The following is a 144179-nucleotide window of genomic DNA, read 5'->3' on the forward strand; positions in this document are numbered from 1 at the left end:
AGTACACGTCGTGTAATCAGACAACCGACCAAACGGCCGAGCAAGGTCGTTGCCATTCAGACGTGTGTGACGGCAATCGTCGGGCGAGTGCTGGCTATCCTGTCCTTCCTCGCTACTCCACACCAACCAAACAATTCAGAGCCTGTGCGCCGACAACATTTAAGGGGCTCCGGAAAGGCTCAAAATAATGAAAAAGTTCAATTTTTACTTTTATGCGTTTTCTGAATCTGCAGACTATTACCTTTTAATATATATATAATTTATTCAATTCCGAAGATTACAACTATTTTTAAATTTTTTTTGAAATGTGTTCTACATGGGCGTGACCCACTGTGGCGCTGTTGAACTGCTGTCAAATGGTGTTATTATTAACGTCCGTGTTCATCAGGTACATTTTAGTGATGTGAGATAAAGTATGTGTTGTGGCTAACCTGTGATGGTTCAATATATATCGCTGGTGTGATTGTCGATTGTTTCATGTTTATTTACTCTGTCGTTATCACGAAAATATTCGTAATTAATTCTGTTTCTTGAGTCTCTGTTTTGTTGAAGTATAATAATGAGTAAAAGTAAAGGTATTAGAAATCCTCTGAAGGCTTTTAAGAAAAGGAGAAATGTTGGAAAGCCAAAGGTATGTGTTATTACTGTAAACAATAAAGACGATGAAAATCCCCAACATAGCTTGTGTCCCAAAGAAGAAGATAGTTGGTGTAAATATAACAAAGGATTGCTAACTGGTGAAGTGTACACTCATAAGCATAGTCTGCCTCATGCATAATGGAGGTGATAAAACCTATTTTCAGAGACTTAGCAGCACCTGAACTGTTGAAAAAGTGTATTCACGGAAAAACTCAAAACCCCAATGAAAGTGTAAATAGTGTTATATGGTCGAGAATCCCCAAGACTGTATTTGTTGGAATAGAAACACTTCACTTTGGTGTGTATGATGCTGTTGCGACTTTCAATGATGGCAACATTGTAAGGTGCAAGGTATTTAGAAATATGGGAATGAAGATAGGTTCTAACATGGTACGAGCGATGCTTGCTTTAGACAAGGAACGCCTTCGGGCTGCAGACAGGGCTGTAAAGAGTCTAGAAATACAAGCAAGAGTAAACAGGAGGAGGAACAAGAGGAAGCTGGAGGAGGAGTTTGCAGAGGATGAAGATAATCCATCCTATGGACCTGAAATGCACTAAAAAGTTAATCCAATCTTTGTCGCTCGATTACCAAAACTTTTATTTTCTCATACTAATTACATGTTTTCTAAGGATCTTCCAAACATATTTGTTTCAAACTTTCAGTAAATGTTACACAGTACCTTCTGCATAATTTAACACACCCTTTTTCCAAAAAAACTGTATATTTTTGAATATATAAATAAAAAATTGCAAAAAATGTTGTGAATTTTCATTACAATTGAAAAAAAATCATCTTTAATAACTGAACTAAAATTTTGTAAAATCCCTGTGTTAAGTTGTAGCCCATATTCCAATAAATAATCTGTAAAATGTTCAACTTCCTACCTCCAATACTTTGTGAGGAAAGATGTAATTTATAAGCGTTATTTTAACATTGCAAGTATTGGGCGTTCCGGAGCCCCTTAAATTAACTTGTCAGTCAAAATCACATAAACTAGACACAGCTTGTAAGGTTGATGCATTAATTTGTTCTGAAAGCGGTGCTGATATTCAAGTCAATAAAAGCGGGTTAAAAGGTGTGAGCTATCTGGGGAAGTTAACCTTGCATTACTGAACAACTGTTTCACCAGGTATCCAGTCTAGCTTACCAAATTCCCAACCAGACTGACATTAGTTATAATCCTTTAGTAGTTATCTTACGATAACCCGTGGTATATACAGGGTGAGTCACCTAACATTACCGCTGGATATATTTCGTAAACCACATCAAATACTGACGAATCGATTCCACAGACCGAACGTGAGGAGAGGGGTTAGTGTAATTGTTAATACAAACCATAAAAAAACGCACGGAAGTATGTTTTTTAACACAAACCTACGTTTTTTTAAATGGAACCCCGTTAGTTTTGTTAGCACATCTGAACATATAAACAAATACGTAATCAGTGCCGTTTGTTGCATTGTAAAATGTTAATTACATCCGGAGATATTGTAACCTAAAGTTGACGCTTGAGTACCACTCCTCCGCTGTTCGATCGTGTGTATCGGAGAGCACCGAATTACGTAGGGATCCAAAGGGAACAGTGATGGACCTTAGGTACAGAAGAGACTGGAACAGCACATTACGTCCACATACTAACACCTTTTTATTGGTCTTTTTCACTGACGCACATGTACATTACCATGAGGGGTGAGGTAAACGTACACACGTGGTTTCCGTTTTCAATTACGGAGTGGAATAGAGTGTGTCCCGAAATTTCAGGCCAATAAATGTTCAGTGTGGTGCCCATCATTTGCTGCACACAATTGCAATATCTGGCGTAATGAAAGTCGTACACGCCGCAGTACATCCGGTGTAATGTCGCCGCAGGCTGCCACAATACGTTATTTCATATCCTCTGGGGTTAAGGCACATCACGGTACACATTCTCCTTTAACGTACCCCACTGAAAGAAGTCCAGAGGTGTAAGATCAGGAGAACGGGCTGGCCAATTTATGCGTCCTCCACGTCCTATGAAACGCCCGTCGAACATCCTGTCAAGGGTCAGCCTAGTGTTAATTGCGGAATGTGCAGGTGCACCATCGTGCTGATACCACATACGTCGACGCGTTTCCAGTGGGACACACTCTATTCCACTTCGTAATTGAAAACGGAAACCATGTGTGTACGTTTACCTCACCCCTCATGGTAATGTACATGTGCGTCAGTGAAAAAGACCAATAAAAAGGTGTTAGTATGTGGACGTAATGTGCTGTTCCAGTGTCTTCTGTACCTAAGGTCCATCACCGTTTCCTTTGGATCCCTACGTAATTCGGTGCTCTCCGATACACACCATCGAACAGCGGAGGAGTGGTACTCAAGCGTCAACTTTAAGTTACAATATCTCCGGATGTAATTAACATTTTACAATGCGACAAACGGCACTGATTACGTATTTGTTTATATGTTCAGATGTGCTAACAAAACTAACGGGGTTCCATTTAAAAAAACATAGGTCTGTGTTAAAAAAACATACTTCCGTGCATTTTTTATGGTTTGTATTAACCAATTACAGTAGCCGCTCTCCTCACGTTCGGTCTGTGGAATCGATTCGTCAGTATTTGATGTGGTTTACGAAATATACCCTGTGTATATACACTCCTGGAAATGGAAAAAAGAACACATTGACACCGGTGTGTCAGACCCACCATACTTGCTCCGGACACTGCGAGAGGGCTGTGCAAGCAATGATCACACGCACGGCACAGCGGACACACCAGGAACCGCGGTGTTGGCCGTCGAATGGCGCTAGCTGCGCAGCATTTGTGCACCGCCGCCGTCAGTGTCAGCCAGTTTGCCGTGGCATACGGAGCTCCATCGCAGTCTTTAACACTGGTAGCATGCCGCGACAGCGTGGACGTGAACCGTATGTGCAGTTGACGGACTTTGAGCGAGGGCGTATAGTGGGCATGCGGGAGGCCGGGTGGACGTACCGCCGAATTGCTCAACACGTGGGGCGTGAGGTCTCCACAGTACATCGATGTTGTCGCCAGTGGTCGGCGGAAGGTGCACGTGCCCGTCGACCTGGGACCGGACCGCAGCGACGCACGGATGCACGCCAAGACCGTAGGATCCTACGCAGTGCCGTAGGGGACCGCACCGCCACTTCCCAGCAAATTAGGGACACTGTTGCTCCTGGGGTATGGGCGAGGACCATTCGCAACCGTCTCCATGAAGCTGGGCTACGGTCCCGCACACCGTTAGGCCGTCTTCCGCTCACGCCCCAACATCGTGCAGCCCGCCTCCAGTGGTGTCGCGACAGACGTGAATGGAGAGACGAATGGAGACGTGTCGTCTTCAGCGATGAGAGTCGCTTCTGCCTTGGTGCCAATGATGGTCGTATGCGTGTTTGGCGCCGTGCAGGTGAGCGCCACAATCAGGACTGCATACGACCGAGGCACACAGGGCCAACACCCGGCATCATGGTGTGGGGAGCGATCTCCTACACTGGCCGTACACCACTGGTGATCGTCGAGGGGACACTGAATAGTGCACGGTACATCCAAACCGTCATCGAACCCATCGTTCTACCATTCCTAGACCGGCAAGGGAACGTGCTGTTCCAACAGGACAATGCACGTCCGCATGTATCCCGTGCCACCCAACGTGCTCTAGAAGGTGTAAGTCAACTACCCTGGCCAGCAAGATCTCCGGATCTGTCCCCCATTGAGCATGTTTGGGCCTGGATGAAGCGTCGTCTCACGCGGTCTGCACGTCCAGCACGAACGCTGGTCCAACTGAGGCGCCAGGTGGAAATGGCATGGCAAGCCGTTCCACAGGACTACATCCAGCATCTCTACGATCGTCTCCATGGGAGAATAGCAGCCTGCATTGCTGCGAAAGGTGGATATACACTGTACTAGTGCCGACATTGTGCATGCTCTGTTGCCTGTGTCTATGTGCCTGTGGTTCTGTCAGTGTGATCATGTGATGTATCTGACCCCAGGAATGTGTCAATAAAGTTTCCCCTTCCTGGGACAATGAATTCACGGTGTTCTTATTTTAATTTCCAGGGGTGTATATAAAGACAATTTAAATAAAAAGAAATAAATCAGTTTATATTTGGACATTTATTTTAACATTTATCGTTGTTCCGTTAAAATTTCAGTCTATTAAACTTGATTCATAACTAAACTGGTGCCTTATTTAGGATTGTGAAAATGTGAGTTTGTAATCTTACGGAACACATCAAATATGGAGCCAAGATTGGGAGACTGCATACAACATTGCATTTATAAAATAACACACGAAGAACGTTGAAACATATGCAAGAGGAAATTAACCACAACCAACCGATTCAATTTTCACCCAAAGAAGTTACGTTCGTAGCGCAATCCTGTCCGTCATGAAATTACCACACACTGGTATACTAAATTCATACTAACTCCCTGTGAAATCTTGCCGAAAAGAATAGCTGAGGGCTACTTTGATGATTACACTACATGCTTCACTTGGTCAACTTTGTCACTTTACAATAAATTTGATAATTAAAATAACTTACATCGAAACGCAATTTACAAAAGAAAAACCTCGAACTGGTTACTATCGTCTTACTATTAACCTGATGGGTCAAACAACTGTATAAGCACGTGGTACTGGTCTCACAAAGTACACCCCCCGTGCGTTGAACATAAAGAAAGGTTGCTATATTGAAAAATATTGTCAAAACTAGAAGTTATAATCTCACGCACATTCGCATTTAAGACTGATGATCTTAGTTAGAGTTAAGGATCATCAACACGTGGTTCCACTTTACTCACAAAGTAGTGACAAAGCAACTACTGGAAGATATCCTGAACTTCACACTCGAATTACACTGCGTTGCAATTTAAGATAACATTAGATATTTTAGATCTAAACCTAAAATAAAGGTGATTCAATTTTCAGTTAGGCTCAACTCAAGAAATCCATTGTCCTACAGACTTAGCAGAGATGCGCTTTGCCGGAGATCTTACCACTTCAGACGCTCGCCGTGGGCAGACTGGCCTGGGCCCCTACCGAGGGTGCTTCACGGATACAAACGGAAGTGACCAGAGAGACAGCTTCCTATACCAACATGTCAAGGGATGGACACGACCATACTAAGAATAGAAACATCTTTGCTTTTAGAAAACGTAGCTACCTGTTCCAACGTTGGTCCTACTGTTCTCTAGCAGACAGGCTTGTCTGCTACATCGAGCATACAAATTGAAACACATTTGCTCATTCATCCTTTCACACAGAAGGGAAGGGGGATGACAGTATCTTATCATATAGACTATGTAAAAGAAAGTGGATGTAGGTTTCGTGTAAGACTGTGTGACATGAATTACATATAAACTGTGTTTCAAAGTGTAGTAGTGTGCAGATCGTTCTTGTTTATGTGTAAAAGTAACACGTTCCACTCCTCAGACTCCTCCCAGATAGTCAGAAACACCATAGTAAATTTAGAAGTGGAATGTATGCCGTAAATGACATTAGTTTTAAGAAACTTGCACGACGAACTAGTTGATGCTAACAGCAGTGACAGAGCAATAACAAGGACGAACTACGAGTTGGCACACACAACCAACCCATAAGCGATCGCCGGCCCAATACACGTAGTCCGACAAGACTACCGACCCGACGGTCAACCAAGTCGTCCCCACTCAAGTCATGTGAGTCGGAAATCAGCTGGTGTGTGATGGCTATCCTCGCCTCCCTGGCGCTGTATGCCCCACCGGTGCTACGTCGCTGCTGCGCCAACTAACCAACTGATATACAGGGTGTTTCAAAAATGACCGGTATATTTGAAACGGCAATAAAAACTAAACGATCAGCGATAGAAATACACCGTTTGTTGCAATATGCTTGGGACAACAGTACATTTTCAGGCAGACAAACTTTCGAAATTACAGTAGTTACAATTTTCAACAACAGATGGCGCTGCGGTCTGGGAAACTCTATAGTACGACATTTTCCACATATCAACCATGCGTAGCAATAATATGGCGTAGTCTCTGAATGAAATTACCCGAAACCTTTGACAACGTGTCTGGCGGAATGGCTTCACATGCAGATGAGATGTACTGCTTCAGCTGTTCAATTGTTTCTGGATTCTGGCGGTACACCTGGTCTTTCAAGTGTCCCCACAGAAAGAAGTCACAGGGGTTCATGTCTGGCGAATAGGGAGGCCAATCCACGCCGCCTCCTGTATGTTTCGGATAGCCCAAAGCAATCACACGATCATCGAAATATTCATTCAGGAAATTAAAGACGTCGGCCGTGCGGTGTGGCCGGGCACCATCTTGCATAAACCACGAGGTGTTCGCAGTGTCGTCTAAGGCAGTTTGTACCGCCACAAATTCACGAAGAATGTCCAGATAGCGTGATGCAGTAATCGTTCCGGATCTGAAAAATGGGCCAATGATTCCTTTGGAAGACATGGCGGCCCAGACCAGTACTTTTTGAGGATGCAGGGACGATGGGACTGCAACATGGGGCTTTTCGGTTCCCCATATGCGCCAGTTCTGTTTATTGACGAAGCCGTCCAGGTAAAAATAAGCTTCGTCAGTAAACTAAATGCTGCCCACATGCATATCGCCGTCATCAATCCTGTGCACTATATCGTTAGCGAATGTCTCTCGTGCAGCAATGGTAGCGGCGCTGAGGGGTTGCCGCGTTTGAAGTTTGTATGGATAGAGGTGTAAACTCTGGCGCATGAGACGATACGTGGACGTTGGCGTCGTTTGGACCGCAGCTGTAACACGGCGAACGGAAACCCGAGGCCGATGTTGGATCACCTGCTGCACTAGCTGCGCGTTGCCCTCTGTGGTTGCCGTACGCGGTCGCCCTACCTTTCCAGCACGTTCATCCGTCACGTTCCCAGTCCGTTGAAATTTTTCAAACAGATCCTTTATTGTATCGCTTTTCGGTCCTTTGGTTACATTAAACCTCCGTTGAAAACTTCGTCTTGTTGCAACAACACTGTGTTCTAGGCGGTGGAATTCCAACACCAGAAAAATCCTCTGTTCTAAGAAATAAACCATGTTGTCTACAGCACACTTGCACGTTGTGAACAGCACACGCTTACAGCAGAAAGACAACGTACAGAATGGCGCACCCACAGACTGCATTGTCTTCTATATCTTTCACATCACTTGCAGCGCCATCTGTTGCTGAAAATTGTAACTACTGTAATTTCGAAAGTTTGTCCGCCTGAAAATGTACTGTTGTCCCAAGCATATTGCAACAAACGGTGTATTTATATCGCTGCTCGTTTAGTTTTTATTGCCGTTTCAAATATACCGGTCATTTTTGAAACACCCTGTACATCAGCACGGAAACAGCACTAAAATAACTGGGCAGTCGGCAGCTACACACAGTCTCACAAACACTAGGACGAAGAACACGACCAATCCTAAAAGCAGTGACTGTGCAACCACAATAACAAACCACAAGTTGAGGCACACCCCGCCAACCCAAAAGCGATCGGCGAGCAAATGCCCATCGTCTGGTAAGACGATCATCCAAGGCCGCCCCCGCTCAAGCAAGCCATGTGTGACGGCAACGGTCATGCGAGTCGTGGCTATCTGAACCTCACTGCCGCTCCCACCTGACCGCACTTCTGCCGCGTCCCAACTGTTCGACTGCCAGGCCCGAACTCCACTGTAGGCGCGTTCCAACTGACTTCATTGCCTGGTCCGAATTGCACTGCTGGTGCGTTCCAACTGACTTCATTGCCCGGTCCGAATTGCACTGCTGGCGCATTCCAACTGACTTCATTGCCCGGTCTGAACTCCACTGCTGGTGCGTTCCAACTGACTTCATTGCCCAGTCCGAACTGCACTGCTGGCGCGTTCCGACTGACTTCATTGCTCGGTCTGAATTGCACTGCTGGCGCATTCCTACTGACTTCATTGCCCAGTCTGAATTGCACTGCTGGTTCATTCCAACTGACTTCACTGCTCAGTCTGAATTACACTGCTGGTGCATTCCAACTGACTTCATTGCCCGGTCCGAACTCCACTGCTGATGCGTTCCAACTGACTTCATTGCCCGGTCCGAACTGCACTGCTGGTTCATTCCAACTGACTTCATTGCCCGGTCCGAATTGCACTGCTGGCGCATTCCAACTGACTTCATTGCCCGGTCCGAATTGCACTGCTGGTTCATTCCAACTGACTTCATTGCCCAGTCCGAACTCCACTGCTGGTTCATTCCAACTAACTTCATTGCCCGGTCCGAATTGCACTGCTGGCGCATTCCAACTGACTTCATTGCCCGGTCCGAATTGCACTGCTGGTTCATTCCAACTGACTTCATTGCCCGGTCTGAATTGCACTGCTGGCGCATTCCAACTGACTTCATTGCCCGGTCTGAATTGCACTGCTGGTTCATTCCAACTGACCTCATTGCCTGGTCCGAACTCCACTGCTGGTGCGTTCCAACTGACTTCATTGCCCGGTCCGAACTGCACTGCTGGTTCATTCCAACTGACTTCATTGCCCGGTCCGAACTCCACTGCTGGTTCATTCCAACTGACTTCATTGCCCGGTCCGAATTGCACTGCTGGCGCATTCCAACTGACTTCATTGCCCGGTCCGAATTGCACTGCTGGGTCATTCCAACTGACTTCATTGCCCGGTCTGAATTGCACTGCTGGCGCATTCCAACTAACTTCATTGCCCGGTCTGAACTCCACTGCTGGCGCATTCCAACTGACTTCATTGCCTGGTCCGAATTGCACTGCTGGCGCGTTCTAACTGACTTCATTGCCCGGTCCGAATTGCACTGCTGGCGCATTCCAACTGACTTCATTGCCCGGTCCGAACTCCACTGCTGGCGTGTTCCAACTGACTTCATTGCCCGGTCCGAATTGCACTGCTGGCGTGTTCCAACTCCTTGGACCACACACGACGACCAGGAAGTAATAGTAGTCCAGCAAAGATAATATGGCAGGGCCTAGGTCGATAAGCGCTGCTGCTGCCGCTCAGGGGCAGGCATGGCAGCGACACCAGTAATTGGAAATTACCATAACGAGGCGGCAGTATGGTAAAAACGGGGTGTTAAATTAGAGATGGCACGAACACGAGCCACGCATGGCTCAGTTCTTATTGCCCATATAGTGTACTCAACTTTTATTTACATTCAGATATTCCCTCTTCAGTGCCTTAAAAATCGCTTCACGCCTTTCTGGAATTATTTTGGTTAATGTGCAATGTGATATTGTATTGTAAACTAGAGTAGCTCTCTCTTGTGTCAAGAAATCCCAGTGTCACAGTTTGCTTGTTTCCTGCACATATAGCATTGCTCAAAATAGTATTCTCTTTTGTAATATGAGAAGCCACTTTACTGAGCAAATACTGAAATATACTCTCATCCAGTCGTAAGTATTTTATGTCCTCCACAAGCAGCTATAGTTACACATTTTGCTGAATGCTTTTACTATCTCGACGTAAAGCCTATGGTTTCATCCAAGTATGTTCCTTTTACTCCGCCGCCGGCCGGAGTGGCCGAGCGGTTCTAGGCGCTACAGTCTGGAACCGCGCGACCACTACGGTCGCAGTTTTGAATCCTGCCTCGGGCATGGATGTGTGTGATGTCCTTAGGTTAGTTAGGTTTAAGTAGTTCTAAGTTCTAGGGGACTGATGACCTCAGATGTTAAGTCCCATAGTGCTCAGAGCCATTTGAACCATTTTTTTTTCTCCGCCGCTTTTCTTCCAAATACACACACAACGCAATTGTGGTACTAGCAACTGCAGCGCAGAATAAGACGTTGTTGTCCGCCATCTTGATATTTGATGAAAAATATGACGACAGTATAATACCCCTTTTTAGCGCCACGTCAAATGTCTTTGTCTAACAAATTTGGCGAATATTTTATCATATCTTTGATCAAATCTTTGTCAAAGAAATATGATACTGTAATACCGGACTAAGTACTAACAAGATTTCTCAACTAAACTAAACATCCGCTAAAGAACAGCTGGTGATGCAATGCATAGATGAAAGTATAAAATAAGCGGTAAGCAAATTGCTTATTGACTGCTTACTAGTTTCACAGAATATTAAGGAAGGTATTAAGGAGGTAAAAGAACAATTAGGAGCGAATTTCAAACAAGGGAAGGCCGAAATACATTTTGTCGAAAATATTTCGAAAGATGTGAAACAGATTCGAGAGTCAGTAAAATATCGTAGAAACGAACGACGTGAAGCAGAGCGAACGCAGGCCTCGAGCCACGAATCGTGTTTTTGTAACGAACATGCTTCGCCTATGGGAATGTAAATTAAACTGAATGCATGCAGTACCACAAGCTGATAATGTATACGCTGCAATTCTAATTGAAGAAAAATTGTTGAAGCATCGGCAATTTCAGCCGTTCTCACCTGACCCAAAATCAATAAACCCTGTTGCATTCATACGAGGATTTCGTGGAGTATTACCAAGGGCAAGGACTAATGCGCAAAAGATTAGTTACGTTTCAGGTCATATCCAAGGTGATGGTGCGTTATGGGCTGCCAATATGATGGACACGTACGCAACTTACAGGAATTTGAGAATGCGTTTCTCGCTAAGTATTGGTCCCATGGCGTGCATTAACGATTAAGGAAAGAAGTATTAAACACGGAACCTTTCTATGCAAAATCTGGAAGTCTATGCCGATACTTTGAGAAGTAATTAAACAAAGCTAGGACGAGCCTATAACGCATAAGGATATTTTGCGGATTTTGAAGGCTAAACTTCCGGCTGAGACCCGAGAAAAATTAATACACGCGTCAGTGGAGACTTTATATCTATGTCAGTCTTGGATTCCATTGACTTGTACCAAGAAGACATTATAAGTAAGAGCAGATAGGCACAGCTCGTGTTCGCAGGCTTATAGTGCCTAAGGCAACCGTGACAGCAATCAGCTGATTCAAGAAACAAATGCGAGTCGCGCCCCGCAGCATGTTAATAATTAACGACCAACATCGTAATCAGTGTAGTGGCGATGAGAATAATTTTCGTTATGGCAAAAACAGACACGATAGGTGATATAATCCCGGATATAATGTAAATCAGAGTACTACGAATTGGCAAAACAATAACAGACAGACGCAATGTTCTGTGCCAGTGACTGGAGACAACAGACACCAGTTACAGCAGAAGTCAGAGAGGGTGCGATTCATGCAAATGAATCGATCTCGGAAAACTAATTCCGACCGAATCGTGTCCCGGAGCAGCGGTTGAGGAAAGGCATAGGGGCTGTGGGCAGAAAGTTCGTACGATGAGATATAACGAGGGAAAGTTAATAGAAGAGGAGCTTTGTGCTGACATAACCAAATGTACAGAAGAATACTTATCAGAACCCATATCTGCAATTGTAATAGAGGGTATTCCAGTGACAGTAGTTTTGGATACGGGCTCGTTGGTAAATGCAGTGTCTATGAACCTATTAACAAATTAATGAAGAAGACCCAGTTATCAATATTTCCTGCACAACATTGCAAGATACTAGGAGCGTTTGGCATGCGATCCCAACCCGTGAGGATGCAGACGATGCTAAAATCGAATCTAGGAACTGCAACGATAACATAAGCGTTCCTAGTAGTTGATAAATTAATAGAAGGACACAAAATACAAAATTAGACTTCTTTACCCGGAAGGTAAATTTCTGTATCGACGGAGCCCAGGAAGACTTGCTAAGGAAAGAGGGAAAACATTGCCGAGGGGCAAAGTTACAATGAATAACAAAAGAGCGCCTCCAATTCAAGACAAGTTCGATTAGAGTAATGCGTGTAGTAGAAGTATCCGAGCAGATACAACAGACGTGAAGTGCGCCAGATCACCTTAAGGAAGAGCAAAGGACACAATTGTCTGCTCTATTATTTAAGTATAAGAGAGTATTCGTACAGCAACCAGGTATCATCAAGGGATGTACATGACATCTGAACGACAAGCCACACAGAACATGCTGCCATAGTTTCTATCCAGTTCCTTGGAAACAACGCAATGCAGTGGACCATGAAATACGGAGGACGTTAGACTGGAATCTGATCGAACCTACAAACAGTTCCTACTACAGTCCGCTTCTCGTTGTGCCAAAACTGGGTGGAAAAATACGTCTAGTACTCGATGTACGTGTAATTAACACTTTTTTTACCAATATGTACTCACATAGAAAATATGGCTGAGCTGATTCAAAAGTTCAGTGGAGTGAAGTATTTTACAGCAATTGATTTGCGAGCATATAAGCAATTTTCTAATAATTTCAGATAAGCGTATGATGATTCAACAGAAATGCATAACATATGGTTCATAGTGATAATGTAAATACATATGTTTTGTTTCAGCAACATGACTTTTAGTTTTGTTAAGGAAAAGTTAGTTACAATGTTTCTTAATTTAATTTAAGACTGTAGTTATTAGTGGATATCCGTTTCAGTTTTTTATGAAAATATTAGTATTAGGTACACGAGAATATGCATGTCAAAACCATATGACTGCATATATTCAAGGCAACGGCATATGACTATAGATAATTAAATATTTTAAAGACAAAAGTCAGTTCACTTGGTGAAGTTCTTACGAAATTTAATTGAGAGAGATTACAAACGAGGCTATTAGGAAGGACAGTGATGGAACAGGTTGAGCGAGATATATGTGATCGTCATGGGGTGTTTGAGGGATGAATTTATGTAGACGCGGGAGTAGTTAAAAATGATTCAAATGGCTCTGAGCACTATGGGACTTAACATCTGAGGTCATCAGTCCTCTAGCACTTAGAACTACTTAAACCTAAGGACATCACACACATCCATGCCCGAGGCAGGATTCGGACCTGCGACTGTAGCGGTCGCGCGGTTCCATACTGAAGCGTCTAGAACCACTCGGCCACACCGGCCGGCGACGCGGGAGTAGTAAATAAATTTGTAATTGAATTCTGTAAAAGTTGTAATCAGTTTTGAAGACTGACAGAAAAGCGGATTAGTGACGTTTACTGTGAACAACGAGATCCAATGAAGAGTTATGTGTTACCAGGTGCTAAATAAGTTATGAACACGTGATGGTGCAGCGTCACAAAAGGGAACTAGCGAAGATTCGCTAGAGTGATTCTCTGTGTGCTAAAGAGCAAAGATATACTCAACTATGGCATATACGATAACAGTTATTGTGCTCCATTAAAATAGTATGTGAAGACGCTAAAGGGAATTATCACTAGAGTTTACCATGGACAACGTGAGTGTGTTGATATGCTACTCTGATATTCATAAGTGACTATACAGGGTGTTACAAAAAGGTACGGCCAAACTTTCAGGAAACATTCCTCACACACAAAGAAAGAAAACATGTCATGTGGACCGGAAACGCTTACTTTCCATGTTAGAGCTCATTTTATTACTTCTCTTCAAATCACATTAATCATGGAATGGAAACACACAGCAACAGAACGTACCAGCGTGACTTCAAACACTTTGTTACAGGAAATGTTCAAAATATCCTCCGTTAGCGAGGATACATGCATCCACCCTCCGTCGCATGGAATCCCTGATGCGCTGATGCAGCCCTGGAGAAGGGCGTATTGTAACACAGCCGTCCACAATACGAGCAACAAGAGTCTCTAGATTTGGTACCGGGGTTACGTAGCTTTCAAATGCCCCCATAAATGAAAGTCAAGAGGGTTGAGGTCAGGAGAGCGTGGAGGCCATGGAATTGGTCCGCGTCTACCAATCCATCGGTCACCGAATCTGTTGTTGAGAAGCGTACGAACACGCCAACTGAAATGTGCATGAGCTCCATCGTGCATGAACCACATGTTGTGTCGTACTTGTAAAGGCACATGCTCTAGCAGGACAGGTAGAGTATCCCGTATGAAATCATGATAACGTGCTCCACTGAGCGTAGGTGGAAGAACGTGGGGCCCAATCAAGACATCACCAACAATGCCTGCCGAAACGTTCACAGAAAATCTGTGATGATGACGTGATTGCACAATTGCGTGTGGATTCTTGTCAGCCCACACATGTTGATTGTGAAAATTTACAATTTGATCACGTTGGAATGAAGCCTCATCCGTAATTAGAACATTTGCACTGAAATGAGGATTGACACATTATTGGATGAACCATTCGCAGAAGTGTACCCGTTATAGTATAATAAGGTAATGGAATAGATGATAATAAAATGTTGAAATGCGTGGCTTTTTAAAATGTATTGAATTAATGTGATTAATTTTTCGGCATGAATGACAATCACAATAAGCTGAGCTATGCCTGGAAATAAGTTCGTCTTAGTTCATATTATTTTGCAGGGCAAAGTATTTTCTATCTCCGCTGTAGATTTGTGCTTACCATTCTTTATAATGCTACGTTTGGTCGCCGTGTTCACCTTTGAAGTCTTGACCGTGTTCACATTAAGCTTTTCGGATCTTCATAATATTCCAAAGTACATAGGTGGGCTTCAGTTCTTGTAATTACCGTACTCCCACGACCTTTCTGTTAATAAAACAATACTGTATTTTTATAAACGGCGCACATATGAAATACATACTCCTCACTTACTCATAGCGGCCCCAAAATGGCAGTCTACAATTACTCGATAAAAATGGCGTGCTTCTCACTCGTTCATTAGCTGAGCGCGAATCCTTCCTTCCTCCTACTGGTACCATAAAAAATCCTCTGTTTTTTAACAACTGAAAGTCAAAAATACATGACGGTAGGCATAGGCACTATGATGGGCTACCACTTCATCTTCTCTCTTTGCCTTTTGAGAAGACGAAAACATCAAGGAAATGCAAAAGGTTTATCACACCGTGGAGGCCAATCAGCTGCTGATAGTGCCTGCACACGCCGTACATGGTACGGAAACAACTGGTTCTCCCGTAGCACTCTCCATACAGTGACGTGGTCAACGTTACCTTGTACAGCAGCAACTTCTCTGACGCTGACATTAAGGTTATCGTCAACTGCACGAAGAATTGCCTCGTCCATTGCAGGTGTCCTCGTCGTTCTAGGTCTTCCCCAGTCGCGAGTCATAGGCTGGAATGTTCCCTGCTCCCTAAGACGCCAATCAATTGCTTCGAACGTCTTCCTGTCTGGACACCTTCGTTCTGGAAATCTGTCTCGATACAAACGTACCGCGCCACGGCTATTGCCCCGTGCTAATCCATACATCAAATGGGTATCTGCCAACTCCGCATTTATAAACATTGCACTGACTGCAAAACCACGTTCGTGATTAACACTAACCTGTTGATGCTAGAACTGTAGCGCAATGAGTCGCATGTCAACACAAGCACCGAAGTCAACGTTACCTTCCTTCAATTGGGCCAACTGGCGGTGAATCGAGGAAGTACAGTATATACTGACGAAACTAGAATGAGCTCTAACATGGAAAGTAAGCGTTTCCGGACACATGTCCACATAACATCTTTTCTTCATTTGTGTGTGAGGAATGTTTCCTGAAAGTTTGGCCGTACCTTTTTGTAACAGCCTGTATAAAACATGGCAATTTTAGAGCCTAGCCTGCCTCGCCCCTTCAACCCCCCCCCCCCCCACACACACACACCATAAATCTACGGGATAAATTATTTCTGCGGAAGTCCCAGAGTATGCTCGTACGCACGGGAAGCTCGTTTAGTCTGTTCGGGGCGAGTGGCTGTGACGTCACGCTGAGCGAGTCGCAGCGACAGGAAGGGGCGATATCGGGGCCGGAAGCGGCCGGGGTGATGTCGGGTATCTGGCAGTGCCAGACGAGCGGGCGAGCGGTCCAGTCTGCAGACATGAAGCGCGGCCTGTTCGTCGCCACTGTGGCCCACGTCGCAGGTGAGTGCTGCGTTTCCAACTGCCGTGCTCATCTTCAGGAGTACCAATAACTAAACACTTTTGTAAGGTGATGCACAACTACAGCTTTTTTCGCGAAAGACACACACTTTCAGCTACTGTCATAAACATTATTATATTGCTGCTGGTTCCGTGCTTGTTTTGACACTGGGCAAAAGATTCGTAATACCGTGTTGCATCCTTGTGCGTTACATGTAACTGCCTTAACATTACATTAAGTAGACAAGCGTTATTATTGACATGTAATAACAACACCCGATAGTACATTTATTTTATTAGCTAACGCAGCTATAAATGAAAATTTAAAAAATGGCATTTTTTTCACTCTGCCGTCCACCGTGCCATTTCTATACCACTTTCAACAGAAAAGTTTAATGAGGAGATTAATTTACTTAAAAACATAGCAGTCAATAATGAATATACGCCTAACATAGTGGACGATATCCTAAAAAAGAAAACTTCAAGAACTACCACGCTCAACACGTCATGCGTTGAAATTAACCCAAAAAAAACGTTTTTCTATTCCTTTCATAGGACCCATTTCCTATCAGATTCAGCGCATGCTTCGCAACAAATACAACTGCAATGTCGCCTTCTCTACTAATAATAATCTAAAGAGAAACTTCATTCATAATTTGAAATCCATTCGCTCCCCTACAGAAAGTTCTGGCGTTTATAAGATTATCTGTGGTACCTGCTCCTCCTATTATATAGGGCAAACTGGACGTGCTTTCACCATCAGATATAAAGAACATGTTTTGAGAAAGAACGGCACCAGTCCCCTAAATTCATCCTTTGCCGATCAACTCTTAATTACTGGACACGTGCCTAAAGCCATGGGCGATAACAATATTCTCCATACCGAAAAGAAGGGGCGTAGGTTAGATGTTTTAGAGGAATTGGAGATTTTCAAACATCTCTCTCGTCATGACGGCCTCATTCTCAACGAACAGCTGCAGCTGCGAAATAAAAACTTTTTCGGCTGTATAAAGCCATTGCTTGATCTTTGATTCAGATTTCCTCATGCAGTTTACCGAAATGTTGTTTTCCTGTTACATCTTTGCTATTTTATTGTATGTCATAACTAACTTTTTTTTACGTTACAAAATGTATCTCGGTTAGAGCAGATAAATATGTAACTTCATCCTATTATTATTAGTGCTTATGTTATGCCTGAATCAGCTTCATCACAATTTCATGTGTCTAATTTTGAATGTACAGTAGCCTAGTTGTTTCTGCGGCTACTAGATGGCGCTCGTAGCAACACCATGTTTACCTGTCCACACTTTCTAACGTGGGCACCTCAGTCTTGTTGCAACCCTTGTTCACTAAAGTACGAGCAGGCCTTAGCGGCTCCCCATCTTACTTGCAACTATTCATGACGTCGCCTTTCCGGCTTAGATCTTTTTTTAATATGTGACTTGTAAGTACTGCATCTTTCTCCAGTCAGTACAAACATTAATTGTATTAATGTATTATATACGTAATATGTTTTAGAACAGTTAGTTTAATTCTGAAGACGACGCTCATAGTAGCGTCGAAACCTGGTCAGTTTTGGTTTAATATTTGTGACCGAGGGCTTATTTGTTCTAATATAAAAAAAAGACTGCCTCCCGATTTTCTCTGTGTCCCTGAGACTTGAGAGAGAAGTAAATTATTTAACGTTGTTACCTTTCTACAGATGTAATTTTGAGTGTCGTTAATTTTAAAGCGACGCGTATGAAAATACAAGTGTTGGTTACTTGTGGATGCAGTAGGGGATAAAAATCGTGGGACAAAACAGAGATTCATCTACATCTATATGGATACTCTGCAAACCATACTTAAGCGCCTGGCAGAGGGTTCATCCAACCATCTTCACAATAAATTTTTATTATTACAGTCTCTAACAGCGCGCGGAAGAAGGGAACACGTGTATCTTTCCGTGCGAGCTCGGATTTACTATTTTATTATGATGTCCGTTTCTCCTTATGGGGATCGGTGTCAATAAAATATTTTCTCATTCGGAGGAGAAAGTTGGTGATTTAAATTTCGTGAGAGGATCTCGTGGCAATGAGAAACGCCTTTGTTTTAATTATGTCCACCCCAAATCCTGTATCATGTCCGTGAAACTATCTGCCCCATTTCTCAATAACACAAAGCGCGCTGCTCTTCTTTGAACTTTCTCGATGCACTCCGTTAAACCTATCTGGTAAGGCTCGCAGACCGTGCAGCAGTACTCCGAAAGACGACGGACAAGCGTAGTCTTAGACGTCTCATTAGTAGATCTGTTGCACCTTCTAAGTGTTCTGCCAACAAATCGCAGTCTTTGCTTTAGTTTCCCCACAATATTTTCAAAGTGTTCTTTCCAAATCAGCCGTCCGGAGTGGCCGGGCGGTTCTAGGCGCTACAGTCTGGAACCGCGCGACCGCTACGACCGCAGGTTCGAATCCTGCCTCGCGCATGGATGTGTGTGATGTCCTTAGGTTAGGTAGGTTTAAGTAGTTCTAAGTTCTATGGGACGGATGACATCAGAAGTTAAGTCCCATAGTGCTCAGAGTCATTTGAACCAATCTTTCCAAATCAAGTTGTCCGTAATTGCAATTTATAGGCATTTAGTTGAATTTACGACCGTTAGATTTGATTGCTTTATCGTGTAACCGAAATTTAACGGAATCGTTTTATCACTCATGTGGATGATTGATTCAGATGGTTCAAATGGCTCTGAGCACTATGGGACTTAACATCTGAGGTCATCAGTCCCCTAGAACTTAGAACTAGTTAAACCTAACTAACCTAACGACATCACACACATCCATGCCCGAGGCAGGATTGGAACCTGCGACCGTAGCGGTCACGCTGTTCCGGACTGAAGCGCCTAGAACCGCTCGGCCATCCCGGCCGGCTCATGTGGACGACCTCACACTTTTCATTATTTAAGGTGAATTGCCAATTTTCCCACGATACACATTTATAAATTGTTTTCCACTTTATTGTGTACTTCTGATGACTTTACTAGACGGTAAAGGACAGTATTCCCTCGCAAACAACCTAAAACGGCTGCTCGGATTGTTTCCTAACTCGTTTATGCAGATGAGGAACAGCAGAGCGCCTGAACAATACCTTGGGGAACGCCAGAAATTACTTATTTTTTCTTGATAACGTTCCGTCAATTACTTGGAACTGTGACCTTTCTGACACCAAATGAGGAATCCAGATTCATAACTGTGACGATATTCTATTAGCACGAAGTTGATTACAAACCACTTGCGAGGTAGAGAGATTGGAATATACCCATCAAATAATTCAGGACCTTTGATATAAGTACTGCTCTTACAAAAAGAGATTATCACAGAAGAGGAAGTCGTGCCGAGCCGCATCAAACCACTCAGGTGACTGATGACCCCATCAAAAAAGACTTTCTTTTCAGTTAACACGCCGGCACATTTCTGTTATGTTCCATCCATCTCAGTCTCTGACTCGCCTTGAAGATGGCTGGGAGGTTTCTAGCCGAAATATCGCAAGAAGAATTGTCGCTGTCCCGAGTGCACGCCCGAAAGATGATGGAACATTATGTCCGCCGGGAAAACTTCAAGAATCACATTTCTGTTAGTTTGTGAGAATTTTTTACGAAGACTGTTGGGGAATTTTCGGAACCATATGAGGGTATTCGTTTAGAGAAAAAAAACCAGTTGTGGCGTAATAAAAATAACTGAAATGCCTGGGTTTTAACGTTTGCATTATGAGCCTATGCAGCAAAGTGCAGTGAAGATTACCGATAATATGTTTGATGATGTTAGTAACGTTTATAATATTGATGTGATTGTATTACTTTGATTCCCGAAGACGAGTGCGTGGCGAAGGAAAAACACCAGTAGGAAATTAATGCTGATGGATTAAGTTACCTAAACATAGTGACCGGTTGCTGTATTGACATTGTTGTTGTGTTCTTCAGTCCGTAGATAGGTTTGATGCAGATTCCACGCTCGTCTATGCTGTGCGAGTCTCTTACTCCATTTGACTCTCCTTACGTGACTCAAGCCTTGGTATCCGTATACAGCTTTGAAGTCCCACACTTCATTACCAAACCGACGATTTTTGGGTGCCTCAGAACGTGTTCTGTCACCCGATGAATTCCTTTTGATAAGTGTCCCATGAATTACATTATTCCCAATTCGATTAATACAGACACGTTTATTACAGAACACTCGAGTGAAATTACACTACTGGCCATTAAAATTGCTACACCACGAAGATGACGTGCTACACACCGACAGGAAGAAGATGCTGTGATACGCAAATGATTAGCTTTTCTGAGCATTCACACAAGGTTGACACCGGTGGCGACACCTACAACGTGCTGACAAGAGGAAAGTTTCCAGCCGATTTCTTAAACAGCAGTTGACCGGCGTTGCCTGGTGATACGTCGTTGTGATGCCGCGTGTAAGGAGGAGAAATGCATACCATCACGTTTCCGACTTTCATAAAGGTCGGATTGTAGCCTATCGCTATTGCGGTTTATCGCATCGCGACATTGCTGCTCGCGTTGATCGAGATCGAATGACTGTTAGTAGAATATGGAATCGGTGGGTTCAGGAGGGTAATACGGAACGAGATGCTGGATCCCAAAGGCCCTTTATTACTAGCAGTCGAGATGACAGGCATCCGCATGGCTGTAACGGATCGTGCAGCCACGTCTCGATCCCTGAGTCAACAGATGGGGACGTTTGCAAGACAGCAACCATCTGCACGAACAGTTCGACGTTTGCAGCAGCATGGACTATCAGCTCGGAGACCATGGCTGCGGTTACCGTTGACGCTGCATCACAGACAGGAGCACCTGCGATGGTGTACTCAACGACGAACCTGGATGTACGAATGGCAAAACGTCATTTTTTCGGATGAATCCAGGTTCTGTTTACAGTATCTTGATGGTCGCATACGTGTTTGGCGATATCGCGGTGAACGCACATTGGAAGCCTGTATTCGTCATCGCCACACTGGCGTGATGGTATGGGGTGTCACTGGTTACACGTCTCAGTCATCACTTGTTCACATTGACGGCACATTGAACAGTGGATTTTACATTTCAAATGTGTTACGACCCGTGGCTTTATGCTTCATTCGATCCCTGCGAAGCCCTACATTTCAGCAGGATAATGCACGACCACATGTTGCAAGTCCTGTACAGGCCTTTCTGGATACAGAAAATGTCCGACTGCTGCCCTGGCCAGCTCATTCTCCAGATCTCTCACCAGTTGGAAACGTCTGGTCAATGGTGGCCAAGCAACTGGCTCGTCACAATAAGCCAGTCACTACTCTTGATGAACTGTGGTATCGTGTTGAAGCTGCATGGGCAGCTTTACCTGTACACGCCATCCAAGCTCTGTTTGACTCAATGCCCAGGCGTATCAAGGCCGTTATTACGGCCAGAGGTGGTTGTTCTGGGTACTGATTTCTCAGGATCTATGCACCCAAATTTCGTGAAAATGTAATCACATGTCAGTTCTGGGTTTGGGTTGTTGAGACATCGAGGTAATCGGACTCATCGGATTAGGGAATGACGGGGAAGGAAGATGGCCGTGCCCTTTCAAAGGAACCATCCCGGCATTTGTCTGGAGCGATTTAGTGAAATCACGGAAAACCTAAATCAGGATGGCCGGATGCGGGATTGAATCGTCTTCCTCCCGAATGCGAGTTCAGTCATGTCAGTTCTAGTATATTTGTCCTATGAATACCCGTTTATCATCTGCATTTCTTCTTGGTGTAGCAATTTTAATGGCCAGTAGTGTAAAAAAACACTGAATCTATACTCGGCAAGGCACCTTATTGTGTGTGGTGGAGGGTACTTAAGATACCGCTGTCTGTCCACCATATACTGTTGCACCCGTGAATGAGCGCGTGTGGTATCATTGTCGGAAAACCATCGTTCTCCTTAATTTTTTTTTTTTTTTTAGTCAGTCTTCAGACATTCGTCTGTAGTCTGTAGTATTACATTTCAAGTTCTTCGTTTGCCTTCTACTCCGATTTCCCCACAGTACAGGTTTCACTACATTACAGTGCTCTGCTCCAAACGTATATTCACAGAAATTTCAACCTAAAATTGTCTTATGTCTGATACTACCAGACTTCTCTCTGCCATAAATGTTCTTTTCGTCAGTGCTACTCATTTTTTCATGTCCTCCTTGTACCGACTGTCATGGATTATTTTGCTGCCTTAAAATTTTCCTCGTTCCTGCTACTTCTCGTTACTTTCGTCTTTCTTCGATTTACTCTCAGTCCATATTTCGCACTCATTAGACCGATCATTCAGCGTTCATCAGGTCGTGCAGTTCTCCCTCACTCTCACTGATGACAGCTATATCATCAGCGAATCTTGTCAACGATATCCATTCATCCTGAATTTTGATTGCTTTCTTTAGTCTTTCTTTTTCTTTCCGCAATTGATTCTTCGATGTATAGATTGATTATTAGTGGCGAAAGACTGCATCCATTTCTTAGACCCAATTTAATCCGAGCAGCTCGTTCTTGGTCTCCCACTCTTATTGTTCCCTCTTGGTTCTTGTACATATCGTATATTACCCGTGTTTCCATATGTCTCGCCCACATTTTATTCAGAATATCGAACTTCCTGCCAAAATATTACATTGTCGAACGTTTTTTCCAAAACCACCACATGTATGGATTTTTCTTCAGTCTTACTTCCATTATCATTCGCCGCATCGAAACTGCCTTTCCTAAAGTGAAACTGATTATCATCTAACATATCCTCAGTTTTCTCTTCCATTCTTCTGTACACCATTCTTGTCAGCAACTTGGATGCATGAGCTGTTAAGCTGATTGTACAGTAATTCTCGCACTTGTCGGTTCTTGCTATCTACGGAATTGTTTCTCCGAAAGTATGATGGTATAACGTCAGTCTCATACATACCAGTATGAATAGTCGTTTTGTTGCCACTTCACCCAACTATTTTAGAAATTTAATAATCTTATCTGTCACTTCTGTCTTATTTGATCTTAAGTCTTCCAAAGCTATTTTAAATTCTGATTCTAATACTGGATCCCCTATTTCCTCTATAATGGCTACTGTTTTTTCTTCTATCACGTCATCACACAATTTTTCACCTCATAGTTGCCTTTAATGCGCTTATTCCACCTATGCGCTCTCTTCACTGCACTTAACAGTGGAATTCCCAATGCAGTCTTAAGGTTACCATCTTTGCTTTAATTTAATCGAAGATTGTTTCGAGTTTTCTACATGATGGGCCTATACTTTTTCAGTTTCTTCACATTTTTAAGTAGTCATTTCACCTTGGCTTTCCTGCACTTCAAATTTATTTCATTCCTAAGTGACTTGTATTTCTTTGTTTCCGAATTTCCTTGAACATTTTTGTACTTCCTTCTTTCGTAGATCAACTGAAGGATTTCTTCTGTTAGCTGTTGTTTCCCCGCAGTTACCGTTCTCGTACCTATAATTTTCTTTGCAACTTCTGTGTTTGCCCGTTTTAGATGTGTCCCTTCTCTTCAACTGAACTGCCTACTCAGCTATTCATTTTCGCCCCAGAGAACGTCAAGCATATCTCGTCATTGTTTAGTATTTTCGAATCGCGCTTCTTTGTGCAATGATTCTCCATGACTAGTCTTAATCTTCAACCTGCTCTTCAGCATTATTAAGCTGTGATCTCAGTCTATATCTGTTTCTGCATACGCCTTACAATCCAATATCAGATTTCGAAATCTCTGCCTGACCATGGACTGGACTGGACTGGACTGGACTGGACTGGACTGTTCCCATATCATTGTCATTTTCACAAAGGATAGGAATGTCATCCACAGATCTTACCATAGATAACTTTTCATCCACAATATTATTACAACTTCTGAAACTTCCTTTTATTTACTTTATTGCTTACTCAGCATACAACTTCTACAGTGGAACGGAAGCAACGCATCCTTCGCTTACATCCTTTTGCAAACGGGATAGTTCTTGTGTATTATTAGTTTTCCCCTGCAGCGTGTAAATGTTATTCAAAAAATTCCAAATATCTAGCATAGCTTCGACAAACTTTATGAAATTGTGTTGATGTCTCTCAGATGTTGCTTCGATAATGAAACCCAACGTCAGAAATTTCTCTGTGCTCCCTTCAGATTTCCTATAGCCAAACTAATCGCTATCTACCACATACACAGTTCTGTTTTCAATTCTTGTGTGTACTATTCCTGTCAGCAAATAGGGTGCGTGAGCTATGAAGATTGTACGATAGTCCTCGCTTTTATCAGTCTTTGCTATCCTTGGGAATGTGTGGATGATACTCTCCCGAAAGTCTGGTTGTTTATCTAGAAACTAGCGCGAAGAGAAAACTAGCGAACGAGAATTATCTCTGGTGTAAACGGTAGGCGTGCGCGAGAGAATTGCATTCGGTCGTGTTCGGTTCGCACTTGTGTTCGTTCGTGTTTCGCTGGTTGTCGGTCTGTTAACGATACTTGTTTTTAAGTTCTCTAACAGAACAAGGGAAGTTATTCCAGAGTCGGGTTCCCGCTACTGTAAAGGACTTGGAGAAGGTGACTGAGCGATGCAGTGGAACAGAGAGGATTTTATTATGATGGGAACGTGTGTTTCTGTCATATTGTTCTGACATAAGCGTTAAGGACGAGGAGAGATATGAGGGACAGTGTACATTTATAAGGCAGTAGATGAGGCAGAGTGTATGGAAATCTCTGCCTTTGTCTGCACGCAGCCAGGACAATTTTGCATATGCTGGTGAAATGTGATCAACAAGTCGAACGTCGCAGATATATCGGACGCAGGCATTCATGACCAGTTCCAGACGTCGCGAAGTTTCTTGAGAGAGGCTTTGTAGGATATATCTCTGTAGTCATACGATGTGACAAAACGCATCCTCAAACAAAAAGGTTAACTTTAAAAAAAAAAAAAAAAAGACTGCAAACCGGAAACGTATCAGACATCGCTTGAATACTTAGTCACCTTGTATAAAACATGTTTCTGTTATTCACAAACAATTTTTCACTTGCCAATAACTACAGGAAACCCTTGCCTTTGACCTAGTTGAAGAACATTGAGTACAAAAAAATGTATGTACGAGGCGTATTAGGAAATTAAGGTTCGATTAGGCGTGACGTGAAAATCCGATGAAACTTTGCACAGACGTGTTGGGCAGCGTCTTTAGTGTCCCCGTCTATCCCTTCATATCGCTCTTTTCGGTTCTGAGCACAAAGTGATCACGTAGAAAGGCCTAAAACAACAGTGTCTCCCGCGAAGTATGAGGATCTGGTGAGAGATTTCGCCTGAAGCTATACAGCCCACATAACATGAGTGAAACGTTTCTTTCTTCAAGACAATTTTAAGCCGCATTCTGCAGGGGCAATGAAGACGCTCCCGCAGGGTTTCCGATGCGAAGTGTTTGATCACCCACAATACAGCCTTAATGGGCTACCTCCGCCTCAAAATGTTGGATGTGATTCACCATGAGGGTATTAGGCTTTCAATGGGGGCCTATCGCACGAGTCCAGTTGCTAGTCTATGTGTCGAGGCTGGAGAGCCTGCGCTGTCCATTCGGAGTCTTCTCCTCGTGGTACGGCAAGCATACAGGGCCAAGTCCACTCCTATTTCGTTGGCGTCCAACACCTTTTCACAGCCGGCACTGGAACGTCTCTTCCGCCACCGTCTGTGCAAAGGAGAGTCTCGAGTCAGTACACCTTGAGGGCATTAAGGTCCTCAACCAGGGATGGAGTAGGGGATCTCCCTGGCTACTACAATGGCCGAGATTACTTCTTGATCTGGCTGCTTACAAGAAGTATTGTACCCCGGACCACCTTTTCAAAATTAAATTTACTGAGATTTTAGACCGCCATTCAGATTTTATTACTGTTTACACGGATGGGTCTAAATAGAGGGATTTTATGGGCTGCTCTGCTGTGTTTCCCGATACTGTCCGTAGGATAGAGCTCCCAGAGCAGTTCTCAGTTTACTATGCAGAACTGTTTGCCATTCTGAAAGCATTAGAGCATACGCGACGACATTGTGGCACGAAATTCATCATCTGCTCCTATTCCCAAAGTGCTCTACACACTCTTGAACAGATATACCCAGCAGATCGAATGGTGCAAGAAGTGCAGGACGCACTCCTGCTCTCGCAAAAGCAGGGTAAGGATGTAATTTTCTGCTGGGTTCCAGGGCACATAGGGATTCCTGGCAATGAACTTGCAGATGCGGCTGCCAAGGAGGCTTGCTCCATCCCACCTCCTGCTCGCTGTTCCGTCCCCCTGCAGGCCATTACGTCTTTCGTGACTCGGAAGGTCATGCGTTGGTGGGAGGCTCAGTGGCTGGAAGTGAGGGATAATAAGTTGCGAGCGGTGAAGGATTCTCTCCGACCGTGGCTCACCTCCTTCCGACAACGACGAGCTGAGGAAGTAGTCCTTACGCGGCTTAGAATAGGACATTGTCCGTTGACACATGGCTTTCTGTTACTTCGTGAGGAGCTACCAACGTGTCAGGCATGTGGGACACAGATGCCGATACGACATATTTTAAGTGAGTGTGTTTTATATGCGGGTTTGAGGGAAGATTTCAGTTTCCCACCAGACCTGCCCTCTATTTTAACTAATAATGAGACGAGTGTGGCTAGAGTTTTACGTTTTTGTGTGATGTCTGGACTTCTTCCCGAAATATTGGGATTGAGATCTTAATGTGCTGTAAAGTGGTTTGGTCACCCATTATTTGTAAGTGGTCACCCAGCCAAAGTTAATTATTTTTACTTGTTTTTTATTGGTATTTTATTTGTAGTGTTATCTACCTGTTTTGATGTGCTGTGTCCAATATTGAAATTTTAGCATTTACAATTCTCGCAAAGATCGCCTCTGAATTGATCCTTGTTTAACAGACCTTGGCTGCATTCGTCAACATTTATTTTGGGAACGGGCGCTGATAACCTCGTTGTTGTGCGCCCTAAAACACTAATCATCATCATCATCATCATCATCCGTTGTTCATCTCTGCTCGTATGAACCGCTGGCTACGAAGTCAACATTTTGGCACAAACAACGGAAGGCAGACCAGCGCAGAGAATTGACGAAAAGCACAGGCGGCTGCTTTCTGTGACGAGGGAACTGGGAAGTTTGTGCAACGCCACGACAAATGTCGAAGTCGGAGCGGCGACTATTTATAAAGGAAGCTGGAAAGTGTGGGTAACTGTTGCGAATAAAAAAAGTTTTGATATTCACTGTGGTTTTCATATCGCGACCGAATGGACCTTACTTTCAGAGCAGCCCTTGTAAACTTCACTTGCATCAAAAGTAATTGCTTTGGACACGTGAGAGTGTAGAAGTTACGCGAACACCTAATTTTTATTATTTATAAAATGTGTTTTTAAGGATATAAACTACACACTGGATTATCGCTGAATGACGTGCGGTTCTAACGACAATGAAAGCAAACACGTAAACAAAAAACAAAGAGAGGTCGTCGCCTTCATTTTCTTTCTCCCACATTCATTTACGTTTCTGTACCTACCAATGCTACCGTTATTACCGCTAATCCTACCGTTCACAACGTATTTTATGTGCTGTACCAAAACCACCGAACCGTAGGTTTGGCAGAGCGCAACTCTACTAGAGATGTGATAGGTGCTCCTAGAATCCAAGATACTCTTAAAACAAAGACCGAAGGAAAAGAAATATAGTCCTATGAAAATTGTCGAAGCCGTCAAATGTCCTAATGAGATGGTGAGAAGGACGACAAATTTATTAGGTGCTGACACAAAGCCGAATATCACACTAGACGGCACTACTCTGCAAGTCGTAGATAACTTCTGCCATCTTGGATCTACTGTTGAATCAAACATCTCTGTTGACAAGCAAATTGATGCTCGCATTGGAAGAGCTGCAACAACTTTTGGCAAACTCTCTACACGTGTTTGGAAAAACAACAAACTCTCTTTGACCACCAAAATTCTTGTATATCAAACTTGCGACCTCAGCATCCTTTTGTATGCATCGGAAACATGGACTATCTATGTGGACTATCTATGCCAAAGAAGAACGTCGCCTTAATGGTTTTAATGGCTCTGAGCACTATGAGACTTAACTTCTGAGGTCATCAGTCCCCTAGAACTTAGAACTACTTAAACCTAACTAACCTAAGGACATCACACACAACCATGCCCAAGGCAGGATTCAAAACTGCGACCGTAATGGTCTCGCGTTTCCAGACTGTAGCGCCTAGAACCGCTCGGCCACTCTGGCCGGCTGGCCTTAGTGCTTTCCACATGCGGTGCCTGAGATCCATCCTCGGAGTAACGTGGAAGGACCGAGTGACCAACGAAGCAGTGCTATCTATAACTGCAACAGTATTTCTGCTATCTTGAAGCAGAGACGACTCCGCTGGCTGGGACACGTCCACCGTATGGATCTTGACAGATTACCACGCGAGGTGATGCTTGGAGAGATCTCTATAGCCAAAAGACCTGTAGGACGTCCTGTATTGAGGTTCATGGACTCCTGTAAACGAGATATGGAGCTTTGGAATCGGCACAAACAGATGGGAGGCACGGGCTAGCATGAGACCAGAGTGGCGTAATGATATATATCATCTGGAATGTCAAAGCATGATGAAGGCTTGTTAGACAGATTAAGGCAGAAAAAGTTTCGCAATGCTACCACTGCTCCTGCCTCAGCAGCCAGATACACTTGTGACAATTTCGGCAAGAGATGCCGTGCTGCCATCGGCTTCACAAGTCATATGAAAAAATGCAACCCATAAACACACAGACGCTGCAACAATCATCTACCAAGATGTCGTGGCCAATATATGCATCAGGTGGGAACGGAAAGAATTAGCACGAGCTTTGTAATTCTTTTTATTAAAACGTAAAATGAACAATAAATTTCGTTGTAAGTAAACAAGTCCTAAAATGTATCTGTTTTGCTGATAAGAAATAAAAATAAAAGTAAGACCTGATCATTCTTACGTTGATGGTTACCTTTTAATTTTCGCTGCTTATGTTCACGGTAATTAGATTGCTGATGTACACTGACCAGCCATAACATTGTGAACACCGACCTGCAACCGATATAAACCCATCCAGGCGATAGCAGCATCAGTGGTGAGGAATGGCCGCTAGCCAGACACACGTACGGTGCATGTAGTACCAGTGAGTGTGGTACCCGTGTGTAGATTGGGAAAGCGAACGATCTTACCCGAGTTTGACATTGGGCACATTTTGATGGCCAGGAAGCTGGACGCGAGCATTTTGGAAACTGCACAACTAAAGTGCGCGTTATTTACGACGGCGGCCAAGTTTAGGTTCGTTCTGCACATCTGACCTTACAAAACACAGTCAGCCAATGAACAGAGAACGACGTTGCCAGAGCTCGACCACAGTGTAGAGCACGAATGAGTGTCTTCAGTTTTAGAAACGTTCAGTCATAAATAAAGTCTTGATAGCAGACTTCCTTTTATAGAAAGTTTGGAAAAACCATTCTTTATACCAATTGCTTCATACTCTATTAATTAATTGAACCAAAAAAGCAATAAGCCTCCTAATTCAGGCGATAGCAAAGAAACTCGTTCTCACTAACTGCTTTTACGCAATAAAGAACAGCGGTAATTGTTTATTTCCTATTGTACTTCGACGAAACGTAATTCATAGTCATACCAACAGTGTTTGTTACATGATTCTTTAAAGTCCTCCAAGAATTATGTTGATTGAGGAGCTGTGTTAGCGTAATGGTTACGGTGTTTGGCTGCTAAGGAAAAGGTTCCGAGTTTAAACCTTGTTTGGTTCTTAATTGTTTCTTTATTTAAAAACTATATCTACGTGTCTTACTTCATGAATTTTATTCGTTTGAATGTAATTTTTTGAAATTTCTAGTGGCAACTAAAATCCACCATACAGAAAGTATACGCTGTGACTTTTACCTCTGCAAACTTTTCAAAATTTCGTGCAATGGTTTACAACATTTAATGCTACACAATAACTGCGCTGAACATCGAAACAAAATTAAGTCATTTATGGGGGGAAGGTAACAGTCAAGAAGATGTGTAAAATCCAATTTTTGGGCCAAATAGTTTTTGTGAAATCGAATGATAAAGTGTGTCAAAGCAGTCGGAACGCCATGTGTCTGCACAGGCGAGCAGTGCAGTGATGACAAAATGGTGCACAGCGCGGAATGCGGGGAGCACGTCTCTGTAGCAGCGAAAGGGATAATGCGGCCGTGGTGGCTTTACTTCATAAACTGCGCGCTCCCCCCGAAACGTAAGTTTGCGAACTATATTATGGCGCTGCTTCTCTTGGCCCGTACAACTGGCAACGCAGCAATCTCCCGCGTCTGGGCGGGCATGCGCGAGCCGCCAAGATAAAAGAATTGAACTGTAGTCGGGTGTTCGAGCAGTGCTGTGGTGGGTGTCTTTAACAAGTCACGAAATCAAGGAGAAACGACATTCAGGCGTCGTAGGCGGGGCGGATTGTTAAAACAGGACAGGAGGCGAACAGTGGAGAAACTAACATCAGAATATAATGCTGGGCAGTGTACAAGTGTGTCTGAACACACAGTGCACCGAACACTGCTAACGATGGTTCACCGTAGCCACCGACCCATGCGTATGCCAATGTTAGCACCACCACATCAGCAACTACGACCTACATGGGCACGTGACCATCGGCACTGGATATTGGCGCAGTGGCGGAGCGTTGCACGGTCTGATCAATCCCGATGCCTTCTTCATCAAGCCGATGGGACGGCTCAAATCTGTCGTTTTCCAGGAGAACAGCTCCTTGACACCTGTACTGCGAGACGCCGCAGACAAGCTGGCGGCGGCTTTGGAGAACATTCACGTGGGAATCCACGGGTCCAGTGGAGTTCTCGCAAAGCACCATCACGATAACGCCCAAGGAGTATCGTACACTGGTTGCAGATCACGTACACATCTTCATGACGATGATCTTTCCCAACGGCAGTGGCATTTTTCAACAAGATAACGCACCATGTCACAAGGTCAGGACAGTGATGGAACACACTGGCGAGATCCAATTGATTTGCTGACCCCTCCAACTCGCCATCTCTGAAACTGATGGAACACTTAAGGGATGGTGGCCGAGCGGTTCTAGGCGCTACAGTCTGGAGCCTGTGACCGCTACGGTCACAGGTTCGAATCTTGCCTTGGGCATGGATATGCGTGATGTCCTTAGGTTAGTTAGGTTTAAGTAGTTCTAAGTTCTAAGGGACTGATGACCTCAGATGTTAAGTCCCATAGTGCTCACATCCATTTGAACTTAAGGGATGTACACTGATCAGGCATAACATTGTGAACACCGGCCTACTACCGACATAAACACGTCCAGGCGATAGCAGCATCAGTGGTGAGGAATGGCCGCTAGTCAGACACACGCATTGTGCATGCAGTACCAGTACGTTGTTTTGGATGGTGAGTGTTCATCGGAGGTGAGGGTATCATCTGGAGTTCCCCAGGAAATGTGGTAGGTCCGCTGTTGTTTTCTGTCTACATAAATGATCTTTTGGATAGGGTGGATAGCAATGTGCGGCTGTTTGCTGATGATGCTGTGGTGTACGGGAAGTTGTCGTCGTTGAGTGACTGTAGGAGGATACAAGATGACTTGGACAGGATTTGTGATTAGTGTACAGAATGGAAGCTAACTCTAAATATAGATAAATGTAAATTAATGCAGATGTATAGGAAAAAGAATCCTTTAATGTTTGAATGCTCCATTAGTAGTGTAGCGCTTGACACAGTCACGTCGATTAAATGGCTCTGAGCACTATGGGACTCAACTTCTGAGGTCATTAGTCCCCTAGAACTTAGAACTAGTTAAACCTAACTAACCTAAGGACATCACAAACATCCATGCCCGAGGCAGGATTCGAACCTGCGACCATAGCGGTCCTGCGGTTCCAGACTGCAGCGCCTTTAACCGCACGGCCACTTCGGCCGGCCGTCGATTAAATATTTGGGCGTAGCATTGCAGAGCGATATGAAGTGGGAGAAGCATGTAATGGCAGTTGTGGGGAACGCGGATAGTCGTCTTCGGTTCATTGGTAGAATTTTGGGAAGACGTGGTTCATCTGTAAAGATGGCTGGTTCAAATGGCTCTGAGAACTATGGGACTTAACATCTGTGGTCATCAATCCCCTAGAACATAGAACTACTTAAACCTAACTAACCTAAGGACATCACACACATCCATGCCCGAGGCAGGATTCGAACCTGCGACCGTAGCAGTCGCGCGGTTCCGGACTGAGCGCCTAGAACCGCTAGACCACCGCGGCCGTCTCATCTGTAAAGGAGACCGCTTATAAAACACTAATACGACCTATTCTTGAGTACTGCTCTAGCGTTTGGGATCCCTATCAGGTCGGATTGAGGGAGGACATAGAAGCAATTCAGAGGCGGGCTGCTAGATTTGTTACTGGTAGGTTTGATCATCACGCGAGTGTTACGGAAATGCTACAGGAACTCGGGTGGGAGTCTCTAGAGGAAAGGAGGCGTTCTTTTCGTGAATCGCTAGTGACGAAATTTAGAGAACCAGCATTTGAGGCTGACTGCAGTACAATTTTACTGCCGCCAACTTTCATTTCGCGGAAAGACCACAAAGATAAGATAAGAGATTAGGGCTCGTACAGAGGCATATAGGCAGTCATTTTTCCCTCGTTCTGTTTGGGACTGGAACAGGGAGACAAGATGCTAGTTGTGGTACGAGGTACCCTCCGACACGCACCGTTTGATGGATTGCGGAGTATGTATGTAGATGTAAGTGTAGAAAGTGGCGTCAGAGCTCATGAGCCCCCTCCCCTGTTAGATGATTTGTGCGGGCAGATGTGGTGCCAACTCCTACCAGCGATCTATCAAGGGCTCATTGCCTTCATGAAACGACGTGTTGCCGTTGTTATCGGTGCAAAAGGTGTATTACTGTTATGTTAGAGATTTTTGATGATACCTAAGAACCGTTTATCCTGAATCATTCCATCTTTCCTCTGACAAATTACACATGCTGTAAAGGGCATCAGTGCATATATATATATATATATATATATATATATATATATATATATATATATATATATATATGTGGTACCTTAATATGTACTCATTTGAGTGTGATGGTTGTTTATTTCTGTGTGTCGAACAGTTTTCCGACAAGCACATGACAGATTTTATGACCTAATGTTTTCTGAGCGGTCGCAGCTGCACCAATAACCGGACTATCCCTGATAATGTAGACTAACCGTTTTTTCGCCTAAGCATCCACACGTCAGCACCTGAACCGCTGCCCACTAATAGTTTGGTCTTCCCACATGCACTTGGAGGTACTAACCGAGCTAAAACCGTGTTTGTAACAGCAGTAATTATTAGTTTCCGAATTACGTAAATACTTTCTAATATTGTACGGTACAACGTCCTAAATTATCAGTAGAAATATCTCTAATACCTGATACACCCCGTATAGCATACTTTATGAGGTGACCTATGTGAAAGGTTGTATGCGTGTTTCGCATTTCATTAGTGATATTTTATTGTCATTGTCTTCTTTGTAACGACTTTAGTAAAAGGCTTGAAATGCTTTGCATGTGGCTCTGTAGATACGATATTAACTCACGTAAATCAGCACTGAAATGCGAAAAATCACTAGTTTGGTTTATGTTATCCGTAGGTGATCAGTATTCTTCTTTCAATTTCCCTCCTCAGTCGTAATTAGAAGCCAACGGAAGAAACGTCAAGGGACGTATGTGGGAAGTTCTGCAACAATACAACGAAAAGCTGGTGCTGAATTCAGTGTTAAGTGCCCTAACGCAACGCATTTCACGCTTGCGCACCATTCAGGCACCTAAATTCTCTGTTCCTACAACATTGACACACACAGTGGTTACGGTTACTACAAGCCAAACCACAAGTTGGGAAACGGGGCCAAATTTCTAGTAGTTTACTGTCGAGTTGAGATTTTCACAAATGTTTTGTTCATATCTTACAGAAACTAGCAGTAAGGCAATAAACAGCCTTTTAAACACGCCGCTAACGGCAATCAAGTAATTTATAGCAATACAACAGTTAGAAATTTTTTTTTAAAACACAAAAGCTAGCAGTACTGCAATAAACTACCTTTTAAAACATGCTGCTAACGCCAATCAAAGTAATTTATAGCAATACAACAATTCAAAAAATTTAAAATTTTTCGACAAGCACATGACAAATTTTATGAGCTAATGTTTTCTGAGTGGTCGCAACTGCACCAATAAGCGTACTATCCCTGCTAGTGTAGACTGTTTTTCCGCGTTTGCAGGCTACTAAAGTAAATATAGAACTTTGTTAATAAAGTACGATGAGGTAGTGAAGCTACCAACACCGCCATTAAAAAAATTAAACAGGTCTCAGCAAACACACGATTAATGGCAGTAAAAGGAATTTACAAACGTGGGGGAATTTAAAAAAAAATTAAAAAAAGTGTCCTCGAATATCATTATAACATAACAGATATGACGGACCGGTGTAAGACGGCCACAAATCACCCACTCAGGAATGCTCAGGCTAGACAGAATACTGACCAATTTAAATACGCCCGAAAAACACATTTGCCACTCTCAGGCTGGTCACTGCACCGACTTTTAGCCAGCGACAACTTGTTATAAGGTGGCTTAACTTGCTGACAGAATTAGAGCTAACCTCGTGCAAGAAAACATTACACCACACAGTCCTGAATGAGCGACCACATGATCAACCAACAAGAAGCACGAATTTACTCATAACCAACGATAGAATAGCGAAACAATTAAACTGCCCAAAACTACACCTCCTATCGGACAGTAACAAGAGGAAGAGGAAAGATCACTGACTTCAATTACACCGGTGCCAGGGACAGGAAACCCGGTGGCCGGAGGCCACAAGGCAGAAGAGACGATGGTTACACAAAATTATTACTTAATGATTAAACCTTCCACGAACTTAACTTGCAATTATGCTCGAACAGGCAGTACACGACCTCCGATGGCCAGGATGCACACATCCGACCGCGCACGCGTCGCCAGCGTACCCAACACGCCACGGTCACGCGACAACACGCTGTGTCACCGGAGTTCACGTCTTCTCTCCTACGTTGACGGGTAGTGACCGCTCCTTCATGTTAGTGTAGTGTTAGCAGTTAGCCAACACTACGCACACTACTTTGTTGAGGAGGCCGAATGCACGCGTTAACTCACACAGGCTGGCGTGAGGTCTGAAACAGGATACGTAATGAATGCTATAAAGAAAAGTACGTAGCTGCTGGAATACTTAACTTTAATCCATTATTGTTGTTCATCGCTCTTGACGATACAAGTGAGACTCTGTAGATACATGCAGTGTAATGCTAATGGCGCCTTGCTAGGTCGTAGCCATTGACTTAGCTGAAGGCTATTCTATCTGCTCTGCAAATGAGCGAGGCTTCGTCAGTGTGCATCGCTAGCTAAGTCGTCCGTACAACTGTGGCGAGAGGTAGTCCGTCTCTCGAGACCTGCCGTGTGGTGGCGCTCGGTCTGCGATCACTGACAGTGGCGACACGCGGGTCCGACATGTACTAATGGACCGCGGCCGATTTAAAGCTACCACCTAGCAAGTGTCGTGTCTGGCGGTGACACCACAGTTAGGTGTCTCCTTTTAAACTCCAGTGTTGAAACGGAGGATTTCAAGAAGCTTGTTAACGTCCCACCAAGGCGAAATGGACAACAACTACTCGTGGGGCGATTCTGTATACAACCAACACGCGGGGAGCTCTTCCGTCAACTCGACCCGCTCGTTACACACAACCGACATACATCACGTGGCGACTCGGTACAGCCGACCACGCCTGCTTCGCGCTGGAGAGCCACACTGCCCTCCCGTGTCCACCACTCTCTCCGCACGCAACCCCCTACTTCCGCGCCACCACACGAGGTTACTGTGGTGAAATGAAATGATCGTATGGCATTGTTGGCCGGGAGGCCCCATGCGGGGAAGTTCGGCCGCCGTATTGCAAGTCCTTTTACGTTGACGCCACTTCGGCGACTTGCGAGTCAATGATGATGAAATGATGATGAACGCAGAACACCCAGTCATCACGAGGCAGAGAAAATCCCTGACCCCGCCGGGAATCGAACCCGGGACCCCGTGCGCGGGAAGCGAGAACGCTACCGCAAGACCGCGAGCTGCGGACGTCTCTGTGGTGTCACCGCCAGACACCACACTTGCTAGGTGGTAGCCTTTAAATCGGCCGCGGTCCGTTAGTATACGTCGGACCCGCGTGTCGCCTCTATCAGTGATTGCAGACCGAGCGCCGCCACACGGCAGGTCTAGAGAAACTCCCTCGCACTCGGCCGAGTTGTACAGCCGAATTTGCTAGCGATGGTTCACTGCCTACATACGCTCTCATTTGCAGAGACGACAGTTTAGCATAGCCTTCAGGTACGTCATTTGCTACGACCTAGCAAGGCGCCATATTCAGTTACTAGTGTGTATTCTGAACAGATAATATTGTGAATCATGTATCGTCAAGAGCGACGTTCATCATTAATGGATTAACGTTAAGTACCAAACTAATTACGTCCGCTTTCTGAATTCTAATTCCTTGTCATGTTCCAGACCTCACGTCAGTATAGTTCTTCCCTCCTCACGCCAGCGTGCGAGAGCTAAAACGCGTGCATTTCGGCCTCCACTCGTAACACGGTGTTGGCTCTTCTGCCAACACCACAGTTACAACCGGTCAAACATCTCACTTCCTCCATAGTAGTTTCCCGGAAGCAAGCAGCCACTTAATGACAGACAACATATGAAAAAAATGTCAGGGGAAGAAAAGGAAAAGCAATGCACTCTACACAGAAGGTGTAGCACGAGTCGACACACGGCTCAACCATTTACCTTACTTTGTGAAAAACAGAGTGCTCGCTACTCACGACAATCCGCTCTGAATACCAATGTTGTGTATCGTGTATCTATCTATGTAGTTTTGCACGAGTGGTGTTCCAATAATAAATTAAATACAAAAACTTCCTGGCAGATTAAAACTGCGTGCCGGACCGAGACTCGAACACGGGACCTTTGCCTTTCGCGGGCAAGTTTTGTACCATCTGAGCTACCCAAGCACGACTCACGCCCCGTCCTCACAGCTTTACTTCCGCCAGTACCTCGTCTCCTGCCTTCCAAACTTCACAGAAGTTCTCCTGCGAACCTTGCAGGACTAGCACTCCTTACATTTTTTTCCATAGATCAGATTGGTTTTATTCAGGCTTACAATATACCATCCTCGGGGAAGATCAGTTTGGATTCCGTAGAAATATTGCAACACGTGAGGCAATACTGACCTTGCGCCTTATCTTTGAAGAAAGATTAAGGAAAGGCAAACCTACGTTTCTAACATTTGAAGACTTAGAGAAAGCTTTTGACAATATTGACTGGAATATTCTCTTTCAAATTCTAAAGGTGGCAGGGGTAAAAGACAAGGAGCGAAAGGCTATTTACAATTTGTACAGAAACCAGATGGCAGTTATACGAGTCGAGGGACATGAAAGGGAAGCAGTGGTTGAGAAGGGAGTGAGACAGGGTTGCAGCCTCTCCCCGATGTTATTCAATTCGTATATTGAGCAAGCAGTAAAGGAAACAAAAGAAAAATTCGGAGTAGGTATTAAAATCCATGGAGAAGAAATAAAAACTTCGAGGTTCGCCGATGACATTGTAATTCTGTCAGAGACAGCAAAGGGCTTGGAAGAGCAGTTGAACGGAATGGACAGTGTCTTGAAAGGAGGGTATAAGATGAACATCAACAAAAGCACTCCGAGGATAATTGAATGTAGTCCAATTAAGTCGGGTGATGTTGAGGGTATTAGATTAGGAAATGAGACACTTAAAGTAGTAAAGGAGTTTTGCTATTTGGGGAGCAAAATAACTGATGATGGTCGAAGTAGAAGGATATAAAATGTAGACTGGCAATGGCAAGGAAAGCGTTTCTGAAGAACAGAAATTTGTTAACATTGAGTATAGATTTAGGAAGTAATTTCTGAAAGTATTTGTATGGAGTGTAGCCATGTATGGAAGTGAAACATGGACGGTAAATAGTTTGGACAACAAGAGAATAGAAGCTTTCGAAATGTTGGGCTACAGAAGAATGCTGAAGATTAGATGGGTAGATCACATAACCAATGAGGAGGTATTGAACAGAATTGGGGAGAAGAAGAGTTTGTGGCACAACTTGACAACAAGAAGGGACCGGTTGGTAGGACATGTTCTGAGACATCAAGGGATCACAAATTTATGCATTGGAGGGCAGCGTGGAGGGTAAAAATCGTAGAGGGAGACCAAGAGATGAATACACTAAGCAGATTTAGAAGGATGTAGGCTGCAGTATGTACTGGGAGATGAAGAAGCTTGCACAGGATAGAGTAGCATGGAGAGCTGCATCAAACCATTCTCAGGACTCAAGACCACAACATGTGTTGGACGGGATTCCTGTTCTTCGTGACGGCTTCGGACTTCTTAAGAGATTAATTAAAGATTTAATGTCTTTATTCCTGAGACAAAAAAAAAATCCACAGGAAATTTTTCTTTACATTTTTTCCAGACGAATAATATAGAAGTATGAAACAAATGCAGACAGAATATGTGATGATTCGCTAAAGCTCATATTTGGACATGAATATATATATATATATATATATATATATATATATATATATATATAAGGCTTGAAATGCTTTGCATGTGGCTCTGTAGACATGGTATTAACTCACGTAAAGCAGCGCTGAAATGCGAACAATCACTAGTTTGGTTTATGTTATTCGTAGGTGATCAGTATTCTTTTAATTTCCCTCCTCAGTCGTAATTAGAAGCCAGCGGAAAAACGTCAAGTGACGTATGCGGGAAGTTCTGCAACAATACAAAGAAAAGCTGGTGCTGAATTCAGTGTTAAGTGCCCTAACGCAACGCATTTCACGCTTGCGCACCAATTCAGGCACCTAAATTCTCTGTTCCTACAATATTTATCTTACTTTGTGAAAAACAGAGTGCTCGCTACGCACGACAGTCCGCTCTGAATATCAATGTTGTGTATCGTGTATATATCTATGTTGTTCTGCACGACGGGTGTTCCAATAAGAAATTAAATACAAAAACTTCCTGGCAGATTAAAACTGTGTGCCGGACCGAGACTCGAACACGGGACCTTTGCCTTTCGCGGGCAAGTGCTGTACCATCAGAGCTACCCAACCGCAACTCACGCCCCGTCCTCACAGCTTTACTTCCACCAGTACCTCGTCTCCTACCTTCCAAATTTTACAGAAGCTTCCAGGCTGTGGCTAAGCCATGTCTCCGCAATATCCTTTCTTTCAGGAGTGCTAGTTCTGCAAAGTTCGCAGCAGAGCTTCTATAAAGTTTGGAAGGTAGGAGACGAGGTACTGGCAGAAGTAAAGCTGTGAGTACCGGGCGTGAGTCGTGCTTCGGTAGCTCAGTTGGTAGAGCACTTGCCCGCGAAAGGCAAAGGTTCCGAGTTCGAGTCTCAATCGGGCACACAGTTTTAATCTGCCAGGAAGTTTCTTTACAGAAGCTCTCCTGCGAACCTTGCAGGACTAGCACTCCTTACATTTTTTTCCATAGATCAGGTTGGTATTATTCAGGCTTACAATATATATATATATATATATATATATATATATATATATATTGTTGAATAAAATGTTTTTATTGAAGAAAGGGGAAAGGAAATACAAAGACTAGTAAGTAAGTTTTCAAGGAGTTTTCAAGGTAAGTGAGACTTGAGGTCCAAATATGAGCCTTATGAGCCTTAGTGAACTATCACATATTCCCTGCGGAAAATATATATATATATATATATATATATATATATATATATATGTTTGAAACGGTAAATGTATATACCAATGCAAACAGAAAACAAGATACAAGATTCTTAATGTTAATATTTTTGAAATATATGATTTCCAACACAGACTGTTGTTATCGCTCTAAAACAATTTCATAAATGCAAGAAAATAAAAATCATATAACAATTTCTGATAAATGAGAATTTGCTACTGTCGTTAAATAAAACTTTACGGTACGTTTTGTGATAAGTAATTGTTTCTCAGAATACATATATACATTTCACACTTGTCATTTACGTTTCTTATCTAGGTATCGCAACCAGGTTTCCCGTATTTTGAGGCATTCCTTGTCTCAATAAAGTTTGGTAGATGGTGAACATTGCGAAATTAGACTTTTGAAACTAGTTGCAACATAGCTTTTCTTGAATTTTTATTGAAATTTTCTAATCATCTACATCTTCATTGTGAGAGGGATTCACTCTACAAGGGTGTCTTCTCCTACCTACTACCTCGACATCTGAACGCTCTTATCGCTTTCCAGTTAGTTTCATCAAGCTCATCAGGACACACGTCAATCGAAAACGAGAATCCGTCATTTTGCCTACCAGATAATTCCGCATTGCCATCACTAAGGAGAGTTTCCGATTACTCATCAGCTAATTTCAGGCATTGCTATGTAGAAATAACGTTTATTTCACAGTTCAATTGTTAGATACCAAATTTAAATTAGCAGATTGGCATTATGACCCGAGGCTCACGTATGAGAACCTTAAAAAATGGGTTATTTCCCTCTAACAAACAAAACTGATACAAATCTGAAATAATTCTCAACATCTAGAAGAGTATAATAACACAGATTGTTAGCCAAATATCTAGGCATTATAATTATTAACACGCCTCTTCGATTTTTAGCAGTAACCATTTTCCGAGTACGACCAGATGTAAACCATTTTCTGAGTACAACCAAATGTAAAGTAGCAGACCGATCGTTCCTTCCATGTTGCTGCGTCCTGGTTTTTAAACTAACATCTAGAAGGTCTACACACTCGCAAACCATCGGTCTACAAGTTATGTTCGGGAAGTAAGGTCAGATCGGCTGCGAAAAGGAAACTAATGTGAAAATCAAAACTGTTTAATTTGCAACGGTTAGCTACACCCTCCATATACGTCTCTACGTAGATGCCGATCCGATGTTGTGTCGATTCCCTAAGGTCTCGACACAATGAGTGGCTAGGTGCACGCGAAACTAACGCAGACGGGCGTAAATTCTGAAACAGGAGACTGGATGAAAAACTATAAAGAAAAGAACGTATTGGGTAGATTACTTAACTTTTAATGATGTTCTTCTTGTTGAAATACATCTCTTGCATAGTAGTAAGCAATTAGCAATGATACACATGGCGCCTTGCTAGGTAGTAGCGATGGACTAGCTGAAGGCTATTTAATCTGTCTCTCGGCAAATGAGATGAAGACGTGATACGTCTTGTCGCAAGCTATGTCGTCCGTACAACTGGGGCGAGGTCAAGTCCGTGTCTTGTGACCTGCCCTGTGGTGGCGCTACGTTTGCGAATACACAGTGGCGACACGCGGGTCCGACATGTACTACAGGACCGCGGCCGATTTAAGTTACCACCTAGCAAGTGTGGTGTCTAGCGGTGACACCACATTCCTCCCCCGCAAATCGGCGAACGGTCGTGAGATAAGGCTTCCGCCCGCCGTGGGGAGGACCCCATGTTGACGTATGCGATGAGGTGGGGAGCCTAACAACAGGCGAGGCTGTGCCACCCGCACCCGGCCATTCGGTCCGAGGGGAGCTAGGAAACGCCTGCAAACCTAGTCCAGGGTGCACGTCAACATGAGGTGTTTGCGCACGTAATGATATAAGAGGAGCCGCGGGGTCGACCTCCATGTGGTCGGAGCACCCGACGGGCGAAGACGACATCTGGTCCGGAGCGGGCAAGAGGTCCATGGCGGAGGACGGCTGGTCACGGGAAGCAAGCGGCGGCGCGTGACCCAGGGAGGCGCGAGGCGGCTGCAGCGAAGCGTCCGCTGCTGGCGGCGCCGGCGGCGGCTGCGGCGGCGCGACGCCATGAGGCAAAATGGAAGGCATCGTCGGTAACACCTGGGGATGAGGCGAGCCAGTAGATGGGTCCCCAGGGCGCTGACCCGACGGCTCCGTCGCTGAAAGCAGACGGGGAGCGGCAGAACCCAGGCGACGACAGAGGCGCAGCTGATGGAGATGCCGACGCACCTCACCAGAGGCCCCCAAAACCAAATACATCGCGCGGCCGAGGCAGCGAAGAATGCGCCCTGCGAGCCAACGCTGTGAACCGCGATAGTTGCGATAATAGACAACGTCGCCAGGAGCAAAAGCAGGAGTCTGCCGCTGCACAGGAACCTGATGTGGCGGATGCAGCAAAGACATCAGAGTTCGATGAGTGCGACCATGGAGCAACTCAGCCGGCGAGCGACCATCGCGGGGCTGAGAGCGATATGAGGACAAAAAGAGCAACAAAGCGTCCTCCCGAGAATGCGACTCTTTCAACTTCAACATCTGCGAGGTCCAATTTTGAAAAATATTTTCCCGGGCACAGTTTGTCAAAAAGATCTTCCGGGCGGGGCAAAGGAAAAGTAGCAGTCACTAGTTGTGGATTCACAGTTGCCTTGAAGTCCACACAAAGTCTCAGTTTTCCGGAAGGTTTTGGCAAAATTACTAAGGGTGAGGCCCAAAGAGAAGCCTGCACACGTTCAATTACACCTTGAGATTCTAAATCGGCTAATGTTCTTGCGACCTCATCACGCAATGCGTGGGGAACATTGCGCGCTCTGAAAAATTTCGGTTGCGCGTTGTCTTTCAGTTCCAAATGCGCTTCATAGTTCTGAGCGCAACCAAGGCCCGGTGCAAAAACGTCTGCAAATTCTTCACAAAGACTAGAAACACTGGCGGAAGGCACAGTCTGATTCACTGATAGGACCTGATTCACTATAGACAAATTAAACAATTGAAACAAATCTAAACCAAACAAGTTCACGGCACTAGAGGAACGAAGAACATAAAATGACACAAGTTTTGTCTGTCCCTGGTATGTGGCAAGAAGGCTGCACTGTCCTAACACAGGTATATGCTGTCCTGAGTAACTAGTTAACGTAACATTTGCGGCACGCAATGGCGGGGCGCCCAGTTGTTTGTACGTGTCGTGATTGAGCAATGAAACTGCAGCTCCGGTATCGAGCTGGAATGGTATCACTTTTCCTGCAAAGTCTAAGTCCACAAAAAGTTTATTGTCTTGTTGACGACAAGAGCGACTGTCTCGTGCAATTTGAACTGATACAGGTCCAGAAGCACTTGCAACTTTACGGGATTTCCGGCGACGGCGACGCACACTTTGGGTGGGACGAACACAGTCACTGTTAGCTAAAGTGTCACTGGACGGGTGGGCATGAACTACATGAATGTCCATGGGCGAAGGTCCACGAGCCTGATTGTCCTGGGTGCGATTCCGGCGCGAAGCAAAGGGCCTGGAATTATTGCGATTGTCTGATCTAAGCTTTTTCTGGCAAACACTTTGTACATGTCCTTTCTTTTGACAGTAAAAGCAAATAGCTTGGCGTGACGGGCAATTTTCACGCGAATGTCTAGTTGCACACCGCGGGCAAGATTTCACTGCATTTGCTTGCTTACGCGGCGCACGTGGTTGCAAGCTAGGCGGCCGCTGCGAAGTCGGGCGCGAGGGCCGCTTAGCGTCCCGTGCAGCGGGCCCGGCGGGCCGATTAATGTGACACACTGCTGGCGAAGTTTCAAATGATTCCTGAGCAAAGTCAAGTGTGTCTTGCCTGTCCAAAATGTCTATCACTTGTTGCAGGGAGGGATTAACTAGCTTCAAAATCTGTTCCCTTATGCGAACATCAGAAACGTTCTGTGCAATTGCATCACGCACCATAGTATCTGAATATGGGAGGCCACATTCACAGGCAAACGCGCAGTCTCTAGTAAGTCCTTGCAAAGTTGCTACCCACTCCCTATTAGTCTGACCGGCCGTACGTTTTGTACGAAAAAACGTATACCGTTTGGCAACTACATTTACTGTTTCTTTGAAATAGGCATCTAAAGCCGACAAAATTTCCTCGTAGGTCAGAGTTGCTACGTCGCGTCGGGGAAACAATTTCACTATCACCCGGTAGGTAGACACACCGACACAAGAAAGCAAAAACGGCTGCCGCTCTTTACCTTGAATTCCATAAGCAGTGAGGTGGAAGTTGAACTGATCGGCCCACTCAGTCCAGCTCTCGTTATGGGCCTCAAAGGGCCTAAATGGCGGTGCGACAGCGTTGTGTGGCTGCGGTAGCGATGAAGCGGCTGCCGCCGCATCGGTTTGCAGCGCACGTTGACCCTGGACGAGCTGTCCAAGGGCTTCCAATAACGCCTGCGTCTGCTGATTCTGCAAGCGAAAAAATTCGGACAGTACATCTGGAGAATGCGGCGAAGACATGACACAAGCAAATTAGAGCAAGTATAACACAAAGACTGCAACGTGGGCGCGGCATCCCATCCTCGTCGCCAAAATATTGTTGTGTCGATTCCCTAAGGTCTCGACACAATGAGTGGCTAGGTGCACGCGAAACTAACGCAGACGGGCGTAAATTCTGAAACAGGAGACTGGATGAAAAACTATAAAGAAAAGAACGTATTGGGTAGATTACTTAACTTTTAATGATGTTCTTCTTGTTGAAATACATCTCTTGCATAGTAGTAAGCAATTAGCAATGATACACATGGCGCCTTGCTAGGTAGTAGCGATGGACTAGCTGAAGGCTATTTAATCTGTCTCTCGGCAAATGAGATGAAGACGTGATACGTCTTGTCGCAAGCTATGTCGTCCGTACAACTGGGGCGAGGTCAAGTCCGTGTCTTGTGACCTGCCCTGTGGTGGCGCTACGTTTGCGAATACACAGTGGCGACACGCGGGTCCGACATGTACTACAGGACCGCGGCCGATTTAAGTTACCACCTAGCAAGTGTGGTGTCTAGCGGTGACACCACATCCGACATAGTTACTTGTCGTAGCTTTGTACCCACTTCCCAATATCCTCGTCATAGAAACAAATTTCCTGTGCTTTCCTCCAATTCGCTACACTGGTCTGCAACTCGTTGTCTGTGCCAAAATGTTGTCAAATTTTGAGACAACATAGTTGTGTGGAGATAACAGCGATTGGTTTACTTATAATCAATTATTCAAAATGATAGTCACAATCGCATTATTTATTTTGCCGCCAATCGGTTTCAACCCGCGATGGGGTCATCTTCAGGGCAATTTACACCATTTGGTGAAGCCGTCACCCTGCCTGTGCACGGTTGGAAACTATTACCCATCGACAACGCTACAGAGCATATTCGTCGCCCCTGCAGAATGCGGCCGAGAAATGTCACGAAGAGGGAAACGTGTGACATTTATGTTATATGGGCTGCGTGACATCAGGCGAAATCTCTCAACAGGCCGTCGTATTTAGAGGGAGACATTGTTTTCTAGGCATCTTTACGTGCTCATTGTGCGTTCAGAAATGAAAAGAGCGACGCGACACGACAGGCATACTAGAGACCCTGCCCAACACATCTGAGCAAAACTTCATCAGATTTCCACTGTGAACCAAGCGAGGTGGCGCAGTGGTTAGACACTGGACTCGCATTCGGGAGGACGCGTCTGGCCATCCTGATTTAGGTTTTCCGTGATTTCCCTAAATCGCTCCAGGTAAATACCGGGATAGTTCCTTTGAAAGGGCATGGCTGACTTCCTTTCCCGTCCTTCCCTAATCCGATGAGACCGATGACCTCGCTGTCTGGTCTCCTTCCCAAAACAACCCAACAACCCCATTTCCACTGTGGTTTTCTTTTAGTGACCGATCAGAGTTGACTTTCCGATTAGCCCTCGCATAATCGGAAAAATACACCATTTTATGACGAAAAAAAGTAATGAACGGAGGTCCACATGGGCGTAGAATCATTTATAGAAGGAGATATCTGGATTAGCTTTGCTCTCCGATGCTACTAAGACAGACGTCGTTAAGTTAATTGATTCATATTGCTCTCTGCAATAAATCACTTCGATGATGATTAAGGACTGTGTTCTGATCTATCTTCTTTATTCTTCTTCACAACAGCAATACTTTCGTCTGCTTACGATTACGCTGAGAGCAGCGACGAGGAGTACGACGAAAACCCGTGCCTCCCGCAGATAGCAGACCGCTGCTTCAAAGATGTCTACGAGAACTTGCTGTGTCACGTCGACCCGAGCTCTTTGCCAGACTGCGTCAAGAAGAATGTGGACGACTTCTGCGAGTGAGTATTGCCTCTATTACAATGAATTGAACACCCTTAGCTGCTTACAGGTGTTGACATACGTCAACGGGTATAGATGAAAATGTGTGCCCCGACCAGGACTCGAACCCGGGATCTCCTGCTTACATGGCAGACGCTCTATCCATCTGAGCCACCTCGGGCACAGCGGATAGCGCGACTGCAGGGATTTATCTCTGGCACGCCTCCCGCGAAACCCACATTCTCAACTTATTGTCCCGCACTACATTCGTAGTGCCCCCGCCCATTATACTCATTGCTCGCGGCGCGTTGCCGATTCCCGTAAGAGTTCGGGCACTGTTTGTGCATTCGCACAGAAGAAGAAGATGGTCAAGTGGCCGGTGAGCCTTTAATATATATATATATATATATATATATATATATATATATATATACTAAGATGGTATCTGTCCTTTCGGACATGCCCGAAAGGACAGATACCATCTTAGTATATATATAGTATTGTATCTCTTAGTGGCAGTGAAGGTTGACATTGCGAATCCGCTCCAGAGCATATGCTGTTGTGTACGTAAGAAGGCAGATGGTGGGGCAATGTGTAGTGGTAGAATTATATGAATGGGACGGAAATCGGTAGATAGGCTGTACATGTACAGACAAACAAATTGTTACTAAAAAATTCACATAGCTCTGAACACTATGGGACTTAACTTCTGAGGTCATCAGTCCACTAGAACTTAGAACTACTTAAACCTAACTAACCTAAGGACATCACACACATGCCCGAGGCAGGATTCGATCCTGCGAGCGTAGCGTTAGCGCGGTTCCGGACTGAAGCGCCCAGAAACGCTCGGTCACTCCGGCCGGCCAAATTGATTTCAGAAAAATTGCATGATTTATCCGAGGGAACGAGCCTCACAAATAGAACAAAATGGCTCTGAGCACTATGGGACTCAACTGCCGAGGTCATTAGTCCCCTAGAACTTAGAACTAGTTAAACCTAACTAACCTAAGGACATCACAAACATCCATGCCCGAGGCAGGATTCGAACCTGCGACCGTAGCGGTCTTGCGGTTCCAGACTGCAGCGCCTTTAACCGCACGGCCACTTCGGCCGGCACAAATAGAACAGGTCAATAACGCACTGGCCCACCACTGGACCTTATACAAGTTGTTTTTTGGCTTGGCATTATTGACAAAGTTGTTGGCTGTCCTCTCGAGGGATATCGTGCCAAATACTGTGCTGCTGACGCGTTAGATCATTAAAATCTCCATCTGTTTGGAGGGCCCTGCCCATAATGCTCCAGACATTCTCAATTGGAGAGAGAGTGACCTTGTGTGATTATTAACGAATTGATAGATTGATAACGTTTCTTAGATTTGGCTTTAACTAAATAACTATTGTCTATTTCCTCGAAACAGCATGTGAAAACGATATATCTACTGACACACACAATGGTTACGGTTACTACAAGCCACACCACAAGTTGCGAAACGGGGCCAAATTTCTAGTAGTTTACTGTCGAGTAGAGATTTTCACAAATTTTTTATTCGTATCTTACAGAAACTAGCAGTACGGCAATAAACAGCCTTTTAAACACCCCGCTAATGGCAATCAAGTAATATACAGTATAGCAATACAACAATTAAATTTTTTTTTAAAATCACAGGAGCAAGCAGTACGGCAATACACCTTTCAAAACACGCCGCTAACGGCAATCAAGTAATTTATAGCAATACAATAATTTAAAAAATTTAAAGAACATTAGTAAACAGGCTACTAAAGTAAATACAATACTTTGTTAATAAGGTACGGTGAGGTAGTGAAGCTACGAACACTGTCATTAAAAAATATGGAACAGGTCTCAGCAAACACACGATTAATGACAATAAAAGGAATTTACAAACTTGTAGGAATTTAAAAAAATTTTAAACAAAAGTATCCTGGAATATCACTAGAACATAACAGATATGACGGACCCGTGTAAGGCGGCCACAAAACACCCACTCAGGGATGCTGAGGCTAGACAGAATACTGACCAATTTAAATACGCCCGTAAACACAATTGCCACTGTCAGGCTGGTCACTGCACCGACTTTTAGCCAGCGAAAACTTGTCATAAGATGGCTTAACTTGCTGACAGTATTAGAGCTAACCTCGTGCAAGGAAACATTACACCACACAGTCCTGAATGAGCGACCACATGATCAACCAACAAGAAGCACGAATTTACTCATAACACACGACAGAATAGCGAAGCAATTAGACTGCCAAAACTACACCTCCCATCGGGCAGTAACGAGAGGAGGAGGAAAGATTACTTTCAATTACACCGGTGCCAGTGACAGGAAACACGGTCACCGGAGGCCACAAGGCAGAAGAGACGCTGGTTACACAAAATTATTATTTAATGATTAAACCTTCCACGAACTTAACTTGCACTTATGCTCGAACAGGCAGTACATGACCTCCGATGGCATGGATCCACACATCCGACCGCGCACGCGTCGCCAGCGTACCCAACACGCCACGGTCACGCGACAACACGCTCTGTCACCGGAGTTCACGTCTTCTCTGCAACGTTGACGGGTAGTGACCGCTCCTTCATGTTAGGTGTCTCCTTTTAAACTCCAGTGTTGAAACGGAGGACTTAAAGAAGCTTGTTAACGTCCCACCGAGGTGAAATGAACAGCAACTACTCTTGGGGCGATTCCATATACAACCCACACGCGGGGAGCTCTTCCGTCAACTCGACCCGCTCGTTACACACAACCGACACACATCACGTGGCGACTCGGTACAACCGACCACGCCTGGTCCGCGCTGGAGAGCCACACTGCCCTCCCGTGTCCACCACACTCTCTCTGAACGCAACGCCCCTACTTCCGCGCCACCACACGAGGTTACAACCGGTCAAAGATCTCACTTCCTCCATACCAGTTTCGCGTACGCAAAAACGCAGACTTCGATAGCAGAGCGAAAAGACAATCAAGCAGCCACTTAATGACAGACAACATATCAAACGAACATGCCAGGGGAAGAAAAGGAAAACCAGTGCAATCTAAACACAGGGTGTAGCACGAGTCGATCCAGGGCTCAGTAGGGTTTGTTAGAGACGAAGATAAGCGGTGGAAACTTCCGCCTTGTCCGGGAGGGAATTATCTTGATCAAAGGTAAGCTTGCCATAAAGGGCAACAAAACGGGGCGCAGAATACCGTACTGTGTGGGTGGCGCAGCTAACCACCAGAGGGGTTGTGCGATGTAAAGGGTTGGCACCCTGGACCATCACTCGTAGTTGTCGGGCCATATGGAGTGCGACAGTTAGCTTGGTACCGCACCACTGTCTGTGGCATCTGCAACGACGTTTTCGCTGGTCCTCGAGGAACAGAAGTGGTACTCATCCCTGAAAACAGCTCTACTCTAGTCAGTGAGATTCCAGGCGGGTGAAATGTCAGGAGAACCCAAACAGCGGTAGGATACCAAGCTCATTGTCGTCCGCCACACGGTCGGACAGCCAGAAGTTTTCTTAGCAGGACCCCTTTGGATGTCGTCCGCAGTACACTTACAGTACAGTTGTTGTTGTTGTGGTCTTCAGTCCTGAGACTGGTTTGATACATCTCTCCATGCTACTCTATCCTGTGCAAGCTTCTTCATCTCCCAGTACCTACTGAAGCCCACATCCTTCTGAATCTGCTTTGTGTATTCATCTGTTGGTCTCCCTCTATGATTTTTACCCTCCACGCTGCCCTCCAGTGGTAAGTCGCTGATATTCTACGGCCTATTTCGTTGGCCTTCATAGCAAGCCGTCCTAGGCTAACAGTTCAGCAATACAATGGCCGCCCACTCACGATGATAGTTTCTGCTGCTTGTCTTCGTCCTTGCTAAAGTACACTACTGGCCATTAAAATTGCTACACCACGAAGATGACGTGCTACAGACGCGACATTTACCCGACAGGAAGAAGATGCTGTGATATGCAAATGATTAGCTTTTGAGAGCATTCACACAAGGTTGGCGCCGGTGGCGACACCTACAACGTCCTGACATGAGGGAAGTTGCCAACCGATTTCTCATACACAAACAGCAGTTGACCGGCGTTGCCTGGTGAAACGTTGTTGTGATGCCTAGTGTAAGGAGCAGAAATGCGTATCATCACGTTTCCGACTTTGATAAAGGTCGGATTGTAGCCTATCACGATTGCGGTTTATCGTATCGCGACATTGCTGATCGCGTTGGTCGAGATCCAATGGCTGTTAGCAGAATATGGAATCGGTGGCTTCAGGAGGGTAATACGGAACGCCGTGCTGGATCCCAATGTTGTAGACTGGCAAGACAGCCAACCCACTATGACAGGAAGCCGAAAGGCACGCGTTTAAGCTCACGCAGGCTGGCGTGAGGTCTGGAAAAGTTAAAGTAATTGAGACTAGCAAATAAAGTACGTAGCTGCTGGAATACTTAACTTTAATCCATAATTGGTGAACATCGCTCTTGACGGTACATGCATCACAAGATAATCACCTTTATAATCTGCCATTGCAGATGCAAGTGATAAAGGCGCCTTGCTAGGTCGTAGCAAATGACGAAGCTGAAGGCTATTCTAACTATCGTCTCGCCAAATGAGAGCGTAATTTGTCAGTGAACCATCGCTAGCAAAGTCGGCTGTACAACTGGGGCGAGTGCTAGGAAGTCTCTCTAGACCTGCCGTGTGGCGGCGCTCCGTCTGCAATCACTGATAGTGGCGACACGCGGGTCCGACGTATACTACCGGACCGCGGCCGATTTAAAGGATACCACCTAGCAAGTGTGGTGTCTGGCGGTGACACCACACCCGACGGCCTCAATCACTAGCAGTCGAGATGACAGCCATCTTATCAGCATGTCTGTAACGGATCGTGCAGCCACGTCTCGATCCCTGTGTCAACAGATGGGGACGTTTGCAAGACAACAATGATCTGCACGAACAGTTCGACGACGTTTACAGCAGCATGTACTTTCAGCTCGAAGACCATGGCTGTGGTTACGGTTGACACTGCATCACAGACAGGAGCGCCTGCGATGGTGTACTCAAAGACGAAGCTGGGTGCACGAATGGCAAAACGTCATTTGTTCGGATGAATCCAGGTTCTGTTTACAGCATCATGATGGTCGCATCCGTGTTTGGCGACAGCGCGGTGAACGCTTTTTGGATGCGTGTATTCGTCATCGCCATACTGGCGTATCATCCGGCGTGATGGTATGGGGTGCCATTGGTTACACTTCTCGGTCACCTCTTCCACATTGACGGCACTCTGAACAGTGGACGTTACATTTCAGATGTGTTACGACCCGTGGCTCTACTCTTCATTTGATCCCTGTGAAACCCTACATTTCAGCAGGATAATGCATGACCGCATATTGCAGTTCCTGTACGGGCCTTTCTGGATACAGAAAATGTTCGACTGCTGCCCTGGCCAGCACATTCTCCAGATCTCTCACCAACGGAAAACGTCTGGTCAATGGTGGCCGAGCAACTAGCCTTTCACAATACGCCAGTCACTACTCTTGAATAACTGTGGTATCGCGTTGAAGCTGCATGGGCGGCTGTTCCTGTACACGGCATCCAAGCTCTGTTTGACTCAATGCCCAGGCGTATGAAGGCCGTTATTACTGCCAGAGGTGGTTGTTCTGGTTACTGATTTCTCAGGATCTATGCACCCAAATTGCGTGAAAATGTAGTTCTAGTATAATATATTTGTCCAATGAATACCCGTTTACCATCTGCATTTCTTCTTGGTGAAGCAATTTTAATGGCCAGTAGTGTACATCTTGTGGCATTATGGGCAGGGCCTCCAAGCAGCTCGGGATTTGGAGATCCAGCTCATCAAATGGACATAATAATAATCATCTTCACCTCAAGCATAAGGGTTGCTTTTGCCTGTTACGATACCCATCGCTTCCTCGATCTTCCTTGAGTTCTTCATCTAATTGACTTAAATTTTCTTATCTTGTCGCCATGGAAGTGTTTAAACTCAGAAGAGTGTTCCTGGAGCCATTTTGTAGCTATTCTGGACTTGTGGGGAGTCGCATTGTTCTGCTGGAATTTCCCAAGTCCGTCGGAATGCACACTGGACATGAATGTATGCAGGTGATCAGACAGGATGCTTACGTACGTGTCACCTGTCAGAGTCGTATCTGGATGTATTGAGGGTGTCATATCACTACTCTCCACGCTGTTACAGAGCCTCCATCAGCTGCTGACATGCAGGGTCCATGGATTCATGAGGTTCATCCACTCGATACAATCTGAAACGAGGCTCGTCCGACCACGCAACATTTTTCCAGTCATCAACCGTCCAATGTCAGTGTTGACGGGCCCAGGTGAGGCGTACGGCTTTGTGTTGTGCAGTCATCAAGGGTACCCATATCGATGATGTTTCGTTTAATGGTTCGCACGCCCAGCATTGACATCTGCAGCAATTTGTGGAAGGGTTGCCCATCTGTCGCGTTGAACGATTCTCATCAGTCGTCGTTGGTCCCATTGTTGCAGGATATTTTTCCGGCCGCAGCGATGTCAGAGATTTGATGTTTTACCTGATTTCTGATATTCAAGGTAGACTCGTGAAATGGTCGGAAAATCCACACTTCATCCCTACCTCGGAGATGCTGTGTCCCATCGCTCGTGCGGCGACTGTAACACCACGTTCACTTAAACCTTTATAATCTGCCATTGCAGCAGCAGTAACAGATCTAAACACTGCGCCAGACACTTCCTGTCTTATATAGGCGTTGCCGACAAGCGCCGTATTCTGCCTGTTTACATATCTGTGTATCTGAATACGCATGCCTGTACCAGTTTCTTTGGCGCTTCAGTTTATTTTCTTGAATTTTATTGAGGATGTTAAAGATATTAAGCTCTTCCCTAATTTATCCGAGTTTCTAAACCTGTCGGCTCTTGTGCATCCTTTCACTACTGTTAGAAACCTCATCTCCGTTGCTTGTACGCGACTTTCTTGACTTTTACTTACAGTCAACAATTCTCTTCCATAAATAAGCAATGCAGCTGCCATTGTCTTATATAATTTTATTCTTGTTTCTTACCTCGTTGTATATTTTATACTATATGTTTATTGTTCCAGATATATTCCTAAGCTTAACTTCCTCTTTCTGTGACATCAATATCTAAATAATTAAAATGTTTGACCTGATCTATTGTTCTATTGTTAATCAAAATTATCTTTGAAAACCACTGATTTCGTGTCCTTTTCTGAAATCAACAAATTATACTCTTCACAAACCTAATCTAATAAATGTATTCCCATGTGCAAGTCAGTTTCTAGAATTTTACACTATTGTTTAGGTTGTGAGACATGATGTTGTGCTTTGTGCAGCACCATATTTAAGTACTGTAATTTTAAAAGTATTAAAAATTGTATTCATTTGCAGAATCTTATGGAGTCTAAAATTCTACATATTTTTGCTGCTAGTTATATAGCATATGGACTGTTAAGCTATAGTTTGTTGATTGTGCACCATCTTGTTTCTTGAAACGGGAATAGGTCTTATACCACGAACCATGTTATGTAAGAGGCGATTGAAGAGTTCCCACTCGAAAGCCATAGTCCAGAATTAGTATGTGAATCAGATATCGCCATGAGCACTGAGGCAGTCCCATAAACATACCAGATTGATGGCAACGAGTATGGTGAATCGCTGTGGACTGCAGCATGAAGAAGCCCGAGAATGCGAAAAAAAAATTTTTTTTCCGTTTTAACTCCCCTTAAATCGCGACCAGCACGGAACTTGGTACACCATTTTTGTAGACATTCTGTCACATACATGTTCTTGATTCTCCGATGGATCTCTACGGCAGCCAAGAAAAGAATTACAGCACATTTGTTCTTGTTAGATTTATGTGGTAATAACGTCGCCATAGTTCATGATGCAGCATTTACCACACACATATCCGAAAGAATCGACTGCCATACCAATCCGTTTCCTAGACGTTGGTGCTTATATACCCGCACCGGAGCTGCTCGACAGATGCGCATACGGCGGAGAAACGCCCTCAAACGCAAATTTTTTCATCACCCCTTAAATGTGAAAATGAGCAGAGTTTCTTTTTCCAAAAATTTTACCTCCTTTGAACAAAGAAATTTGTGTTAGCTGACAACAGGTTCTATTTCAGTATGTAACTAACTTGCAACGGTTTTTTTAATACTACTACTTAATTTGAACTCACTGGCTTATGGTATGCAGTGGGGTAATTATGGAACAGGTGGATTATTGAATACAGCATCAGACAAAGGTGTATTTATTCCTAGGTAGATGGTCATGTTGCACTTTGGATCAGTTTTTCACATGTTTGAAAACCCCCTCTTTCAGAGCAGTTTGTGTAAAGTTACAGAAACATTGGAGCAAACATACGTGAATGCTGTTATTTCCGAATAGGCCTCGTACATACGAGAAAGGCCACCTACACCCGATAAGTAAAGAAAGAATACAGAGTAAGTTTGTCGTTCAGAAATGATATCTGAACGTTGCTGTTTTTGAGAAACTCATTTCCAAAAGACTAGATACCATCGTCATATACACTCCTGGAAATGGAAAAAAGAACACATTGACACCGGTGTGTCCCACCATACTTGCTCCGGACACTGCGAGAGGGCTGTACAAGCAATGATCACACGCACGGCAAGAGCGGACACACCAGGAACCGCGGTGTTGGCCGTCGAATGGCGCTAGCTGCGCAGCATTTGTGCACCGCCGCCGTCAGTGTCAGCCAGTTTGCCGTGGCATACGCAGCTCCATCGCAGTCTTTAACACTGGTAGCATGCCGCGACAGCGTGGACGTGAACCGTATGTGCAGTTGACGGACTTTGAGCGAGGGCGTATAGTGGGCATGCGGGAGGCCGGGTGGACGTACCGCCGAATTGCTCAAGACGTGGGGCGTGAGGTCTCCACAGTACATCGATGTTGTCGCCAGTGGTCGGCGGAAGGTGCACGTGCCCGTCGACCTGGGACCGGACCGCAGCGACGCACGGATGCACGCCAAGACCGTAGGATCCTACGCAGTGCCGTAGGGGACCGCACCGCCACTTCCCAGCAAATTAGGGACACTGTTGCTCCTGGGGTATCGGCGAGGACCATTCGCAACCGTCTCCATGAAGCTGGGCTACGGTCCCGCACACCGTTAGGCCGTCTTCCGCTCACGCCCCAACATCGTGCAGCCCGCCTCCAGTGGTGTCGCGACAGGCGTGAATGGAGGGACGAATGGAGACGTGTCGTCTTCAGCGATGAGAGTCGCTTCTGCCTTGGTGCCAATGATGGTCGTATGCGTGTTTGGCGCCATGCAGGTGAGCGCCACAATCAGGACTGCATACGACCGAGGCACACAGGGCCAACACCCGGCATCATGGTGTGGGGAGCGATCTCCTACACTGGCCGTACACCACCGGTGATCGTCGAGGGGACACTGAATAGTGCACGGTACATCCAAACCGTCATCGAACCCATCGTTCTACCATTCCTAGACCGGCAAGGGAACTTGCTGTTCCAACAGGACAATGCACGTCCGCATGTATCCCGTGCCACCCAACGTGCTCTAGAAGGTGTAAGTCAACTACCCTGGCCAGCAAGATCTCCGGATCTGTCCCCCATTGAGCATGTTTGGGACTGGATGAAGCGTCGTCTCACGCGGTCTGCACGTCCAGCACGAACGCTGGTCCAACTGAGGCGCCAGGTGGAAATGGCATGGCAAGCCGTTCCACAGGACTACATCCAGCATCTCTACGATCGTCTCCATGGGAGAATAGCAGCCTGCATTGCTGCGAAAGGTGGATATACACTGTACTAGTGCCGACATTGTGCATGCTCTGTTGCCTGTTTCTATGTGCCTGTGGTTCTGTCAGTGTGATCATGTGATGTATCTGACCCCAGGAATGTGTCAATAAAGTTTCCCCTTCCTGGGACAATGAATTCACGGTGTTCTTATTTCAATTTCCAGGAGTGTATATGCTTTGATATATTGTCTTTACGAAACAGTGATTTCATTTTGCATGTTATTTCACAGCTCTATGTGTATACCATTTCATCTTGTAGTTTTCCATCCTCTGAACATTGTAAGTGCACTGTTAATGATAACGGTTTTAATGAATAATAAATTCAATATTTAACAAGCTTTCACCTTTCAAAGGCATTTATTCAACAGTAAGCACTCTGGTGAATGACTGTCTGGAACATAATACACTGACGTGTAGTCTACACACAAATCTTAATTTCCAGTCATGCAATTTTTGTTTAGAATTGTGGACAGAAACATCACAAAGACTACCACCAAACCCTAACAAATTGTAATTGACTAGATGTCAAATGATATTCATAGACCAAAATACCAACCTACAGTCACCACTATTAACAATAGTATTAACAACTCTGTTCTGCACCTTTCAGCAACAACAGTCCACCTCCATGAACTTGATTCATGATTCTGCATATAAAGCAAGTTGGAAATCCTCTTCATAGGATTTCTTCATACAGTTTGTGCTATTGTAAATTTAGTTACAAACGCAATATACACTCCTGGAAATTGAAATAAGAACACCGTGAATTCATTGTCCCAGGAAGGGGAAACTTTATTGACACATTCCTGGGGTCAGATACATCACATGATCACACTGACAGAACCACAGGCACATAGACACAGGCAACAGAGCATGCACAATGTCGGCACTAGTACAGTGTATATCCACCTTTCGCAGCAATGCAGGCTGCTATTCTCCCATGGAGACGATCGTAGAGATGCTGGATGTAGTCCTGTGGAACGGCTTGCCATGCCATTTCCACCTGGCGCCTCAGTTGGACCAGCGTTCGTGCTGGACGTGCAGACCGAGTGAAACGACGCTTCATCCAGTCCCAAACATGCTCAATGGGGGACAGATCCGGAGATCTTGCTGGCCAGGGTAGTTGACTTACACCTTCTAGAGCACGTTGGGTGGCACGGGATACATGCGGACGTGCATTGTCCTGTTGGAACAGCAAGTTCCCTTGCCGGTCTAGGAATGGTAGAACGATGGGTTCGATGACGGTTTGGATGTACCGTGCACTATTCAGTGTCCCCTCGACGATCACCAGTGGTGTACGGCCAGTGTAGGAGATCGCTCCCCACACCATGATGCCGGGTGTTGGCCCTGTGTGCCTCGGTCGTATGCAGTCCTGATTGTGGCGCTCACCTGCACGGCGCCAAACACGCATACGACCATCATTGGCACCAAGGCAGAAGCGACTCTCATCGCTGAAGACGACACTTCTCCATTCGTCCCTCCATTCACGCCTGTCGCGACAGCACTGGAGGCGGGCTGCACGATGTTGGGGCGTGAGCGGAAGACGGCCTAACGGTGTGCGGGACCGTAGCCCAGCTTCATGGAGACGGTTGCGAATGGTCCTCGCCGATACCCCAGGAGCAACAGTGTCCCTAATTTGCTGGGAAGTGGCGGTGCGGTCCCCTACGGCACTGCGTAGGATCCTACGGTCTTGGCGTGCATCCGTGCGTCGCTGCGGTCCGGTCCCAGGTCGACGGGCACGTGCACCTTCCGCCGACCACTGGCGACAACATCGATGTACTGTGGAGACCTCACGCCCCACGTGTTGAGCAATTCGGCGGTACGTCCACCCGGCCTCCCGCATGCCCACTATACACCCTCGCTCAAAGTCCGTCAACTGCACATACGGTTCACGACCACGCTGTCGCGGCATGCTACCAGTGTTAAAGACTGCGATGGAGCTCCGTATGCCACGGCAAACTGGCTGACACTGACGGCGGCGGTGCACAAATGCTGCGCAGCTAGCGCCATTCGACGGCCAACACCGCGGTTCCTGGTGTGTCCGCTGTGCCGTGCGTGTGATCATTGCTTGTACAGCCCTCTCGCAGTGTCCGGAGCAAGTATGGTGGGTCTGACACACCGGTGTCAATGTGTTCTTTTTTCCATTTCCAGGAGGGTAGTTGCCATTCATATTGTATCCCATAGCCATTCTTATGCATTCATAAGTATTAACCGTGTCTTCTCTTTCTGAAGTGAAATTTAAGTAGTATTCACTATTAAACTTAAATTCAAGCAGTATTCATTATTAAACTTTTATTTGAGCAATGAAACTTTTAAGTTTAAATAATTTCAGAACTATTGTATACTGGGTAAACTCAGACACATTGCAATAATTAGTAAGCTTAATGTTTATGGTCAGTGTAGGTCAGTTAACCAGCGAAGAGTCAAAATTTTTTGGAGTAAATGCAATTTTAAATCAAAATTTTTCAGCAAATCAATACAACAGGAATGAACGAAACTGCTTCAATAATTAGAATTCGGAAAAACTATTCCGTGAAGTATTTTAGCATCTACTAGATTTTATGGTCTGAAAAGAAGAAAAGAAAGGCATTTGTTTACGTTCGTTTACGCTAGGAGTAGCTTTAAAGGTAGCGCTGCCGCTCCACTGCATTACACGTCAAGGTGGCATGGCCCTTTGCTGCTAGCTGTAATCATTATTTACGTAAGAACTGGAAGACTGGTTGATGTGTTGTTTGTAGATAACATATTTGTACAGACTAAAATCACGAATGTAAAAAGTAAATAAGGATTTAACATTTATGAATTTTTTTTTCAGTGCTGCTTCAGATGCGTTGGACTGTGCAGTAGCTATTGTCGATGGTGACTGCACAATTGCGGAAGGGTCTGATGTCTTTGACGCCTGGATCAGCGGCCTTCGCAATGTATACAAGACCTTCTGCACAGCTGAGAAACAGCTGCTAAGAGGTGAGTAAGCAACGAGAAGAGGTACAGTTATGCTTGACATCACAAGATGCGATCATGTGAAAGCAAATGTGTTGACGAGAAAAGGTAATGAGTAACTTTTCACAGAAGTAAGTGGTTCACTTCATAAGGAAGCGCAGGTAAGTTCAGTAAATTTCAAAAGTAACTGTGAGCCACCATTGATTCTACGCAGTCCTTTTGATCACCAATTTAATGTCAGCACAAAGCTTCAGTCTCTAAACAGAGCCAAGGAAAAGATATCTCGCCTTTCATGCAGGATGCATAGTTTATAAAACAGCTTGAAGTTGATGTTCATAGGGATAACGCATATACTGATAGCCTCGCACAGAAGGTAATGTGTAAAAGACTTCCAAAACCTGGATTTGAGGAATAAGGTGACAAATGAATGGAGTGTTGATGTAAGTTAATTACAGCACATAATAAGACGTTCAATTTGTCCTTCTGCACTTTGTTTTTGAGGTAAATTTTCAGCATTACATACTTCCTTATTACATTATTGTTTTCAGGATTTATTTTTATGAAAGACAATTCTTTTGTTCGTACTATAGAAGAATATAAATCTGAACAAAATGACCCACAGTGTAAATACGATTTTTATGATATTATTGTAAGTTTTCTCCAAAGATGTAATGTTTTTATGTACTTGAAGCATTATTTCGAGTATAGCACAATTAATTTTCTCCGCAACATATGATGATGCAAGCTAATATAATAAATAAAAATGAAGTACAATCTCCGTGAGAAATGGTCGTCTATATATAGAAACCAGTAACCAATCCCACCATAACTAGTCTGGCACTACCTCGCTAACGCTTACCATCATGTGATAATAAGAAAGTACTGTGGTTTTAGTATATGACTACTAGCAATGAACCTACCACCTATGCTCTTTCATGCTCATTGGTTTAGTTTCAAAATTGTCAGGGATGTCGTAAGGAACAAAAGCAAACTAATTCCAAGTTTGCAGGGTGGATTGTAATGAACCTTAAAGAACTTCTATGTTCATACACCTTTGAAATTACGTGTGTTTCACAGTCATGTATTATCTTAACAAACGTCAATATGTAAAGTAACATAGTTCATTCATTTATCCATCATGTCACGCAGACCTCATGAAGATGGAACCTTCCAAAATATAAGTCAAGGTTACAGGAAATTTGGATGTTATGGGATACCAGTACAATCGAAAAATAACGCCCAAAAAGCAAGCAAAACACTGCATTCAAATTTCTATTTATTTTACTTTGAAAACTTTTTCGTCACACAAGGGACACTCAGCAGGTCTTCCAGCACAAGATAGTGCGAAGTCCATTTCAGATGATACATTAGAAAGGAAGGATTAATCATTGCCACTTGAGTCACCCTTTGAAGTAAACAGTGATTTTTCGAAGAGATCCTGTTTCTTCTTTTGATGTGAGGAATCTGGTTTTTTGCATTTTGTTTTCAGCATTAGAGGCTTGTTGGTTCTGGGGTGGGCTTAGCTCTATTTGACCTGTGATTGGCTTAGTATGCAGAATAGTTTAAAATATAGATGGTGTTTCAGTTTTTCTACCGTTGTTCGATACCTTATTCTTCGGTGGCAGTGTCAATGTCTCCAAGGGAAGATCCAAAGTTTTCAGTGAAGAACGTGTTGGTGTACAATAATACTTACCTGAAGATGAACAAGAAACAATTGCATCAGAACACTTCGATGTACCATATATCACTACATGGCAGCTTGGAAAAGCGTCCTTTCTGCTGCTAAAGAAAAAGTTAATAATTAGAAACCGGCCCATGCACAATAACTAGTATTCCTCGAATACGCATCACACTTAATCACAATGTCTAAAACAAACATACACTCCTGGAAATGGAAAAAAGAACACATTGACACCGGTGTGTCAGACCCACCATACTTGCTCCGGACACTGCGAGAGGGCTGTACAAGCAATGATCACACGCACGGCACAGCGGACACACCAGGAACCGCGGTGTTGGCCGTCGAATGGCGCTAGCTGCGCAGCATTTGTGCACCGCCGCCGTCAGTGTCAGCCAGTTTGCCGTGGCATACGGAGCTCCATCGCAGTCTTTAACACTGGTAGCATGCCGCGACAGCGTGGACGTGAACCGTATGTGCAGTTGACGGACTTTGAGCGAGGGCGTATAGTGGGCATGCGGGAGGCCGGGTGGACGTACCGCCGAATTGCTCAAGACGTGGGGCGTGAGGTCTCCACAGTACATCGATGTTGTCGCCAGTGGTCGGCGGAAGGTGCACGTGCCCGTCGACCTGGGACCGGACCGCAGCGACGCACGGATGCACGCCAAGACCGTAGGATCCTACGCAGTGCCGTAGGGGACCGCACCGCCACTTCCCAGCAAATTAGGGACACTGTTGCTCCTGGGGTATCGGCGAGGACCATTCGCAACCGTCTCCATGAAGCTGGGCTACGGTCCCGCACACCGTTAGGCCGTCTTCCGCTCACGCCCCAACATCGTGCAGCCCGCCTCCAGTGGTGTCGCGACAGGCGTGAATGGAGGGACGAATGGAGACGTGTCGTCTTCAGCGAAGAGAGTCGCTTCTGCCTTGGTGCCAATGATGGTCGTATGCGTGTTTGGCGCCGTGCAGGTGAGCGCCACAATCAGGACTGCATACGACCGAGGCACACAGGGCCAACACCCGGCATCATGGTGTGGGGAGCGATCTCCTACACTGGCCGTACACCACTGGTGATCGTCGAGGGGACACTGAATAGTGCACGGTACATCCAAACCGTCATCGAACCCATCGTTCTACCATTCCCAGACCGGCAAGGGAACGTGCTGTTCCAACAGGACAATGCACGTCCGCATGTATCTCGTGCCACCCAACGTGCTCTAGAAGGTGTAAGTCAACTACCCTGGCCAGCAAGATCTCCGGATCTGTCCCCCATTGAGCATGTTTGGGACTGGATGAAGCGTCGTCTCACGCGGTCTGCACGTCCAGCACGAACGCTGGTCCAACTGAGGCGCCAGGTGGAAATGGCATGGCAAGCCGTTCCACAGGACTACATCCAGCATCTCTACGATCGTCTCCATGGGAGAATAGCAGCCTGCATTGCTGCGAAAGGTGGATATACACTGTACTAGTGCCGACATTGTGCATGCTCTGTTGCCTGTGTCTATGTGCCTGTGGTTCTGTCAGTGTGATCATGTGATGTATCTGACCCCAGGAATGTGTCAATAAAGTTTCCCCTTCCTGGGACAATGAATTCACGGTGTTCTTATTTCAGTTTCCAGGAGTGTATATTAGCTCACGAAATTTTTTTTTAAAACTTAGCCGCTGAAGTTTTACGAAACTGAAACACAAACCTTTTAACAGGGAACAACACATTGGTGGCCGATGATAGACACTGCAGAAGAAGGGATCTTTCAAAAGTAGTGAAAGAGTCAAACCTTTTAACAGGGAACAACACATTGGTGGCCGATGATAGACACTGCACAACAAGGGATCTTTCAAAAGTAGTGAAAGAGTCATCTGTACCTAACAGTGCAGAAATAGTGATATTGCATATCGCCAGACTATTCCGTGATAGCCGCATCTCCTCTACACTGAAATACTCAATGGAGTACACTGCATTTACAGTAATCGCTTAACAGTATTTGTACTTAGGCCAGCTAAATGTAATGAAGTAGATTAATGGCAAAGGCATTATTATGAAATAAAGATGCTGTTTCATCAGTTACACTATATAACTACAGTTCATCTTCTATTTTTAGCTTAATATTTATGTGATTACACCAGTATTTTTCGAAGAAAATGTTAACACACATCTGCAAATACAGTGTCTAATTTACAGTGTGCTACCGATCATCACATTAAGATAAAGTGAACACTTACACTTGCCATGTGGTTAAAAGAAGATTTCAATACTTGACTCTAGATAATTAGACAGTTTGTTGAATTAATTTCCTCTGAGACATGGACTGAATTTAATTTTGAATTGGTAGTCATTCTCAATTTCTTGGATATGCTTGTTAGGTGTTCATTTAATGTCCTTGCACCAGAGCATATAATTTCTTTCTGGACCCAAGACAAAGAGGCAAAGTTTCTGCTGAAATCTGTGTCTCGTATTGTTGTTGAATGAACCACAGTTCAGCTGAATCTGAAAAAAAGAAAAAAAAAACACACACATTAAGGAGTAAAGAAACCGGGAAGTGAATTTAAGAATTGCAATATCCCTGAATAGGTGCATCTCAAGATGTGCAGTTATCTACTTCAAAAATGCTCTTTCAGAATCAAAACTTTGTTTACTTTAAGTGTCTTGCCTCATAAAGTTATTCCATATGACAACAAGAATTTTGATTATGCAGGGGAAACGGGCACATGATCTCTGCACCTACAGGAAAAGGCAGGAGCTTCGGTAAAATACTCTCAAAACGACTTCACCATTAGTTTATCTATGTATTAACTTCATTAAACTTGATACGATTGTAACTAAGTTTTTATTGGTCCTGTAACTTACCATTTGTACACTATGTACTTCCATTTATTTATTTATTTACTCTAAATAAAACTCTTTTTCAGTACATACATCGTGCACGAGATGTTGAATGGAAAATCTTTTCGCATGTTAGTTTAACAATTTTTTATAACAAATTTGAAACCATATAATGAATAGGCCAGTTAAAAATTTGAATAATAGTTTGGTTTACGTACACTGTACACTTACAACTTATTTGTGCAATTAATACATTGGATTACGTTTTTTTATGCACAAGGTACAGTCAGACTGTGTAAAAGCAGTTTTACAGCAGAGAGGACGTCACAGATTTTTAAAAGTATATATTTTATGAAGATATTTTATATTTCTGGGTAATATACATTTTCGCTCCTGCGTGATATATACCTTTTTGACACAATGTGGTGTTGCCATAAATAACATGTATGTCGTTATTACCTGGTATCGTGAACTTTTAGTTTTCAGTAAAAACGTTTTCCTTCTTTGGTCTGCTTCTTTGACATTCGGTGATCAAAGTAGATGTCACATATTTTCGAAACTTTTTAACTGACCTTTGTCATCCAGAAACACGTTATCTTACCAATACATTGGCTTGTTTGAAATATAAGTCTAGCGAGACTAGTCCACGTTGCTGCAGTGAGGGAGGAATATGTGTCACTTGTAAACATTGCAATATTTGTGCCGTGTATCTTCATGAGAGTTGTGTTGCTTCAGGATGGTTCGGACAACAATAACTTACATTCAGAGGCTTCATATAGTCTCTGTAATGGAGCACGGAATGACACACATGGACATCACAGCGAATGTCGTTGTGAATGAAAGTAATCTCTAGAATATGGAACAAGTGTCTAACAATAGAATCAGCACAGTAATGACCGCAGAAGAAAAAAGAAAAGGTGTGCATGGCCGATTTCTGCATATAACAGCAAGCAGACACTCCAGTACACACCTTGTGCCAAAAAATGGGCGAATGACTGTTGTGAAGTATTGGAACGACACCTTTGCACGCGCTGTGGCTCTGTTTGGTGAACGTATTGCAGCGGGATCCACACTGGTGGACGACAGTGCACGCTCCTATCATCACAATCTGGTGATTACATTCCTAGAGGAGCATAGAAATAGTCGTACGAAATGGCACCCATATTCTCCAGATCTGAACTGCATTGTAAATGCACGTGCCATGCAAGACAAGCCAAACGTCCTGTCCATAGAGGCTACTATGGAGAAACGAAGCAATACCTGCAGGTCTATCTAGACAATTTGGTAACAAGAATGCCCAACTCCATTAAAAACTGTCTTCAGTTAAGAGTGTGGTTAACAAGTTCATAAGAAATATGTTATGCAAGATGACCGGTTGATGAAATTGTAGTGCCTGCAGGGGAATATTTTGTAAGTTTTTTTCTTTTTATGTGTTTATGGAGTGGAATGTGTTCGTGTGGCTAGAAAAAAACCGGACTAGTACTGGTGAAACAATAAAACGAATGCAATAGGGCTGAAAGTCGCGTGGCCTGTCAAGTGACTCTCGCTCCGCCTACTGCTCGAGTTTCATCTGCCTCCTGCACTCAGTCTGCCCGTGGCGTGTGTTTTAAGTAGTTGACGTTTTGTCTGTGCGTCGGAAAATGTTGAGTGTACAGAAAGAACAGCGTGTTGACATCAAATTTTGTTTCAAACTAGGAAAATCTGCAAGTGAAACGTTTGTAATCTTACAACAAGTGTACAGCGATGATTGTTTATCGCGAACACAAGTGTTTGAGTGGTTTAAACGATTTAAAGATGGCCGCGAAGACACCAGTGATGACACTCGCACTGGCAGACATCAAAGGGATTGTGCACATTGATTGGGTACCAGAGGGACAAACAGTGAATCAGCATTACTACATTAGCGTCCTGGCTACCCTACGTGAGCGAGTACGGAGAAAACGGAACGATTTGTGGAGAAAAAAGTCATGGATCCTTCACCAAGACAATGCCCCAGCTCACAGTGCGTTGTCAGTGAAGACGTTTTTGGCAAAACACAACATTCCCATCTTAGATCATCCACCCTACTCACCTGATTTGGCCCCCTGTGACTTTTTTCTTTTCCCTAAAGTCAAGTCAGCTTTGAAAGGAGACTGTTGAAGCAGTAAAAGAAAAAGCGACGGAAGTAATGTATGGACTTACCGAAAATGATCTGCAGCATTGCTATGAACAGTGGAAAATTCATATGGAGCGGTGTAGAGACCGAGGAGGAGAGTACATTGAAGGAGATAACATGAAATTGTAAATAATTGTAAAAAAATGTTTTTTCCAGCATCAGTCCGGTTTTTTTGTAGCCGCACCTCTTATATATAATGGTATAAATTATACTTAATACTACGTAACACCCAATGATTCACAATAAATAATAGTTTAAGGCACATAATGCCACAAAAAACATAATGATTTATGATACCACATATTAAAAAATACAATTTTGTGTGACATTATAATTTTTACTGTACATGATTGGCACACTATAACTGTTTTGGCTAGTGCTAGTTCACCTCCCCTTAATATGAAATATAAAATTAATCATTCACAGGGTGAACAACAGATGGTAGCTCACTGTCTACTCACATACTTTGCTGCACCACAGAATTCTTCTTCCATCAGAAATTGTTTTAGAGTTGCAAGGGAAGTCTTCTCAGTTTTGACGCTTTGTAATTCTCTTGGTTATGTTTGTATTAATTTGATACTCACATATTAAGACCCTCTTTGAAAAACCTTAAACCATTGTAAAAGGCACCACAACTATCTTCTGTTCCTTGTCTTTAAGGACCAGTGTATAGAGAAGTGAAACAGGGCTGTGACCTTAGATAAGACATAGTTGCTTTGCACTTGTCCAAGAGAGTTGCTCCTTCTGACATCGTGACTGCATGACTGCCTGTTTCGGACACAGAAAGAAAACTTCCACATTAATTGCTACTGCTAAAATTTTTGACCAAATTAAAAAAAGACAGGAGAGCTATTTTTCTCTGCAGATTATTAGCAGTACTTTCTACATGCAACGTTTCCGTGCGCACTGAAAAGTCACTTTCATGAGGATGAAATCAACTGCCATCAGAAAAATCAGAAAACTCACTGCTCCTTCAGTTTCCACAGTTACCATTTCACACCTACTGTTTTTTTTTGTAACAGAGAGAGAGAGAGAGAGCGAGAGAGATGGTGAGAAATATGGGCTGTAATGTTGGTACAGAAGGAAAATGGAGCAGAAGATGGCAGAAAAGGAATTTGTTAGGAAACATTAGTGTGAAGGGGACACGTAGTAGGCTGACTAATGGAAACATTCCAGAGGCTTTTGATGTCAGAGCATATGAGGCAGGCGCATTTTCCTCGTGTGTAGAGCGGGAGGGGGGAGGATAGTTTGCTAAGAAACATTCACAATGCAGCAGGTACTGCAGCAACTGTTTTAGCCATTTGTGTTATTGTGTGTATGATGTTCAGCATTCAGTTGCTCGTTAGTGCTGGCTGTTCATGTGAGTTCACAGCTGATTAGTTGCCATACCCCTACAAAAAAGGCCGCTAATATAAATGTACAGAGAATGCTATGAGCTGTTTGTATAATTTGCTGGCCATTAAAATTACCAATACCATGGCAGAGGCATGCAGTATGTTTCAAACTGATTTGTGCTGTATTATACAGGGTGTTACAAAAAGGTACGGCCAACCTTTCAGGAAACATTCCTCACACACAAATAAAGAAAAGATGTTATGTGGACATGTGTCCGAAAACGCTTAATTTCCATGTCAGAGCTCATTTTAGTTTCGTCAGTATGTACTGTACTTCATCGATTCATCGCCAGTTGGCGCACTTGAAGGAAGGTAATGTTGACTTCGGTGCTTGTGTTGACATGCGACTCATTGCTCTACAGTACTAGCATCAAGCACATCAGTACATAGCATCAACAGGTTAGTGTTCATCACGAGCGTGGTTTTGCAGTCAGTGCAATGTTTACAAATGCGGAGTTGGCAGATGCCCATTTGATGTATGGATTAGCACGGGGCAATAGCCGTGGCGCGGTGCGTTCGTATCGAGACAGATTTCCAGAACGAAGGTATCCCGACAGGAAGACGTTTGAAGCAATTGATCGGCGTCTTAGGGAGCACGGAACATTCCAGCCTATGACTCGCGACTGGGGAAGACCTAGAACAACGAGGACACCTGCAATGGACGAGGCAATTCTTCGTGCAATTGACGATAACCCTAATGTCAGCGTCAGAGAAGTTGCTGCTGTACAAGGTAACGTTGACCACGTCACTGTATGGAGAGTGCTACGGGAGAACCAGTTGTTTCCGTACCATGTACAGCGTGTGCAGGCACTGTCGGCAGCTGATTGGCCTCCACGGGTACACTTCTGTGAATGGTTCATCCAACAATGTGTCGATCCTCATTTCAGTGCAAATGTTCTCTTTACGGATGAGGCTTCATTCCAACGTGATCAAATTGTAAATTTTCACAATCTACATGCGTGGGCTGACAAGAATCCGCACGCAATTGTGCAATCACGTCATCAACACAGATTTGCTGCGAACGTTTGGGCAGGCATTGTTGGTGATGCCTCGATTGGGCCCCATGTTCTTCCACCTACGCTGAATGGAGCACGTTATCATAATTTCATACGGGATACTCTACCTGTGCTGCTAGAACGTGTACCTTTACAAGTACGACACAACATGTGGTTCATGCACGATGGAGCTCCTGCACATTTCAGTTGGCGTGTTCGTACGCTTCTCAACAACAGATTCGGTGACCGATGGATTGGTAGAGGCGGACCAATTCCATGGCCTCCACGCTCTCCTGACCTCAACCCTCTTGACTTTCATTTATGGGGGCATTTGAAAGGTCTTGTCTACGCAACCCCGGTACCAAATGTGGAGACTCTTCGTGCTCGTATTGTGGACGGCTGTGATACAATACGCCATTCTCCAGGGCTGCATCAGCGCATCAGGGATTCCACGCGACGGAGGGTGGATGCATGTACCCTCGCTAACGGTGGACATTTTGAACATTTGCTGTAACAAAGTGTTTGAAGTCACGCTGTTACCTTCTGTTGCTGTGTGTTTCCATTCCATGATTAATGAGATTTGAAGAGAAGTAATAAAATGAGCTCTAACATGGAAAGTAAACATTTCCAGACACATGTCCACATAACATATTTTCTTTCTTTGTGTGTGAGGAATGTTTCCTGTAAGTTTGGCCGTACCTTTTAGTAACACCCTGTATACTTGTCGATCAAGTGGGAGGATTCGAGCACTACCACGCTATGTAAATAAAAGTAGAAAAGGTAATGTCCTGACTGAGAGACTCTCCATCCTCTAGCCCAAACCGCTAAGATAGGAACTTGTAAGTAGGAGAGGGTGTTGAGCATATAATGTATGGATCTTTAAGAAATGATTTTTTGAAATTCAACCACTAAGGCTGTGAGGCAGGAGATGGTTTCCGAAAAATGTTGCTGTTAAGACAGTTTTGAAGCTAGATTTACGAAAATTGGTGTTTGGTTTCTCAGATCTAAAGAAATATTTATTTAAGCACTTTTGCAAATTTAATTCCAATTGGGGTGAAACAGGGGGTGACATATTTTAGAAATAGGCCATTATTAGTGAACTGCTGCAGTACTTGCAATGCTTCGTCTATGATAATTGTTACTTGATTTATTGGTTGCAAATAATAATATATGTTTGAATATTTTCGGAAATTCAGCATATAAGGGTGTGAAATAGGGAATGAAATGCTTTATGAACATATTTCATTATGAAAGGATATTTTAAAGCTAAATCTATTAAAATTTAAATTTGGATTTTCAGTTTGAAATAAAAAAAATCAAGTTACTCTGTTTTTGGATATAGAGTATGAAAGGTTTAGTATAATAACGTCATTATAAAAGCATTTTTGAAGCTAAATCTATGAAAATTTTTGTGCGGCTTCCCAATCAGAAATAAAAAAAGATATGTATTCCTAATTTTTAGAAACAAAACCCTTAAAGGGGGCGAGACAGGGACGAAAATGTTTAAGAAAATATTCTGTTTCGTTAAAGAAATTGTAAAGCTCAATTTATGTAAATGGGTATTTCACTTGCCAGTTAGATATAAAGAAACATGTGTCAGGGGATGAAAGTTTCTATGGAAATATCACCACAAGAAGCAAAAGGTGTCATTAACAAAAAACTTGAACTCCAGCTACCAGAATCACTTTATGGGCACAAATACATTCGTAAAAGACAATGCTTCTATGGCCTTAATTAGCATGAAAAATGTAGAAGGTGATTCAGTAGCGTAAAAATCGATTAAAGAAAAAAGAAAAGAATCTGTGCAGACCGTACAGTCTACATGAGTGACGTGATGAGCGCTAAGCTGCTTCTGTGTATAAGCAAAGAGAGGGTAGTTTCATTCATACATCAATGTTGATTATTTGTGAGAATTTCGTTTTATGCCTTGTGCAAAAAAAAAAAGAAATGCCTACCAGCATTCGTCAGAATTTAGCAGTGACGCGACAGTGGGTAACGATGTACCCGTATCTGTCATCCAAGCCCAGTTGATTGCTGGAGGTGGAACCTATGTGTGCTATGTTTCATAGCCTGTATACCAGCAAATCACTTACGAATATAACTCTGCATATTTCTTACAGGGATGGCTAGAGGACAAATGTAAGGATGTAGAGGTTATCTCACTAGGGGTAAGATAGATACCGCCTACAGGAAAATTAAAGACACCTTTGGAGAAAAGAGAACCACTTGCATGAATATCAAGAGCTCAGATGGAAACCCAGTTCTAAGCAAAGAAGGGAAAGCAGAAAGCTGGAAGGGGTATATAGAGGGTCTATACAAAGGCGACGTACTTGAGGACAATATTATGGAAATTGAAGAGAATGTAGATGAAGATGAAATGGGAGATACGATACTACGTGAAGAGTTTGACAGAGCACTGAAAGACCTAAGTCGAAACAAGGCCTCCGCAGTAGACAACATTCCATTGGAACTACTGACGGCCTTGGGAGAGCCAGTCCTGACAAAACTCTACCATCTGGTGAGCAAGATGTGTGAGACAGGCGAAATACCCTCAGACTTCAAAAAGAATATAATAATTCCAATCCCAAAGAAAGCAGGTGTTGACAGATGTGAGAATTACCGAACAATCAGTTTAATAAGTCACGGATGATAGTAACGCAGTTTCTTTACAGACGAATGGAAAAAATGGTAGAAGCCGACCTCGGGGAAGATCAATTTGGATTCCGTAGAAATATTGGGACACGTGAGGCAATACTGACCTTACGACTTATCGTAGAAGAAAGATTAAGGAAAGGCAAACCTACGTTTCCAGCATTTGTAAAGAAAGCTTTTGACAATGTTGACTGGAATACTCTCTTTCAAATTCTAAAGGTGGCAGGGGTAAAATACAGGGAGCGAAAGGCTATTTACAATTTGTACAGAAACCAGATGGCAGTTATAAGAGTCGAGGGACATGAAAGGGAAGCAGTGGCTGGTAAGGGAGTAAGACAGGGTTGTAGCCTCTCCCAGATTGTATTCAATCTGTATATTGAGCAAGCAGTAAAGGAAACAAAAGAAAAATTCGGAATAGGTATTAAAATCCGGGGAGAAGAAATAGAAACCTTGAGGTTCGCCGATGACATTGTAATTCTGTCAGAGACAGCAAAGGACTTGGAAGAGCAGTTCAACGGAATGGATGGTGTCTTGAAGGGAGGATATAAGATGAACATCAACAAAAGCAAAACGTGGATAATGGAATGTAGTCGAATTAAGTAGGGTGATGTTGAGGGTATTAGATTAGGAAATGAGACACTTAAAGTAGTAAAGGAGTTTTGCTATTTGGGGAGCAAAATAACTGATGATGGTCGAAGTAGAGAGGATATAAAATGTAGACTGGCAATGGCAAGGAAAGCGTTTCTGAGGAAGAGAAATTTGTTAACATCGAGTATAGATTTAAGTGTCAGGAAGTCTTTTCTGAAAGTATTTGTATGGAGTGTAGCCATGTATGGCAGTGAAACATGGACGGTAAATAGTTTGGACAAGAAGAGAATAGAAGCTTTCGAAATGTGGTGCTACAGAAGAATGCTGAAGATTAGATGGGTAGATCACATAACTAATGAGGAGGTACTGAATAGGATTGGGGAGAAGAGGAGTTTGTGGCACAACTTAACCAGAAGGAGGGATCGGTTGGTAGGACATGTTCTGAGGCATCAAGGGATCACCAATTTAGTATTGGAGGGTAGCGTGGAGGGTAAAAATCGTAGGGGGAGACCAAGAGATGAATACACTAAGCAGATTCAGAAGGATGTAGGTTGCAGTAGGTACTGGGAGATGAAGAAGCTTGCACAGGATAGAGTAGCATGGAGAGCTGCATCAAACCAGTCTCAGGACTGAAGACCACAACAACAACAACAATGTTACATTTCTCTCAATTGCATTTGCGGTCCGATATAATAAGTTAATTTTTGTTTCGTTTTTGAATATCTGAGGATTTTCAGTTACCTACTGGTGTATGCTGGCAAAATGTTAAATACTTTTGTACCAATACATAAAATTCACAATGAAATGTAGAGAAGGATCCGTAGCCTAATGAGGATTATGTTTGCTTGTAGCACTAGGATACTGATTAAACAGTTCATCATGAATTCACTCTTACTGATGACCAGAAACACTATTACAGATGGAATGTGTTAGTTTGTATGTTCAGGAACTCCTAAGACCAACTCTTCTTTAGTATGTTTACTTGTTAACTTTGCGTACTTCTGTAGCATGTATGTCGTTTTTATCATAGCTATATTGTCCCTGAAGATTACTTGCTATTAAAGATTGCCCCATAGAATGTGTATGAAGTGTGGTAGCAGTCTTCCATGTAGACAGTGTGCGACATTTATGAGTACAAGGTGTTACAGGACATTTTTTACAAAACAGCTGCATAACCTAATGAGTTCAAATTACTAGCGATGAATGAAAGTAAGGATGTAACTGAAACAACCACTAATGATTATGAATTTAATAAGTACCTCTTCATTTCATTTCTACACGGTGCAGGATACGTGTAATCGGAATAAAATCACTCCGCAAACATCCGCCAGGCTGTGGCTAAGCCATGTCTCTGCAATATCGTTTCTTCCAGGAGTGCTAGTTCAGTAAGGTTCGCAGAAGAGCTTTTGTGAAGTTTGGAAGTTGGGAGATGGGGTAGTGGTGGAAGTGAAGCTTTGAACGTGAGCCGTGCTTGGATAACTCTGTCTGCAGAGCACTTGTCTGCAAAAGGCGAAGGTTCTGGGTTTGAGTCTTGGTCCGTTACACAGGTTTATACTGCCAGGAAGTCTTACATGTGTAACTGTTTTCTGTAATCTGGGTCTATTAGCTGATTGTGAGGAACTAAGGATCGTTGGGGTACAACTACAAGCAAGTCGTAAAAATGTGTCTCACTGAAAGCCAGGGTCCCGGCCAGGTACACGCTGGATGGAAGAGCACTGCACGAGATGGTGTCACTCGTTCTGATAACAGCTTCACAGGGAGCTGCAAGCGACATTTGGCAAGCTGTAAACTTCCATTGTGAGAAGTACGGAAAATAATGTTTTCTGAAAAGATAGAGATATGCAAGGGGATGTGGAAACACAAGGCAGTCTGACCGAGAAGAAGCTGTTAGATCCAAAGGAGCCCAGCAGTAACTGATGTTTAAATTTTGTAAGGGACTCCAAGATTGGTTCACGATAATTATTTTTTGTAGCGAGGATGAAGACACGCAAGTAGGTACATGCAGCTGCTATCATTGGCTGAAACACCAAACAAACCTCATTGTAGAAGAGAATTTCTGCTTTCTGTCTCATTCTTTGACAGAAATGTCTATCACCGGTTAGTCACAGCAGACTTTTTGGGAGAAAGGAGACTGTTGTTATCTTGATAAGTTTTTCGTTGATCACAACCCGAAAGGTCTAGTTGATTGGTTAAAGAGAATTCGGTGCCGACAAAACCAGATTTTGGGAATGTGAGCACATATACACTTCGTCTTAAATAGACAAGGCGAGAGACACCTTTGTCTTAGAACTGCAGTGAGAACTTCTGCATCTGCGTTTTAGAAGGATGGTAAGCATGAGACGCACTTCTGTACACCATGAAGAGGACACCACCAAGTCATTCATTTCAAGTTAGTTTTGCTATTCTCAGTTAATTCACATAATCAGCTAGCTGAAGTGAGCATGTGATTAGGCTAAGTAACTAGTGGTTACATGGACTTTTCAGGATCTTTTCTTTACTCTGTTAAGTAATTCAGCAGTTAGTGGCAGTTTATAGGGACATGATTAATTGTATTATTTCACCTCCAATTCCATTCGGCCATGGCAAGGTATTATAGTGTACCTTTTCTAATTTATTTGAACCATTGTGCACATAACAATTAGAGCCAAGTCCATGAAACTTAGTAATAAATAAGCTTCTATTATGATCATTAGTTTTATTTCATACTTTGATGAGACTCTTTCTCATAATATCTACACTACTGGCCATTAAAATTGCTACACCACGAAGATGACGTGCTACAGACGCAAAATTTAACCGACAGGAAGAAGATGCTGTGATATGCAAATCATTAGCTTTTGAGAGCATTCACACAAGGTTGGCGCCGGTGACGACACCTACAACGTGCTGGCATGAGGAAAGTTTCCAACAGATTTCTCATACACAAACAGCAGTTGACCGGCGTTGCCTGGTGAAACGTTGTTGTGATGCCTCGTGTGAGGAGGAGAAATGCGTACCATCACGTTTCCGACTTTGATAAAGGTCGGATTGTAGCCTATCGCGATTGCGGTTTATCGTATCGCGACATTGCTGCTCGCGTTGATCGAGATCCAATGACTGTCACCAGAATGTGGAATCGGTGGGTTCAGGATGGTAATACGGAACGCCGTGCTGGATCCCAACGGCCTCGTATCACTAGCAGTCGAGATGACAGGCATCTTATCCGCATGGCTGTAACGGATCGTGCAGCCACGTCTCGATCCCTGAGTCAACAGACGGGCACGTTTGCAAGACAACAACCATATGCACGAACAGTTCGACGACGTTTGCAGCGGCATGGACTATCAGCTCGGAGACCGTCGCTCCGGTTACCCTTTACACTGCATCACAGACAGGAGCGCCTGCGATGGTGTACTCAACGACGAACCTGGGTGCACGAATGGCTAAACATCATTTTTTCGGATGAATCCAGGTTCTGTTTCCAGCATCATGATGGTCGCATCCGTGTTTGGTGACATCGCGGTGAATGCAAATTGGAAGCGTGTATTCGTCATCGCCATACTGGCGTATCAGCCGGCGTGATGGTATGGGGTGCCGTTGGTTACACGTCTCGGTCACCTCTTGTTCGCATTGACGGCACTTTGAACAGTGGACGTTACATTTCAGATGTGTTACGACCCGTGGCTCTACCCTCCATTAGATCCCTGCGAAACCCTACATTTCAGTAGGATAATGAACGGCCGCATGTTGCAGGTCCTGTACGGGCCCTTCTGGATACAGAGGAGGAGGAGGAGGAGATTAGTGTTTAACGTCATTAGAGACGGAGCGCAAGCTCGGGTGAGGGAAGGATGGGGAAGGAAATCGGCCGTGCCGTTTCAAAGGAACCGTCCCGGCATTTGCCTGAAGCGATTTAGGGAAATCACGGAAAACCTAAATCAGGATGGCCGGAGACGGGATTGAACCGTCGTCCTCCCGAATGCGAGTCCAGTGTGCTAACCACTGCGCCACCTCGCTCGGTTGGATACAGAATATGTTCGACTCTGGCCAGCACATTCTCCAGATCTGTCACCAACTGAAAACGTCTGGTCAATGGTGGCCGAGCAAGTGGCTCGTCACAATACGTCAGTGACTACTCTTGATGAACTGTGGTATCGTGTTGAAGCTCCATGGGCAGCTGTATCTGTACACGCCAACCATGCTCTGTTTGACTCAATGCCCAGGCGTATCAAGGCCGTTATTACGACCAGAGGTGGTTGTTCTGGGTACTGGTGTCTCAGGGTCTGTGCACCCAAACTGCGTGAAAATGTAATCACATGTCAGTTCTAGTATAATACACTCCTGGAAATTGAAATAAGAACACCGTGAATTCATTGTCCCAGGAAGGGGAAACTTTATTGACACATTCCTGGGGTCAGATACATCACATGATGACACTGACAGAACCACAGGCACATAGACACAGGCAACAGAGCATGCACAATGTCGGCACTAGTACAGTGTATATCCACCTTTCGCAGCAATGCAGGCTGCTATTCTCCCATGGAGACGATCGTAGAGATGCTGGATGTAGTCCTGTGGAACGGCTTGCCATGCCATTTCCACCTGGCGCCTCAGTTGGACCAGCGTTCGTGCTGGACGTGCAGACCGCGTGAGACGACGCTTCATCCAGTCCCAAACATGCTCAATGGGGGACAGATCCGGAGATCTTGCTGGCCAGGGTAGTTGACTTACACCTTCTAGAGCACGTTGGGTGGCACGGGATACATGCGGACGTGCATTGTCCTGTTGGAACAGCAAGTTCCCTTGCCGGTCTAGGAATGGTAGAACGATGGGTTCGATGACGGTTTGGATGTACCGTGCACTATTCAGTGTCCCCTCGACGATCACCAGTGGTGTACGGCCAGTGTAGGAGATCGCTCCCCACACCATGATGCCGGGTGTTGGCCCTGTGTGCCTCGGTCGTATGCAGTCCTGATTGTGGCGCTCACCTGCACGGCGCCAAACACGCATACGACCATCATTGGCACCAAGGCAGAAGCGACTCTCATCGCTGAAGACGACACGTCTCCATTCGTCCCTCCATTCACGCCTGTCGCGACACCACTGGAGGCGGGCTGCACGATGTTGGGGCGTGAGCGGAAGACGGCCTAACGGTGTGCGGGACCGTAGCCCAGCTTCATGGAGACGGTTGCGAATGGTCCTCGCCGATACCCCAGGAGCAACAGTGTCCCTAATTTGCTGGGAAGTGGCGGTGCGGTCCCCTACGGCACTGCGTAGGATCCTACGGTCTTGGCGTGCATCCGTGCGTCGCTGCGGTCCGGTCCCAGGTCGACGGGCACGTGCACCTTCCACCGACCACTGGCGACAACATCGATGTACTGTGGAGACCTCACGCCCCACGTGTTGAGCAATTCGGCGGTACGTCCACCCGGCCTCCCGCATGCCCACTATACGCCCTCGCTCAAAGTCCGTCAACTGCACATACGGTTCACGTCCACGCTGTCGCGGCATGCTACCAGTGTTAAAGACTGCGATGGAGCTCCGTATGCCACAGCAAACTGGCTGACACTGACGGCGGCGGTGCACAAATGCTGCGCAGCTAGCGCCATTCGACGGCCAACACCGCGGTTCCTGGTGTGTCCGCTGTGCCGTGCGTGTGATCATTGCTTGTACAGCCCTCTCGCAGTGTCCGGAGCAAGTATGGTGGGTCTGACACACCGGTGTCAATGTGTTCTTTTTTCCATTTCCAGGAGTGTATATTTGTCCAATGAATACGCGTTTATCAACTGCATTTCTTCTTGTTGTAGTAATTTTAATGGCCAGTAGTGTATGCAAGGTATCGTATCCATATTTCGTATTTAATTGGGACAGATGCTCAAAGTTCGCACTGTGACCTTGTCTTAATGCCTCCCACGAACTTACGGTGAGCGATCCGATTGCTCTATGAAAGGTGCAACCAAGACACTTGATACAATTCTTTGCCAGAGGACTGCTCGAATATTTACAGCTGTCATTCACTATTAAAGCATCCCGTCAAGGATACAGTCATAAACTCTTCTCTTGAAGTACAATGTTGAACATTTACAAGAAATGCATTTCCACCTGAGACCTGAATAACTCTTTAATGATGCTGGCTACTTTGGCCGAAGTCACGAACTGGAGCAGAGCGTTTCCCTGGTCTCTGTGTTGACCACTGTGTGAGGCTGGTGTGCTGAGCGAGAGGCGTGGCTTCAGGGGCGTCTTCCATTTGCAGTTGTGGACTGCAGCGAGACCTGGCCAACGTCTGGTGTGCGCTGACGACTTTGGTGTGGCACTACGGTCTTTGGACAGTACGACATAATTGAACTTTGATGTCATTCAGAACTGAAGGCCATCTTCAGCATCGGCACTAGATGTGGCCTGCACATGCGCAAATACACTCCTTTACTCACCATGACATCCGAATAAACAGCCCCTCAATTAAAAAAAAAAAAAAAAAAATTGGTTCAAATGGCTCTGAGCACTATGGGACTTAACATCTGTGGTCATCAGTCCCCTAGAACTTAGAACTACTTAAACCTAACCAACCTAAGGACATCACACACATCCATGCGCGAGGCAGGATTCGAACCTGCGACCGTAGCGGTCGCGCGGTTCCGGACTGAGCGCCTAGAACCGCGAGACCACCGCGGCCGGCCCTGAGTCTCATTTTGAACGATTTCGTGCTATGCTTGACACTCACATGGTATCAGTTCAGGAATATTGTTGGCTGTAGACTGGTACGAAATATGATGCATCTCACCGCGTCCCGAGGATGTCGTTTGGATGACAACTCAGGGGACCAGACAGGCGAGTCAAGAATCCATACATTTCTGGAGGCATCGGTGTGGGGAACTGCATTGATGGATCTTGCATTATCCTGTTGGAAAATACCGTTTGGAACTGTCTTCATGGAAGGATATGACAACAGGTTCCACCATTCTTGTCAAAGCTGCAGGCATTCAGCCTCCTTGCAGCAGGTACCAAAAACCATACCTGTTCTGATATACAACAGCTCCATCTAGAGAATTGTTGTGACGGTTGACAAGGTCTTCTGTGGACGCCTTTACATCGATCTTACTGTAAATTTTTTGTTTTATTATTGCTGTTGTTTGCTTGTTGTGTATGTAAACAAGGTTCTGTTCGTAACTTTCGTGCGTGTCTGTATTGAATGTGAACCTCTATACTAAGAACATCATGCTTTACTTCGAATGATTGTATTCCATTAACTGCAATGTGGCAATACACGTCTACAAAACAGACTTTTGTGAAAAGACGGTGGAAGCAACTGAACTTTCTGAACGATGTAAAGGAGAGTTGGATTCGAATGCCATATTTTGAAACTTTGATTTATTAATGATTACAACAATCTTCACAAAATCCATTTCTTATAAAAAAAATATAATTCTGCCATTTCATTAGTTACCGAAATTGTAAAGAAGTAATGACTCTATAACTCTGAGTGAAAATCATGTGAGAAGATAATTTGCTCAATCTCGTCTCGACAGTCAAACTGACTCGGACCAACAAAGAACCATCACACATGAAAATTTGTCTCTTTCAAAGTCATCACAAATTTCGAGCGAGACTGCAGCGACAAAATTACCTGAATATCTTCACACTTTTCAAATCAATCTTAACAAAATGATATTTCCAAAAAGCAACATACCCTGTGTTTTACTAGTTACTTCCAGACTGCTCTGCAGCGTGATCAACAGCTGACTCTGCCACTCGCTTCTCACTGAATGCTGCGCTGGCAACGACGGTGATATAGACAACCAAAGATCACATTGGGACCCCAGTGGCGTAACATATCGACTGCTACTTCTGTTTGAAAAATGTACAGTGCACACACATCGAATAAAAAGAGACCTCTCATCACTTTCATCGAATACCAAAAAGCTTAGTTCTTCGATTTTATCACCAAAAACATAAACATTTCAGAATGCCACCCAGCCTCCCGGCTCACTCTTACTGCACCATGCAAATTCTCCATTGTCTGTGGAAGCCATCAGCTTCAAATGATTGCATGTAATCTCGAGATCTCAACCCAGCGTCCAACAACCTGTTCCCAACGGCTTCTTGGTGACGCTGTGCCTGTAAACTCTGCCCGAATTTGAGGGGTTGACGTCCATCTGTTCACAAGAGCCATCTGAACAATGGTAGGATCTTCTTATGGTGTAGACCTTGTGGAAGGATCCGTGCCTGTTCTTCTAGAGACACAGTTGTCCTGAGGCTATCTCGTCACCGATCGTTCTGCAGTCACGTCACTGTAGCCAGCAGTCGGTGCAGTCGGTTGGTGTGATGCTCCCATGTCTCTCACGCCACTGATTCGAGCTTGCTCAAAGTCGGAAAGATGGCGATAAGGTGCACGTGCTTGTCCTCTTTCTCCGTTGCGTTGTGATCTCCATCTAAGAAGTTCCAGCAACGTCAGACACACGCAGTAGGTATCATGTACTCACATCATTCTTCATTTTCAGGAACGGCTTTTTTCTGCACTACAAATAAGCTCTCATTAGGATAAAATTTTATCAACATGTCCCCCAAGCATGGAAATACTGGCGTATCCATCTGTTATCATGCACAAAAGACATTACATTGCCGTCAGCTGGAGTAACATTGGACAACTTTTCCATCTTCTTTGACATGTTAAGCACTGATTACTTGACAGGGTACTGGTAAATCGTAGTATAATATATTTTTTTAATATCTGCCCCTCATGTGCGACTAAATCAATGGGATGTTATCATATTTTGGAAACTGTTTATGAGCAAAATAAATTTTTAAAAAACTGAGATGACTTTGTCCCACACATCCTAATCTGTTCACACTAAACTGAAAAATTCACCAGTCCCATGTTATACCCACCAAAAATGATCGTACATTTAATACTGTCACACTAAAGTTCATTGAATCATCTCTTTCCAAAAGCTGAGGTAAGCAACTAAAATTTAAAGAGGTAAAATGAACAAGGAAAAACATAATTAGTTTACTTTTAGTAAGTCAGTCATTTGAAATAATGACGCAGTTTAAATGCTAAAAAAACCGATTAGAAATAGCTATCCAGTATAGAATCAGAAAATGCGATTGTTATAGAAATTTTTTGGGTTGGTTCATTCTGTACAACATTCTCCAAGTAACACATCTTTTATAGCTATTCTAAGACTTCCACTCGTATCATCTCAGCTTCATGTTTGCTGATTGTGCAAGCATTCAAGAATCATTTGGCTCTAGTAATACAATCCCACACTTTTAAAACTCGGAGACAAAGTTTTGGACAATCCTCCGTTTTAGGCCCTGCACCAATTCATTTAGTAGCACAAGAAAAACATGACAGCGTGATGGGAAAGATTTTTTGTTTTCAAGGGTATAACGTTTTTAAAATAAATCCTGGTAAGTAACAAAATAAACAAAACCTTAGCCTAAAATTATCTGAGCCAAAGTTAACATCAGAACAAAAAAAAAAAAAAAAGGTTCAAATGGCTCTGAGCACTATGGGACCTAACTGCTGAGGTCATCAGTCCCCTAGAACTTAGAATTACTTAAACCTAACTAACCTAAGGACGTCACACACATCCATGCCCGAGGCAGGATTCGAACCTGGGACCGTAGCGGCCGCGCGGATCCAGACTATTGCGCCTAGAACCGCTCGGCCACACCGGCCGGCTAACATCAGAACACAGGACCACGTTATCCAATTACGAAATGTAGTTTGTATATCGAACCACAATGAAGATTAAGAAATTTATTGTTTTATGCTTCAATCTAAACAAATGAAGGACTAACAAACACACCTGAGAAACATTAAATATGGTTTCCTATCAAATGAACAAATGAGTGTTGGAACACCACTGTTCTACCTTCACTAACAGACCTGTAACATAACAGGTACGGCAGCAGCGGCAAATCCGTGAACTACAGAAATAGTGCAAATGCAACGTAGCTGTTATCTGTCGCTTAAGACAAGAAACATCCATTTTTGTTGAGCTTCTTGGCATGGAAACTTTTTTTCCACCTCTGGGCCAATGTTATCTGCAAAGGGCCAGTGCCACAGCAGCCGACTACACTTGTTTAAATGTGATATTGTAGTAATAAGGAACAATGAGTAAATTTACCAAACATAATTTGAAACTGTGCCTAACTGTGTCTAACTTAGAATTTCTTTTCCAGTTCTGGTTGCAGCTCCTAACTGTTGGAACAGCATCTTTTTCTTAAAATGTGTTGAGAGGACAATAAGGGTTAACAGTACCGTGGACTTGATGAGAGTGCCCCTGGATCTGGCGATGTGCAAGTAAGTGGACTACTTCTTGTATGACACTGAGTGGGTTTCTCTTGTGAAACACATACTATGTGTCTAACAGCTCAAATGTCTATGTACAGGACAAATTGCTCCCTGTTTAATGTGATCATTAGCGTTGATTGTAAATTACATAACTGGTTCCAAAAATTCAGGTTAATTATTAAAGCTGTGGCTTATGTGGCACTCCTTTACTTAATTTTTAACGCCCAGGGATTCCCAATTTGCGTCATGACGTTGTCTGGCATAATGCTAAAGATTCTGCACGAGTATATAAAATTCTCTAGACAGGGATACATCTTTATTTACAGTTTTTCGTAAATTAACTGTTCTTAATGTGTACAAATACTATTTTGGAGAAAACGTATTGGCACATAAGTGCAAGAACTCCAGGGTCTATAAAGAATCATATGCAAAATTTTCGATTAACAACTTTAGACAATATTGATACAACGCAGTTTTATGGAGTACTATTTTTTTGACATACGTAGTTTTTGCCAAGAAAATAATACTACAAGACAGTATTGAGTAAATGTAAGTAAAATGCATGAGAAATGTCATTTGCAGGACAACAGGGCGAGAATATTTCGAAGTGAAAAGCAGAAGATTTAAGATTTTTGGTTAACTTATCCATATTGCTGGCGCTAACTCAGATTGTTTAATATCTGGATGGCTGTAAATTTCGCTCGTGGAGTTTCACTTAATATGTGCTCTATGACCTGAATTTCTGCTCCTTGCAAATAGTTTTTATTTGTCTAGTATTGCAAAGTTTTTCTAAGACTGTAAGACTGAGAACTAAGCTGTTTGCTGTGAATTAGTTGCAAGCAAATTCCATTACTCTCCTGATTGTGTAAGTTATGAATGAGTTTCAGCTCTTTATGTAAACTGTGTAGTAACATAAACTGTAGTGTGATGGTTTACTTCACAGCTATATAACAGAAGGAAAAAGGATAATTGTCTCCTCAGACACAATAAGTTATCCTTTAAAATAGGGAACAGTAGTTGCCATAAGATGTCTCCAAAGGCTCTATTCTTGCTTATATTCTCTTTGTTTTATGTCAGTGATCTGAACATTAACATCAGTTCTGTTTGTACATAGTCCCTATTTATTAACTGAAAATTGCCAGACAGAAAAATAACCCTGCTTGCCTCTTTTATAAACTTGGTTGCTTAGAAATATGGTTACAGATAATTAGGTTAACCCCAAAATTCTCAGAAATGCATGCTGTTCAGGACCCCATCAATTAAAAATCCAGTTAATTAAAATGTCACAAAAATGACATACCAGATGGGAAATCTATCAAATATCTAAGACTAAATCAGGACTTAAATTAGTCTTCGTCTACAAATGACGTAAAATCAGTCTATGAGTCTGTTGGCATTACCACTAGTCAACCCATCCTGATCACATTTTTATATTGTTTAAAAATATGTACCTTAACGCCTTTCTGCCACAGCCACACAAATGAGAAGTAATATTTCTACCAGAAATACAGTAATACATTATTTAGAACAAAACGAACACATACCACACTTAAAAATTTCATACACTGTATCTTCTCAGTTCATCTGTGCACATGTGCCATGACTAGTGGTGTTCGGTGAGGCAGCCTAACTTATGTAACAATCTGTGGCCGTTAGGAGGCGTCAAAAGCAATTGGACTTGTCAATGAAAATTCAAATTAACGTCTACAAATTCAGTATACACTCAATTAAAAAAAATCTATAAATATAATGAATTCAACAAGTAGGCCTTATATAAAAAATGCACAATAATGTTGTTAAACAGTGTGACGTATGGCTTTACTGTCAGAGTTTAATACGACTGTATCCCTGCTGTAAGTTATGTAAAGCTGTACTGGAACCTTTTATTAAACTGAGGGTATAAAAATTAGTGACGTGGGCATCAACACATTAACATAGAAGGAGCTGTCGATTTAGGTATCGTCACCATATCGCGGCTCTTGTGTTTACTTGTGCTGACACTGCAAAACGTGGTCATACCTGCCACGGCCTGCCACCAATGCTCACACGTCTGCGTCGCAGCACTGCTACGTAAATAACTCTTAGATGTTGTCAAAGAACCAGTTTAAAGAAAACTAATTGTGATCGTTAAGCGCTGTGGTTCTCTTACGCTCTGAACGAAGACTTTAATTACCTCTAATACTTGTAGGACGTACCCTCTAGGAGCCTTCGTAAAATTTCAAAATTATCTTGTATATGATCTGTTTTTACGTATATCGGTCTTCCTATGATTACCGATAGCACTCTTCTACCTATAACATGAGTGCTCCCTAAATCTAATAGTAAAGTATCTTCCCTTTTGGACAACACAATATTTATTATCCTTCCGGCAGATTTTTTTTTATAAACACCAGAATCCACGAGTTTATTACGTTTCTCGCCGATTATGTGCCGTAGTCTTACTCCTAAGGTTCTTTTGATGTTAAGGGGCTCCGGAACGCCCTATACTTGCAATGTTAAAATAACGCTTATAAATTACATCTTTCCTCACAAAGTATTTGAGGTAGGAAGTTGAACTTTTTACAGATTATTTATTGGAATATGGGCTAAAACTTAACACAGGGATTTTACAAAATTTTAGTTCAGTTATTAAAGATGATTTTTTTTCAATTGTAATGAAAATTCACAACATTTTTTTGCAATTTTTTATTTATATATTCAAAAATATACAGTTTTTTGGAAAAAGGCTGTGTTAAATTATGCAGAAGGTACTGTGTAACATTTACTGAAAATTTGAAACAAATATGTTTGGAAGATCCTTAGAAAACATGTAATTAGTATGATAAAATAAAAGTTTTGGGAATCGAGCGACAAAGATTGGATTAACATTTTAGTGCATTCGAGGTCCATAGGATGGATTATCTTCATCCTCTGCAAACTCCTCCTCCAGCTTCCTCTTGTTCCTCCTCCTGTTCACTCTTGCTTGTATTTCTAGACTCTTTACAGCCCTGTCTGCAGCCCGAAGGCGTTCCTTGTCTAAAGCAAGTATCGCTCGTACCATGTTAGAACCTATCTTCATTCCCATATTTCTAAATACCTTGCACCTTACAATGTTGCCATCATTGAAAGTTGCAAAAGCATCATACACACCAAAGTGAAGTGTTTCTATTCCAACAAATACAGTCTTGGGGATTCTCGACCATATAACACTATTTACAATTTCATTGGGGTTTTGAGTTTTTCCGTAAATACACTTTTTCAACAGTTCAGGTGCTGCTAAGTCTCTGAAAATAGGTTTTATCACCTCCATTATTGCATGAGGCAGACTATGCTTATGAGTGTACACTTCACCAGTTAGCAATCCTTTGTTATATTTACACCAACTGTCTTCTTCTTTGGGACACAAGCTATGTTGGGGATTTTCATCGTCTTTATTGTTTACAGTAATAACACATACCTTTGGCTTTCCAACATTTCTCCTTTTCTTAAAAGCCTTCAGAGGATTTCTAATAACTTTACTTTTACTCATTATTATACTTCAACAAAACAGAGACTCAAGAAACAGAATTAATTACGAATATTTTCGAGATAACGACAGAGTAAATAAACATGAAACAATCGACAATCACACCAGCGATATATATTGAACCATCACAGGTTAGCCACAACACATACTTTATCTCACATCACTAAAATGTACCTGATGAACACGGACGTTAATAATAACACCATTTGACAGCAGTTTAACAGCGCCACAGTGGGTCACGCCCATGTAGAACACATTTCAAAAAAAAATTAAAAATAGTTGTAGTCTTCGGAATTGAATAAATTATATATCTATTAAAAGGTAATAGTCTGCAGATTCAGAAAACGCAAAAAAGTAAAAATTGAACTTTTCATGATTTTGAGCCTTTCCGGAGCCCCTTAAAGCCCATGTTCACTTTAGCCTTTTTAAACCTATGCGCGATTCGTTCATAGTGCTCCCCACTGTAGTACGCCACTGATACGTATTTATTACCGCGACCACCCTTTTTACAGTAATTAGTTCCCTTTTGTTCTTTCAGCTTGTTGAATATTTTTTTCACATCATTCACATTTTATCCGTTGGCCCACATGACATGCCTCATTATACTCAGCTGTTTCTCAATGTCGTCATTTTCATGTGGAAGCTTAAGAAACGTATGGGTCGCTGATCCAAAATAGGCCCGTTTGTACTATTTGGGTGGCTCGAGTTAATGTTTGTAATTATATCGGTGTTCTTCGGTTTCCTGTACACCCTAAGCAAAGATCTACCATATATTTTTCATCGCAGAGGCATTTACTGAAACTGTTGCTACTCTCGTTCTCGAACTCCACTATATACTCAATTCTGTATGCATTGCACTCATTTTATTCGGCTAAAATGCAGACGTTATCCTGATGACTCCTGTAGACCAGTATGACGTCGTCAACATATGTTGTATAACAGATAATTTAGTCAAATATGTACGGATCTGCTTCGTTAATAAAGTTCCTGCTAAACTATTTCCTATGGCTAACCATTTTTTCTGATATAATATTTTGTCTTTATATGTGAAATAGTTAAAAGACAGACGCAATTTTAAAGTTTCCATAAGCTCAAGGCACTCACTGCAACTAACTTTTTTCTTTGCACGTTCGAGATTTCACTGATTGGGTTGTTTATATATAAGTTTTCTGTATCAAAGGAATCAAGAGTTGCACCTTCTGGAATTTCAGTATCTTTGACCAAGTCGGCGAATTCGTTATTACTCTTCATATTAAATGGTCTTTCAAAAGTATGAAACGAATTCTCTTATTACATCTCCCATGAATTTTATAATTAAGACATGACATATTGTTACTTATTGGCTGAATAAGAATATTATTTATATGCAGTTTATCTTGTGCTCTTAGTTCTGGAATAACTGTATTCATTTTGATCAATATGTTTTTATATCTATAGCCACAGAACAAGATATTACTCCTGGAAACTTTCTGTTTAATGTCGTAAAATTTGATGACTACATTTTCTTAAACCTCTATGACATTATCATTGAAACATTTCGTTGATTTTTTGTACATAGTCATCGTCGTACATGAGTATGATGAAATTGCTCTTATTTGCCTGTTTTATAGAACATCTGTGTTGTTCCCGATTAATATTTGATTTTTTTTTACTGAATCTGACCATTTTATGTCTTCTTGTTGACACCTTTAAAACTTAGCCACATTACACGCGCTTTTGACTTCTGCGATAGTAGTCTTCATTAGTTTGAAATCTATTTGAGCAGTTATTTTAACCTGAAACCCTTTGTTTTTCAATCAATTTTCTGCTTTTGTCGTGGCAATGTCGGTAAGGTTTACTACCCTTCAACAAACTGATGTGAAACACTTTGTTTAGCTTCGTTAGTCTTTCCAAAACGAGTCCACAATGTAATCTTTTTTTTGTTGCTACATGCTTATTTTGTAGATGTTAACTTGAATTTTAGTTGACAAGTATAATTGCTCTTAACGCCATCCAAAGACAGCAAATTATTATACAAGGTAGGGGGCCTCACTAAGCTGCTCTGTTCATGGTAAAAGTGTACAGATGAATTGACGAGGTACAGGGTCTTGAGGTCCTAAATGTGCTATGTCTTCCTTTTGTTCTATGCAATGTGTAGCGATCAAGACGGATAATTATTTGACTGATTTAAACGGCAATGTGTGTTGTGAATCCTATCAACAAAATTAGGTAACTTCGCATTTGAAGTGCAAATATTATCCAGTACCACACATATGAACACAGATAAAATTCTGCATCACTGTAATTTCAGACCAGTCATAAGGTATGGCACTGCCTTTAGGAGAAAGTTAGTGATTTCTTTCTTTCTTTCTTTCTTTCCTTCGCTGACGCCATAGTCTCGCAGCGATCGCAGGGTCGATGTGACTACAACTGATTTGGCAGTGTTAGTGTTAGGGATGGCCGCCGCCCCGTGCCCCCCAGCACGGAATCAGTGTACCCCAACTGTCTGCTACTAGTGTAATCCATGGAATAGTGCGAACGTGTTTCAAATGTCTGCAACGCGTGTGACTGAGGCGGAACGTGAGGACCAGCCCGGTATTCACCTATCACGATGTGGAAAACCGCCTAAAAACCACATTCAGGCCGGCCAGCACACCGGCCCTCGTCGTCATTCCGCCGGGCGGATTCGATCCGGCGCCGGCGCGCCTACCCGAGTCCAGGAAGCAGCGCGTTAGCACTGTCGGCTAACGTGGCGGGTTAGGAGAAAACTAGTAACATATCGGATTATTGAAGCTCCAGAAAAACTAGAGACGTCAGTGATCATTATACAGGGTGAAAAGTATTTAAACTGACAAGCTCTGGGAGGTTGTAGGGGACATCAAAACAAATATTTTTCCCTAATGTCATTTTTTCCTATGAGGAGTATTTACAGCGGTAGAGGAAGATTTCTCTGGCGACAAATTAATTAAACCAACAAAAAAGGCCAGAGGAGACATATCTGGGGCATCAAGCAGGCCATGGTACAGGACCACCTCTGCCAATCCACGTATTTGGGGACCGTTGGTCCTGGAATCGACGCACACGACGACTGAAATGTGTCAGCGCCCCGTCATGTTGGAACCACATATGCTGTCTTGTAGGGAGCGGGAAAATTGTAATAGGGCCTGCCATTTAATGCCCTGGGTAGCAGATACGGCCCAATTAAACAGTCTCCAACAACAGCGACCCATACAGTATCGAAGAACCGCACTTGGTGAGCGCTAGTAACTGTTGCATGTGGGTTATCCTCACTCCAAACATGCGAATTGTGCATATTGAAGAGGATGGAAATGTAGGATGCGTCTCACAGTGTCGCAGGTACCAGTGCGAAAACTGTGCTCTGGGTGGATAATCAACTGGTTCCAGGTTGTGGACACGCTGTAAGTGAAATGGACGTCACAATTGCTCTCGAAGGACTGTTCTTACCTTCGTCTGATTCGTCTCCATGTTACGTGCAATTGTACGAGTGCTGATTGAAGGATCCCGCTCCACATGCTGCAAGACAGCTTCCTCAGATTGCAGCGTTCTTACCGTGCGACGGCGTCCCTGTCCAGGTAGTCTGCTAAGTGACCCGGTCTCACGCAGACGTTGGTACACAGCAACAAAGGTCGCATGATGCGGCATACGGCGATTAGGATATTGTTGTTGATAAACCCGCTGTGCAGCTCGTCCGTTGTGGTGCGCTACGTAGTACGCACCAACCATATCAGTGTACTCACTCCAGGTGTATCGCTCCATTAGTAAACAGAGACAATGCACTACTACACTGGTGGGCAGCAGTTGCCTACAACTGAAGAGCGTAACACGCTCTCGAACAACTGAAGATCGTAATACAGCCTCTAAGAACTGAAGAGTGTAATACGGCCTCCACCGGTTTAAATAATCCTCACAGGAAAAAATGACATTAAGGAAAAATACTTGTTTTGATGTCCCCAACAAGCTCCCAGAGTTTGTCGGTTTAAATACTTGTCACCCTGTAGTGATTTCAATTTGAAAGCCCTTTCCATAAAATAAATGAATGTCGTCATTTTGCAACGATACGTCGCTTGGTATTTGAAATTGGGTTAATGTTTTTGACCTGTTTTACAGCCAGATAGCGGTTGCAGCTTCTGCCTGCAACGTGAAGGCGACTCGGCCGTCAGAACTGTGCGAAGCGCCGCAGGGAGCCATAAGCGAGGCCATCCACTCGTTCTTCACGGGAACCAAGTGTGGCGTCCCGTGCGTCTCTTCAGCGACGATGGTGCTGCCGCACGCACTTTCTGTGGCTTGTTTGACCTGCTACCTGGGTGTGATCTCAGCAATGCTGTTTCACCTGTAGCTCAGATGAGCAACGCATTTGCTTGGACTCTGCTGCAGGTAATCGCAGTCTTACAGGGAGCAGAGGGGAGGATGGAAAGCTACCGCTCTCACACTTGTATATTCCTGCTGGAATATTCTATCTATCTATATCCGAATTCCGCTCCAGCTACTGCCGGGTCTGGGTGCTGTCCATTTGGCTCGGTCCTCCAACCACTTTTCTTCCTCCACTTGCTGCCAGGTCACACCTCTCCTTTCTACAGATATTCTCACTCCCGTTTTCCACCGTGTTCTTGGGCGCCCTCTAGGTCTTTTCCCATCCATCTTTAGTTCTTCCATAATTTTGGGGAGTCACTGCCCATGCATCCTCTTAACATTCCCATACCATCTTAATCTCTTTCTTTCAATTTCTTCTCTCATACTTTCTTGTTTGAGGTCCTGTCTAATCTCTACATTCCGTACTCTGTCCATCCTTGTTTTTCCCTTAACTGCTCTGAGAAATTTCATTTCCCCTGCTTGCAGTCTGCTCCAGTCCCTTTCTGTCATTGTCCATGTTTGTCCACCATAGGTGACAATAGGGATGTAATAATTCTTATACATAAGGAGTTTTGCTCTTTCTGAAACTTCATTTTTCCAAATCAGATGTTTTATTGTTTGGTAGAAATTGCCTCCCTTCTGTAAACTCCTATTAATTTTGTTAGTTATTCTTCCATCCCTAGATATTTCACTCCCTAAATAAGTGAAACTTTCTACCACTTTGAGGGGTTCTCCATTCAAGATAATATTTCCGTTGATCCCTTTCTCTCTTCCAAATACCATTACTTCACTCTTATCTTTATTTTTAATCCATACCTTTTCATTATTTCCTTCCACGCATCAAGCTGTAACTGTACATCTACCTCTTTATCACCCCATATTACCATATCATCTGCAAAAATCATCTTTTTGTTTTTTTCTTTTACTGTATCTTTAACTGTCCTATTCATTCGCTCCATCACAACATTAAAAAGTGCAGGAGATAGAATACTTCTTTGCTTAAATCCTTGTCTTATTTCGAAGTATTCAGAGTTCCCCAACGGTGTTCTAATTCTACAGTTGTGTCCTCTGTACATTGTCTTTGTAACATTAATGTATCCATCTTCTATATCTATCTGGAAAATTATGTAAAAAAAAGACGTTATGTAAAAAACAAGTCTTCTCTGGTAGGCATAAGTTACCACTGGACCTGTGTTCAATATTCTGCTCATCTGCAAAACTGTTAATTGCGTCTGTGTAACAGTTTCAGTGAGTAAATGTTGCAATGCCTTTGGACAGATGACATAATTTTACAACTCAGCTGCATTTACACAAACAGCTACTACAAAATATTTTAGTTCTGTTAATTAATGTGTGTGTCTAAAAGAAATGTAACTACTTTTGTAATATTTTATACAGTAAATAAACTTACTTATATTTACAAACTACGGTACTTTACTAAGTCAAAACCTTCAGACTTATTTTATTTACTGCTGTATATAAAAAGGGTATTGCGGAGACATGGCTTAGCCACAGGACGGGGCGTGAGTCGTGCTTGGGTAGCTCAGTCTTTAGAGCACTTTCCCGCGAAAGGCAAAGGTCCCGAGTTCGAGTCTCGGTCCGGAACACAGTTTTAATCTGGCAGGAAGTTCATATCAGCGCGCACCCCACTCTAGAGTGAAAATTTCATTCTAGAAACATCCCCCAGGCTGTGGCTAAGCCATGTCTCCGCAATATGCTTTCTTCAGGAGTGCTAGTTCTGCAAGGTTCGCAGGAGAGCTTCTGTGAAGTTTGGAAGGTAGAAGACGAGGTACCGGCGGAATTAAAGCTGTGAGGACAGGGCGTGAGTCGTGCTTGGGTAGCTCAGTCGGTAGAGCACTTGCCCGCGAAAGGCAAAGTTCCCGAGTTCGAGTCTCGGTCCGGACCAAATTTTTAATCTGCCAGGAAGTTTTCAGGTTAGTTCTGCATCTACATCTACATGGATACTCTGCAGATCACACTTACGTACCTCGTAGAGGGTTCATCGAGGCACCTTCACAATAATTCCCTATTATTTCAATCTCGAACAGCTCGCTGAAAAAACAAACACCCATATCCTTCCGTGCGAGCTCTGATTTCTATTATTTTATTTTGGAGATCGTTTCTCTCTATGAGGGTCTCTGTCAGCAAAATATTTTCGCATTCCGAAAAAGAAGCTATTTTATCACACTTACGTTTCTCATTTTATAGCCAACCGACATTAGTTGTTCCATTTTCTGAAATACCTAATTAGCTACCAATTCTATATTTTTAGGAGAACTACGAGTTGATTATTTAAGATTCATCAATAAAGCTAATTAATGTCGTCATTTTAACACGTACTGTAGTGAATATTTTTATAATCACCAAGGTATGTCACAAAGTCAAGTGAGGAACTCTAGTTTACGTAATCTTTTTCCACCGAATCTCGAACGGAAAACCGTTTCTTTGTCGCCGGGATTAGAAAATATTCTTGAAGGAACAGAAGGGCCACTATTCCCAGATATTTGAGAATCACACTAAGCAGGACAGGATGTACTGCTTCACTGTCTTTACAGAACTGCACAGGAAATGATTTTCTGTTAGTTACAGGTTGATGTAAATACACTCCGGGAAAGGGAAAAAAGAACACATTGACACCGGTGTGTCAGACCCACCATACTTGCTCCGGACACTGCGAGAGGGCTGTACAAGCAATGATCACACGCACGGCACAGCGGACACACCAGGAACCGCGGTGTTGGCCGTCGAATGGCGCTAGCTGCGCAGCATTTGTGCACCGCCGCCGTCAGTGTCAGCCAGTTTGCCGTGGCATACGGAGCTCCATCGCAGTCTTTAACACTGGTAGCATGCCGCGACAGCGTGGACGTGAACCGTATGTGCAGTTGACGGCCTTTGAGCGAGGGCGTATAGTGGGCATGCGGGAGGCCGGGTGGACGTACCGCCGAATTGCTCAACACGTGGGGCGTGAGGTCTCCACAGTACATCGATGTTGTCGCCAGTGGTCGGCGGAAGGTGCACGAGCCCGTCGACCTGGGACCGGACCGCAGTGACGCACGGATGCACGCCAAGACCGTAGGATCCTACGCAGTGCCGTAGGGGACCGCACCGCCACTTCCCAGCAAATTAGGGACACTGTTGCTCCTGGGGTATCGGCGAGGACCATTCGCAACCGTCTCCATGAAGCTGGGCAACGGTCCCGCACACCGTTAGGCCGTCTTCCGCTCACGCCCCAACATCGTGCAGCCCGCCTCCAGTGGTGTCGCGACAGGCGTGAATGGAGGGACGAATGGAGACGTGTCGTCTTCAGCGATGAGAGTCGCTTCTGCCTTGGTGCCAATGATGGTCGTATGCGTGTTTGGCGCCGTGCAGGTGAGCGCCACAATCAGGACTGCATACGACCGAGGCACACAGGGCCAACACCCGGCATCATGGTGTGGGGAGCGATCTGCTACACTGGCCGTACACCACTGGTGATCGTCGAGGGGACACTGAATAGTGCACGGTACATCCAAACCGTCATCGAACCCATCGTTCTACCATTCCTAGACCGGCAAGGGAACTTGCTGTTCCAACAGGACAATGCACGTCCGCATGTATCCCGTGCCACCCAACGTGCTCTAGAAGGTGTAAGTCAACTACCCTGGCCAGCAAGATCTCCGGATCTGTCCCCCATTGAGCATGTTTGGGACTGGATGAAGCGTCGTCTCACGCGGTCTGCACGTCCAGCACGAACGCTGGTCCAACTGAGGCGCCAGGTGGAAATGGCATGGCAAGCCGTTCCACAGCACTACATCCAGCATCTCTACGATCGTCTCCATGGGAGAATAGCAGCCTGCATTGCTGCGAAAGGTGGATATACACTGTACTAGTGCCGACATTGTGCATGCTCTGTTGCCTGTGTCTATGTGCCTGTGGTTCTGTCAGTGTGATCATGTGATGTATCTGACCCCAGGAATGTGTCAATAAAGTTTCCCCTTCCTGGGACAATGAATTCACGGTGTTCTTATTTCAATTTCCAGGAGTGTATAATCGAAATTCAGAGACTACGCCACAGCTATTTGCTGTTACTGTGGTAGAGATCTGCTCCTACAGTATTGAAACTAACGTCTCATGATTTTTCCACAAATCATTTTCTGTGGTTGCTCGTAAGTGAACTTGTGATCCTTCGACTTTGGGTGCTTCCTGTGTCTGCTTCTTCTGAACAATAGCATTTGACGTGATAACGGGAGCAGCTACCGTCAGGTATTTTGAAGCTCGAATGGCTTGAATCGAGTATCTACAGTCGTGCGCAATGCCAATAGTTCCTTCTTCTCAATATTACGCGATGCGTTCTAGCCGACAGTCGTAATATAGCTACAAATGGTTCAAATGGCTCTGAGCACTATGGGAGTTAACATCTGAGATCATCAGTCCCCTAGAACTTAGAACAACTTAAATCTAACTAACCTTAGGACATCGCACACATCCATGTGACTTTATTGTTAGCCTTCTACATCATTGTTCGCATTGTTCGCCGATTATGGTCCCAAAGTTTCTTTCATTATTATTTACCGCTATAGTTTCGAAAAGGAAAATTCCAACGAAAAGAGGATATAGGCAATACATCCACATTAAAAGCAACAAATCGACAAGGAAATTCCTTCACTTACTAAATTTTGATTTAATAAAACACATTGTGTACCGTATTGATAAATCACGGTTTTGTAATTGCATACCCCATATCACTGTAAATAACTATTGATACAGTAGTTACTGATACAGTGCACACAATCTGAAAATTTGACCGACATTATTACCGCAGTGTCAGTACACTTAGGATGCGGACAATTTAATACATTTAAACCGGTCTCACCTCTTCATGTCAGTCACATTACAAATTCCTTCATGAAAGTTTTTTTAGAACAACGCCTACTATCCTGTCTAGACCACGTTCCTGCCGTGCGCGTTCGTCCCTATCGCGGACAGTACTGATTTAATCCCCTGCCCGAGGCAGGGTTCGAATCTGCGACCGTAGCGGTCGCGCGGTTCCAGACTGAAGCGCCTAGAACCGCTCGCCCACACGGGCCGGCACTGAATTAGTTACTCGTAGTGATAATCGATTATGTAAATATTCATCGACGTAAAATAAATAATGGTACATCCATAGTCGGTCACCAGAATATCAGTTAATTGCAATTAATCGTCTATACCTAGTAAGCACAGTGTGGAAAAGAGTTAAAAGATGGCTTTCCCCAAAACCATTGCTTCCTCCAGTTGCGACGTGGAAGTTTGAAATTTGGCTCAAAGGTGCCTACAGGGTTCCTCTGAAATTGTTCAAAAGCATATAGTCCTGTGACATCACCTTATGGTGGTGTGACCAAAATCACGCAATAAAAATCAAATAAAAGCACACCGCGCCTAGTACACGACCACCGCGGCGCTCGGGGACCACAGCGCAGTTGCGACACCTGAGGGTGGGCTTATGCGAGCCCGAAACCGGTCGTCATAATAAAATAAATTTACAACTGAAGCGATATTTTCAACCTTAGTAGAAAAAGCAGAGCTCAGAAGTTCACGCGAAGTGTAAGGTGGGTTAAAGGTGTCGCATAGACACCAACCTTCATCAAAATTCTGCCCAACGCCATTGTATATCGGTGTGCAGGTAATTACCGGGGGTACTCTTCTTCTTATCATATGAGTGTTCTCTAAATATACCTGTGAAGTTTCTGTCCGTTTGGACAACATAAAATTTACTACAGTTCTGGCAATTTATTTTATAAGAAAAAAAAAAGATGGTGAAGGCTTTAGCCTACCAAACCGCTGGTCCTTGGTTGTGGATGTTTTTTTAATTTGGGATTTTTTCACTGATCTATTCTAATGGGAATACCTTTCCTTTTTTGACGTAAAATATTGTGAGGTGTGATCAACAATCAAATAAGTGTATTTAACGTATTGATAGCTATTTTCTCTGTGATAAGTGACGCACTAGACAGGAGTTTAACAGATGAAGATGCTCAACCGACCTGTGTATAGCCTACCTCTCTTTGCCCATAGGGTGACGTTTCTCCGACAGGATAAGAATCTTGTAGCACTTCTTCAAAATCTTGCGACATTACAGCCGATCAGTGAGTTGGAAGATAGGACGGATGCTATCAAAATTCATGAGTTGGTCCAGAAGCAGTTGTTCACACCTGTCTTTCAAGTTTCTAAATTGTTCGCGTGCCACCGTGGTTATAGTACACCGTGTGCTGTCCTAAAGAGACGACGGGGGGAAGCTGTGGTGCGCATTGGACCGTAGATGACAGGGGTGAACGAGAGCTGTAGACATGTGAACAGGTGAATAGACGTACAACTGTTGAGCAACTGACATCCCAGATGAACCACGGAGCTACCAGCAGTGTTTTCTCAAAGACCGTTCAATGAACTCTGCTGCTTATGGGCATGCACATCATGCGCCGGGTTTGTGCACCCGTGCCGACTGCTGTTGTTCAGTTACGAAGGCTGGAATTGACGCACCAGTATCTCAATTGGACGTCCACTGTAGGTAGCCTTTTCAGACAACAGTTGGCCATTGGCGCGTTGTTGTTGTGGTCTTCAGCCCTAAGACTGGTTTGATGCAGCTCTCCGTGCTACTCTATCCTGTGCAGGCTGCTTCTTCTCCAAGTACCTACTGCAGCCTATATCCTTCTGAATCTGCTTAGTGTATTCATCTCTTGGTCTCCCTCTACGATTTTTACCCTCCATGCTGCCCTCCAATACTAAATTGGTGATCCCTTGATGCCTCAGAACATGTCCTGCCAACCGGTCCCTTCTTCTTGTCAAGTTGTGCCACAAACTCCTCCCCAATTCCATTCAATGCCTCCTCATCAGTTATGTGATCTACCCATCTAATCTTCAGCATTCTTATGTAGCACCACATTTCGAAAGCTTCTATTCTCTTCTTGTCACACTATTTATCGTCCACGTTTCACTTCCATACATGGCTACACTCCATACAAATACTTTCAGAAACGACTTCCTGACACTTAAATCTATACTCGATGTTAACAAATTTCTCTTCTTCAGAAACGCTTTCCTTGCCATTGCCAGTGTACATTTTATATCCTACTTCGTCCATCATCAGTTATTTTGCTCCCCAAACAGCAAAACTCCTTTACTACTTTAAGTGTCTCATTTCCTAATCTAATTCCCTGAGCATCATCCGACTTAATTCGACTACATTCCATTATCCTGGTTTTGCTTTTGTTGATGTTCATCTTATATCCTCCTGTCAAGACACTGTCCATTCCGTTCAACTGCTCTTCCAAGTCCTTTGCTGTCTCTGACAGAATTACGATGTCATCGGCGAACGTCAAAGTTTTTGTTTCTTCTCCATGGATTTTAATACCTACTCCGAATTTTTCTTTTTACTGCTTGTTCAATATACAGATTGCATAACATCGGGGATAGGTCATTCTGGAAGGCACAGCGGATCAACAAAAGTATGTATCTACCCCTGGGGACCGTGTACTCCCCTACATCTAGTTTGTTTTTCCTCTGCACGATGACATCCACCAGTAGCCCAGCACACCGTGTCGCGCAGGACGCAATATTAACTCCTATAGCCATAGAGCCAGGACGATGAAGCAATGGAAGAAACACAATTGCCCTGATGAATGTTGTTCACTTTTTGAAACGTCTGGCCCCGTTTATGTCGCGTCCAAGGATGACGTTACCATATCAGCTAAGGAAGTTTGTTCCGTAAGAGTGATACTGTGTTCCAACAAAACAGGGCCTCTCTTAACACAGCTCGCAGCATCCAGGGATGACTCTCTGAGCACGAGGATCAGCTGCCGCATCTACGTTCATCTCATTACTACTGAACCTTTGTGGTTTATTTTGGAGAGAAAGGTGCCTGATTGTTAATTCCGTCATAGTTACCTGAACTTGAGGTTATTTTGCAAGACTTCTGATATAAGATTCTATTGAAAACCATACAAAACAGTATTTATTGACGCGAGGTGTGAATTACAAAAACGCCTTCAGTCACAATTTTTCATGTTTTATTCAGTACACGATGCATTTCGGACCCTGTGGGTGCATCTTCAGATTTCATTCCTCTTAATACATGGCTTATTTGTTCTCTTGAATGAGATGAAATGCATATTCTTGTCCATCGATGCAGGAAAAAACTTATGCTGTTACTAAAACGTTGAAAAGGCTGTTCTTTGATTTTTCGGTATGTCTACACTATTCATCTTTCCCACTATTTCGCCCATATTTTCCGCGTCTGACTTACGAAATTCGTAACCTAACATCAGACCTTTTCGTGACAGGACAAAAGAACAAATAAAGCATGTATTAAGACGAATTACATCTGAAGATGGACCCACAGGGTCCGTAATGCATCGTCTACTGAATAAAACACGAAAAATTGTGACTGAAGGCGTTTTTTAATTCATATCTTGAGTGTATTGTACAGTCACGTTTGAAGCTGCAAAAATATGAATCAAATTAAATAGTATTTATTGATTCAGAGACGAGTGAGAACTGCGTTAAATACAAACGGGTTACTTAAACCGTAGCATGCATGTTAATGCAATACGTTTCTAGTGTTCCCATATTTTTGTGTACTCACTTTATCTCTCACAATGTAACGTTTTGTCTTTCGTATAATCATCTTTGTCCTGGTTTATTTACGAAAGGACAGTATGTGCTGTAATGACCCAGATTTCCTGCAACCTAAATTCTATCAGTTCGTCCTCTACACCAGAAGAATCTGTAGTAAGCTGATCAGAAAATTACTGCGATGGGTGGGACGTCGAGGGACGAAGCAGACTGTCCGTTCTCTTTCTTCCGCCCTGCAGCTGCTGATGCTCTGTGTTACTGTCGTTGTTGTTGTGGTCCTCAGTCCTGAGACTGGTTTGCTGCAGCTCTCCACGCTACTCTATCCTGTGCAAGCTTCTTCATCTCCCAGTACCTACTGCAACCTACATCCTTCTGAATCTGCTTAGTGTATTCATCTCTTACTCTACGACTTTTACCCTCCACGCTGCCCTCCAATGCTAAATTTGTGATCCCTTGATGCCTCAGAGCATGTCCTACCAACCGATCCCTTCTTCTTGTCAAGTTGTGCCACAAACTCCTCCCCAATTTCATTCAATACCTCCTCATTAGTTATGTGATCTACCCATCAAATCTTCAGCATTCTTCTGTAGCACAACGTTTCGAAAGCTTTTATTCTCTTCTTGTCCAAACTATTTATCGTCCATGTTTCACTTCCATACATGGCTACACTCCATACAAATACTTTCAGAAACGATTTCCTGACACTTAAATCTATACTCGATGCTAACAAATTTCTCTTCTTCAGAAACGCTTTCCTTGCCATTGTCAGTCTACATTTTATATCCTCTCTACTTCGACCATCATCAGTTATTTTGCTCCCCAAATAGCAAAACTCCTTTACTACTTTAAGTGTCTCATTTCCTAATCTAATTGCCTCAGCATCACCCGACTTAATTCGACTACATTCCATTATCCTCGTTTTGCTTTTGTTGATGTTCATCTTATATCCTCCTTTCAAGACACTGTCCATTCCGTTCAACTGCTCTTCCAAGTCCTTTGCTGTCTCTGACAGAATTACAATGTCATCGGCGAACCTCAAAATTTTTATTTCTTCTCCATGGATTTTAATACCTACTCCGAATTTTTCATTTTACTGCTTGCTCAATATACAGATTGAATAACATCGGGGAGAGGCTACAACCCTGTCTCACTCTCTTCCCAACCACTGCTTCCTTTTCGTGCCCCTCGACTCTTATAACTGCCATCTGGTTTCTGTACAAATTTTAAATAGCGTTTTGCTCCCTGTATTTTACCCCTGCCACCTTTAGAATTTGAAAGAGAGTATTCCAGTCAACGTTGTCAAAAGATTTCTCTAAGTCTACAAATGCCAGAAACGTAGGTTTGCCTTTCCTTAAGCTTTCTTCTAAGATAAGTCGTATGGTCAGTATTGCCTTATATCGTGTTCCAGCATTTCTACGGAATCCAAACTGATCTTCCCCAGGTTGGCTTCTACCAGTTTTTCCATTCGTCTGTAAAGAATTTGCGTTAGTATTTTGCATCCGTGACTTATTAAACTGATAGTTCGGTAGTTTTTACATCTGTCAACACCTGCTTTCTTTGGAATTGGAATTATTATATTCTGCTTGAAGTCTGAGGGTATTTCGCCTGTTTCATACATCTTGCTCACCAGATGGTAGAGTTTTGTCAGGACTGGCTCTCCCATCTAATGGAATGTTACTGTGTTACTAGCCCTCCGAAAAATGTGCCTTACCAGTACACTTGATGGTGAGCCTTATTGTGTGTCATTATTCACCGATTATGGGCTCACAGTTTCTTTCGCTTTTTATTTACAGATCCTATGCAAAGCGGAAAATTTTAACGAAACGTCAGTGCAGACATCAAATCCACATTAAAAGCAAGAAACAGGAGAAAATTCCACAGTTTTCTATTGTTTAGCTGAATAAAACGAAACATGTATAATATAGGGAAAAAACCGATGTCAGTGGTTGCATTTACAGCACCAGTAGTAATTATTTATAAGCAGTTACCGACAAGTTGCACACAAATAGAGAGCTTGTCTGACATTATTTCGGAAGTAACAGTGCACTGAGGACGTGAGACGATTTAATAAATTTACGTGAGTCTAACCTTTTGAAGGTAGCAGTATTTTGCACCTTACTGTAATATAATAATTGTTGCAAAGACGAGTTAAATATCGGTTATTATGTTATTTATCAGGCAATCAGGTTATTGAAATTAATATAGGGAGTATCAGACGGCATAAGACGCGCATTAACTTTAAGAAATTCTCATGTTGCATGAAGTCGGGGTTCAGGTGATATTTTCACGGAGTTTGGCTGGAGCGGACGAGCGGCACTGCTCAAAGGTAGGGCAGAGGGATGCGAAAGTTTACAACCGACCATTACGAGTCGGCATGCGAAAGCGTCCCACTGGCGGAGACGCGCCGCCGGAGCAGGTAGGCGCCCATTACGCGCACAACAGAGGCAGGCCTTCGAGGGACGTTACGTCGAGGTGAGCTGGCGCCTAAGGGGGCTTTCTAAGAAACGCGGTTAAGCTAGTGCAATGACCTTTTCCCGCGCGAGGGCGAACAGAGAGACACGATTGGTGGGTTCAATTTTGAACGGAGTTTCAGTTTGTTCCAGAACATTCTAGGCGCAGTAAGGCGCAGAATGTTTTAATTGGCTGGAAGAGGCCAGGAAATAATAGTGGGAGCGAACTGTGCTGCTCTAGAGCCACGGGATTGGCCAGCTCGAAAAATAGCGTGGCAGTGCTGACTTTTGCAGAGGGAAGTTTTTGGAGCTGTTATCGAGAAGAAGTGTCTTAGCTCCTGTAGCGAGCAGACGTCGTGCTTTCGGCTCTGCTGTAGGAGAGTAAATTCTTTCCAGTGTGCTGTGCAGAACTTTGAATAAGTCTGCCAGCTGCAACTGAAACTAGTATTCAGTTAGGGGTACTGTCATGTTTCACTGTTAGAGACAGGCTGATTCCGCTAATTACGGTTGGGAATACCGTCTCACAGGAAGCAGACAGGAGCAGAGCAATTCCCTTGAGCCAAACTTTATTAAAGACGTTACTGGATTCCGCCTTTGGGCTGGTGAGTCCCGTCTTAACGAGTGCGAGATGATTGGAAAGAAAGCAGAATTAGCTTTCGAATAGGAGTTTACGAACAGGAAGCCTGTTCGCGAAAATAAATTCATTTTTGTTACAATTGAGGCTCCTCGACGACGCAGACGCCATCGGCAGCTTGCTGACCTGTCCACGACGCTGCATTTGGTAACGTAATGCTCAGCTTCGGCATTTAATCAGATATTACGCACGTCTGTGATTACCAGAGCTGTTTTCCAGCCACGCTCTTATTGAGAACTTTGTAATTGAAGTAGGTTTGTCTGACGTATTTTATGCCGTCTGACAAGGGGAGAGAGTAGAAAATAACAAGTACAGATGCGTTATCCGACCTTAAGAGTTATTTTTGGAATTTAAGGGCCATTGTCATTACTAGCTTAAATTTATCACTTATAAATGTATGTCATTGTTCAGTTTGATGTTAGGAAGATTGTTGTTCAATAAATGTGTTCAATGCTATCCTCGTTTGTTTGGTAGTGATAAGTTCCCTGAACACTATTTAGTTATTAAATATTAATCAAAATTAGTGAAGGGGCAGTTTTAATTAACAGGTTGGGTCTCATAACAAGCCTTCAGCCAGAGCCAATGACCCGATCAAGTAGGCAAAGTGAACAAGTAAAAGCATACTTGTTAAAACCCCCCGACGTTTCGCTGACTCGCCTAGGGTCCCCTAATCATCATATCATTGAAATAAAAACCCCTTCCACTGTCACATAGTTTCTTCATGAAAATGTTTTTGGTGCAGCACGTACTACTCCGTGTGGACCACGTCACTCGACTCGCGGCCATATTTCTACAGCGTGCGTTCTCCCGAGCTATGGACCCTACTGATCTGAATCCCAATTAGTTAGGCAACCCACAATACTCTGCCGTATGGGTGGTTGCCTGTCCAGTGTGATAGCAGGTGCTGGGGAGCCAACGTGGTCGCCTGCCCTTAGAGAGGCGAATTAAGGAGCTGGCGGATAAATAGGTAGGTACGTATTAGAGACTGGTGATTATGGGTTAGTCAGTTGATTGTCCTTTTCGATTATTTAAATGAATTTATTAATCATATCGATTCGAGGATGAGATTTACACTCTGCAGCAGAGTGTGCGCTCCACATATCGATCTCATATCGATTCGCTTTATATTAATAATCGATTATTCGATTAAGAGTTACGTTAAGCCATTATTTTTAGTTCTATACAACATTAACCCTGAATTTAGAAATTAAAACGTTTCGTCTACAAAAAATAAATCTATGCTGTTATTCTTATATTTATATTTTTGTTAATAACGAGATTTGTTCCGTTTTATGAATACATAAGTAGATATCTAGATAGATAGTTATACGGTTTGGTATTTTTTTGATAGAATCGCTGGAGCCAAATTCTGTCTAACTGGCGTGTTAGATTGTCAAAACTCCGAGTTAACCTTAATACTACAAATTTTCTCAATTGGGAAGCGATCCGGTGACATTGCTGGCCAACGCTACATAAAGGAAGCGGCAACTCGGGTACCAGAGTACTTGTGGCGTGCACATGGGTTTTTTTTAGGCTAGGCAGTAGTGCGAGGTGTCCTGATGGACACTCACCAGTCGACGTGCAGGCAGGGAAATCAGGACGCGCTCAGTGTAAAGACACCTCAGCTATCGAGATATTAGCACTAAATTTTCAGAGAGTTCGGAATAAAGTTCCTGAATTTACTGCCCTCCAGGAAGCGTGTGGCGCGCGAATTATTCTCGGGACTGAGACCTTGCTGAACCCTGAGATAGGAAGTTCTGAAATATTTAGTGAGGGTTGAAACGTGCATCGGAAAGACAGATTAGACACCGTAGGAGGTGGTGTCTTCATTGCAGTTGACAAAAAGTGTCTACTGAGGTCGAAGTAGAGTGTGATTGTTAACAGGGCTACGAGAAATTAAGTTAATTGTTGGGTGTTATTACCGGTCACCAGGTTCCACCATGACAGTTCTACAATCATTCAAAGGGAGTCTACACTCTGTATCGCAGAAGTACCTGGATCATGTTATTTTAGTCGGAGGCGACTTCAACCTACGTAGTATAGACTGGGATGTCTATGGATTCATTACAGGTGATACAGACAAGTCGTCGTGTGAATTACTTTTGAACACATTATCCGAAAACTGTCTTGAGCAGCTAAATCAACAGCCAACGCGTAATGGAAATATTTTAGATGTGGTAGCCACGAACTGACCAGACCTCATCGACGGTGTCAGTGTTGAGACAGGGATTAGTGATCGTGATGTTGTCATTACGACTATGGTTACGAAAGTTAAAAAGTCGGTCAAGAAGGCTAGGAGAGTATTCTTACTAGAAAGAGCAGATAAGCAGTTGTTAGCATCCCACTTAGTAAATGAATCGACTTCATTTACTTCAGGTACGATGGATGTGGAAAACTTATGGGAAAATTTTAAACATACTGTAAATCACGCATTGGAGAAGTATGTGCCGAAAAAGTGGGTTACGGACGGAAAAGACCCACCGTGGTTTAACAGCGCAATTCAGAGAATGCTCAGGAAGCAAAGACAGTTGCACGCGCGGTACAAGAAAGATCGGGAGAATGAGGACAGGCAAAAGTTAGTAGAGATTCGTGCTGCTGTAAGAAGAGCGATGCGAGAAGCATACAACCACTACCACCGTCATACCTTAGCAAAAGATCTTGCTGAAAACCCTAGGAAATTCTGGTCTTACGTAAAATCGGTAAGCGGGTCGAAGGCTTCCATCCAGTCACTCACTGATCAGTCTGGCCTGGCAACGGAAGACAGCAAAACGAAAGCTGAAATTTTAAATTTAGTATTTGAGAAATCTTTGACGCAGGAGGATCGTACAAACATACCGCCGTTTGAATCTCGTGCAGATTCCCGTATGGAGGACATAATGATAGACATCCCTGGGGTTGTGAAGCAGCTGAATGGGCTGAATATAAATAAATCGCCAAGTCCTGGTGGGATTCCAATTCGGTTTTACAGAGAGTACTCTACTGCATTGGCTCCATACTTATCTTGCATTTATCGCGAATCTCTAGCCCAAGGTAAAGTCCCGACCTACTGGAAAAAAGCCAAGGTGACGCCTGTATATTAGAAGGGTTGAAGGACGGATCCTCAAATTACAGACCAATATCCTTAAAATCGGTTTGCTGCAGGATTCTCGGACATATTCTCAGTTCCATTATAATGAATTTCCTTGAGACAGAGAAGTTGCTCTCCGTGCATCAGCACGGCTTTAGAAAGCATCGCTCCTGCGAAACGCAACTCGTCCTTTTTTCACATGATATCTTGCGAACCATGGATGAAGGGTATCAGACGGATGCCATATTCCTTGACTTCCGGAAAGCGTTTGACTCGGTGCCCCACTGCAGACGCCTGACTAAGGTACGAGCATATGGGATTGGTTCCCAAATATGTGAGTGGCTCGAAGACTTCTTAAGTAATAGAACCCAGTACGTTGTCCTCGATGGTGAGTGTTCATTGGAGGTGAGGGTATCATCTGGAGTGCCCCAGGGAAGTATGGTAGGTCCGCTGTTGTTTTCTATCTACATAGATCTTTTGGATAGGGTGGACAGGAATGTGCGGCTGTTTGCTGATGATGCTGTGGTGTACGGGAAGGTGTCGTCGTTGAGTGACTGTAGGAGGATACAAGATGACTTGGACAGGATTTGTGATTGGTGTAAAGAATAGCAAGCTGCTAACTCTAAATATAGATAAATGTAAATTAATGCGGATGAATAGGAAAAAGAATTCCGTAATGTTTGCATACTCCATTAGTAGTGTAGCGCTTCACACAGTCACGTCGATTAAATATTTGGGCGTAACATCGCACAGCGATATGAAGTGGGACAAGCATGTAATGGCAGTTGTGGGGAAGGCAGATAGTCGTCTTCGGTTCATTGGTAGAATTTTGGGAAGATGTGGTTCATCTGTAAAGGAGACCGCTTATAAAACACTAATACGACCTATTCTTGAGTACTGCTCGAGCGTTTTGGGATCCCTATCAGGTCGGATTGAGGGAGGACATAGAAGCAATTCAGAGGCGGGCTGCTAGATTTGTTACTGGTAGGTTTGATCATCACGCGGGTGTTACGTAAATGCTTCAGGTACTCGGGTGGGAGTCTCTGGAGGAAAGGAGGCGTTCATTTCGTGAATCGCTACTGAGAAAATTTAGATAACCAGCATTCGAGGCTGACTGCAGTACAGTTTTACTGCCGCCAACTTACATTTCGCGGAAAGACCACAAAGATAAGATAAGAGAGATTAGGGCACGTACAGAGGCATATAGGCAGTCATTTTTCCCTCGTTCTGTTTGGGAGTGGGACAGGAAGAGAAGACGCTAGTTGTGGTACTAGTTACCCTCTGCCACGCACCGTATAGTGGATTGCGGAGTATGTATGTAAATGTAGATGAAGGTAGGGTTTGGTAAGCGCGAAGACAACCAGTACCAACTCTCACCTTGTGCGGGCGGGAATTATTTGCTAAAATATATAAGCCTGGAATGGTTTGCCATGAACAGCAACGAAACGGGGCGTAGAATATCGTCAACGTACTGTTGTGATGTAAGGATGCACCATATGACAACAACAGGTGTCCTACTACGATTTAAAATGGCGCTCCTGGTTGTCGGCCTGTATAGTGGGTAACAATCAGGTCGATATCCCACCGCTTTTGGGGTAGAGGGAGAGGCTCCAGACATGTTTTTGGTGGTCATTGGGGCCCAGTTCGAACTGGGACGGAGCACCGAAGACCACTGTACTCAGTGAGATTGCAAAGGGGCTTGTTGGCGGGCAGACGTGAACGATAGTCGGCACAAGCTACGCTGCGATCTCAGCTCCCTTTCTATGAGCCGCCTATTGATGGTCCTTGTGGTCATTGAAGCACCGTTGCACATCGGATCTATGATAATGATGATCCGGCGCTCCATGTGCCTCTCTGACGATTACTCGGTCTTCACGTTCTGTCTAGGTCGACCACTTTCTTCTTGGTTCTATTATCGGACGTGGTTCAGCAGTTCCTGCCAACATTATCGAATAGTGGTTTCGCTCCAGATATCAAGCGATTTGCCAATTACACCTACTGGTTCCTTTGATCACAACTACACGTTTCTCTCTCTTATGCTGACACCTGCGTATATTGTTTACGCACCGGTCTGCGAGGCATAGTTGCTGTCCAACTGAGTACACGGAGTGAAATTTACGAAGACCTTGTGCCTGGTATAGACTTGTCCCCTATTCTTGCTAACTGCGCGGTGAAATTACACTGAAGTGTCACTCGGCAGCCAAAGTTTGCAATTTTGCATTTCCTGTCGATACCTATATGAATATCAATTCGTGACCAATTTTCATAGCTCATTCGCGATGCGGCGGTTTTCTTTCTACCTTTCTTTTTTTCTCAGAGTATATTGAGAGGCACCCACATGCCTTGTTCATACTGCGGCATCAAGCAGTCAGGCCTGCAAGGTGAGTGGTCTGCCAAGCGAGTAGTTTTTTTTATTATTATTTCTCGAGTAACATCAATGATTATGAGCTCTAGTACCCACAATTAAGCTACAAGTTATTCTCCTGTTTGAATATTACGCAACGGAAACGGATAACGCACATCTGACTATTAGGGATTTACACAACGCTGATTGTTCACTACGCTCTGGCAATACCACATTTTCTTTCTTACCCAACGGCTTTGATCAACACTTGGCCATCGCACTGAATATGAATAGCGCACACATTATAAATTCTGGATATCATGACTAACACTATTCGAAGAACAAGGCCACCAATTTTTTTTCTTTTCACTATCTTTTTTATTCCGATAAATTCTATTATGATTCAAAGATAACCTAAACACACCATTACATTTTATACTACAATTACACATGAGAAATTCCGCCCAGTGGGCATGGCTTTACATTGGTGATTCTCTATCTTATGGTTTCGTAATTATCTAACGCTACAGTGCACTTTCTGGATAGGATGGTGGATCTTTTGCTATATCTCACACTTCGACTCTCACACCCATCATCACGAAAATTTACTCCAGACCGAGCGGTACAAAAACGAACATGCATGACCCACTGCCTCTGAACCTATCTTGCTACTCTCCCATGAAAACCACACATACTTAAATTACATGAAATACATCACACTGGCAACATAGAATACAACACAAAGAATAGTCACAACGTTAGAATCGCATCACTTTCAGCTTTCCCACTTCAATTAGTATTCATACCAGTTTCACACGACATTGCCCCACTTCGTAACTTTTCTTTCCTACTACGAACTCTGGAGGCTATATGCACGTCTTCCTGTGCAATGAAAGCCAAGTGACGTTGCTGGATAGACGGCTGACCCACCTTGCTTCTCTCTCAGAGTATTATAGTTCGAATCTAGCGTCACACGGAAACATAACACGCAAAGTAATATTAAGATCATATTCGTCACACATGCGAGTCCTCAACTGATACCTTGGACGAGTACTTCTCTTTATCCTTTGTCTCATACAGAGATTCACACAGTACTCACCACCTGGAAGTGCTCGTCTCTAATTTCAAGTCCTGCACACCTTATAGTACACACGCCAGTAATTCAGCTTAACTTTAGCACTCGTAAGTATTTCAACTTAGTACTAGCACTCGCAAGTATTTCAACTTATTGCTACACGTGGTTTCATTGTGACCGTTGGTCACTTCCGAAGATTACTACGATCCCCTTAATATTACCTGCCTGACATTAAATTTTCCCCCCAAAGGTTCCTGAAATAGAGAAATAATTATTCCAAACTACTCTTAAGTATTTCACATGCATACCAATTCTCTCCACTTTTTTGCCTTTACGGAACACACCTACAACAGGTCTTACCAACACAAGATCCAGCGGCAGAGTGCTGAAACATGGCCGTTCTTCAGTCATCTCGCACCTCTGCCAAGGTGGGGGGAGCACCATGCTACCGTACTGGTCAGCCACATTTCAGGCGCTCAAAGCTCAGGTAAATTTCATCTCTTTGGTTCCACCAAAGGTGACCAAAGGACCGTCTCAAAATGATCATATATAGCAGATTCACCATCTGCGGTTAGAAGACGACCATACATCCATTCATTTCACAGACCTCACCAAATGGGATGTAGGGATTTATTTTGTGGGAGTGCACATGTGATCAATTAAATAAATAAATTGTCATTCTTTCCTACACTGGTATCCGGCTTCGGTGTATTAAGTGAAATGGAGTTATTATTACAAAAAATATGTTGTTCTGACAAAAATAACGAAGAATGTTGTACCTATTTTCAATGTCGGTCGGTACTGTAGCCTTTCAATATGTATGTAGCATTTAGGGAAGACGTGCATACAACAGTGTACTGAGGACATGATACAACTTTCCTTCGTCATTGAGACCATGGAGGCGATAATAAAGTAGGTAGCAGGGAAGACTGGAGAAGACAAGGTAAAGCAATGGTTTTCGTGGATGGTCTAATGATCAGGGGAAACAGGAGGAGATTCAGGAACAGCTGCATGCTTGGGAAGAAACTGTGAAACAGTGTGGAATCAAATGAAATGAAAACAAATGTGGGATCCTGGTTACAGTTAGGAAGAAAGGTAGAACATCTAGAGGAATAAGGAAGGGAGGTGAAAAAGGTAGAGAGTGTCAGGTACTTGCGAAGTGTGATAGAGGAAAATGGAAGAAATGAGAAAGAGATAAGAGAACTTGGCAGACAGGCAGGATCAATCCTGCGAAGTGTTAGGAGCATGGCTGGGAACAAAGACGTCCTACAAAAAAAGCAAGGAGAAAATATATAGACTATACGCCACTGCTAATCCACGCATCGAAACGTGGAAGTGAAGAAAAGAGGTGTAAGCCGATTAGAGGCATGTGAAATGAAGTTCCCCAGAAGTAGGATAAGAGTAACAAGGAGAGATACGACGAGGAATAAAACGGTAAGCGAAACGGAGACGTATAAATTCTTGGGGAGCAGGATCGAAACATGAGGGCTAAGATGGCATGGGCAGTTGTAGAGAATGGAAAACAAGCGGATTCACAAGAAGATACGCCAAAAGGAGAAAGACCAAGAGGAGGACCAAAGAATACATGGCTGAAAGGTATGGACGAATGTGTTGAAATAAGGCGCCGGCCAGAGTGAACATGCGAAAACAGGACTGGATGACGAGTTTATGTTGCAAACAGACCAAGCCAGGAGCTGGGTAGTGTTCAAGTTGATTTCGTGAACCTAATGTTTTGGAGGTGGTCACAGTTTCGATATTCACGTAACTGCATTCATGAAAATGTTTTTAGGACAGAGCGTATTATGCTGTCTAGAGCACATCACTCGATTTGCAAGCACTTACCGCGTGCCTTCTCTCCAGTCTCGAACATATCTGATCTCAATCCCTGTCGCTCAGGCAACCCAAACTACGATGTCGTATCGCTGGTTGCCTGCACCTTGTGACAGCAGGGGCTGGGTATCAGCGCTATCGGCTGCCGGCATAGAGGCGAGGTAATGATCTGGCGGGTAGTTAGGGGGTTAGGTGGTTAGGTAGTTAGCTAAGTATATACCTAGTTAACATCTATTCAATAATTAGTCTCATTGTTTTTAACATAGAAAAGGCGGTGCATATGCTTATAATCACCAAAATTTTTCAGGGAATGAAGAACTATAATTTACGTAATTTTTTCCTATCAAACAGCAAGTTGTTTCTGTCACTCGGCTTCAGAAAACAGTCCTTTAGAAGGAACCGAGGAAGGAATTATTCGCAGATATTTACGAGCCACACTATGCGGAACAGGATACAATCATTCATTGTCTCTCCAGGTTTATAGAGATGATTTTCGGTTGATTACATCTACATCTGCGTGATTACTCTGCTATTCACAATAAAGTGCCTGATAGAGGGTTCCATGAGCCACCTTCAAGCTGTCTCTCTGTATCTGTCACACAGGATCATTTTTGTTGCTTTAGCAACAGACCTTCTCTACTCAGAACTGTTCTGATTTGCGGTTCTGAGTGACAAATGTGTAATCTAATAAAAACTAAATGAGAATTACCTTCATGGCATATCTATTTACAGATGAAGAGGTTGCAGGGGGTCATGCACCTCATTCAAAAAGTTTTAGTAGAAGATGTATATTCTAACATATATCAGTTTCCAAACTTCTCAGCTAACTTTCGGAGAATAAAGTTGCATGAAAATTAAGTCTCGAGAACGGTGTTAAATTCTAAAACTCACGAGCCATCTTTAACATAGAACAGTTTTCAGCTGTTTGCGCGAGGGCCTGCATGGTTTCACGACCTTACCGGTAGCACTGCAACCAGTAAATACGATGCCGTTTATCCACAGGCTGCCATACAGGATGTCGACAGCAAGTGTGACACGTTTGTGAATCCGCAGGCAGAACTGACGAACCACAGGTAACAGGAGGCAGACAGGGAAACTCTCTTCACTAAAAAATCCATGTTAGTAACCGATTAGCCCAAAACCCTGTAGCAGACACAAGTTGCCTGTCTAAGGGTTTCCAGAGGGAGGAAAAATTAAATTTTCAATATTTCGCTCAAATATTGACTGAAGTGAAAAATTTTAAAAGCTGTCATAATCTACTTATTTTTTTGACTGGTTTGATTTGGCCCGCCACGAATTCCTCTCCTGTGCCAACCTCTATGAGGGGTAAGATTTGTCTGATATGAGAGAATAAGAAACAGGAGTCGATTTGAAAGAGATAAGGGATCCAGTATAAGAGTCAGAATTTAAGAGAGGTTTGGATTGCTTCAGATCGCATAAGGTAGAATGGATGCATAACATTCCATCAGAATTTCTAAAATCATTGGGGAAAGTGCCAACAAAACGTCTGTTCACGTTGGTGTGTAGAATATATGGGTCGGACGACATACCATCTGACTATTGGAAAAATATCATCCACACAATTCTGAGGACTGCAAGAGCTGACACGTGTGAGAATTATCGCACAATCAGACTAACAGCTCATGAATTGAAGTTTCTGACAAGAATAATATACAGAAGAATGGAAAATAAAATTGAGGATTTGTTAGACGACGATCAGTTTCGGTTTCGGAAAGGTAAAGGCACCTGAGACGCAATTCTGATGTTGCGGTTGATAATGAAGACAAGACAGAGGAAAAACAAGACACCTGGAAAAAGATTTCGACAATGTAAAGCGATGCAAGATGGGGGTAAGCTACAGGGAGAGGCGGGTAATACACAATATACGTATACAAGGCCAGGAGGGAAGAATCAGAGTGGACGACCAAGAACTAAGTGCTCGGATAACGAAGGGTGTAAGACAGGGATGTAGTCTTTCACCGCTACTGTTCAGTCTGTTCATCGAAGAAGCAATAATGGAAATAAAAGAATGGTTCAGGAGGAGAATTAAAATTCAAGGTGAAAGGATACCAATTATAAGATTTGGTGAAGACATTGCTATTCTGGGTGAAAGTGAAGAAATACTGCTTGATCTGCTGAATAGAATGAACAGTTTAATGAGTATGGAATGTGGACTGCCAATAAATCGAAGAAAGCGAAAGTAATGAGAAGTAGCGCATATGTGAACAGCGGGCAACTAATCATCAGGATTGTTGCACTAAGTATATGAAGTTAAGGAATTCTGCTGTCTAGGCAGCAAAATAACCAGTGACGGACAGGACAAGGAGAACATAAAAAGGAGACTAGCACTGACAAAAAGGGCATTCCTGGCCAAGAGAAGCCTACTAGTATCAATCATAGGCCTTCATGTCAGGAAGAAATTCCTGAGAATATAAGTTTGGAGCACAGCATTGTATAGTAGTGAAACATGGACTGAGGAAAAACTGGAACAAAAGAGAATCAAATCATTTGAGATGTAGTGCTACAGACAAATGTTGAAAATTAGGTGGACTGATGATGTAACGAATATAGTCGGAGAGTTGTCTTAATACGAAGGATATTCGGAGAGTAAGTTCCGATAGGTCAAGAAATGGAAACCACTGTGAAAATCAAATAAAACTTTGCACATATGTGTTCGACAGTGTCTCTAGCATCGCAGTCGGTTGCACCACTTCGCTCTTTTCAGTTCTGAGCGCATGGTGAGCACATAAAGATGCGTAGAAAATAGCGACTCCCGCCAAGTATGAGGTCCTGCTGAGAGATTTCGCCTGATGTTATGCAGCCTACGTTACAGAACTGTCATACGGTTCCTACTTTGTGACAATTCTTGGTCGTAATCTCCACGGGCAATGAAAATACTCCTGCAGCGTTTTCGATGGGAAGTGTTTGATCATCCGCACAACAACCCGTAATTTTCTCCCTCTGTGTTTCATCTCTGCTCACATTAGCTACTGCCTATGAAGACAATATTTTCACACAGACAAAGAGCTATAGATGAGCGTAGAGAATTGGCGGAAAGCACAGGCTGCTGCCTTCTATGTCAAAGGTATTGGAAAGTTGGTACAAAGGTGCGATAGACGTCCTAGCTGGAGAGGCGACTATGTAGAGAAGTCACTGGAAGATGGAGCCAACTGTTGCAAATAAAAAAATTCTGATTTTCCATCTAGATTCCATTTCGTAACTGATCGAAACTTACTTTCTGGACAAGCCTTGTACCTTGTAGAAAATGGTTCCAAGTCAGTGGCCAAAAACCAGTAAGCAATTTGGATATAGTAAGCTTTGAGAAGATAGTCAGATATTTTACTTTTCAAATCACCTACCATACGACAAATACTACAGTAAGTGTAAAATCTGTAAAAAGATACTGATATTCTGCGTACGCTTTGCAATACTTCACAGTTCTCCGGATTGTGTACGAGATAAAACCCAATGATTGTTTTTGCTCATACTAATGCCACAAATTATTAAGCGCATTTTTTGGAAGGCTGGAGATGTGCTAGATCTTGTTTTACTTCCGACCTTGCTCGTGCAAAATTAACACAATATATTCTTACAAAATTGCGCCACCGCTGTGTGATTTCAGGCCAGCGGTTATTTCCTTAACAGTACGATGATAACTATCCTGCCTGGAAGTATCACTGTCTTCTGCGACTTTTGAGTTCTGAACGCTGTTACGAACTTCTAGGCTCCAGCATAGGATCAAACAACCAACCGATTGCACAAAACTGGTAGGTAAGTTGAACTAGGTTTCGACAGCTACTAGGGGTGTCTTCATCAGAATAAATGTTGCTAAATCTCAAAATTACATTGGTACAAAGCAGTAGTCATAATTTGGAGTGTTACTTTTTAACAATGTAATTGTACGATTTAGTAATATTTATTCTGATGAAGACACCCCTAGTGGGTGTCGAAACCTAGGTCAATGTACCTACAGTTTATGTGCAACCGGTTGATTGTTTGATCGTATGTTGAAACCAGTATACAGTTGCTGGACAACAGCCATTTTCAGTACTTGGCTCAAGTGGCTCTGAGCACTATGGGATTTAACATCTGAGGTCATCAGTCCTCTAGAACTTAGAACTACTTAAACCTAAGTAACCTAAGGACATCACACACATCCATGCCGATGCAGGATTCGAACCTGCGACCGTAGCGGTCGCGCGATTCCAGACTGAAGCGCCTAGAACCGCTCGGCCACACCGGCCGGCTTTTCAGTACTGTAAGGACTTCTAGGCTACCTGTAGTGGTAACCCGTCAGCTACCAAGAGAATACAAACTGTTAGCGAATGCGAATATGCTAACTGCCGCGGAAAAATACCGATGTCTCACAGTAGCTCGAATTCCTTGTGCTTACTATTGGTCGTACCCGCCGAAACTAAGTTGGAAAGCAGCTCGATGGCTCAAGGCAACGGCCGTTCAGGCGAAATCCCTTTATGGTTGCTCCCATCAGCCACCGCTCTGACATCAAGTAGTTTGTGCTGAAAGTAGTGACTAGTGAGACAGCACGAAAAATACGCAGTTCTATGAACAGATGGGGTGTAGTCTCACAGTTATTTCCATGACCTCTAGATCAACATCCAGACGATCTATCCCTCTACTTTACGGCCAGATGACGCGAAAGCGTAGTACGAGCTTCGGTAAAGAGATGGCACTAGGCACTGTTGGCAGCTACTGCTGCTATTAGAAGAGCGGTTATTTCAGTAACTGCTACTTCTCAGTAACCGGCTACTTCTATCAATTACATTCCTTTTTGGAACATATGATGCGTTTGCTTGAATCTTTCGAGAAACAACTGGAAGGCTCTGCAGAACTGTCTTGGGCTGGAGAGCGGTTTTACATCCTACGAGTGTGGGAGAAAGTCGTGTTGAATGGAGAGCCGTGACTGGCTGTATCCAAAACGGGCACTCGAGCGACGGAGGCATGGTAACGGGGGTGCAGTCCGGTCTAGTCTAGTGAGATGAAGCGAGCAGGACAGTCGCACAGCGAGGCTGCTCTGAGACGGTGCTGGCAACGTGTGCACTTATAATACTACCGTCCGCTACTGCTATACCATAACCTTAAAGTTGGAGGCAGGTCGTGAAATAAAACTATCTTATTAAAGCAATTATGGTATAACGCAACAGAGCTGTGTTACCCTATGGGAGGAATTTTCTTATGTTGACCGTGTTATACCTAACGGAGGTGGCTTATCAGAAATGAAAGTCAGAATTACGTAAATATTCGAACAGTAACAAATAAATTTTGCCTAGCTACACTATTTAAGGAATAAAGAAAACGGTCGCCATCCTAATTAGGCAAGAGGATGATTAACATTCTTGTTCAAGAAAATAAGTATGAGTAACTTTAATGGGCAAAAACAACCTATACTTTGCCACACGCGAGTGCAATGAACTCCGACACCTGCTTATGTTAACGTTAAGGCTAGAACTAACAGCTAGAGCAGAACAAACTATTTACATAAATATAACAGATAACAATACACACTATTACTTTCAGGCCTTATTCAAACTGAATGGTCTGTATAACATTACTATTAATATTCACTGTAGAATCATAAATTGGATATAGGTTCAGGATTACCTTTCAAACATTTTCCTACCTGACAAAAAATTGTAAATGTAGTTTACTGCATAATTATGAACTGATCATAGGTTAAGTTTCCCTCAGCTAATTACTTTTCTATTTAGAATGAAAGTTAAATGTATTTCACTAACAAATTACTTCTCACTGTCTTTTGAATAAAGAAGTTATTGTTTTCATAAATAGTGGTCTTTCTATTAGTTGTTATTTCTCATGAGCATAAAGGATAACCTGTGGGTGCTATTACACTATTAATATGCACTTTCAATACCCAAAAGAAACAAGTGCTTAGCAAGCCTGAGTATATAACTTTCCACAATTGCAGTTCTCCACTTTTACTACAGTGAGACACAAAATTAACATATTTGTAAGATACTGACTCACCTTTTGCGATTTACAACAAGCAGCAATGTGATCATTTACTAAGCAAAACTTTACAAGCCTCAGTCTTAAGAACTTTTTTTTATTTTGAAGTTGGCAACAACATATTAATAAGCAGTTTTAATAGAAAAATTATTTTCTGCAAGCATAAATTACTTTAGTTCACTTTCTTGCCACATTAACTTTAACTTTCATTTTACTGTGTTCAAGAGACATTAATTAGTAAAACACTGGGCTTTAATGTTCTTTCAGTAAGGACACTGGGTAATCACTTTAGTTCAAACGGAAAGGAACCTGAGAGGTGTTATGATAAGGAAAAAATCAAGGTAGGTACATAAATTCAGTTATAAATTACCTTACATCTGAGCACACTAACACATCCAATAAGCTGATCCTTCACTGTACATTATAATAGTGTTCCGTTACTGTGATTGTGCAATGTGGTGGCAACTGCATGTTGGTAGGTGGAACTGCAGGTAGAATTGCTGGACTCTGTCATTTCTTGGTGGCGGTGATAGATACCAATTTCAGAATAATTCCAGCTCTTCATCCATCCATCCATGTTATTGGAAAGCGTCAGGAAAAGCCTCTCTCGTAACCAGCACAATATGCAACTTGTACATGGCAGTTCACAGTTTGGTAGCTCGTCCCCGACTGACTCTTGTTCCACCTTTTCTACCTAGGCAAAACAGAACATTTTCGCATATTGACATTTCTAAAAAAATTGTTTAAACAAATTCCAAATATATACAGTACGTTTTTGTCTCCCTCCAATTGGGACAAAGAATTTAAATGACAGATACACTACATTGCATAGAATCAAATCATGACATCAATGTTTTTACAAAGAAAGGAGTATACAATTTTGTGTTATCTATTCAATCAAACACATTTACAGAAGCTCAACGATGTAACATTAAATAAAACAAAAGGCAAAATGAATCAGTAGAGTATTAGAGCTATGGTGTTACACAGTGACTGCTCTCTGGCTTACTTAGTACAGTGCTGATTCCACTACTTGATGTACGAGCAACCTGTTCCTAGCTGTCACTTCACTGAGGCGCTGTTGCTATTGAGAAGTGCTCAATTACGGTTGTGCACTGGACACACTTCTGCTCCTGGCGAATGTAGGCGAGCAGACTGCAGAGTCTCGTAAGCTATTGCGATAACTCAGTATCTTCAACCATAGGAGTTTTCGGACGCTATTATACGTCCTTTGTGTAACTGTACTTATTTTCTGGGTGCCACGCTGCATCTCCATGGCGCAGCCAGTCTTCTGCGAACTGGAAGATCCACACTTTTTTGGTAACTTGGGTTATATTTGCACATCGAGTTAATACGGGGAACTGTAAGGTTCAATACGTACAGTTCCACTAGTTCGTCTCTCCGAGCTTTTCGTCGTCTACACCAGCATAGGTGGGGGAACCCAGTACGTTGTCCTCGATGGTGAGTGTTCATCGGAGGTGAGGGTATCATCTGGAGTGCCCCAGGAAGTGTAGTAGATCCGCTGTTGTTTTCTATCTACATAAATGATCTTTTGGATAGGGTGGATAGCAATGTGCGGCTGTTTGCTGATGATGCTGTGGTGTACGGGAAGGTGTCGTCTTTGAGTGACTGTAGGAGGATACAAGATGACTTGGAGAGGAATATAGATAGATGTAAATTAATGCTGATGAATAGGAAAGAGAATCCCGAAATGTTTTAATACTCCATTAGTAGTGTAGCGCTTGACACAGTCACGTCGATTAAATATTTGGGCGTAACATTGCAGAGCGATATGAAGTGGGACAAGCATGTAATGACAGTTGTGGGGAAGGCGGATAGTCGTCTTCTGTTCGTTGGTAGAATTTTGGGAAGATGTGGTTCATCTGTAAAGGAGACCGCTTATAAAACACTAATACGACCTATTCATGAGTACTGCTCGAGCGTTTGGGATCCCTATCAGGTCGGATTGAGAGAGGACATAGAAGCAATTCAGAGGCGGGCTGCTAGATTTGTTACTGGTAGGTTTGATCATCAAGCGAGTGTTACGGAAATGCTTCAGGAACTCGGGTGGGAGTCTCTAGAGGAAAGGAGGCGTTCTTTTCGTGAATCGCTACTGAGGAAATTTAGAGAACCAGCATTTGAGGCCGACTGCAGTACAATTTTACTGCCGCCTACTTACATTTCGCGGAAAGACTACAAAGATAAGATAAGAGAGATTAGGGATCGTACAGAGGCATATAGGCAGTCATTTTTCCCTCGTTCTGTTTGGGAGTGGAACAGGGAGAGAAGATGCTAGTTGTGGTACGAGGTACCCTCGGCCACGCACCGTATGGTGGATTGTGGAGTATGTACGTAGATGTAGATGTAGAAGTTAGAACTAACAAAAAGGATAACGGTACCAACCTTGGCAGTGTTCTTGATGGACATAACAGGGTATGCTTTTAAAGCGCTAGGTGTCGTGCAAGCCTTGGATAGGGTGAATAGTACTCCATTTTATGGTGCCTGCCTTGGATAAGGTAAATAGTACTCCATGTTACGGTATGTGCACTTTCCCGTTTATTTTATGATTGAACCTTTATCCACTGAATCCCCCTTTTTTTTATTTCACTATAACTAGTCCCTACACTCATCCTGAATACATTAGTTAATGAATAGGTATACAGGAAAGTATCAATTAAATTAATTTTTCATGCAACAATATCTGTGTTGTCGCGAAAAACAGAGCCATAGTCATATAGCTATAAACCCACTAATAATGCCATTTCCCGTTGTAATGGTACTTGAATTACGTAACCATTACGACACCTAACCTCAACCTCTCGATACCAGCAATATTATACTGTGTTTCTGTAAAATAGTTAACATATTTCTGTGACAATATTCAGATTTGATTTCAATAATGTAGAGGTACTTTGATACATCGATATGTTTATATTGCAGTGATATTATTCTTACGTGTATTTTCCTTTTGTCACTATGATCTTTGACGTACTTGTGACTCTGATTTTTGGGCGCGTAAGCGGTTATCAGAGAGTCAAGTCTTGGTCGCCATGTTGAAAAGACGCAAATTGTAGGCAGTTTATGAAATGTAACTTTAACAGTGAGGAAGATATTTTCAAGTATGTTTTATACTGTGAAGTGATGTTGCAACAAAAGTAATAATTTTTACATCACCTTTGTCCTAACTTGCAAAAGTTTAATCTTCAAGATTGGTTTATGAACATATCTATAAAACTTTTGAATATCGCAGAATAACACCTAGGCCTCTTTGCGTCCGAGCTTGGAATCATCACCACCTAGATTTTCGACGATTGAGCCATGAGTTCACAACGAGACCCGCGTGGGAAACACGAAAAGATGAGTGCCTAAATTATCCATTATTTCAAGAAATGACTTTATTAACTGTGCTCTAATGACACCTGCCACATAATATAACTTTGTTGTTGCCCGAAAATGCAATCACAATCAATTTTTGACCTTTGTTGTGGTAGGGTTGTTAGACCGACTAGAGCTAGCGTCTTTGACTACTAATCATAACGTCACCAGTTCGGGGTTCGAAACTCAACACCGCCTAAATTTCGATTAATATTCAGTATTGGCTGGTGAAGACTTCCGGTATAAGAAGTCAGTCTCATTCTGTGAACAGCCTCGTCGAAGAGTACGGAGGATCGCACAGAGGTTCAGGGCACTGTCGTATCCTAGGGGTGGTAAAATGCCCCTAAAGGTGGAAGAGTCAGGGATGGCGTGAGGATGCAGAAGACAATGAAAACCACTACGTTAAAGACACATAGCGTGTATCCACAGGACATTTAATTGAGTCATGATCTCCATCGGCAAAAGATTCCGGAATAGTCCCCCATTCGGATTTCCAGGAGGGAACTGCCAAGCCGGAGATGCCCATGAGAAAAAGATTGAATAACGAACGGAAGGATAACGTTCTACGAGACGGGGCGTGGAATGTCAGAAGCTTGACTTGGGTAGGGAAGATTGTTGTTGTTGCGGTCGATGCAGCTCTCCATGCTACCCTATCCCGTGGAAATTTCTTCATCTCCCAGTACCTACTGCAACCTACATCCTTCTGAATCTGCTTAGTGTATTCATCTCTTGGTCTCCCTCTACGATTTTTACCCTCCACGCTGCCCTCTAATACTAAATTGGTGATCCCTTGATGCCTCAGAATGTGTACTACCAACCCATCCCTTCTCCTAGTCACGTTGTGCCACAAACTCCTCCCCAAACCCTTCAATACCCCCTCATTAGTTATGTGATCTACCCATCTAATCTTCAGCATTCTTCTGTAGCACCACATTTCGAAAGCTTATATTCTGTAGGGAAGATAGAAAATCTGAAAACGGAAATGCAAAGGCTCAATGTAGATATAGTACAGATCAGTGAAGTACAATGGGAAGCAGACTAGGATTTCTGGTCAGATGAATATACAGTAATAACCACAGCAGCAGAAGACGGTATAACAGAAGTATGATTCGCTATGAATAGGAAGGTAGCGCAGAGAGTATGTTACTATGAACAATTCAGTGATAGGGTGTTCTATCAGAATCGACAGTAAACCAACACAAACAACCATAGTTCAGACATACATGCCGATGTCGCGAGCTGAAGATTAATGTAATTTAAATCAAATCTTACAGTATCTCTCGGACTTTTCTTAAACGGAGTATATGCTTTAGATAGGTGAAATTTACTGCAGAACTCAATTAGTCTTTCTCCTCTCTCTATCGTACCAGAAAGCCGATAGTTTCCCGTAACCCTTTCTAATACTCCTTCTCATACAACTACATTTCAGTTCCTTATGGTGAACTGAATTACCCGTTCAATATCCTAATAAGCTTTCTCCATCCCTTCATCTTCGGCTTGCGACGTCGATACATATACCCGAACTATTGATGTCGGTTTGCTGTTTGTTCAGATGATAGCAACCCTATCATTGAACCTACCTGCCTATTCGTAACGAATCATACTCCCGTTACACTATTTTCTGCTGCTGCTGATATTATCCTATACTTATCTCACCAGATATCCTTGTCCTCTTTCCAATGCACTTCACTGATCTGCACTATACCTGAAATGAGTGTTAGTATTTCCCTTCTCTGATTTTCTAGCTTCCCTACGACGTTAAAACTACTGACATTCCACTGTCCGACTCGTAGAACGTAATCCTTTTGTTGGTTATTCAATCTTTTTCTCATGGTCACCATATCTTTTGCAGTCTCCTCTCGGAGATCTGAATGGGGGATAGTCTGGAATCTTTTGCCAATGGAGAGATTATCATGACACATTTTCAGTTACAAGCTACATTTTCTGTGGATACACATTATAAGGCTTAAATAGACTGGACACTGCATTATATACCTTTCTGCATCCTTATGCCGTTGATCATTGCTGATTCTTCTGCCTTTTATGACTGGTTCCTACTCAAAGGGCAAGACAGTGCCCTGAACCTCTGTCCGCTCCTCCGCTCTCTTAATCGAAGCCGTAGGCAGACCGAGTATGACTTCTTATGCCGGAAAATTTCACCTTTCAATTATATTGATTTTTATTCAATGTTTAAACAGTGTCGGGGTTCGAACCTGTGACCGATGTCGTTTTGATTAGTAATCAAAGACGCTACCCCTAGACCGGAGACATGGTTACTCAACGTAAATGGAAAACAAGGGGATTCCCATGAACATACATAAAATGGAAGTGCGAAGCAAATGACGAAGAGAAAGACCAAGGGATACATGGGTGAAAGGTGTGGATGAGTACTGAAAAAAGAGGTCGGGTCTGGAGTGAACACAGAAAGATGGTGGAAAAACAGGTCTAGATGATGACGCTTGTGTTCCACCAAATCAAGCCTGGGGATGGAAACTTGGCAGTATGATGATAATGATGATGACGTGAGTCTAACTTCGTGTACCGCCCTGATTAGATCACGTCACTCGCCTAGCGGCTACGTACCTACGTGCGTGCTCTTCTCAGCCGAGGACACAAATTATCTGAATCCCTGTAGGTCAGGCAACCCGAACTACGACTTCGGATCGCTGGTTGCCGCACCGCTTGACAGAAGGGGCTGTACAGATAAAGCAGTCTCGTGCCAGTAGAGGGGTGATGTAATGAATTGACGGGTAGGTAGGTACGGATGGGCGATTTTGAGTAAGTGCCAGTTGATTGTTCTTTTCTATTATTAGATGGATGTGATTAATCTATCGTTTAGTTGTGTCCTAATAATAGGCTATTACTTTAATTGTTACGTTGTTTATTGCTTTTTAGTTTCATAAGGCCCATAAAGCTACTTTTTTATAAGTAAAAAAAAATGTTCTCCATAAAATAAACCCTGCTATCGTACTTTTTTTCCTTGATTTGTAAGAAACAATAGTTGCTCTGTATAGTAAAATACAAAGTAGTCAGCATTTTTTCTATTTTTAGCAGAAATATGTGCCGTGTTTTACGGACTATAAGTCGTACCTCAACTTTTAAGCATTTTTAAAAAAATACCATTTTTATTGTTATAGTGCAAAGGCGCACTGAAAGAGTTCTTAGTTAATAATACCGAACTGACCTTTAACATCCCTGAAAATCGTCATCTCAATTTTCTTCTTCTTCTCCTTCTTTTTGTTCTTCCTTCTCTTCGTCGCCTGTTGTCCTCCTCATACATTAGACGGTCTTGCTTATATTAAAAAACTAGAAACCCGCCACGGATGCGAAAAAAACACCTAGTTTTAACCTAGGTTTCGGCGTAGATAACTACACCTTCTTCAGAACAATAAAACCCACAAGTGTTCTTTTAATCATTGACAGAGGTCTTCTTAGGCTCTTGTGGGTTTCATTGTTCTGAAGAAGGTATAGTTATCTACGCCGAAACCTAGGTTAACACTAGGTGTTTTTTTCGAAATCGAGGCGGGTTTCTAGTTTTTTCATATATTAACGAATGATTGCTGACGCGCTGCGATGTTGAAGGTTCTTAAGTTCTTGCTTATGCCGCACTTCTTGAACTATTTTAGACCACGACTCTTTTATCCACTGACACGCTTGTTTAATTGTAGGTTTACCGTGGCATCAAATATATTACCATTTTTAAGACGGGATGGAATTTTAAATCAAACACTGGACTTTTTATATTAATTTCGAGTATAGGACGCACGTGAATTTTGTGGCAATTTTTCGAAGAAAAACATATGTTTTATAATCCGTAAAATACTGTACCTATGAGGGGCAGTCGAATGAAAAGCGAACACCCGCCACAACGTCGGCCACTGGGAGTGGAGACGATCAATTCCTGCTTCGCAGAACGCGATTGGTCGCTGACGGATCCACAACCGAAACCCAGTCTTGTACTTCTTCGTCAGACTAAAACCAACGTCCGCGCATGTCTCTAGAGACGTGAAAAACACACGGTGAAAGAGACGCGCTTACGGAAGATGTTTCACTGTTCCCAACCAAACCGTTTAAGCGTAGCCTTCGTCCGATTGTAGTTTCACGGCCGAGAAACTTGGTCCCATGTGATCGCCGGAATCCGTGTAGCGAGCGGACGAGGAATGCAGGCGACGTTCAGTACACAGTTGTCTGAAGGGTAGCGGAGAAGTAGGCGTTAGTGCACGGTACGATGGCAGCTGGACGAACACGCAAGTCCGCCCCGTCAACATCCAAGGTCACAACAGAGTAGCTGGATGCACTATGCCGTTTCCCACCACAAACGTAAAAGTATTGCAATGTAACGACACTGGGACCACCCGTCACGCGGACATTGTGTTACGGCGGGTGTACAATTTTCATTTTACTGTCCTCATAGGTATGTATACATCAATTTATATTTGTTTTTAGGAATAATACATACAAATGTATTATACGTACAAATGTAAGGATGTAGAGGCTTATCTCACTAGGTGTAAGATAGATACTGCCTACAGGAAAATTAAAGAGACCTTTGGAGAAAAGAGAACCACTTGTCTGAATATCAAGAGCTCAGATGGAGACCCAGTTCTAAGCAAAGAAGGGAAAGCAGAAAGGTGGAAGGAGTATATAGATGGTCTGTACAAGGGCGATGTACTTAAGGACAATATTATGGAAATGGAAGAGGATGTAGATGAAGATGAAATGGGAGATAAGATACTGCGTGAAGGGTTTGATAGAGCACTCAAAGACCTGAGTCGAAACAAGGCCCCGGGAGTAGACAACATTCCATTAGAACTACTGGCGGCCTTGGGAGAGCCAGTCCTGACAAAACTCTACCATCTGGTGAGCAAGATATATGAGACAGGCGAAATACCCTCAGACTTCAAGAAGAATATAATAATTCCAATCCCAAAGAAAGCAGGTGTTGACAGATGTGAAAATTACCGAACTATCAGTTTAATAAGTCACGGCTGCAAAATACTAACGCGAATTCTTTACAGACGAATGGAAAAACTGATAGAAGCCGACCTCGGGGAAGACCAGTTTGGATTCGGTATAAATGTTGGAACACGTGAGGCAATACTGACCTTACGACTTATCTTAGAAGCTAGATTAAGGAAAGGCAAACCTACGTTCCCAGCACTTGTAGACTTGGAGGAAGCTTTTGACAATGTTGACTGGAATACTGTCTTTCAAATTCTGAAGGTTGGAGGAGTAAAATACAGGGAACGAAAGGCTATTTACAATTTGTATAGAAACCAAATGGCAGTTATAAGAGTTCAGAGGCATGAAAGGGAAGCAGTGGTTGGGAATGGAGTGACAGGGTTGTAGCCTCTCCCCGATGCTATTCAATCTGTATATTGAGCAAGCAGTAAAGGAAAGAAGCGAAAAATTCGGAATAGGTATTGAAATCCATGGAGAAGATAATAACTTTGAGGTTCGCCGATGACATTGTAATTCTGTCAGAGACAGCAAAGGATTTGGAAGAGCAGTTGAACGGAATGGATGGTGTCTTGAGGGAAGGATAGAAGATGAACATCAACAAAAGCAAAACGAGGATCATGGAATGTAGTCGAATTAAGTCGGGTGTTGCTGAGGGTATTAGATTAGGAAATGAGACACTTAAAGTAGTAAAGGAGTTTTGCTATTTGGGGAGCAAAATAACTGATGATGGTCAAAGTAGAGAGGATATAAAATGTAGACTGGCAATGGCAAGGAAAGCGTTTCTGAAAAAGAGAAATTTGTTAACATCGAGTATAGAAATGTCAGGAAGTCGTTTATGAAAATATTTGTATGGAGTGTAGCCATGTATGGAAGTGAAACGTGGACGATAAATAGTTTAGACAAGCTTTAGAAATGTGGTGGTACAGAAGAATGGTGAAGATTAGATGGGTGGATCACATAACTAATGAGGAGGTATTGAATAGGATTGGGGAGAAGGAAAGTTTGTGGCACAACTTGACTAGAAGATGGGATCGGTTGGTAGGACATGTTCTGAGGCATGAAGGGATCACCAGTTTAGTATTGGAGGGCAGCGTGGAGGGTAAAAATCGTAGAGGGATACCAAGAGATGAAGACACCAAGCAGATTCAGAAGGATGTAGGTTGCAGTAGGTACTGGGAGATGAAGAAGCTTGCACAGGATAGAGTAGGATGGAGAGCTGCATGAAACCAGTCTCAGGGCTGAAGACCACAACAAAAACAACAACAACATACATTTCACTGTTATCATTAAAGTCAATTAACATAACTGTTTTTAACACAGATATTGTAGTAGATATGCTTATAAGTACCGACGTTTTCAAGAAAGTGATCGAAGAACTCAAATTTGCAAAATCTCCTCTCGAACGGCGCATTGTTTCTGTTTCCCCTGCTGCAGAAATCAGTCGTTTAGAAGGTACAGAAGCAGGCGCAATTCCCAAATACTTGCGAGCACACCATGCAGAATAGGATAGATTCACTCATATTCTATCCAGAATTACACAGATTATTTTCGGTCGATTAGAGGTTGGTGTAAAAAGAATCGAATTTTAGGTACTAAAAACGGACTGTTTCCTGTATATCTGGTAGAACTCTCCACCTGCTATATTGAAACTGATATCTCGCGAGTGCTCCATCAAGTTATCCGGTGCCGGTAACTGTACTCTGCGCCTGCTCCTTCTGAACAATGGCATTTTATGCGTCAGTGACTGTAGTTACTGCCAAGAGTTCTTGAAAATGCTTGAAGCGACAATCTAGAATCCAAACAGTTTCTATCTTTTCAATATTACTAGGAGCCAATCGGACTTCTTACCGTAATCATGATGTAGATGGTAAGTCGACACTCAACAGCCTTCAAACCAAAGAAGAAAACATCGAATTAATTAGGTGCAAGGGTAATCGACTGACAAACAGTAACTAATCTGAGAGAAATATCGGTATATCCGTAACCAGTCGCCAGAATAATTAGAGTAATCGATTAATCACACGTTCCTCGGGAGTAAGGTCCTGGCGCTTATTGCCAGTGAGGAGAGGGCTGCTCGAGCTTCTGGGTGCTCCAGATGCGCCACCACATGGAGTGGGTCGTCTCGGAGAAAGAGGAGTTGCAGGAATGAGATCATGCCAGGGCTACCCTGGTGTGTAGGGGGCGGATCTAGTAGACCACTGAGGCTACGGGGGCGGTGGGGGCCGTTGTTGAAATGTGCATCATGGTGACTCCAGCTGCACAAAAAAAGTGTCGGATTGTGTGGTGTCACCGCCAGACACCACACTTGCTAGGTGGTAGCCTTTAAATAGGCCGCGGTTGCCACTATCAGTGATTGCAGACCGAGCGCCGCCACACAGCAGCTCTAGTCTAGAGAGACTCTCTAGCACTCGCCCCAGTTGTACAGCCGACTTTGCTAGCGATGGTCCACTGTCTACATACGCTCTCATTTGCAGAGACGACAGTTTAGCATAGCCTTCAGCTACGTCATTTTCTACGACCTAGCAAGGCGCCATATTCAGTTACTAACAGATAATATTGTGAATCATGTACTGTCAAGAGTGACGTTCATCATTAATGGATTAAAGTTAAGTATCAAACTAATTATGTCCGCTTTCTGAATTCTCATTCCTTGTCATGTTCTAGACCTCACGTCAGTATAGTTCTTCCCTCCTCACGCCAGCCTGCGTGAGCTAAAACGCGTGCATTGCGGCCTCCATTCGTAACACGGTGTTTGCTCTTCTGCCAACACAACAGATTGTACAAACAGGTTTCGACAGTACTGTGGCACCATCAGGATGCAACACTGTTTCCAGGTACCTAGGCATTCTTCTAGACGAGAAAAGGAACTTTTTGGAACGTAAAAAGTATATTACTCAGAGAGTGGCTAAAATTATGTACAACAGTGTCCATGCTTTCACTGCCTACTATGAATTACTGTTGCATGCGGTGCAGTGATATCGCGGAACTATCTGCAACTCCGTTGTGGCCTTCACTGCCAGTATCTTTGGCACATTATCTTAGACTGGATAGCTTGTAAGGCGTCCGGATTTTACGGACCTTACATGAGCTTGATCCATAATGACAGGACGATACAGTATGACATCCTCAGAAAATAATGGTTATATTATATCAACAACAGGCAATTGCAGTTAACCTCATGTACTCAAAACTAACAAAACAATGTCGACCAATATATGAACTGGCAAGAACGAACAAGTTAAAGTGAAACGCATTTTGGAGATAAACCGAGCAGTGGCTAGTGATATTGTAAAAATTCCATTTAGCAAGAGAACGGTGAAGAGAACGGTCAGCATCAGCACAGAAAATGATAAGGCCAGAACAATACATTATTCCTTTTAACGTAATTAAGGCAGGCATCGAGGGTAAGTGGCTGCACGCCATTAACAGGGCTAGGCTGCGGCCCAGCAAGAAAAATAAAAACGTTTATTCACCTGTAGCAAGACGGTGATTGGTTGAAGCCATACTTGGCGATGCAGTTGCGACGCGTTGCGAGAGCCCTATTATATAAAAGCATTCAAAAAATGGTTCAAATGGCTCTAAGCACTATGGGACTTAACATCTGAGGTCATCAGTCCCCTAGACCTTAGAATTACTTAAACGTAACTAACCTAAGGACATGACACACATATCTACGCCCGAGGCAGGATTCGAACCTGCGACCGTAGCAGTTGCGCGGTTCCGGACTGAAGCGGCTAGAGCCGCTCGGCCACCGCGGACGGCATAAAAGCATTAGACTTAAAAGTTCTATCTCTCTCACATCTCACGGCGGACCGCACAAGTGTGTGGAAATAAGCGAGGTCATTGAGAACTTCGCTTTCTGCAAAGTGAGGATGATACACTTAACATATCATGGCGACAGATAGCAAAGTGGTAGTTAATTATTCCTTTGGGAATTTTTGTGGGCAAAGAAATTGTGCACGTCGCGAGTGTCCAACAGCCATTATTTCGACTAGGGAAAGACTAATGTTCTATTGAACGCAGGAAAGTTGCGACTGAGTTAAATCAGTCAAAGCCGGAGTAGGGAATTAGCGTTTCAGATCCAGCATGGAGGCAACGCCGTTGCACATGCCACTTGGTAAAGTACCATCATGCATTAGGCCACAGTAAATGTTGATTCTAGATTTTGCTCACTCCAATTTGCCAACGCTTTGAACACTGAATATCAAAAGCTAGGATACTAACCTACCCTCACATTAAGTACATGAGGTTTTTTTTATTGGTTCTAAAAGTAAATATATTCTCCAAAACTCAGTGCATTGACCATCTATGAGAACATAGATTTAAATGAGCTGATGAGGATTTTAATAATCATTCTTTCCTGTGATAAAAAATTTTCATGTTTAGAGATAACGATTTTAATAATCGTCATTTCGATATGTCCAAGCATTAAATATTTTGTTATTGAGTGTCAAAAGTAATTGAACATGACTGTTGTTTATCACTTGACCATTGAAAGGAACAGTTGATAAATTATGTGTAGAAAAAAAGGGAACAGCTGTGCTATCGTTCTAGAATAGACCCCAAACTTTCACTTTTATTAGTTCATGCATTCTAGGTACGTGACAGCTGCATTTCTAATGATTCTTGTTACGATCTGCACCTGATATTAGCTGCCTTACAGGGCCAGGGTCATATTTAGAATGCCTGTTTCACACCCTGGGCTTGAGAAGACAGTTTAGATGTTTCGACCATTTGCACGCTAAGTGGTATGCTAAGTTTGCACACATTAGTACACTCACTGTGCAGATACAAAGGTCGGACGTACGACAAGCTACCGAAGAATACTACAGCGAACACAGCGAATCCTGCTTCTGAGGACCACAGGTGGCTTTCACACTAGACCTGTAGAAGGTTTGCTGGCCATTCTCGGGATATGACCATAAGAAATTGTAGTTGGTTGCAGGCCAGCGTTGTATTGGTTGGGGCGTGAACTACGTAATCGTGAGTGCAAGATCACAGAAGCCAGTGTTACTGCTGAAGGACATAAGCCTGAAAGTTAGATTAATGTCAGTCAGTAGGACTCATTCAGCATAGTGGAAAGTCAAAACAGTCTTAGGTGAAATTAAAAGCAAGGGCGCTAAAATTAAGAGAGCAACGGCATTTCCTTTGTTAAATGGAGGAGAAAGAGATCAGACAGGTGGAAAGAGTACTGAAGGACTCTACGAGGGGAAGACTTTGCCGTTGACGTAATAGAAGAAGAAACAGGAGTTGACGGGGAAGATACAGGAGATCCAGTGTTAGAATCAGAATTCAGAAGCAGACGAAAGATCAAATAAGAGTGAAGGGATGGATAACATTCCATCGGAATTTCTAAAATCATTGGTCGAAGTGGCAACAAAACTACTATTCACGTTGGTGTGTAGAATGTATGAGACTGGCGGTATACAATCACACGTTCGGAGGAACATCATTCACACAATTCCGAAGACAACAAGGGCGATAACTCAAGTTGCTGACAAGAATAACACACAAACTAATGGAAAAGAAAACTTGAGGATGTGGTAGATGACGACCAGCCTTCGTTTAGGAAAGTTGAAGCCACCACAGACACAGTAGATAATGGAAGCGAGAGCAAAAAAAAAAAAAAAAAAAAAAAAAATCACAGGATTTGCCAACGTGGAAGAAGCGTTCTACAATGTAAAATTGGCCAGATGTACGAAATATTGAGGAAAATACTGGTAAGCTACATTTTTTCCTTACATAGAGGTGGAGCCCCTCCACGCCCACACCGGCATGATGGCCAACACAAAAGGTCTACTGCCAGCTCTGCATAAGGGTTAGTATCCACTAAAGTGAGGTGTCGCAGGATGTGGGTACTGCGATGTTTGCGTACGTCTGGTTAAGATTAACCATTAATACGCGCTCATCTGGAGATAGATTGGTCGAAATCTGACGAAGGGTAGCGGTTTTAAGGGCAGAGGAAAAAAAATGTCAAGGCAAGAGCCAAGGGAAAAAAACCTCTGCGATAGTTAGGTCGGGTGGTAAGAGCAGTAGCGGTTGTCTTGCTGCCTGCGATAGGTTGTGCAAGGATAGGCTCTGTTAGTAGTGGGTATCATGCATGTCGATACGTTGACGTTGTGCGTTTGTGCTGCTCGGCGGCTGGCGCTGGGTGCTGGTACAGAGTCCTCGGTCAGCGTCAGCAAGCTGGAACAGTTCGGTTTGTTATCGATCTTGTGTCCGATAGGTCATATACCGGAAGCACAGTGTGAGGGAATGTTGGCAGGTTGTTTGTGCGTCTGTGGGCGAGCTCGTCGGTGTCCCTGCTGTGGCCTGTTGGTCGGCTCTAATAGCAGCTGGTAGTTGCCAGTCAGTGTTGCTGATATGCAGGGGCTTACCGACGTTTGTCGCTGTTTGCGTATGTTAGTTTACCATAGGTGATTATGCCCTAGCTAGCAGTGTCTTTGGCCGCTTGTGTTTCCACCTGTGGAAAGACGTGTAATATATACGATATGTACACGAGTGAAGAGGGAACAGGATGACCAAGAACAAAGTGGTCGTATTAAAAGGGTGTAAGACAGGGATGTATCCTTTCGCCCCCAATGTTCAATCCACACATCGAAGAAGCAATGAACGAAATGAAGGATAGGTTCAAGAGTGCGATTAAAAGTCAAAGTATATCAGTGATGACATTCGCTGATGAAATTGCTATCCACAGTGGAAATGAGGAAGAATTCCTGGTTGTATTGAACAGAATGAACAGTCTAATGAGTAAATCTACTGGTATCAAAACGTAAACCTAATTTTGGAGAAGAAATTTCTGAGAATGTACGTTTGGCGCACAGAATTGTATGGTAGTGAATCACTGATTGTGGGAAAACTGGCCGGCCAGTGTGACCGAGCGGTTCTAGGCGCTTCCGTCTGGAACCGCGCTGCCGCTACGGTAGCAGGTTCGATCCTGCTTCGGGCGTGGATGTGCGTTGATGTCATTAATTTAGTTAGGTTTAAGTAGTTCTATGTTCTAAGGGGACTGATGACCTGAGATGTTAAGTTCCATAGTGCTCAGAGCCATTTGAACCATTTGAAAACTGGAACGGAAGATTATCGAAGAATTTGAGAAGTTGTGCTACAGAAGAAAATCTGATGCACTGATAAGGCAAGGAATGACGAGATTCTCCGCAAAATCGGCGAGGAATGGAATACACGGAAAACACCGACGAGAAGAAAAAGCTCCAAGCACTATGGGTCTTAACATCTGAGGTCATCAGCTCCTAGGCTTAGAACTACTTAAACCCAACTAACCTGAGGGCATCATACACATCCATGAACGAGGCGGGATTCGAACCTGCGACCATAGCAGCAGCGCGGTTGCGGACTGAAGCACCTAGAACCTCTCGGCCCCACCGGCCGGCCCAACAAGTAGAAGGGACAGGTTTTACGTCATCTGTTAAAATATAAGGGAATGACTTTCATGGTTCTATAGCAGCTGTAGAGGGTAAAAGCTGTAAAGAAGACAGAAACTGGAACACAGCTAGCAAATAATTACTGGGGACGTAGGTCGCAAGTCAACCCATGAGAGCGATTCGTCGCAGGTTGCATCAAACCAGTCAGAAGACAGTTAAAAAAAGTAAGAGATATAATCTGTATAACATGTCGTTTTAGACAGTTTTCAGACAGTATGTTAGTTTCAGGTAGCACGTGATGACGAAGTTAACAAGGCACGTTGTCGAAATATAATGCAAGAACAATATTGATGTCCGACAGAATACCTCAAGACGTCAATATCTGCATATGTCGCTCAATGTAACTGTACAATTATATCATCGTACGGCACATAGTTCAGCAGATGTGACATAAGAATTCAGATGCTTGAAGAACATTGCCTTGCTTAAAATGGAGCGCAAATTGCCCAGACTGTATTCATCCTGTGTTTCAAAGTGGGTACACCTAACGAATTCCAACAAATAATAAGCAAAAAAATCAGTCACGTAATGCAGCCTCGGAAGAGGGTCGAATTAAGGATTTCTGTGTGGAAGAAGTTAGGGAGGGGCGGGTTGGGGGGAGGTTGGGTGGACTCAAAGTGCAATCTCCAAGTTCTCTAGAGCAAACCAAAGTGTTATTGTATGAACTACAATGTCGAGGGGTAGTTCTGGGGGCTGGAGTGCTACACACTCCTCCACAAAAAATGGTTTAAATGGCTCTAAGCACTATGGGACTTTACATCTGAAGTCATAGGTCCCCTAGACTTAGAACTACTTAAACCTAACTAACCTAAGGACAACACGCACATTCATGCCCGAGGCAGGATTCGAACCTGCGACCGTAGCAGCAGCGCGGTTCCGGACTGAAGCGCCTAGAACTACTCGGCCACAGGGCTCGGCTCACCGCCTCCTCCCTGAATTTACCTCTGCCCAGGAACATGATCGTACGTGTTCATTTTGGTGGTGCAGGTGTTATGGCGTGGGGAGACATGGAGTTGCTTGTGCATACTGACCTCAAGATCTACGCTACTGGCCATTAAAATTGCTACACCAAGATGAAATGCAGATGATAAACGGGTATTCATTGGACAAATATATTATACTAGAACTGACATTACATTTTCACGCAATTTGGGTGCATAGATCCTGAGAAATCAGTACCCAGAACAGCCACCTCTGGCCGTAATAACGGCCTTGATACGCCTGGGCATTGAATCAAACAGAGCTTGGATGCCGTGTACAGGTACAGCTGCCCATGCAGCTTCAACACGATACCACAGTTCATCAAGAGTAGTGACTAGGGTATTGTGACGAACCAGTTGCTATGCCACCATTGACCAGACGTTTTCAGTTGGTGAGAGATCTGGAGAATGTGCTGACCAGGGCAGCAGCTGAACATTTACTGTATCCAGAAAGGCTCGTACAGGACCTGCAACATGCGGTCGTGCATTATCCTGCTGAAATGTAGGGTTTCAGGGGATCGAATGAAGGTTAGAGCCACGGGTCGTAACACATCTGGAATGTAACTTCCACTGTTCAAAGGGACCGTCAATGCGAACAAGAGGTGACCGAGACGTGTAACCAATGGCAACCCATACCATCACGCCGGGTGATACGCCAGTATGGCGATTACGAGTACGCGCTTCCAATGTGCGTTCACCGCGATGTCGCCAAACACAGATGCGACCATCGTGATGCCATTCGTGCATCCGAGTTCGTCGTTGAGTACACCATTGCAGGCACTCATGTCTGTGATGCAGCGTCAAGGGGAACCGCAGCTGTGGTCGCCGACCTGATAGTCCATGCTGCTACAAACGTAGTCGTACTGTTCGTGCAGATGGTTGTTGTCTTGCAAACGTCACCATGTGTTGACTCGGGGATCGAGACTTGGCTGCACGATTCGTTATAGTCATGAGGATAAGATGCCAGTAATCTCGACTGCTAGTGATACGAGGCCTTTGGGATCCAGCACGGCGTTCCGTGTTACCCTCCTGAACCCACCGATTCCATATTCTGCTAACAGTCGACCAACGCGAGCAGCAATGTCGCGATACGATAAACCGCAATCGCGATACGCTACAATCCGATCTTCATCAAAGTCGGAAATGTGGTGGTACGCATTTCTCGTCCTCACAAGAGGCATCACAACATCGTTTCACCAGGCAACGCCGGTCAACTGCTGTTTGTATGTGAGAAATCGGTTGGAAACTTTCCTCATGTCAGCACGTTGTAGGTGTTGCCACCGACGCCATCCTTGTGTGAATGCTCTGAAAAGTTAATCATTTGCATATCACAGCATCTTCTTTCTATCAGTTAAATTTCCCGTCTGTAGCACGTCATTTTCGTGGTGTAGCAATATTAATTGCCAGTAGTGTATGAATGCGTTGCACTCACCGGTCAACGTTACTGTAACACTGCCCTACTTCCCCGTGTGCGTCTTTTCAGAGGTGCATTCGGCCGTAACTTCATTTTTGTGGAGGTCAGTGCCCAACAGCATCGACCATTGCGGTTGGAGGAGATATTGAAATGGGATGATGTTCGGCGAGTGGACTGGCCTGGTCGTCCCTGCGACTTAAATTCCGCTGAGCAAGTGTGGGATGCGTTGGGGAGGCGTACTGCGCCACGTGCACATGCTCGAACGACAATCCAGCAAGTATCTACCGGGCTGCCGCATGAATGGAACACCCTTCCATAACAAGTCTTTGCCAATCTTGTGGCCAGCATGAAAGCACTTTGCAGAGCATTGATTGCCATCCCTCGAGATCACACACGCTACTAAGAACCCAGCTCTTTGTAAAATCCAGGCGATCATCATAAACCGCAGTTATTTCAGTTTAATTATTGTTTTTGTTTGTTGTTGTTGTTGTGGTCTTCAGTCCTGAGACTGGTTTGATGCACTTCTCCATCCTACTCTATCCTGTGCAAGCTTCTTCATCTCCCAGTACCTAATGCAGCCTACATCATTCTGAATCTGCTTAGTGTATTCATCTCTTCGTCTCACTCTACGATTTTTACCCTCCACCCTGCCCTCCAGTACTAAATTGGTGATCCCGTGATGCCTCAGAACATGTCCTACCAACCGATCCCTTCTTCTAGTCAAGTTGTGGCACAAACTCCTCTTCTCGCCAACTCTATTCAATACCTCCTCATTAGTTATGTGATCTACCCACCTAATCTTCAGCATTCTTCTTAGCACCAGATTTCGAAAGCTATTCTCTTCTTGTCCATACTAATTATCGTGCATGTTTCACTTACATACACAGCTACACTCTATACAAATACTTTCAGAAACGACTTCCTGACACTTAAATCTATAATCGATGTTAACAAATTTCTCTTCTTCAGAAATGCTTTTCTTACCATTGCCAGTCTACATTTTATATTGTTGTGTTGGCAGAAGAGCCAACAGCGTGTTACTAGTGGAGGCCGAAATGCACGCGTTTTAACTCACGCAGGCTGGCGTGAGGAGGGAAGAACTATACTGACGTGAGGTCTGGAACATGACAAGGAATTAGAATTCAGAAAGCGGACGTAATTAGTTTGGTACTTAACTTTAATCCATTAATGATTAACGTCGCTCTTGACGATACATGATTCACAATATTATCTGTTCAGAATACATTCTTGAAGAATATGGCGCCTTGCTAGGTCGTAGCAAATGACGTAGCTGAAGGCTATGCTAAACTGTCGTCTCTGCAAATGAGAGCGTATGTAGACAGTGAACCATCGCTAGCAAAGTCGGCTGTACAACTGGGGCGAGTGCTAGGAAGTCTCGCTAGACCTGCCGTGTGGCGGCGCTCGGTCTGCAATCACTGATAGTGGCGACACGCGGGTCCGACGTATAATAACGGACCGCGGCCGATTTAAAGGCTATCACCTAGCAACTGTGGTGTCTGTCGGTGACAGCACACATATTCTTTCTACTTCGACCACCATCAGTTATTTTGCTCCCCAAATATCAAATGGCTCTGAGCACTATGGGACTCAACTGCTGTGGTCATTAGTCCCCTAGAACTTAGAACTACTTAAACCTAACTAACCTAAGGACATCACACACATCCATGCCCGAGGCAGGATTCGAACCTGCGACCGTAGCACCCGCACGGTTCCGGACTGCGCGCCTAGAACCGCGAGACCACCGCGGCCGACCCCAAATATCAAAACTCCTTTACTACTTTAAGTGTCTTATTTCCTAATCTAATACCCTCAGCATTTTTGAATAAAAGTGTGATTTCTGTTCGACTTATTGCGTGTTTATTTCCGTTCTGTTTCGTGGTATACTGTATCAATTGTTTTTATCTGTGATCGAAATTTTATCCAATTATGTTACTTGGCAGTGGAACTTACTATTGATACATAGCACGGATTCAGGACATATACACTCCTGGAAATTGAAATAAGAACACCGTGAATTCATTGTCCCAGGAAGGGGAAAATTTATTGACACATTCCTGGGGTCAGATACATCACATGATCACACTGACAGAACCACAGGCACATAGACACAGGCAACAGAGCATGCACAATGTCGGCACTAGTACAGTGTATATCCACCTTTCGCAGCAATGCAGGCTGCTATTCTCCCATGGAGACGATCGTAGAGATGCTGGATGTAGTCCTGTGGAACGGCTTGCCATGCCATTTCCACCTGGCGCCTCAGTTGGACCAGCGTTCGTGCTGGACGTGCAGACCGCGTGAGACGACGCTTCATCCAGTCCCAAACATGCTCAATGGAGGACAGATCCGGAGATCTTGCTGGCCAGGGTAGTTGACTTACACCTTCTAGAGCACGTTGGGTGGCACGGGATACATGCGGACGTGCATTGTCCTGTTGGAACAGCAAGTTCCCTTGCCGGTCTAGGAATGGTAGAACTATGGGTTCGATGACGGTTTGGATGTACCGTGCACTATTCAGTGTCCCCTCGACGATCACCAGTGGTGTACGGCCAGTGTAGGAGATCGCTCCCCACACCATGATGCCGGGTGTTGGCCCTGTGTGCCTCGGTCGTATGCAGTCCTGATTGTGGCGCTCACCTGCACGGCGCCAAACACGCATACGACCATCATTGGCACCAAGGCAGAAGCGACTCTCATCGCTGAAGACGACACGTCTCCATTCGTCCCTCCATTCACGCCTGTCGCGACACCACTGGAGGCGGGCTGCACGATGTTGGGGCGTGAGCGGAAGACGGCCTAACGGAGTGCGGGACCGTAGCCCAGCTTCATGGAGACGGTTGCGAATGGTCCTCGCCGATACCCCAGGAGCAACAGTGTCCCTAATTTGCTGGGAAGTGGCGGTGCGGTCCCCTACGGCACTGCGTAGGATCCTACGGTCTTGGCGTGCATCCGTGCGTCGCTGCGGTCCGGTCCCAGGTCGACGGGCACGTGCACCTTCCGCCGACCACTGGCGACAACATCGATGTACTGTGGAGACCTCACGCCCCACGTGTTGAGCAATTCGGCGGTACGTCCACCCGGCCTCCCGCATGCCCACTATACGCCCTCGTTCAAAGTCCGTCAACTGCACATACGGTTCACGTCCACGCTGTCGCGGCATGCTACCAGTGTTAAAGACTGCGATGGAGCTCCGTATGCCACGGCAAACTGGCTGACACTGACGGCGGCGGTGCACAAATGCTGCGCAGCTAGCGCCATTCGACGGCCAACACCGCGGTTCCTGGTGTGTCCGCTGTGCCGTGCGTGTGATCATTGCTTGTACAGCCCTCTCGCAGTGTCCGGAGCAAGTATGGTGGGTCTGACACACCGGTGTCAATGTGTTCTTTTTTCCATTTCCAGGAGTGTAGTTCTTACGAGACACGACTCTATATTCTCACGAAGTAATGAGTACTATCGACAGGAGATCTCAAATTGATTCGTTGCTGCCACCGTTACTCACAAGACACTGCTATTCAGATTGCATACCTATGGAATATCGCTTCAGTTGTGCGATTGGATTCGTGAGTTCCTGTCAGAAGGGTCGCAGTACGTAGTAATAGACGGAACAATGTGTATAAACTATTTGGGAGACAATCGAAACAGCACTTTCAGATTGTTTGCAGATGATACTGTCATTTAACGTATGGTAAAGTCATCGGAAGACGAAAAACAGCTAGAAAATAACATCTCGGATTGTCGTGTGTTTTGCCGGATATCAGCGTCGTACTTGCACGATATTTCGGTAGCGTAACTCGTTACCTTCTCAGGTCCGACCTGAGACGGATCGGTGCTTATGAAGGTAACGAGTTACGCTACCGAAATATCGTGCAAGTACGACGCTGATATCCGGCAGAACACCCGTCAACCCAAGATGTCATTAGATCACCGGGAAAGCCTGAAGAATTACAGCTAAAAAATAATTTAAACAAAGTGGTTGTACGTTGCGAAAACTGGTAGTTGTGTTTCAATAAGGAAAAGTTTCAGGTCGTCCACATGAGTATGAAGAGAAATCCGTTAAATTTCGGTTCACTATAAATCAATGAGCTTTAAGGCCGTTAATTCAAATAAATGCTTGGGAATTGCAATTACGAACAACTTAAATTGGAACCATCACATAGACAATTTTGTGAGAAAGTCAAGTCAGATGGCTGCATTTTATTGACAGAACACTTAGAAAATTCAATAGATCTACTAAGAAGACTGCTTACATTACACTTTTCCGTTCTCTGTTTAAGTGTTTCATTGCGGTATGGTATCCTTACCAGTTAGGATTGATAGAGGACATCGGAAAATACCAAAGAAGGGCAGATCGCTTTCCACTATCGCGAAATAGGAAAAAGAATGTCTCCGACGTGATAAGAGAGTTGGAATGTCAGTCATTAAAACTAAAGGCGTTTTTTGTTGCGGGGAGATCTTGTCAGTAGACTTCAGTCTTCAACTTTCAAACCGGAATACGAAAATATTTTGATTTAAGTGATCACTTTTTCCTGCTCGTTGTTCTAGAATGGAACAGTACAGAAATACAGTGAAAGTGGTTCGTGGAACTCTCTGCCAGTCACTTAACTGTGAATTTCAGAGTAGTCAAGTAGATGATACAGGTGTAGACGGAATAAAACTGTCGTCTCACCGTGTATTTCTTTCATTTACCTCCTGTACTGTACTTCGCGTCCGCTTTCTATGTACGGCCCAAGATTATTTGAGTTACGTTATTTTTAAGCAAGACGTCATGCGAAAGTTTTACACACCAATGTATGTATTGCTGTATCCTGTGTACCGATTATTGACGCCAAAAACAATTGGCAGCGACCATAGTTTGGGTACGTTACCTTGATCTCTCTTCCGCTCCTTCTACTTGTTCATAGATACAAGTGAACAATGGCGATTGGTTTACGAGTGCTCGTTCACTCGTGTTGGTTATCATTTCCTCTGGTGAAGAGAGCGCTTAAAAAGAAAGTGAGCAAGCACTTCTTACGTTTCACAGACGCTGGTAATAAATGAGTAACCCATACTGATTGTTACAACTGCCGAGTGTTGCAGAAGCAGGAGAAATACGGGTGCCGTGGCTCTAGAGTTCTCAGTGACGGGAAAATAACAAAGGAAAGTGATAAGGAAGCTAGTTAGTTGCGTTGGCAGGCGACGTGACTAGCTCGTCGCTTTCGCCCACAGCCGTCAATGGTCCCCGTGTTGCCACACGCAGTTGATAGGCTCATTGGAAACGTCGTTTGGCGTCCCTTCGGAGTCGGCGTGTTTTCTTCTCCACTTATCTGAAACGAGCGTGCGCTCTCGGCGGTAATTTATCGGACCATTTCGTTAACGTGCGAGGCGCCAGCGATTAACGACACACTATCCTTGTTTTCATCCACTGCCAAGGTCATGTAGCGGCTTGCGGCTGTCAGCAAAACACGCACGCTTCGCGGGTTGCCGGACTACTGCTCTGCAGGCGCTGCCCGTCAATTTAACCACTCGTGTACAGTACGTACAGTGCGTACGGCGAGAGTTCAAAGAAAGCGAGGGGTATCCAATGTTTTAGCGGAATAAGACGAGTATATTTTGGCCGCAAATAATGTTCTTAAAACCAACAATAGCCGCTGAGAAAAGAAAAGGTAGATACGATCAGAGCTACAGGGTGTTTCAAAAATGACCGGTACATTTGAAACGGCAATAAAAACTAAACGAGCAGCGATAGAAATACACCGTTTGTTGCAATATGCTTGGGACAACAGTACATTTTCAGGCGGACAAACTTTCGAAATTACAATAGTTACAATTTTCAACAACAGATTGCGTAGCAATAATATGGCGTAGTCTCTGAATGAAATTACACGAAACCTTTGACAACGTGTCTGGCGGAATGGCTTCACATGCAGATGAGATGTACTGCTTCAGCTGTTCAATTGTTTCTGGATTCTGGCGGTACACCTGGTCTTTCAAGTGTCCCCACAGAAAGAAGTCACAGGGGTTCATGTCTGGCGAATAGGGAGGCCAATCCACGCCGCCTCCTGTATGTTTCGGATAGCCCAAAGCAATCACACGATCATCGAAATATTCATTCAGGAAATTAAAGACGTCGGCCGTGCGATGTGGCCGGGCACCATCTTGCATAAACCACGAGGTGTTCGCAGTGTCGTCTAAGGCAGTTTGTACCGCCACAAATTCACGAAGAATGTCCAGATAGCGTGATGCAGTAATCGTTTCGGATCTGAAAAATGGGCCAATGATTCCTTTGGAAGAAATGGCGCCCAGACCAGTACTTTTTGAGGATGCAGGGACGATGGGACTGCAACATGGGGCTTTTCGGTTTCCCATATGCGCCAGTTCTGTTTATTGACGAAGCTGTCCAGGTAAAAATAAGCTTCGTCAGTAAACCAAATGCTGCCCACATGCATATCGCCGTCATCAATCCTGTGCACTATATCGTTAGCGAATGTCTCTCGTGCAGCAATGGTAGCGGCGCTGAGGGGTTGCCGCGTTTGAATTTTGTATGGATAGAGCTGTAAACTCTGGCGCATGAGACGATACGTGGACGTTGGCGTCATTTGGACCGCAGCTGCAACACGGCGAACGGAAACCTGAGGCCGCTGTTGGATCACCTGCTGCACTAGCTGCGCGTTGCCCTCTGTGGTTGCCATACGCGGTCGCCCTACCTTTCCAGCACGTTCATCCGTCACGTTCCCTGTCCGTTGAAATTTTTCAAACAGATCCTTTATTGTATCGCTTTTCGGTCCTTTGGTTACATTAAACCTCCGTTGAAAACTTCGTCTTGTTGCAACAACACTGTGTTCTAGGTGGTGGAATTCCAACACCAGAAAAATCCTCTGTTCTAAGGAATAAACCATGTTGTCTACAGCACACGTGCACGTTGTGAACAGCACACGCTTACAGCAGAAAGACGACGTACAGAATGGCGCACCCACAGACTGCGTTGTCTTCTATATCTTTCACATCACTTGCAGCGCCATCTGTTGTTGAAAATTGTAACTACTGTAATTTCGAAAGTTTGTCCGCCTGAAAATGTACTGTTGTCCCAAGCATATTGCAACAAACGGTGTATTTCTATCGCTGCTCGTTTCGGTTTTATTGCCGTTTCAAATATACCGGTCATTTTTGAAACAGCCTGTATGTAGTTAACACATTAAAGTAACCTAATATTTTTGACACTTTGAACATAATGGACTTAATTTATCATTTATATATGAGAGTCCATTAGTAATTTTGTGCATAGCTAATTACAAATCATAGAATTAATGTGGCATTTGACTTCTAGTTTAGGAAACTAATGTATCGTATCAGGTTTGATCGAAGTAGTTGCGATGTTGAATGAAAAAATTGGAATCAATTGGAACTCTTCTCTCCTTACCTGGCGTGCTTAGTGACATGCGTGGATTATTTCGACCAAACTGTAGAATACTTTTCATTGCTCTGCTGTCACGTTCTTATATGGCTCTGAGCACTATGGGACTCAACATCTTGGGTCATAAGTCCCCTAGAACTTAGAACTACTTAAACCTAACTAACCTAAGGACATCACACACACCCATGCCCGAGGCAGGATTCGAACCTGCGACCGTAGCAGTCCCGCGGTTCCGGACTGCAGCGCCAGAACCGCACGGCCACCGCGGCCGGCCCGTTCTTATATGCTACCGAATGCTGTACCAACGATTGCAATTCCTACCTAATTTCTTGAATCAGCATTTGGCCGCATTCTGTATTATTTGATGGGTCTTGCTGTAAGTAAGAAGCCAATGTGGCGTCATTGAAATTACGGATAGCGACTGGCCTTCACAAGTGGTCTGTCATCTTCAGTCACAATTCAAGCAAACACGCTGGTAATAATGCAGATCTACGCACTGTTCGTTCACATCTGACGTATACCGACCAGAGACAGCGGCCAAGTTGTTGCTGCCAGACAGAATAGTAAACCACGTTGTGAAGAACTTTCGCTATTGTGCGTGGGATGAGAGGCGAACGATCGTGACGTCTTCCCCCACCACGTGCAGTACTAACACATTTTGATTTATACCGATCATCTGCTGTGGTAGAACTTACATATTAAAGTAAAAAGATGTTGATAGTCCATTATAGAGACGTTCATGTTCAAATGTGGTTCTTATTTGTAGTGATGTATGTTACATCAAATTAAACCTGTTATAACAGAAAGACGGTACTGTTAGATAGCAAATACTGGCAATAATTCCAATCCACATGATTTTTTGTAATTTCTAGCGACTTGCAGAGATCAGAACTATGGTGCAAAAGGTTATTTATCACAATTTTGCTGTAGTAACACGGAATTCTATATCCGTAAATTATTTTCATTATATGTCTATAAACCTCTAGTTTCACAGCAACTGAAGCAGCCAGGAGATAAAAGACCAGCATGCGTTTCGGACAAAATGTGAGCAGATTGTTTGTAGATTTAAACAAAAATATGTCTTTGTTTGAATACTGATGTGTTTTCCGTCTCACCGTCCTCAGAACAACTAAGGTTTTATGCATGCGTTCATATTTTTACTAAATACGTTGTTCTGGGGCAACATAAGACTGAAAAACTAAATTAAAACAAAACGTACCTGATTCAGCGAAACTGTAAAGAACGTTCAAAGTGAATAGTACTGCGTATGTCCGGATTTCCGGAGAACGTTTGAAACAGTGCGTCACAGGCGGACCTAATCACATTGCATTATTATGGGGTACGGTCTCAGTTATGCGACGAGATGAGTGATTTACTGTCAGAAAGGTCACAGATGATTGTAACTGGCGGAAAGTCATCGAGTGAAACGGAAGGCTGTTTGTTATTTCTTACCCATGTAAGAGATTTCGGACAAAATGTGAGCAGATTGTTCGTAGATTATGCTGCCGCTTACCGTCTAGTTAAGGCATCGGAGCATAAATACGAATTACAAAATGATTTACGAAAGATATTTGTATGGTAATTGCGTATCAGTCGCACAATACGAGCGACCTTATCGGCGGCCAGACTAACCTATGGATCCTGAAGATGTAAGGGCTTTGTAACATCAGCCACTACAGGCTCGCTTCTTCAGAAGTTTTGTTAAACTTAGTTAATCATCACGGATGCTACTTTCTGTTCTCACACTCTGTATACACTACCAGGCAGGCCTGATAAGGATTCCACATGCTGTTCGAACGTATGACGTGTGGACATTCTGTTGTTGTTGTTGTCTTCAGTCCTGAGACTGGTTTGATGCAGCTCTCCATGCTACTCTATCCTGTGCAAGCTTCTTCATCTCCCAGTACTTTCTGCAACCTACATCCTTCTGAATCTGCTTAGTGTATTCATCTCTTGGTCTCCCTCTACGATTTTTACCCTCCACGCTGCCCTCCAATGCTAAATTGGTGATCCCTTGATGCCTCAGAACATGTCCTACCAACCGGTCCCTTCTTCTTGTCAAGTTGTGCCACAAACTCCTATTCTCCCCAATTCTATTCAATACTTCCTCATTAGTTATGTAGTCTATCCATCTAATCTTCAGCATTCTTCTGTAGCACCAGATTTCGAAAGCTTCTATTCTCTTCTTGTCCAAACTGTTTATCGTCCATGTTTCACTTCCATACATGGCTACACTCCATACAAATACTTTCAGAAACGACTTCCTGACAATTAAATCTATACTCGATGTTAACAAATTTCTCTTGTTCAGAAACGCTTTCCTTGCCATTGCCAGTCTACATTTTCTATCCTCTCTACTTCAACCATCATCAGTTATTTTGCTCCACAAATAGCAAGACGCCTTGACTACTTTAAGTGTCTCATCTCCTAATCTAATTCCCTCAGCATCACCCGACTTAATTAGACTACATTCCATTATCCTCTTTTTGCTTTTGTTGATGTTCATCTTATATCCTCCTTTCAAGACACTGGTGTACGTGAAATACTTGCCACGAGCAGCTGTTCCCTATATATTAGCAACGAGCAGCATCTTATAAACTTACAGCTGAGTCCATGTCATCGTTCCGTTTCATATCTCTGTGCTACATGCCTTGGGTCAGCTCTTAATGTAGGCCTACAACTCGTGTAAACCAACAGTGGTTGACTGTCTTCAGCTCCATAGAGCTGAAAGCGAGCTCTTGCTAAATCTCTTCCAGAGATCCAGAAAGTCCGCTTCTGCATCTACACTAGAAGGTAGAAATATGTCTACTGACCGAATTTTAACAGGTAAAATACACCGTGTTCAGC

The 144179-nt window shown here is 43.6% G+C and overlaps 1 protein-coding gene across 1 annotated transcript; it reads left to right on the forward strand.

The window, feature by feature from the left end:
* The first annotated feature begins 16358 nt into the window (after positions 1 to 16358).
* LOC126210151 (uncharacterized) lies at positions 16359 to 91162 on the forward strand. The gene is made up of 5 exons (XM_049939301.1): positions 16359 to 16444; positions 46448 to 46625; positions 59236 to 59384; positions 81811 to 81931; positions 89535 to 91162. The coding sequence occupies exons 1-5, from the start codon at positions 16402 to 16404 to the stop codon at positions 89761 to 89763; spliced, it is 720 nt and encodes a 239-aa protein (XP_049795258.1). The 5' UTR covers positions 16359 to 16401; the 3' UTR covers positions 89764 to 91162.
* The last annotated feature ends 53017 nt before the right edge of the window (positions 91163 to 144179 follow it).

The sequence above is a fragment of the Schistocerca nitens genome, chromosome 10 (assembly GCF_023898315.1).
Source record: "Schistocerca nitens isolate TAMUIC-IGC-003100 chromosome 10, iqSchNite1.1, whole genome shotgun sequence".
Lineage (NCBI taxonomy): Eukaryota > Metazoa > Arthropoda > Insecta > Orthoptera > Acrididae > Schistocerca > Schistocerca nitens.

Excerpts from the sequence above, each read along its gene's own strand:
- LOC126210151 (XM_049939301.1), top strand. The coding sequence starts at position 16,402 with ATGAAGCGCGGCCTGTTCGTCGCCACTGTGGCCCACGTCGCAG. Across the intron at positions 16,445-46,447 it reads CACTGTGGCCCACGTCGCAG|CAATACTTTCGTCTGCTTAC; the intron begins GTGAGTGCTGCG and ends TCTTCACAACAG. Across the intron at positions 81,932-89,534 it reads CTGGATCTGGCGATGTGCAA|CCAGATAGCGGTTGCAGCTT; the intron begins GTAAGTGGACTA and ends CCTGTTTTACAG.